This window comes from Aethalodelphis obliquidens, unplaced genomic scaffold (assembly GCF_003676395.1).
Source record: "Aethalodelphis obliquidens isolate GAN/ISIS:26980383/991018 unplaced genomic scaffold, ASM367639v1 scaffold8, whole genome shotgun sequence".
NCBI classification, from domain to species: Eukaryota; Metazoa; Chordata; class Mammalia; order Artiodactyla; family Delphinidae; genus Aethalodelphis; species Aethalodelphis obliquidens.
In genome coordinates, this window is record NW_020837952.1 from 55,961,870 (window position 1) to 56,101,494 (window position 139,625).

Genomic DNA, 139,625 nt, shown 5'->3' on the forward strand with positions numbered 1-139,625 from the left:
TGTATACAGCCCGGCCTGGACAACCCTTTAACAGGGAACCTGGATTTGGACCTCCCAGATCCAAACCCCAGCTCTTTGACTAAGTAGCTCTTGACCTTGGGAAAATCCCTTAATCTCTCTGTGCCTCAGTTTCTTCACCTATAAATCGGAAAGGGCAAAAGTGCTTACTTCACTGGGTTGTAATGAGGTGCCTGGCACATAGTAAGTGCTCAGCAAATAATGGGAGCCATCATGGGAGGGGCTGCTGATCCAATTCATTTAACACAGCAAAGCTGGGAGGGTGAGCTGTTGATTTTGGTGACAGAACCCTGGTGGCTGCAATATGTGGACAGGCTTAGCTGGCCAGACCAGAGCAAGTTTTGTGTCGGGTTCTGCACTTAGAGGCCAGATTTCAGCCATTCCTCTTTAGGCTAGAGGAGCCTTGACTTGGCCGCAGTTCCTCTGAAGAAGATCAGAGAGGACCAGTGGACCACATGCCCCATAGTTGCTTCAGTCTGACTGGGATGCCAGCTGGGCTCTGGGGCTCCCAGACTGCATCAAGAGAGATCCATCCCTGTCCCTGCAGAATCAGGCAGGTGACCTGTCTGCTCTACTCTGGGTGACTTGGTGCAAACCTGTCCCAGTCCTTGCGGAGGTAAGAAGGCAAACTTGCACATGACTGGGGAGAGGCCCCAACGAGCAGATGATCTGGAAATTGCCACCCAAGGAGTGGATGAGGGAGCTGGTGGCAAGAGGCCTGGGGCAGATGAGGCTTGGGGGTGGGCGGGCTGTCGTCACGCATCTGCAGGGCTGTCATGCAGAAGAGGGAGCAGACAGAGGGTTCCAGGGGCTCTGAGACACCGGCTGGAAGATTCTGGGAGGCAGGTTTCCTGCAGCCTCATAGAGACTTTTCTCCAGGCCTCTAGATGCAGGCTCTGCATTGGTGTGTGTGGTGTGTGAGTGGGTGCTGTGGTGTGTGTCTGTGTGTCTGTGATAATGAGCGTGTGAGGTGTGTGAGTGCATATCTATGTGAGTAAACGTGTGTGTGTGTGAGTGTGTGTCATTGTGAGTGTGTGTCATTGTGTGTGTCTGTGTGTGAGTTTGATCGTGTCTGTCTGTGAGTGTGATAGTAAGATGGATGCCTGTGTGACTGGGTGTCGTGTGAGTGTGTAATTGTATGTATGTCTCTGTGTGTGCTTGTGTGTGTGAAGGTGTGTGTGAGTGTGACTGTGTGATCTTTGTGCTGGTGATGATTAGGCCACTTCAGGGGTCCCAGTCTTTTCAGAGATTCCCTGTGTAAAGATCTGGAGCCCACAGGGTCTAAAACCAGACTCTGTGTTTCTGGGATGCCTACGTTCCAGGGTTCTGGAATTCTGTGGCTGACGGCGCTCACAAGCGTGAGGGACCATCACGGGCTCATTGTATGCTGGCCTAGTGGCTGGTGGCGTGGTCAGGTGCTGATGTGTTGCCCCAGTTCATCCTCCCAGCGAGCCTGCCACGGGACAGCCGCCACCCTCATTTTATAGACAGGGTATCTGAGGTCCCTGCCAGGCTGAGCCATGCGCCAAGGTGGGCTGGTGTCAGAGCCGGGACTCTGACACAGGTCTCGGCTTCCAGTGCCTGTGCTCTGAAACATACACTATAGAGTGTCAGGTGACCGTAATTAATATCTTGGGCCGCTAAGGTCCTGGGTGATTCTAAGATATTCTGATTCTGAGATTCCTGGATTCTAGAATTCCCGGATTGAATGTGTAGCTTGTTCTTCGAGCTGTGACATTAGCTGATGTGTGGTTGTTGACAAAGGGATAAACAAGTTGCTTATTGCCTGTGTGCACCTGTGAACACACACACACGCACACACACGCACACGGCCTGGGGTGACCAGGCCAGGCCTCAGCAGACACAAGCCTTCCCCATACCATGCTCTAAAGGCTCTGGAAAGCTCTGGGAGGCAGATTTCCCCATAGACTTGGGAAGACTTGGAGGGGCTTTGCCCACACTGGGGGTCTTGGCTGGACCAGCAGCTATATCTGCACTGCCTGGTGACTTAAGTGGGAGGGAAGGACTGGTTTCAGGGCACCTTTCCTTGTCTCACAGTGGTGCCTGTGATGGTTCAGCGCTTGGGCTCAGGGGCTGCAGACCTGGACTGGGACCCTGACCCTGCCCTATACTAGTTGCATGGTCTCGGGCACTGCCGGACTTCCCTGGTCCCCAGTCTCCTCCATGAAGTAGGAATAAGCATGGTCTGTACGTCATGGGACTGTGTTGGGAATCGACTTAAACAATGCATAGAAAGCCCTCTGCCCATTGCCTGGTACAGGGTCAGACTCAGTCAGAGCCTCTGTGATGCTGTGATGACGGTGGCGGTGGTGGTGATGGTGGAGATGATGGTGACGGTGGTGATGGCGGTTCTGGTGGTGGTGACAGTGGTGATGGCAAAGAGAGGGCTGGGTGGCAGCCCCTGGGGATGGCACAGCTGGCCCCATGCACGCTTGGACAGCCACCTTCGTGGGTCCTAGAGAGCCTTTCCATCGAGGTTACGTCACCTCTTCACAGGGGCCTGCAGAGGGAGGCAGGAGAGGAAGGCTGAGGCTCCAGGAGGCCAGTGGGGTCAGGAGTGGGGGCGGGTGTTATAGACACAGTGGGGTCCTGTCCCTGCTCGTGGAGGCCAGTCGAGTTACGACACCACTGCCTGCGGGGACCCCTGGGACCATCTAGAGGGAGGAGGCTCTGGCTGTGGAAGCAGCTGAGACTCTGGGCCCAGATGGGCCTGAGTTGGAATCCACCAATGCTGCCACCTAAGGCACGTCCTCTGCTCTCTCTGAGTCTCCATCTGCAGACAGGTTGGAGCCCAGGGGGCCCCAGCTGCCAAAGGCCCAAGAGCCTTCCGCTGTAGGCACATGGGCACTGGGGCCAGGAGCTGGGCTGCAGGCGTGGAGCAGAGGGAACTGGGACTGGGGAGCAGGCCCGAAGGCTGTCGCCTGGGCTGCTGCGAGGGAGCAGGTCAGCGGTAGAGGCTGGCTGGGCCCTGGGGAGTGGGTTGGAGGCTCCCCGCAGCGTGTGGGGAGAGGTGTGAGGGCAAAGGACAACACAGTGTGACAGCTTTAAACGGGGCCGAGCGAGGCAAAGAGCAAGATGGTACAACGTGGATGGAGCTTAGAGGGAGGAGAGGAAGCGGCTCTGTGTGGTCCCAGAGGCCACGGCAGCTCTTTCCACCTCTGTGGTTGCAGGAAGGACTTCGGCAGAGCTAGGTGCGGTGGCACGGGGGCCCAGGCGAGGCCAGGCTCTTCTGCCTGTAAAACATACCTCAAATCCACCGCCTTCCTTTCACCTCCACCAGCATCCCAGGCCAGCCCAGCCCATCTCTCCGGTCTCCTTCCGACCGTCCTTGCTCCAGCCCTGCCCCTCCACCCTGTCTCCCTTCAGCCCACAGAGGGACGGCTTAAAAACAGAGACCAGAGCAAAGCACTCCCTGAGTAAAAACCCTTCTGTGGCTTCCTGTTGCGCTTGGACTAAAACCCGAGCTCCTTCCGTGGGCTCACAGTGGGCCCCGCCGAACTCTTCAGTTTCATCCCCCCGCTTGCCCCTTGCTCAGCCACACTGGTCTCGTTTCCGTTCCTTAAATGCACTGAACGTTCCAGCCTCCCAGCCGTTCCTGGTACCTGGAGGGCTCTTGCCCGAGACCACCCATGGCTGGTGACTGCTGATTCTTGTTTTTATCTTACAAGCTCTTTCTTTAGAGAGGGCGAGGTGGGTTCTCCCCACTCCCATCTTTCTTCCTTGTTTATTTACTTCCCAGTACTTTTTATTAATTCACCAAATATTTATTGAGCACCTAGTACGTTCCAGGCACTGTTTCAGGCTCTGGGGGATACAGCAGTGAATGAAACAGACCACAGTCCCTGCTCTCTTACAGCCTCCTTTCAGGTCGGGAGACAGACACTGAATCATAAATACATAAATTATACGGCATGTTTGGTGGTGGTAAGAGCTATGGAAACCCAGAGAGAAAAATGAATTGACCCGTGTGCCTCTTTCCCTTGCTGGAGTGAAGGCTGAATGAGGGCTGGCGCCCAGTCTGGCTTCTTCACCAGCCTAACCCCAGAGCCCTCACAGTGCCTGCACACAGTAGGTGCTCAGCAAATAATTGTTGGACAAATGAATGAATCGTCAGGGCCTGGGAGAACGGTGGATGGGAGATGGGGAGAGGGTGCTCCCGGCAGAGGGAGCTGTGCGAGCAGAGACCTAGGGGAGGCAGCCGCTGCCCTGGGACCTGACGAGGTGGAGCTTGGCGGGAGCGAGGGCCGGTGCGGGGAGCGGTGGACTTGGGCTGGCACAGCGGTGAGCAGACCTGCAGCCATTCCGGGGAGGATGTTTTCCCTCCTAGTGGTTGACACGTGGAGGGCCGGGGTGCCTGGGAGCTTATGTAAGGCCCTTGGCTGTTTCTCTAGAACCAAGAGCAAAGCCCTGAGCTCAGGAGAAAACTCTGCCTGTCTGACCAGCCGGGCGAAGTGGCAGGAGGCACCAACTCCCGCCTGTTGCCCCCAGGAGCCAGAGAAATGTCCAAATGTATCAGCTCTGGGCGGCTCAGCTGACTGCCCAGCGGCTGCGGGCAGCAGCCGGGTGGGTGCCAGGGATCTCTTACTCTTAGTGCCCAGCCTGGCACTGCCAGGGTGCCAGGGCCCAGGAGACCCCAGTGGGTGAGGATTCAGGGATTGGTAACCTCTTGGGTGAGGTGCGGAGGGGCGGGCCCTGCCGTTGGCTGGCTGAGGAGGGGGCTAAGCAAGGCCACAGTCGGTCATCACTGAATCTGGTGAGCTGGTGCTGGGCTCCGGCCCCTAGACAAGCCGTAGTTCAGTGTGTAGCCTTGGCATGCCCCTCCCTTCTCAGTTTCTCCATCTGCTAAATGAGCCTAATAAGGCTTCTGGGGTTGTAGTGAGCATTAGACGAGGCCAGGATGTCAGAGTACCTCTGTGTTCAAGTCACGACCAGCCATGTGATTTGCAGGGCCCGGCGCAAAATGAGAATGTGGGACCCTCGGTCAAAAAGTATTAAGGATTTCAAGCTGGTGACAGCCGGGCTTTAAACCAAGCACAGGGCCCTTCTGAGTGCTGCCTGGGTGGGTGCCCAGGTGACACACCCAGGCATCCAGCCCTGGTGGAGCTCTGTCTCTGCTGTCACCTGGCTGCGTGTCCATCCTCTCCCTTCTCTGAGCCTCAGCTTCTCCATCTGTAAAGCAGAGGTTGGCGTGTGAGGGCTCTGGGTTCTCAGCTTTGCGGGGCAGTGGGTGGGGGCGCCTCTGGGCTCAGCTGTAAGTCTCGTCTCAGATGTCACTTCCTCGGGGAAGTCTGCCCTGATTCCATCCTGGCTTGCCCAGGTACGCTGGTATCTGGTCCCACGGCACCTCAACCTCTGCTTTGTAACACACATCATCCTGGCAGTAATGTCTGCCTTTACGGTCACTTTCACCTTTTTCCTGCAAGTTTTCTTTACTTTGATGATGCAATAAATACACAACTCTAGTCTCATTGAAAAAAACCAACCAACCAACCAACAGCTCCCAACAATATCACAAGTATACTCTAAGAATGTTTTGTTCTCCCCACTTTTCATCTCCCCAAACTGAGGCTCAGCAAGGTTGACAGACCTGCCCCAGGACCACCAGCTCTTTCCTATCCTCACGGCCAGAGTGAGGCCGAGGGGCCTGAGGCGGGGCTGTCTGAGCCGTGTCCCCCTGTAGGGGGAGGCGGGTCGCGGAATGGGTGCCGAGCTTGTCCCCCGCCAAGCGCCGTCTCTTTTTCTTCCGCAGGGCTCCCTGCTCAGTGCCGACATGGCCGAGAGCTCCCCACTGCCCTCCTCCCCTGCCGCAGCCCCGGCGGCTGAGCCAGGAGTCACGGAGCAGCCCGGGCCCCAGAGCCCCCCTCCCTCCCCTCCAGGCCCGGAGGAGCCCCTGGACGGAGTCGATGCAGACGTCCCTCGCCCAGATCTGGCGCCCGTTGCCTTCTTCTGCCTGCGACAGACCACCAGCCCCCGGAACTGGTGCATCAAGCTGGTGTGCAACCCATATCCTTTGTACGGCCTGGGTTCGTCTGGGTCCTGCCCGGGGCCCCGCTGTTCCCTCTGGTCAGGAGGCCTGAGGCTGCAGGGCTCTGGTGGTGGTGAGCCAACTCTCGTGCTGGGTCAGGGGACACCTCGCTCAGGCCGTGGAGCTCGGATGGGTGAGGACCTGGCGTCCTGCTGATGTGAATGTTCTGGAAGTTGCTGATGACCGTGGGGGTCAGTGCAGTGTCTCGCTGGCTCAGGAAGCCCTCAGGTGTGAACCTCAGGTCTGCGCCGGGACTGAGGAGGCAGAGTTTAGTCAGACCCTGGCCCGTGACCTGAGCCATTTGGTGGGTGGCGACTACAGGGGCTATGAGAGCCTGATGGGGAGCCCAGGGGCCTGGACCGGAGACAGTTGACCCCAGCACACAGGGCGAGGCTCCACCCACCTTGCCTCCTACAGTTCTTCCTGCATCCACCTGCTGCCTCTCGTCTGCTCGGGTCACTCCTGCTCAAGACCCTTTCCTGTTTCCATTGCCCTGCAGGAGCAGAGCAAAGTCCTAACCAGCCCCCTAAGCATGGCCTCGCTTACCTCACTCTGCTTCCCGAGCTCTTCCAGGCCTCAGGGCCTTCTCACATGCTCTTCCTCTCGAAATGCTTTCCTTTCCTCTTCACCTGGCTAGGTCCTTTGTTGCATCCTTCAAATCACAGTTAAGTGCCACCTCCTCAGGGCAGCCCTCTGTGATTCCCCTTAGCCCCTCTGTTTTATTAGCCCTTCCGTTTTAGCCAGTATGTGATTCTGAATCTAACACTTGCCTCCTCCAGGGTGCTATCAGGTGACCAGGACACAGACCGAGCCTGTCGTGTTCATTGCGGGACCCCAGCACCCAGCACAGTGCCTGGCGCACCACGGGTGCTCCTGTAGCGTTCGCTGGGGGCGTGTTGGCAGTGTCCTCACTGGGTCTCCGGTAGTGAATGGAGCGGAGGCTTAATCATGGGGCACTCAGGCTGGGCTTTCGGGTCTTGGGGTTGTGGGGGGGGGAGGGGGATGTCATTGATCAGGTGCTGAGGGTTCCAGGATTCTTCCTTGGCCAGAAACCTCCCTCCCGCCCCTCGTCCTTGGGAGGGAGCTCAGGGAGGGGGCAGTAGTGATCCTCAATGCGAGCACGGTTGGCACTTTGGGTGTGACAGTGTTCTGTGGTCTGAGCTGTCTTGCACAGTACAGGACACTTGGTGTTCTGTCCTGGTCCCTAAATATTGGTAGGTAGTGGCCCTCAATCATTGTGACAACCAAAAATGACCCTTCGCATTTCCAGACGTTGCAGGATTCTGCTCCCCATCAAGAACCCGAAGGAGCATGGGTGGACGTGTAGGCATCGGGGTCAGGTCAGTGGGAATGGCTACCAGGACCAGCAGGCCTGGGAGGGGGCAGGGCAGTGTGGGAGGTCTGCCCCAGACAGACTGTCCTGAGCGCAAGTGTCCCTGGAGCTGAGGGGCCCTGGCTCAGAGGTAGGCCCTGAGTCACCACCTGACTCCCTGGAGAGCCAGGAGGCTGCTGGGACCCTCCACCACCTGGTGAGCTGGGGTGGGAAAGGTCCGCTCACCCAAATGTCTGCACCACTCCCTGCCTGCCCGGCCTGGCCCCTGAGCATTGCACTGTCAGCAGGGTTTCAGCAGGGAGGAAACTGGGTCTGAAATGTCAAGGGGTCCATGGTGCTCTTTGTTTTTTTTTCCCGTGGTGCTGACTCATGGGTAGGTGGCGTGTGGAAAGCATTGGGCACCAGGGTGAGACAGACCCATGGGCTGGTTCTGCCTGTTGTTTGCTGTGTGACCATAAGCCAGTTTCTTAGCCTCACTGATCCCCAGTTTCTCCACCTGTCAAACGGCGGTGGTATTTACCCATTTCACAGGATTGCACTGCAGACCAAAGCAGTACGTAATGCGAAAATGGATCTTTGTAAACTCGAAAAACTGCCACACGTGTGGTTATCACTCTTATTACCTGTGCGCAAAAGGTGAACAGAGCCCTCACATACAGCTGAGTAAACACTGCTCGTGGTAGATTCAATAAGACATTGGGCATCAAGTCTTTAGGTAGAACATGATGCCTTCAGAGGACGTTGTTCCAGGGAAAATCAGATTCTATCTCTGTGATTTAGGAACATTTGTGCCAGTTACACTGCTAGTACCCATGCCCTCATCCGTGCAGACATTGCTAATCGATAACAGCATCCTCCAGCAGGGCACCCGTGGCAGCATGACGAATCAGTTGGAAACCTATTTTCCACCCTAGATTAGACTTTGAGAGCCTTTCTTAGGCGTGTAACTGGCTGCATGTGGGAGAAGGGCCAGTGGTGGGCTGTACTCACTCTAGTTTCCCTTCCCCGAGCTTTAGTTTTCTCATCTCTAGAATGGGACGATTAAAGATGATTAGAGATGATTCCTGCAAAGCACCCAGCCATGTGTCCAGCACAGAGGAGGGCTCAGGGACGATAATAACAAGAGCTGGCGCTCACTGTGCTGAACGCTTTGCCTGAAGTATCACCTTTTAACCCTTATAACCACCTCAAGAGGTAGGTGCTGTCAGAGGCTCAGAGAGGCTGAGTAACTTTATTTATTTATTTATTTATTTAGGGCTGTGTAGGGTCTTCGTTTCTGTGCGAGGGCTTTCTCTAGTTGTGGCAAGCGGGGGCCACTCTTCATCGCGGTACGCGGGCCTCTCACTATCGCGGCCTCTCTTGTTGCGGAGCACAGGCTCCAGACACGCAGGCTCAGTAGTTATGGCTCACAGGGCTAGCTGCTCCACGGCACGTGGGATCCTCCCAGACCAGGGTTCGAACCCGTGTCCCCTGCATTAGCAGGCAGATTCTCAACTACTGCACCACCAGGGAAGCCCGAGGCTGAGTAACTTTTATCCAGGTTGTGCAGCCAGGATGTGGTAAAGCTGGCGTGAAATCCTCAATTTCTCTGAATTCTCAGGCTCAGCTTTTATCCAGGACATGGCTGCCCCCTGCGGAGCCTGGAGACGGGGTTCTCCCCACTCCACCGGAGCAGGGACGTTTGCTTTGCAGTCCCAGGTGGCTGGGCAAGGGTCTTCCTGGGTTCCAGTGTCTACCTTCGGGAGCCACCTCACTGTGCCCTGCCAGGGGCTGCCCCCTGGAGGAGTTCGCAGCCCCCTGCCTTCCGGCATGCTCCTGGCTGCTGTCTCCCCCGTGCCAGCCAGCGCTGAGTCAGCGCTTCTGCTGAGGCGCGAACCAGCCATGCACGGTGGAAGCCGGTGGGCTCTGAAGGCTGCCTCTCTGCTGGGCATGGGGAGGGCGCCAGCCTGGGCTGGGAGCAAGGAGCCGCCAGCTGCCAGTGACTTTGGATAAGTCACTTCCCCTCTCTTGCCCTCAGTCTCCCTGTCTGCAGGTTGGGGATACTTGGGCAGTGAAGTCAGGAGAGGCTGCCTGGGGTGCCCATTTCCCTGCCGCCTTTGTCAGGAAGCATCGCAGTGGTGTCTGTGGGGGCGGGGCTCCGTGTTCCTTGTGGGTGGGCTCCATCGCTCTGTGCTTTCACGGCTGTGGTCCTGATTCTCATCTGCCGCTCTGTCCCACTTCTGTTTGCTTCTGGTCCCCTGCCGGGGGACCCTCTGCTGCTAGGATGGGGTCTGTGGGTGCTCATGCTTTGAAGTCCACCTGGCTGAGACCCCCGCCTTGCAGACCCTCTGACCTGGGTCATTACTGGGCAGGAAGAGGGCAGGGCCCAGGGTCTCATCATAGCCCTGCGGTGCCAAGCCTTGTGCTGTTCATTGTGAGGGTTCAGTGTGTTGGTTCTGGGGGTGAAAGGGATCTTGTTCATCCAGGCTTCACTCACGCATTCATGAACTCGGTCAACAAGCCTTTACTGAGTGTGTGCCGTGTACCAGGCACGTGCAGAGGACAGCTGTGGCCATTTGGGGCAGGAGAGGGTCACTCTGGCTCCCTTGGAGAGACGTCAGCCAGGAGACCATCATTGGAGGGGACCTGTGGGATGGTGACAAGGGATGATGGTGGCCCAGGGTGCTGGTGGGGCCTGGAGAGCGGGGTCCGAGTGGAGGTGTGGCTGCTTTGGGGTTGGTGTTGGAAGGAGAGGACTTTGAGGTGACCGCCGGGACTGTGGCTTGGTTCAGTGTGAATGATGACCTGCTCCTGGCTCCTTGGCCGAGAGGCCTTTGTCTTTGCTGACCCTCTGTTTGCTCATCTGTGAAATGGGAGCCTCTGTGACACCCCCCCGCCCCCCCCACCAGTTGGGAATGTCAGGGGGTCCACTGAGAACTCCAGGGCAAGCATTGACCGACCGGGCAAACTGTTAAGTGCAGAGTGACAGCTCTGTGCACACTGGAGCTGATGATGGAGCATTCACAGTTAGGGTGGTTTGGGTGCCCTGGCTCAGGACAAGCATCCTGAAGGCTGGCGGGGACCTGGGCCCTGCGTCTTTGACGATGGTCTGAGAAGTTTGTGGGCTGGGCCGCCAGGGAGAGCGGTGTTGGCGGGGGTGGGAATGTGTGGGTTCCTGCAGGGTTGAGGTGGGGAGAGGGCATGATGGCTGGGGAGTGAGAGGGGGGAAAACCTGCAAAGCCCTAACCATGGGGAGAGAAACGGGCCAGTCACCAGCAGGAAGTCCCCTCTCTCATCGCCCTGCTCCCGTGCCCTGGTCATTTAGTCCATCCCTCTGCCTCTGGCGGGCTGCCTCTCAGTCCTGCTGCACCAGACGGGGCCTTGGGCCTCCTGATAAGGACCTTTAGGGCCTCTGAGGGCTCTTGACTATCAGGAAGTCCTCCTTAATCTAACCACCACCCCTCCTGTCCTGAGCCCTTTCCTGGTGTCTGGGCCCTTGGGAAGTCTGGCCTTGCGTTCCTCCACCTCTTCCTGTCTAAGCAGGCGGCTCCGGGGATCTCACCCCTCCTGCCCCACTGACAGCTGGCGTCACCCTCCCTTTTCTTCCCTGCACAGTGGAAAGAGCACCCATCCGGGAGCCTAAAGCTCGGCAACCTCGGATGAGAGCCTCCTCCCTGGACCCCCTCTCTCCTCACCACTCGCCTTCACCATCAGGGGGTCCTGGGGCTCCCAGCATGGAAGCGGCTTGTCATTTGTCAGGTACTGTTTCCTCCCTCCCCGCCTGCCTGCTTCCATTTGTTTGCTTATTCATTCCTCACTCAAAAATCTTCAGCAGCTCCCTGTCACCCCCAGAATAGTTTCACTTAGCTTGGATTCAGGGCCTTCCATGATCCACCTGGTTGGCCTCCAGCTGCCTTTCTGCTATTTCCCTTCACGCACTCTGCTCTGAAGCCCAAACAAGCTGCTGGTGTTTCCTGACATCCCTGCTTCCCTGACTTTGCTTCTGCTGAGTCTGCCCCCACAATGCCCTCTCCCCCATCTCCATGGTGCCAAATCCTGCCAGCCCCAGCTTCCTGGCAGCCACCTACAGGAAGTTTTCCTGGATCTCAGCTTTTTCCTCTCTAGGCTCCCTTAGCCTTTTATCAGTCCTTCCCTATCTTAGTTTCCTCCTGCCTCAGGGAATTGTTTGTTGCTGGCCTTGTCTCCTCCTCCAGGCATGAGGCCCCAGAGGGCTGGACCTGTGGCTCTCACTTTACTCTGTGCCTCCAATGTCCAGGCCTGGCACAGATGGGCTTGCTCATCACTTTCCAGTTTACAAGGTACTTTCCCACTCGCCATGACCTCTCAGATACTCTCAGCTCCTCCCATGCAGTGGCAGGGCTGGGAGTGTGCTAACTCCCCATTCTACAGCTGGGGAGACTGAGGCCAAGGAAGGGAGCGTGAACTGCCCAAGGTCACATGTTGAGTAGTCGGCAAAGCCAGGGCAGACCGGAGCCCAGGACTCTCAGGCCAGGGGCTGCTCGCCGCCAGGGAAGGGGTTCTTTCGGAGAAGGTGTCCCCTTCTCCTTCAGCCCTGGCCCAAGCGGAATGCCCAGACAGACGGCAAGTGTTGCTGGAAGAAGCAACACATGTCTGGGAAATTGTCCGTTTCCCTCCGTCTGGTGTAGAGAAGGTTGTTTTTCTCAGAACTAAAAGTCAGCATCAAATTATGCCCTGGGGATGTTCACGGTAGTCAGAGTGGATGCTGCACGCTTATTGGTCCGCAGGGTAGACTGGACGGCCAGTTAGAGGAGCCTGGCTGGGTCAGGGAGAGCCTGACTCACAGGGCAATCTCAGGTACTGTCACCTGGAGATTCATATATAAAGAGAGCTACAGGGGGCTTCCCTGGTGGCGCAGTGGTTAAGAATACGCCTGCCAGTGCAGGGGAAATGGTCCTGGTCCGGGAAGATCCCACATGCCACGGAGCAACTAAGCCCGTGCGCCACAACTGCTGAGCCTGTGCTCTAGAGCCCGCGAGCCACAACTACTGAGCCTACGTGCCACAACTACTGAAGCCCACGAGCCTAGAGTCTGTGCTCTGCAACAAGAGAAGCCACTGCAATGACAACCTCACGCACCGCAATGAAGAGTAGCCTCCGCTCACCGCAACTAGAGAAAGCCTGTGAGCAGCAACGAAGACCCAATGCAGCCAAAAAAAAAAAAAAAAAAAGAAAGAGAGCTACAGGTGCAGAAGCTGCCCCTGACCCAGGCTGGGAGCATTAGTGAAGCCTACCTGGAGGGGGGACATTTGGCCTGGGTCTTGCTGCATGAGTAGGAGTTTTCCAGGAGAACAGTTGAGGGATGGTATTTTAGGCAGAGGGAATAGTGTAGAGAACAGTGAGGAGTTTAGTGTGGCTGTAACAGTGTGAGGCAGGGGCTGGATAGCCGGGTATGAAGTGTCAGGTTAGAGCTTGCTCTCCGTCTTGTGGGCACTGGGGAGCCATTTAAGGGGGTCCAGGAGGGACAGGACATGAGTAATTTCATGTATTAGAATGGTCCCTCCTGGAGCAGAATGGAGGATGCTTGAGGGAGAGAGACTAAGGTCTGCAGACCAAGCAGGAGGCACCTATAATGAAGATTGATTGATTGATTGATTCAACAAGTGTTTATCGAAGCCCAGCTTCAGTAGTGTTGGACACTGTTCCAGACTTGAGCAGAGGTGCCCCCAGGGCTGTTCAGCCATGTTGGGTGGGACCACGGTGTACCAGGCCTGGAACCCAGCAGTGACCCCTAGGAGTCCCCAGCCTGATGGGGGAGGCAGAGCCACACCCGAATCATACTCCAGTGAAGAAAAATGAGGTAAAGACCAGGCAGAGGGACCCTGAGGGTCTGAGGGCACCAGGAGGCTGCAGTGGTCAGCCCGTCCTGACCGGAGATGCGGCAGGTGCTGTCAGTGGAGAAAAAGCAGGGCAGGAGAGACTTTGATGGGAAGCGGGCAGAGGGGCATGGCAGCCCAGTTGAGGAAACAGCCTGGTCAAAGGCTCCAAGCCAAGCTGGGGTCGCCAGGGCTGCTATTATAGCCTGGGGTGTGGGTAGGGAGCAGACAGGAGTGGAGGCTGAGCGTGCAAGGACGCTTCAGGAAGGCTGTGCTGGAGCGGGCGCTGCGTCCCCTAAGGGCCTCCCCCGTGCTGGGTGCAGCTCAGTGCCCTCCTCGAGATCGCCCGTTTGCTAGTTGAGGCCAGCTCGTGCGGGCCACCCAGGCTGGCGGTGGCGGAGGCGGGTTGGGGGGCAGCCTGTGCGCCGGCCCTGTGAAGCCCGAGAGCCCAGACCAGGGGAAGCCTCCTCGCGACTGATGCACAGCAGGATTGGAAAGAGGGCCGGCTGATGCAGAGTCAGCCCCCTCCTGGGGCATTTAAAACGTGATTGGATTTTTACTCGTCCGTCCTGCCTGGGCTGCAGCTTCGTGTCAGAAGCCAACTTTGACCTGTCGCCTCCCTCAGACCGCGTCATGGTCCCGTGGGGAGACAAATGGCCCTGTTTGTTTCCCTTGGAGAGAAATCGATATGTCTTTTTAATCAGCCAGAATGTCTTCCTGCTCAGCTCCCTCCAGCCCTCCTATAGGGCTGCCTTCCACATGTCCGCCCCCAGCTGCCCTGTGGAGCTGTGCTCTGCTCCCCCCCGTCTCCCTCGTCTCTCCCCAAGTTCAAATCCACACACTTACTGCTGTGTGATGCTGAGCAAACAACTGGACCTCTCTGGGCGCCGGTTTCCATCTGGCTCATCTAGATGAGAAAGCAGGAGGAGAAGGCTCGGCTGATGGTGAAGTGCTGTGTGAATGTGGAGGCGCTGGGCTCGGGAGAGAGGCAGAGCCCACGTGCAAGCCCCGTGACCTCAGGCCGGCCACTCCTGTCTGCGTCTCAGTTTTCTCATCCCTAAAATTGTTGGTGAGGGAAGGTGGAGCTGTATCAACTGTGATTTTTCAATCGGGAGTGATTTTGCCCTCGGGCCACATTTGGCAATGTCTGGAGATGCCTTTGGCTGTCACGGCTTGGGGAGGGTGTGGTACTGATTTCCAGTGGATAAAGGTCAAACATCCTACAACGCACAGGACCGCCTCCCGCAGCAGAGAGCTATCCAGCCCCAAATGTCAATAATGCTGGGGCTCCGAAGCGCTGGCCTAGGTGGTCCCTGAGATCTCCTGAAGCTCCAGGAAAGAACGGAGCTGAGGGTCTTGTGAGGAGGAGGGCTGAGACTGAGGGTGGGAATCCCTCAAAGAGGAGTGGAGGATGAGTCCCAACCGGAAGGGTTTCCCGTGGTACCGTAGACGTGGGTTTGAGTCCTGGAGCTGCCATTTACTAAAGAGTCCCATTCCCAGTCACCCTCCCATATGCCCACCCATCCATCTGTCCCCCATTCACCCGTGCACCCACCCACCCATCTCCCCTCGCACCTTTCTTTACTTCATCCATCCATCCATCCATCCACCCATCCATCCATCCATCCATCCATCTTTTCATCTCTGCATCCATTTATCTGCCCACCCACCCACCTATCCATCCAACTCTTACATCCGTGCATTCATTCACCCATCTTCCCAACCATCTACTCATTCAATCATCCATTCGTCCAGCTACCCAAAGGCCGCACCCCCACCCTCCCACCTACCCATTTGTCCCCCATTCACCCATCCATCCATTCACTTGTTTGGCAGGTGCTGGATCCCCAGCTCAACCCTGTGTTGAGGGTTGACCCTGACCCTGTTAGGGTCCCTGACCAGGACCAGACAGGACCTGGTCAGCCCAGGGACGGTTGTCAAGGCTCTGGGAGAGGGTGTGGGGTCAGAGGATGGAGAAGGGACATCGGGGACTGGGGAGCCTGAGAAGGGCCAGCTATCAAGGGGTGGAGCCCACGAAGCAGGAAGGGCATCTGCTCAGGGGCTTGTGGTGTCCCCAGCGCCCAGGAGGAGAGAGTTTCTAGAACGAGGGTCTTAAACTAAGGTTTGTGAACTTGGATGGGGACAAGTTGCATGTTTGTGTTCACTGACTTCTGAATGAAATGGAGCATTTCTATCTATTATGAATGGAGACAACCAAGCACGGTGGGGTTACTGGCAGTTCCTGCGACTGTCACCGGTAGCAGTCACCGGTATTTAATGTTCCCGTGCCACATCCTGGTCGTTGTAGAGCTCTTGGAATGTCATTGACATTCATCCCTGCTTCCCAGGCAGACGGCATCAGACCCGCCCCAGCTCTGTTTATCCGTTGTGTTGATAACGAAACACACCCCCATCACAAATTTGTTTTTCTAAAAAATATTTTGACAACTATTTTAACAGAGCTGGCTTCCTTCCTTTCTAATACTAAGCATTCTTTTAAGAACAATTTTGCACTTAAAAACATTATTCTGAGAAAGGGCTCATGAGCTTCTCCAGGGAGAGAGTAGGTCGCCGTGCCCAGGGCTGTGGCCTTGGGGGCGTGGAGGATGGTGTGCATGTGAGGGAGGGGCTCCAGGGCTCCATGGGAGTGCACACGTGAACGTGTGCACGTGGGTGGTCAGGGGCAGGCAGGGGAGATGTGTGGTGGGGACAAGCCCCCAGGAGGCTGAGGGAGATTGTCATCACCCTCTGTCCAGCCCTCACCTTCTCCGTCTGTGTCTCCACGGAGTGTTTGCTCATGGTTTCTGGAGGGCAGGGACCATGTCTTCTTTGGGGTTCCCGGAGCCACTGTGGGCCAGACAGAGGGGACCCTCAGTGAAGAGGGGCTGAATATATGAATCGTGAGTGATGGATGTTAGAAAGGAGAGGAGGGGGAGTTCAGGGTGGGGAGGGAGGCTGCAGATCCCTCTGGTGTAGAAGTCCCTCCTTAGCCTCCTTGATGCCTCCAAGTGACAGGGACCTCACTCCCTCCTGATGCTGCAGACACCCCTGAGCTGCTGCTCCAGGTGGGCCTCTGGGCACAGAGAGGGTCGGATATGCTCTGCCCTTGGAGAGCACAGCCTGGTTGGGGGCGGGAGGCTAGGACAGACCACACCGTCATCAGGGGGACATCCAAGCTGCCGGGAGGGCCCAGGGGAGGCATCCACGCCCACTGCCTAGGACTCCAGGAGGCTCCCCGGCAGTGCACCTTCTTTGTGGATGGGCTCCTGAGGCTGGGGCAGCTCACAGACAGCGGGACCCTGGACCCCCAGGGGCCTTCCCTGCCCTTCTCTTCAGCGATGGCTGAGGTGTGGCATCTGGTGAGGGTACTTGGCTGGAGCTTCTTTGCTGTGGACCATCCATCCCAGGTTTCCTTCCAAGCTGATGGTCCCAGTTCCCTCACCATTGCCTCCCCCACTCCAGCTGTCTGAACTGGGCACGGAGGCCTGCTGGGCATCTGGGAATCAGAGACTTTGGCCAAATTCAATGAGTTGTCAAATTACAGGGACTCTAAGAAGTGGGCTTGGGGACAGGGACAAGGAAGGGAGAGCTCATTCCTTCTAAGGGATCTCAGCCTACTGAGACTCCATAGCTTATAACCAGAACCAATCAGCCTGGGCAGGGCTGTGTGTCATGTGGGGAGCTCCCTGTTGCTAGAGGCATGTAAGTGGAGAGAGGCCTAGGACCATCTGCCCAGCGGGTCTCTTCGCTTTGTGGAACAATTTTCTGCCTCAGCTCAACAACTGTGACACCTTGGGCAAGTCTTGCAGTCTCTGGACCTTCATTTTCATATCTGTTAAGTGGGTGTGTTGATGTTTGCCGTGCCTGTCTCCCAAGGCTGCCGTGGATTTGGACAGAACAAATCTTTAAACAAAGATGGAATGGAGTGAGGTTCAAATCTGGTTCTGTCCCTTGTTGTGGCCTTGGGCAAGTCTGTGAAACAAGGATGGTACCCTTCTCTTGCAGGGCTGTGGTGCCCCAGCGGGTGCTTGTGTTTTTTTAATTGTTGCATTTTATTTTTCCTTATAGCTGTGATTCATTATTACTTTTTGTTACACTTTTTATTGAGATAAAGTGTGCTTGCAGTAGAGCTCACAAATCTTAATGTTCAGCTCAAGGCATTTTTCCATATACACACACTCCTGTGACCCCACTCAGGCCAAGAAGAACATCTCCAGCCCCGCAAGCTCCCTCACCCCCACCTGCGACGGACTCTCCCCCAGAGTTACCGCCGTTCTGACCTCCTTCCCTACCGGTTTGCTTTGCCTGGGTTTTCACTTCGTGTAATTGGATTCGGACACGCTCTGCTCTTTGGCATCTGGCTCCCGGTGCCAGCGTTACGCCTGGCAGCTCCATCCGTGCTGCTGCAGCAGTTTGTTCTTTTTCATCACTGGGTAGTATTCCATCACAAGGACGTACCACAGAGTTTCTCAGCCTCGGCACAGTTGACATTTTGGGCTGGATAATTCTTTGCAGTGGGGCTGCCCTGTGCATTGTAGGGTTTTGAGCAGCATTCCTGGAATCTACCCACCGGGTGCCAAGAGCATCCTTTAAACCCCAGTTGTGACAACCACAAATGTCTCCAGACATGGCCGCATGTCCACTGGGGGCCAAAATCATCCCCAGTTGAAATCTCCTGCCGACTCATTCTCCTCTTGACGGACACTTGGGTTGTTCCCAGGTTGGGGCTGTTAAGAATCGCACGTGCCTTTTTGTGGACTTATTTGGGCATTTCTCTGGGGTATGGACCGAGGAGTGGCACAGCTGGATACTAGCATAGGCTTATGTTTAGTTTTTTTTTTTGCAGTACGCGGGCCTCTCACTGTTGTGGCCTCTCCCATTGCGGAGCACAGGCTCCGGACGTGCAGGCTCAGCGGCCATGGCTCACGGGCCCAGCCGCTCCGCGGCATGTGGGATCCTCCCGGACCGGGGCACGAACCCGTGTCCCCTGCATCGGCAGGCGGACTCTCAACCACTGCACCATCAGGGAAGCCCCCAATGTTTAGTTTTAATAAATGCTGCCAAGCAGCTTTCCAGAGTGGTTGCTGCTCATAAAGACCAGTCGAATGAATGAACGAATGAGTGAATGGATATCCTCTTTAAAGCCCAGGACCTGGAGCATAGTTGACATTCAAAATGGTACCCACTTTTACGACGTGGCCTCACACCACAGCGGGTCCTGGAACATGGACGCACTCTGGACATCTCCCGGGCAGGAGTGAGCCTGGCTCATCTCAGTACAGTGATGCACAGGCCAGGTATACAGCAGGCGCTCCATGGATGCTCGTGAACCTGGCCTCGGAGGACCAAAGAGCTGGCCCGGGAACAGGGATCTGGAACCTCAGGTCTATGAAGGGCCGAGGTCTGCGTGCCCATCCCTGGACTCCCTGGGGATGTATGGGAGGGATCCTGTATAAGGGCTGGCCCACGAGGATGCAGCTCCCGGCCCCCTTCCTCCACTAGATTTATTTAGACAACTGAGGTGCACCCTGGGAAATGGATCTGATTTCAGATTTGACAAAAATTAAAACAAACTTGGCTGCCCCAGCCAAACCCAGCACTCCCACCCCCCACCCACCTTCCCAGAGCCCCCCAGATTACGGAAACCATGACTGTCAGCTGGGCCTACAGGATGGAGGGTGGTGGTTGCCATGGTAACTGTGCAGGCCTTGGCTCTGGCTCCTGGAGAGGGAGGCTGCCCTGAGGGGCCTGCTGGGGCTTTGGACACTGCCCAGCTGGTCGTTCTTCTCTTTGGGAAGTGGCAGGTTTGAGGGGGCCCCCGGCATTGTGGCTTCCCTGGTGACCCTGTCCTCCCAGATCACACCCCGGCCTTCTTAAGACAGCAGCCAGGCATGGGGTGGAGATGGTACTGATCTAGCTCGGCTCTTACTGGGGGCCTTGAGGCCAGCACCCTCTCCTCACTGGCTTCCCCTCCTGCCATCTCCTGCACACAGGTCCTTCCTTCCCAGCCATGGCGGGGGTGGACTGTCCCCCTTCCTGACCCCGCACTGCTGACCCAGGCCCAGTCGGGAGAAGCCAGTGTGGGCGAGAAGGGAAAAGCAAATACTCCACAGAGCACATGCCAGTCCAGGCCCTGTGCTTGGGGCCAGAGAGCATGTGGCCGAGAACAGGGGGTTTGGAGTCAACAGAAGCAGGTTCAAATCCTGCCCTTGCCACGTACCAGCCATGTGACCCTGGGTGGCTGTGGCTGGAGCCCTGGAGCCAGCACTGGTGCCTCAGTTTCCTTATCTGTAAAATGGGGGTAACAGTCGTACCTGCCAGCTGGGGGGAGTTGGCTGAAGTTGCAGGGCGACTCTCCGCGTTGCCAGGCCTGAATTGATTGATTGTATTTAAAGGCTGTGAGCGAACGTTCAGCACTTGGAAGACAGCCATTGTCTAAAGGGTTTGTGAAGGAATCTCTTATTCTTACTCAAGGTCATGTTAAGTAAACTGCAGATAACAGCAGCCTGGGATTTTCAGTCCTTTGCTGGTGAGGTGGCTTTTTTATTTTCCCCCCAAAGCCAAAGAATGGGAAACTCTGGACCCTGTTCTAGAAGAGGTTGACAAGGACCGGGCCTTCCCCTGTTGCACACAGATGACAAGCCCCGGGCCTCAGTCCATGGCTACATGGGCTCTGTGTTCTGGGGCCCTGGGAAGAGGGCCTGGACTGGCATGTAAGGTTTAAATGAGATAATACGTGCTGTTTGATGAGAAAGCTCCTTGGCAGACAAACACTCAAGAGCACTTGAGATGTGTTTGCCATCGTTACCATGATCCTGTCGTTAACCTGGTGCTGGGCACACAGCAGGGGCTCAGTAGGTGCGCATTAATTCACTGCTGGGCTCTGAGGCCCCAGTTCTGAGGGCCATAGGAGGCACTGAGAGCAGAGCAGGGGGTGCGGGGAGATGGGCCTGGTCCTAAGGCGGGGCTGGCAGGAGGTGGGGCTGAGATGGGGGCAGGGGTGGAGCTGGGAGGGGAGTGGGGACCTGTGCCTAGTGGCTGCTACACACGCAGATTTTTGGGTAGGGTTTGGAATCCAGCCGTGACTCACGGACCCCTGCGGGTGGGGAGTCTCTTGTCAGAGGGTCACTTCTGATCCAGGCTCGCCGTGTTGCTGGATGCTCTCTGCCCCTCTGTGTCCCCTCTGTGCAGTGGGGGATGGGGTCAGGGGCTCTCTGAGGACCTGGATGGGGTTGTTCTGTGACAAAGGTCACCCAGAGAGGGATGCAAGTCTGGGTGACGAAGTGGGCAAGGGGGCAGGGTCCTAACTGCAGAGCCTCAGGTGCCAGACAGGGGCCCTGAGCCTCGCTGTGGGAGGTAACGCAGGGCCGTTGACAAGCAAGCCACTGCCCTCGTGGAGCTGGCACTCAGGCCCCCTGCCTGCGCTGTTCCCCGGAATCCCTTACCGCCCTCTCTGGGCCTCTGTCCTCCCTCACATTGTCCCAGAGCCCCGGAGCTTTGCCTGATGGCTTTTGGAGCTCCTCCGTGCTTGTGACTAATGATGGCAACACTGGGCGTTGGGCCAGGCCACCACGTTGCTCAGCCCGCGACCTTTACTCCCTCTGACGTTCTCCGATCCCGCACCATGCGGTCTGGTTTAACTTCAAGGAGGGCTGGTGCCTTTGATCCCCAAGCCAGTGGCGAGCGTGTCAGGAACCACGGGCAGCGATGCCAGCTCTGGCCTGACTTCTGAGCCTCATGGGCTCCTGGAAAGGGCCCAGGCTGTGCCACCTGGGATTTCCCCCAGCGCCTCGGGGCAGGGCTGAGACTGAGTGTCTGAAGCTGAGCAATCTAGAGGTGAAGCCCCTTCAAGGGATGAGCCACAGAGGCACCCCCGTGGCAGCGGCTCCCGCACCACTAAGTCAGACCTTACTGACTGTGTGACCTTGGACAGGTCACTCCAGCTCTCCAGACCGTTTCTCCACCTGCCCCAGTGGGCTGTGATGAGCGTTGGGGCCATGCCCCTAGGGGCCTGGCATACAGTAGTCGTGATCAGTGCCAAGTTCATTACTGTGATACGAACTAGACCAGGTGGGTGTGAGCACTTCCGGAGAGGGCGCTGAGCCACCGCTCTGTGCGTGGGGAAAGGTGCTTCAAGGGCAGCTTCAAGAAGAGGTGACAAATGACCTGGGCTGTCACCTGAAGGATGAGTAGGAGTTTGCCTAGTAAAGATGGTAGAAGAAAATACATGCAAAGCGTATGCTTGGGGACAGCAAGAAGTGCAATGCATGCGAAGGCTGGTGGGAGGTAAGGCCAGAAGAGTTCAGTGAGGTCAGAAAGCAGGAGGCCTTGAGTGTCAGACCAGGGAAGGTGATGGAGAGCCATGGAAGCTTTCTGAACAGGGGAGAGGTAGCCTCAGAGCTGTGCTTCAGACACATGAATCTGGCGGAGATGAAATAGCTTGGGGGCAAGGAAAGCAGGCTCTGGTTTTGTATCCCAGCTCTGCCTTTTCCCAGCTGGGGTCCTTGGGCAAATTGTGTTCCCTTTTGTGACTCAGTTTCCTCACTTGTAAATGGGGCTTATAACAGTGCTGGAGGATTAAATGAGGTGACACTTGCAAAGAGCTCGGATAGTGTTGGCCACACAGCAAGCGCCTGGGGATTGTGTGCAGGGCAGATTGGAGGGGCAGAGACCAGAGCTGGAAGCTATCGGGGAGACTGTGCAGGGTCCAGGTGAGAGACGCTGAGGATGGGCTGGGGCCTCAGGGAGGGGTGGTGAAGACACAGGCAGAGATGGGCCCTCCGTTACAGAGGAGAGCAGGCCTGGTGTGAACCTCAGCACCAGTGCTTTCCAGCTGTGTGACCTAGGAGAGGCCCCTTGTTTCTCTAAGTCTCAGTTTTCCTCATCTGTAAAATGGGCCTGCTGACCTCCACTGCTCAGGGCCTTGGTGAGGAAGAAGTGGGAGTGCCAGGAAGACACCTGCCAAGTGCACTTTGAACATGAAACTGGCGGGAAGGGCAGAGGGAGCAGAAGAGGTGGCTGGAAGGAGAGCGAGCACAACAGGCAGGGGGGAAAGGCAAGGGGGTGGGGGACGTTCGCTGGTAATTAGAACTTTTGAACTTCAAAAAACTTAATTAATGATGAAGCTGCTGCTGGAGCGACGCTCAGGCTAGAAGGGGGCCCTGGCAGCGACTGACGTTAATTACAGGCTGTGGCAGGAGAGTGACAGAGGTTTGGGGGGGGGCAGGAAGGAGCAGGGCTGGGGCGAGGAGGGTCTGAGGGGAAGGCGGGAGGGAAGGCAGCATCCCAAGGTGAGCAAGGGCCGGGGACGGGAGGGAGTTCGTTGCCAAGGAAACCAGGTCAGTCTTCCATCAGGCAAGAGGTACGCCCCGCCCCCTGCACTGGATGGGGTCTGGCTAGGGGTCTGGCCTCCATAGCTACATCTGAGCTCAGGGCAAGGGCTTTGAAATTGATGGTCCAGGGCTTTCATTTGAGGACACTCAAGAATCTTGGGCATCAGAGTGGGCAGCGCCTAGAGAGATTGACTGAATCACAACAGACATTTACTGAACTCCTCCTAGATGCCTGTCCCTGTCAGGGCTGTGAATGTAACCCCCCGTCCCCCTGGAATGTCGGTTCTAGTAGTCGATAAAGACCATGAGCATATCAGCAAGATAACTTATGAATGACCCAGGCCCTCAGGTCCCTTCGAGCTCTGCCCCCCCCCCCCCCCTGGTTCTAGGACTCTAGGTGGATTGGGAGGGGTGGGGCTGAACATCAGTGGGCTGTGTTCTAAGACTGGGCAGGAGCCAGTCAGGAAGGAGGAGGGTGTTAGTGAGGAGAGCAGCCTGGCCTGGGGAGCCCACTCGTCTGGGTCCAAGCACGTGCCCCTGAGGCCCTGCCCAAGGCTGGTGGCTGCAGGAGACCTTCTGCCCGGACAGGCCCGAGGCGGCTGAGCCCCATCCCGCCTGGTGCAGGGACTGGGGAGGGCCTAGGCACAGACGTGCCTGAGTCTGGTCATGAGTTGTAACGCAGCCACAGGAGAGGAGAGAAGGACAGGGTGTCCAGCCAATCTCAGCCACACTGGGCGGGCCCTCTGCAGGCTTCAGCTCCAGGGGTCGGGCAGAGATGGCGGGGCCGTGGGTTGTGGAGACGAAGGATGGTCAGAGAAGGGAGGCAAACACAGTCAGAGGGAGGTGGTCAGAGACAGGGCGGCTGGGGTGGTCCGGAGATGGCTCGCCAGCTGGGCCTCTGGGGACCTCTCCCTTTCTGGGTCTGAGGGGAACTCTCAGGCTGGGGCAAGGCGGTGGGGCGTCCTGGCAGGCGGTGGCTTGGTGGGGTTTGGGTTCCCTGGCGGATTTGGCACATGTGGCCCTGTCTGTTGTGAGAGGGGTGGGCCGGCTCCAAGGCCTCCAAGGTCTTTGAAAATGTGGGCGTTGACCCATCAGGGGAGGCACCTGTAGGGAAATGGGGTGGCCCTGTGTTTGTGGGGGGTGGTGCACACGGTCCCCCAGCGGTTTTGTCCTTGACTTGTGCGCACGTGGTTTGAATGTATCAGCATGCTGGTGATCCTGCTGAACTGCGTGACACTTGGCATGTACCAGCCGTGCGACGACATGGACTGCCTGTCAGAACGCTGCAAGATCCTACAGGTGAGGCCGGCTGCCATGCCCCGCCCCTCCTGCCATGCCCCGCCCATTCTCGCCATGCCCCGCCCATTCTCGCCATGCCCCGCCCCACCCTGCCCAGCTACATCTTCACCACGTGGCCTGCCCTCTCTCTTGTCCTCTTCTTCCTCACTCCCAGCTGGTCTTACCCATTTCCCTTCCATCCTCTCTATCTCGAGGTCTCTGCCCTAGTCCACGCGCCCTTTATCTCCCACCGTCAGCTTCCTCCTGTTCTCCCCACCCCTACCCCCCATCCAGTAAAGCACAAGTGACTGGACTCTCCCTGCAGAAAGCCTGCCCTTTGCTCCCAGTGCTCATGGAATAAAGGCCAAGCTCCATAACTCTGTCTATGCCTTTAGGAGTGGCCTCCTGGACCTCTCCTGTTCTCATCTCACCGAGGTTCCAGATGGAGGCCTGACGTTTGGTCCCTGTGGCACACGTACACCCATAGTTCCAGGTGGAAGCCTGACGTTTGGCCCCTGTGGCACATGTATACCCATAGTGCAGGGTGTTAGGTTTATACCCATTTTACAGATGTGTAAACATCCAATTCTGTCTCCCTGAGAAAGTCAGATTCCTCCTGGGAGGAATTGCCCTCTGCTTCCTGTGTTCCCACAGGACTCAGCAGTTTCCAAGCAGCCCAAAGCCTCAGATTCCCTTGGGGCACTAGTCAAAGATCCAGACCCCTGACCCATCCCAAACCGGTAGAATTAGAATCTCTGGGGTGGGTCTGGGGTCCAAGTGGGTAACATGCTCCTCAGCGAGCCCCAGGGCCCTGGGTAGAGTGAGAACCAGTTAGCCTCGGTGGATACTAGGCTGGCTTCCCTACCAGGTGGTGAGTTTACCGAGCACTCGCCTCTGTGTCCCCAGCACCCAGCCTGTGTGCTGCCCACAGAAGGTGCTCAGCACCCACTTGTTGAATTGACTGTAGCCCTCATTGATCTTGGGAAGAGGAAGCCCACCCAGGCCCCGTCCTCAGGAAATATACACTCACCTGAGCCCATGACTAGGGACATACTGGGAGCCTCCTTTCTGAGCGGAAGAAGGCAGCACTGAGACCTGTGCCCACTGGGGTGTCAGGCCTGTCTTGAGAAAGCTCCTTCCATGTAGGTTTTGGAGTCAGATAGACCCGAGTGTCATTTCTGGTCTGCCATTCACTGCTGTGTGACCTGTGGCAAGTCACTTAAACAATCTGGCCTCCAGTTTCCTCATCTGTAAAATGGGAGCATTCATGGGGTCATTGTGAGAATCGAAGAGGTCAAGTGTCTAGCCCAGGGCATGGCGATTATCAGGTAGACCCCCTTTGCCCCACTCCCATCTGGGTCCCTTGTCATTACGCTTGCGTTTAGGGAACAAATAGAGTGGGCTGGATGACCCTGGGCAAGTTCATTCCCCATTCTGGGCCTCAGTCTCCTCGTCTGTGAAATGACTCCATTGGATGAGGATCTCTGAGGTTCTCTCCCTGCCTAGGAGAAGTTTCCAGGTCTTTCCCTGGCCCCTCGTGTCCGTGCCCACGTTCACACCTCGCAGCATGGCTCTGACCCTGGGTCCTGCTCCAGAGCCTCATGCTGTCCCTTGCTTCTTCCCTTCCTCCTGCCCCTGCAGGTCTTTGATGACTTCATCTTTGTCTTCTTTGCCATGGAAATGGTGCTCAAGATGGTGGCCCTGGGCATTTTTGGCAAGAAGTGCTACCTTGGGGACACATGGAACCGACTGGATTTCTTCATTGTCATGGCAGGGTAGGTCCTAGCCTCTGGTACATGCCAGACATAATTTGAATAATCCCTGGGGCTTCTTGGTAATATTGATGAAGCTGTGTGGTATTGTCTGGGTCCTTCCTGGATGCCTGCAAAGAAAGGAATTATGTCCCTTCCCTGAATGGCCTGGACAGACAGACATTCATACCTCCCCATTCGGGTAAATCATGTGTCTTCCTGCACTGTCAGCTGATACTGGGTCTGTTTTATACTAACTACGACCTTGAGAAAGCCACTTAACCTTTCTAAGCCTCAGTTTCCTCATCTGTGAAATGGAGATAATATAATGAATAGTAGCTACATCAAAGTGAACACCCAATAAATGTTAGCTATTATTATTTAAAATATTTATTTGTTTTTTTGGCTGTGCACACGGGAGCTCCGTTGCCGCGTGCAGGATCTTTAGTTGAGGCATGCGGGATCTTTAGTTGCGGCATGCGGGTTCTAGTTCCCTTACCAGGGATCGAACCTGGGCCCCCTGCACTGGGAGCATGGAGTCTTAACCACTGGACCACCAGGGAAATCGCAGCTATTATTATTATTATATCAATCTAGATCACTCAGCAAGTCAGAGATCCAGCACAGACTCAAGTACTGTCTGACTCCAAACTGTGGTTATTTCTGCCAAGACTTAAGCTACAGTCAGAGAGAGGCCAGGTGACAACTCAGCTTGTTTGGAGCATTTTGGACTCTGCTCTGTGCCTTGTCCTTGCTTTCCTGGGTCAAACCAGGCTGGTGGCCCATTCACACATTCATCCAACAGCCAGGGGTTGACTGAGCTCCTACTAAGGGTCAGCACTGTCCTTGATGTGGGGTATGGAGGATGGCAAACCCAGACATAGGCCTTGTCCTTCCCAACTACCGTCTGGAAAGAGGCATCCAGCAGCCACATGGGTGAACGTGCCACACGCTGAGACCAGAGCTCTGGGAAAATGTTATGATTTTCTGAGAGCATTTCTGGGCCAGGCTGCAGGCTCGGGAGCTTGAGGACTTGCCTGAGGAGGTGACACACACATAAGAGCTGAAGGATGAGCAGGTGTTAACCATGCCCAGTAATGGTCAATATGGCAGAGGTGAGAAGGGGGGAGACAAAAAGGCTGGAGGCCCACGAGTGTGTGTGTGAATGTATACACGTGTCAGTATCTGTGAGAGCATGTACATTTGCATATGTGTGCATGCCAGCATACGTGTGTGATGCCCTTGAGAAGGGGCAGGGAGGGTGGCCAGGCACATGGCTGAGATGGGGAATTGCTATCACCAAGTATATGCTGAATTCCACAGATGAGTCCTGAAGGGCAGTGGTCCACTCACTGGTGTTCTTTAAAATGTGGCAGCTCTTCTGAGTATCCTTTCCTCAGAGCTGTATTCAGTTCCACAACCACATTATCAGCGATGATTTAGACCAAACTAGAGGTTAATGCTGGGATTCCTATGCTGGGAGATGTGTCACCCGTTTGTCAAATTCTTCATTCTCATTTTAGTTTGGCTGGAGGACATCCTTAAGTAGTTTTTTTTAAAAAGAAAAGGTGTTTGGATAGTGTCATCTTTCAGTCTTGCCTGTCCAAACATATATTCCTTTGATCTTTGTGGGTGAAGGGCAGTTTTTGTCTGTACTGTTCTAGAGTCATAATTTTTCTCCCTCAGAACCCTGCCCATGATACCAGCCAAATCAACACCATAGTATTGCAGCTGAGGCCACTATAGATCTGGTTCTTTTTTCTTGGGAGACAGCCTGCTTTTTCCTTGCTAGAAGCTTGTAGGTTTTCTCCTCACCTTCAGAATTCAGAGATTTCACAAGGGCAGGTGTAAGTGAAGAACTGCTCCCTGTGGGGCCTTTTGGAACTCAAGACTCATGTATTCCTTCAAGTCAGAAACAAAAATCTTCTGTATCTTCTTTGGTGATTGCCCATCCTTCTCTGCTCTCTCCTGGAATTCCCAGTAAGCGGTTATTTCCCTCCTCTATTCTCTGCATTTTTCCTCATTTCTCTCACAGATTTCATCTGTACTTGGAGAGAATTCCTTGACTCGGCCTTCTGAATCACTAACGATGTCCTTTTCTCCATTTACTGCCCCTAATGGAAGCGTTCCTCTCCTCTGTGTCTTTTTAATTCCCAGGATTGCTTCTGGCTCTTGAATTTATTTTTCAGAGCAGCTTATTTTAATGGATGCATTATTCGCTCGTATCTCTTTATAGATACAAGTCAGCCTTCTTAAAAGTCCTTTCCTGATCCTAAAGTCAAAGTGTAATTTCCAAAAAGTTAAAAAAAAATTACCCTCACACAAATCTTAGAAGGAACCTGTATCACAGATTTATTCAACTCATTAATGAGGAACAAGCAGGATGGTAATCAGCAGAATTAGGAAGACAGGCACTGGAGAAAAAATGTGGGGATAAGAGGCAGTTAGAATCAAAGCTGGTTAACAGCCTTATAAGGTCATAAAACATAACCTTTGGGGTTATCTTTCATATTGGGCAGAAATCACTTACATGTTTGATAGAATTCACCTGTGAAGCTATCTGGTCCTGGACTTTTGTTTGTTGGAAGATTTTTAATCACAGTTTCAATTTCATTACTTGTGATTGGTCTGTTCATATTTTCTATTTCTTCCTGGTTCAGTCTTGGAAGGTTATACCTTTCTAAGAATTTGTCCAATTCTTCCAGGTTGTCCATTTTATTGGCATAGAGTTGCTTGTAGCAGTCTCTTAGGATGCTTTGTATTTCTGCGGTGTCTGTTGTAACTTCTCCTTTTTCATTTCTAAGTTTATTGATTTGAGTCCTCTCCATCTTTTTCTTGATGAGTCTGGCAAATGGTTTATCAATTTTGTTTATCTTCTCAAAGAACCAGCTTTTAGTTTTATTGATCTTTGCTATTGTTTTCTTTGTTTCTATTTCATTTATTTCTGCTCTGATCTTTATGATTTCTTTCCTTCTGCTAACTTTGGGTTTTGTTTGTTCTTCTTTCTCTAGTTCCTTTAGGTGTAAGCTTAGATTGTTTATTTGAGATTTTTCTTGTTTCTTGAGGTAGGCTTGTATAGCTATAAACTTCCCTCTTAGAACTGCTTTTGCTGCATCCCATAGGTTTTGGATCATCATGTTTTCATTGTCATTTGTCTCTAGGTATTTTTTGATTTCCTCTTTGATTTCTTCAGTGATCTCTTGGTTATTTAGTAACGTATTGTTTAGCCTCCATGTGTTTGTGTTTTTTACATTTTTTTCTCTGTAATTCATTTCTGATCTCATAGCGTTGTGGCCAGAAAAGATGCTTGATATGATTTCAATTTTCTTAAATTTACTGAGGCTTGATTTGTGACCCAAGATGTGATCTATCCTGGAGAATGTTCTGTGCACGTTTGAGAAGAAAGTGTAATCTGCTGTTTTTGGATGGAATGTCCCATAAATATCAATTAAATCTATCTGGTCTATTGTGTCATTTAAAGCTTCTGTTTCCTTATTTATTTTCATTTTGGATGATCTGTCCATTGGGGTAAGTGAGGTGTTAAAGTCCCCCACTATTATTGTGTTACTGTCAATTTCCTCTTTTATAGCTGCTAGCAGTTGCCTTATGTATTGAGGTGCTACTATGTTGGGTGCATATATATTTATAATTGTTTTATCTTCTTCTTGGATCGATCCCTTGATCATTATGTAGTGTCCTTCCTTGTCTCTTGTAACATTCTTTATTTTAAAGTCTATTTTATCTGATATGAGTATTGCTACTCCAGCTTTCTTTTGATTTCCATTTGCATGGAATATCTTTTTCCATCCCCTCACTTTCAGTCTGTATGTGTCCCTAGGTCTGAAGTGGGTCTCTTGTAGACAGCATATATACGAATCTTATTTTTGTATCCATTCAGCAAGCCTGTGTCTTTTGGTTGGAGCATTTAATCCATTCACGTTTAAGGTAATTATCAATATGTATGTTCCTATGACCATTTTCTTAATTGTTTTGGACTTGTTTTTGTAGGTCCTTTGCTTCTCTGTGTTTCCCACTTAGAGAAGTTCCTTTAGCATTTGTTGTAGAGCTGGTTCAGTGGTACTGAATCCTCTTAGCTTCTGCTTGTCTGTAAAGCTTTTGATTTCTCCATTGAATCTGAATGAGATCCTTGCCAGGTAGAGTAATCTTGGTTGTAGGTTCTTCCCTTTCATCACTTTAAGTATATCATGTCACTCCTTTCTGGCTTGTAGAGTTTCTGCTGAGAAATCAGCTGTTAACCTTATGGGAGTTCCCTTGTATGTTATTTGTCGTTTTTCCCTTGCTGCTTTCAATACTTTGTCTTTAATTTTCGCCAGTTTGATTACTATGTGTCTCGGCGTGTTTCTCCTTGGGTTTATCCTGTATGGGACTCGCTGCGCTTCCTGGACTTGGGTGGCTATTTCCTTTTCCACGTTAGGGAAGTTTTTGAATATAATCTCTTCAAATATTTTCTCTCGTCCTTTCTCTCTCTCTCTCCTTCTGGGACCCCTATAATGCAAACGTTGTTGCGTTTAATGTTGTCCCAGAGGTCTCTTAGGCTGTCTTCATTTCTTTTCATTCTTTTTTCTTTATTCTCTTCCGCAGCAGTGAATTCCACCATTCTGTCTTCCAGGTCACTTACCCGTTCTTCTGCCTCAGTTATTCTGCTATTGATTCCTTCTAGTGTAGTTTTCATTTCAGTTATTGTATTGTTCATCTCTGTTTGTTTGTTCTTTAATTCTTCGAGGTCTTTGTTAAACATTTCTTGCATCTTCTCGATCTTTGCCTCTATTCTTTTTCTGAGGTCCTGGATCATCTTCACTATCATTATTCTGAATTCTTTTTCTGGAAGGTTGCCTATCTCCACTTCATTTAGTTGTTTTTTGGGGTTTTATCTTGTTCCTTCATCTGGTACATAGCCCTCTGCCTTTTCATCTTGTCTGTCTTTCTGTGAATGTGGTTTTTGTTCCACAGTCTGCAGGATTGTAGTTCTTCTTGCTTCTGCTGTCTTCCCTCTCAGAAATCACTTACAAATATTTCTGAGTTTACATGTAATTGCACAGCAGCCAAATTGTTAATTAATGGTAAAGAGTGAATCAAACAAAGGTATGTTCCCCTAGATGATGAAATAATCCTTAGATAGGTCTGTTAAATAATGCTCTAAATGACATTGTGAGAAATACTGCCCTCCCTTTGCTGTATTTCCATGTTTTAGGATAATTTTTCTTAACTCCTGTTTCAGGGAAGTCTTTTTTTTTTAAGTCAGTACTGCATGATTTATTTATTTATTTATTTTGGCTGTGCTGGGTCTTCGTTGCTGTGCATGGGCTTTCTCTAGTTGCAGTGAGCAGGGGCTACTCTCCTTCGCGGTGCGCAGGCTTCTCATTGCGGTGGCTTCTCTTGTTGCGGAGCACGGGCTCTAGGCACACGGGCTTCAGTATTGCAGCCTGTGGGCTCAGTAGTTGTGGCACACGGGCCCCAGAGCACATTGGCTTCAGTAGTTGTGGCGCATGGGCTCAGTAATTGTGGCTTGTGGGCTCTAGAGCTTGGGCTCAGTTGCCCCGCAGCATGTGGGATCTTCCCGGACCAGGAATTGAACCGGCGTCCCCTGCATTGGAAGGCAGATTCTTAACCATTGGACCGCCAAGGAGGTGCCCCCACTCCGCCCTTTTGACTTGAAGAGTCTCCTCTATTGCTTAGTGACTCCCCCTCGCCGTCTGCTCATATTTATAAATAAAGACAAGGAAGATCTAAGCTGGGCAGAGTGAGGAGCTGGCCTGGCTTCAGCACTGTGGCGAGGTCTCCGTTTGATGTCTTCTCTTGGTCCTTGGGGTGGGGTCCACTGGCCAGCATCCTCCTGGGAGTCAGGGAGGGCTGGGTGCATGTGGAGTCCCCTAGGGCCCCATGCTTGCTTTAATGCTCTGCTTTCACCATTTTGAAACTCTTAATACGTTTTGAACAAGCGGCCCTACGTTTTCGCTTAGCACTGGGCCCTGCAAATTACGTAGCCAGTCCTGGCTTAGGGGGCGGGTTCAATGAAGACATTTTATGAGTCACGAACAGCCCCGTGTGGGATGCTGGGAGCTCTGGTGACCCAGACCTACCCCTGTCCTGGGTCTTTCCTGTCCTTTGTGCCTAGGGATGGTGTGGGTGCAGAGGGCAGGATGGGAAGCCACAAGCCTGGACTCCAGAGCCCAACCCCGCCCCCCCAGTCCCACCCAAGCTCGCAGCTATAAATGTCCTGTTTCCCGAGTAACCGGCCTGTCATCCCGAGGCTGATTTCTTCCTTCCTGCTCCTCCTCTTCCCCAAATTACTGGCTCCCTCTTCAAGCGATGGAGGTTCTGTACCCCTGTACTGGAAGGTTCCTTAGAGGTCAGAGCCTTCACCTCCACATCCATTCGGCCCCTGCTTGTGTGCTGCCACTGGGGGCAACTCACAAGGCAGCCAATTGCAAACTGGGACAGCCTAATGTGCTAGGAAGTTCTTTCACGAAGCTGAAATTTGTCTTCTGGTAGCTCCCACCTGATGGGACCATTCATTCACTTACTCATTCACAAAATCAGCATTTATTGAGCACCTACTACACGCCAGGTGCTGTGCAGCGGGGACACGAGAGGAACAAGACAGATGCTGCTGTGATTTCATGGAGCTCCCGATTTAGAAAATGGATACAAAACAGATAATAAAGTTCTAAATAACTTCGAAATTGGGACCAATGTTGTTGCAAAGAAGTATAGAAGGGCCATGAGGGTGTGGAATGGGGGCCTGATTTAGATGGCGGGGGAGGGTTAGTATATGGCTTCCTGAGGAAGAGAGGCTGGGCCGGGGGCGGGGTGGGGAGGGGTGTGTGCAAGAGCTGACCAGGCAGGGGGTGGGGGAGGGTGTCTGTCAGAGCCCAGGAATCTGGGGCATGGGTGGGTGCTGAGAGATGAAGCCAGAGACGGGGGCAGTGGCCTGATCACACAGAGGGGCCTGGAGCGCGTGGGCAGGTGCCTCCCCGCAGACTCATGGCAGCCTTCACTAATTGGAAAGCGGCTCATATCCTCCCTGAGTCTCCCCAGCATCTCCCATCATGTGTCAAAGGACAGGTGGGTGGCCTCACCTGCTGGACATACTTCAGGCTGTCTTGGTCCCTGGCTGGGGAGCAGGACCCCAACTTTCCAATGATGACTTATGGGGGGAGAGAAGGGACTGCCCTTGCCCCAGGGTCATGTGGGATCATGGTGACCTGTGAGGGGCTGTGCTACCTACCACCCCTGGGTCGTGCTCACTTTCCAAGCCAGGTCTCTCCCACCCTGGAACTAAACACAGTTGATCTTTTTTTTAAACCACAAATACCAAACTTTGCATTTATTGTTATTAATTTCACCTTATAGTGATATCTTGGAGTCTTGATTCAGTCACTCACTACATTTATTTCCTGTGTTTGATCAGCCCAGGACAGTGAGCCCTGTGGCACCTCACTAGAGACTCTCTTCCAGTGTGTGACAAAGTCCCACTAATCCATGGGTAATAGGGGAACCTACCTCACTGTCTTGTTTAAGCTACGCTTTTCTGCATTATAGTCCATGAGGAGGCAGGGAAATATTCAATGACGTTCTTGTTGAACTTGAGGTTTTCTTTATCTGTATATCTCCCTTGCTGCGTCAAGCTGGTAATACTACCGCCTCCCCTAACCAACAACATGAAGTGGCCGTTGACGTCTGTGGGGAGGGGCCTGGGTGCGTCTGTTAAAACCTTCCCCAAGAATTCTGATGACTGGTGTCTGTGGTGGGGTTGAGCCAGGGCTCTAGGGCTGGGCTGTAGGGACCTTTCCAGAATGAGGCTGAGCCAGAGCCCTTGCCAAGGGCATGGCTGGTGTGGGCCCCGCCTCGGAAGAGTGCAGGGCACAGTAATGGCCTTGAGTCTGATGTCCCTTGAAAGCTTCTGACTATGATGGTATCCTGGAAAGGACCTCGGTGTAGAAAATGGAGCAGCCGAGGGATGTGCAACCTCCCCAGTCCTCAAACATACGTTCAGCCTTGGACCCCTTCTTAGTGCTCCTCAAAATTCAGAGAGTGACAGGATTACTGGGGCACGTGTTAAAATATAGATTCTTGGGCCTCACCCAAGGGATCTAGACCCAGCAGGTACGGAGGGCCTAGGAATCTGCATTATACGCAAATGCCCAGGTGGCCCTGATGCAAGTGGGTCTAGTTCATTTGAGCCTCACAGAGCCCCTCATTGGGAGTGCTTCAAGTGGAGAGCATGACTCCCACTTCTGGAAGCCGCAGGAACGGGGAGAGGCATGGGGAGGGCTCCATCTCTGATCTGTGTCCAGGATCTGAATTAATGCTCATGACAAGCAGATGTGCTGTGTCAACGGAACAGTGGGGACTCCTTGTAAGACTTTCTATCATCGTGAATAATATTAACACAAATAGCAGTAATGTCTGGAACTCTGCACCTTGGCCAGGGAGGGAGAAGGAGAGGCTGGACCAGGATCTATCCCACCCTGGAAACAGCTTCTCCCGAGAGTGCGTGGGGAACAGTTTCTCCAGCCTGACTCTTCCAGGCTCTCGGGAAACAAAATGTCAGTAAGGATTGTTCCTTATCCCTGGACTAGAGCTTTCTAGGAAGATCAGGCAGACGTGTCCCCTCTGTGACTGCTTGCTGAGAGTTCCTATTGTCCAAAGTGCCCCATCAGTGGGACTTTAAAAAGCAAAGGGAATTGAATCCTCTTAGGCATTATCCAGGTGATAAAAATAAGGGCATCTACTGTTTGCTGAGCACTCAGCTTGGGCCCGATGCTCTGCATTATCTGGCTTCATCTTCAGACCAGCTCTGCGAGGGAGGGACTGTGGTCAGTTCCATTTCACAGATGAGGCACAGGGACAGGGAGTGACCTGCCCGAGGTCATGGACTGGTAAGGAGCAGAGTCAGGAGTTGAATCCAGGCAGCTTGGCTCCATGGGCTGGGACCAAATCCTGGTTCTGTGTAACTTGCTGGCTGTATTTGTCAGGGATGCATTTGGCTGCAAGTAACAGAACATATGACCAACAGTGACTTGTGCAAATCCTGGGGTGTTTTGTCTGACATAACATGATGTTCTGAGGTCAGTGGTTACCAGTGATGGCTCTGTGATGTGGGGGCTGATGTCCTTGTGATTTTCCAGGTCTTCCTCTCATGGTCACAAGGTGGCTGTTGAAGCTGTGGGCATCGTGTCTGCACTGAAGGCAGAAAGGATGAAGGGAGACAGGGCTATGCCAGCCGCACCTGTCTACTTGGATCTGGAAAACAGCATTTTCTTTTCTAGATCCTTCCCCTGTCCCAGCATGCTTGGCCAGAACTGGATCTCATGGCCATCCTTAGCTGCAAGGGAAGCTAGGAAAATAGAAAACATCATTGAATTTGGGTAAATCAACCAAGAATCGTTCCCTGGGGCCAGGCAAGATTGGAAGACGAGAGAAAGCGTATTGGGTGGGCAGCTCTCCGGGTCTGCCACACGCCTCTCCTAGGGCCTGAGTTTCTTTGTCTGCTCTTGGCCAAAGCTGTGGCCCCACCATGTCTCCAAGTCCTGGTTGGAGCCTTGGGAGCACTACCTGGGTGCACATGATCTGTTGAGAAATCTAAAGTCAATTACCAACCTGTGTAAGCTCCACAGAGGCCCACGCCCGCCAGCAGACCCGCTGTGGTTACCAGCATCAGAGAGTCACCACTGGGCTGTTTCCAGAAGCCTTTGCTGCCGGCCTCCCTCCTGCATGGCTCTGTGTGCGTGATCTCTGGGTCAGGGAAGCACTCCACGTGCCAGCAGGCCTAGGGCATCCTCCTGGCTCTGCCGCTGACTTTACACCCTGCTTTATCCTGGGCTCTACAGGTCTGTCTGCTCCAAGGCCTGCATGCTGTGGGGCAGGGCTGAGGCTGAGCCATTGACCTGGAGTCCCTGGAGCCTGGCCCTGAGCCAGCGTGGCGGAGAGGCTCCATGACATGTTTGTTTTGTATCTTTGTGTCCAGTCGCTGCAGAGCTGGGGGATCTGGGGTCATTTTCTTGTAGCCGAAATGGCCCTTGGGTGGGTGTGGACCTGGGAAGGTTCCAGGGAGAATCCTGGTGTGGATGCTTTTTCATCTGCATATGGAGAAAAGTGGGAGGGAGGGAGAGAGTGATGATCACTGCTCTGGTCCGTTTCCATGGAAACAGGATGCTAGATGTCATGGGGGGCGGGGTAGGGGGTAAATCACCAGAGATTCTCAGGCTACAGGTTGACAAGCCAGACACCAGTCGATCATATATCATTCAGAATTCTCTCAGTTATATGGACAGGAGCCTGCCGAACCTTGTTTAAGGGAGTTTATCATCTCCTTTACTGAAAGTCGAGGGGTCTCTGACTTCAGGGCACGCTTAATCCAGAATCCTGAAAGATGTCACCAGGCAGCGTGTCCTCCCGTCTCACAGCTCTTCTCATTCCTCTGTGTTGACCTCCATCCCTGGCAGCTTTCCTCTCAGTGGGGGGATGGCGGCGGACAGCCCTGAGTGCCCAGCCTCCTCCCTCTGGTTCAACAGAAAGACACCTTTGCTTTCTCAGCCACTCCAACGAGGGCGGAACAGAGCCTCCTTGGCTTGGATCCCTGAACCAATCACTGTAGCCTAAATGCGGCCGCACTCTGATTGGCCAGACCTAGGTCAAGACCCATCCCCTGGCGCTGGGTGTGGGGTCCACGTCTCTCATACCACGTGGCCTAAGAGTGGGGAGGATGGACTTGGAAAATCCCAGGACTGTTACCCTACAAGCAGAGAAGGGTGCTCTAGGTAGGCACAAGCCACTGCTGCTTAGGTAGGTTACCAGAACTAAAGTTTCCTGACTAGGCTGGGCTCTCTTACATCCCCACAGTCCAGAGAACTTGGGGTTGTTAACCTCATTTCCCAGATGGGGAAATGGAGGCTCAGAGAGATTAACAACCTGCCTCAGGTCACACAGCCCGTATGGACCAGATCTGGGATGTGCTCAGGTACAATCGTCCCCAGAGCCCACGCTCACTCACAATACGAAGGGTTTTACCTTTTCAGAGGCCAAAATATTCTAGTTGATCTCCCCTGGAGGACTCTCAGAAGGATGTGGGGTGAGTCTCGGAAGAGGGACCTTTCCCTCAAGCTGTGGTAGAGCCGAAAGAATCTCTGTCTGGTTTCCAGCAGCTGCGCCCAACTACCGTGGTGCCAAGACTACCCTGGAGTAAGGGAGCTGAATTTTGCGGGAGGCATATTTGGGATGTGTGCTAAAAAATTATATATCGTTGTTTGCCTGAAGTTCAGACTTAACTGGGCATCCTGTATGTGTCTGGCAATTCTACCCAGAGATAAAGTCACTGGAGTGTTGCCACCTGAGTGGAGCCTTGTCGAGAGATGGTCCAGGGTCTCCTACTGCTGAGGTCCCCAGATTCCTTTGTGGCCCCCAGTTCCCCCTTTACTCTGAACTTGGCCTGAGTTGGTTTCAGTGCATCAGTTTCTTTGTCCAGGGGCTAAAGCAACCCTGTTCTTCTGGTCTCATAGGATTCGTGTGAGGATATATGGTAAAAATGACCCATAAATCATCACACGCTGGCCAAAGTCAAGGGTTAATGTTATCACTCCCTAATTCTCTCTTTCCATTATTTCCTTCCTCTCTCCCTCCACTGAACACCTACTATGTGCTGGGTACCAGCACAGTAGCATAGGCTGGTGGTCTAGTTATCAAGCAACACAGGCCTGAGTCATCACAGAACTGCCTCCTGACAGATGATCTGCCATTTCCAGCATCTCAGCTTCCTTTCCATTAGCTACATCTTACGTTACATTTTAAGAAAGCCCCTGTGGGTCCCTTGTAAAGATTGAGGAAACACCCTATTTTTATCAGCAACACATAAGAATCATCTCCTGGGAGGGGTATTTCCTGGAAATATGTTAAGTCTCAGTCATTTTATGGTGCTTCTTGTCAGCTCCAAGCTTCTTTTTTTTTCTTTTCTGATCTTGTCCCTCAAGTTATTTGTTTGACAAGCTGGCAAGGGAGCCGCCTCCAAGCCAGGCCCTGGGCGGGGGGCTGGGGACTCGGCTAGGACTCTGAGCTGCCCCTGAGGAACAGGGGCAACGACAGCACCCCTCAGGGCCAGAGCTGCCCTAGTAGAGGCACAGTGGGCCACAGAGCAGGACAGTTCAGTTCGGCCTGGGGGTGGGATCTGGACAGCCGGGAAGGGCACTCCAGGTAGAGGGACTGGCGAGTGAAAAGGCGTGTCAGCTGGAAACAGCATGGTGCACTCTGGGAAACTGAGATGGTGGGTGTCTCTGGACTGCAGGGCAAACGGTGGGCAGTGCTGGGGTCACGGTCAGAGAACTTCCAGAGGCCCTTACTGCCTGGGCTTTCCCCGGCAGGAGGTGGGATCTAGGGAGGGGTTTAAGCAGGCATCATGTGACTCGTGGGCCAGTGTGAACCGAAGCAGCAAATGAGGCTGTGATATAATAATAGCTGGCTCTTTCTTGTGCCAGGCCCTGTCCCAGGCACTGAACCCGTATGTGAACGCATTTCACCCTCCCCACACCCCCATGAGGTCAATTCAGTGACTTGCCCAAGGTCACATGGTGCGCTAGCAGCAGAGCTGGGATCGAAAGCCAGGCTCGATGCTCTAACCATGGGGCAGCACTGCCCCATGGCTGTTGGCTCCACTCCACGTGCTGCTGATCCAGTTTACTGGTACTTACTGGCCACCTGGCCAGCTGTGGGAGGTGCTCACGCCTGGCCTGATGACTGATGAGGTGGGGAGGGGTCATGCAGAGCTCTTGGGTCCCCCACTACTCAGCTGGGTGACCTGGGTTCTGTCTGAGCCTCAGCTTCCTCATCTGCATTGGGCGCCGTCATCCCACCGTGGGAAGGGGTGTGAAGTGCTTGGCACATGGCGAGTGCTCTAGAAACCCCTCTGAATCAGCAGGACTCTGAGTTGCCAGTGACAGAAACCCAACTCAAATGACCCCCAAGGCCCAAAGGGCAGGTCCTGGCTCACGTGCCTGGGAAGAATAGAGGGCAGCTCTTGGATCCGGGTGCAGCTGCAGGGAGTGCTCGAACCGTATGGTCAGGATCCTGCTTCTCTCCAGTTCTGGCCTCGGCCTTCCTTTGTGTTGGCAAAACTCTCGGGCCACCACGGAGGCAAGATGGTCATTAGTGCCTCCGGGTTTCCTGGCGGTGGCTTAGCCAGGAAGAGCACCTCTTCCCTGCAGTCCCAGCTCAAGGACGGGCTGCCCCTCATGGCCCATCCTGAGCCAGTCGTGGTGGCCGGGGAATGGTTGTCCACTGGTTGACCAGGCCTGGGTCTCCGGGCCTGTCCCGGGAGCCAGGGGAGCTGGCAGTGGGGCAGGGTGGCCTCTCAGCAGGAATCCATGGGGACGGCCCTGGAGAGCAGATGTCCGCCCTGCCTGCCCACCCTGGCACGGTCCCCACCTCAGCACGGCCACATCCGAGCCCCTCTCTCCAGATGACATGCCACCCGGGAGCTGGGTGCAGTCAGCCTCCTCCTGGGGTGATGTCAGGACGAAAGTGCTCGCTTTAAAGTAAAATTACTTACCTAATTAGGCACTTGGGAGCTGGCAGGAGGCAGTGGGGGTTTTTGTTGATTTTGTTTTTAGACTTTTAGCACTGACGCTGCACCATAAAGTAACTGTGTAATTAGGGTTAATTTCTCGCTCCCGCAAGTGATGTCTTACTTGGGGCCTAAGGGAAGTCAGCCGGGTGGTTATTCACCCGCAGAGCGGCCCTCTTCACTCTCTTTTTTTTTTTGGAGGTGGGGGATGCTCCCTTAGCTTTCATCCAGCGGGGAGGAGGAGGAAGGAGGTGGAAGGTGGCTGCTTCTGTCACAGGCATTCTTCATGCTGCATAGATTCCCGGGGCGCCGGCTCTGCGTGGCGGGGCTGGAGCGGGGTGCGTCTGAGGAGAGAGGAGCCGGCCAGCGTCCAGCATCCAGCCAATCAGGCGATGGCTAATGCTGCAGCCCCGCCCTCGCCGGGGGCCCCTGCTGGGACTGCGGCCCAGTTGCAGGGTAACCTGCCCATGACCAGCCCCTCGCTGGCTGTTCCCTCTCCGCTCTCTCTCTCTGTGCCTCCTGGGATCACCCCCGAATAAGCGGCTGCTCCCAAGCCCCTGGCTGAGTCTGCTTTGGGGGAACCCAAACTAGACAGGAGGTGTGAACAGAGTGTGGAAGGAGCCAGAGCAGAGAGGGTTGGATTCAGCCTGCCGTGCAGGGAGGGCGTGAGCAGGGCTTCATGGAGGAGGGCGTCTTGAAGGATGAGAGCGAGGAGAACAGGCAACGCGCAAAGCAAAGGGGGCAGAGAATCGCGTGTTTGCTGAGCTCAGCGGGCCTGGCCTGGTGCCCGAGGTGCATGGAGTAGGGGCAAGGGGTGGGGGGAGGGGGCCGAGGCCAGACTGCAGGGCCTTGAAGGGCAATGGGGAGCCATTGAGGGTTTAAGGCCAGGAGTGACACAGCTAGATTCGAGGGGTTTTTTGGCTGCATTGGGTCTTCATTGCTGCGCGCGGGCTTTCTCTAGTTGTGGCGAGCGGGGGCTACTCTTCATTGTGGTGCGTGGGCTTCTCATTGTGGTGGCTTCTCTTGTGGAGCACGGGCTCTAGAGCCTGGGCTCAGTAGTTGTGGCGCACGGGCTTAGTTGCTCCGCGGCACGTGGGATCTTCCAGGACCAGGGCTCGAATCTGTGTCCCCTGGATTGGCAGGCGGATTCTTAACCAGTGCACCACCAGGGAAGTCCCTAGATTCGCGTTTTAGGAGGTTTGGACTAACGGAGGATGGGCCGTGTGGAGAGGAAGCAGGGGGCTGCTGCAGCTGTCAGCAGAGAGGGCTGGGTGCTGGAGCTGTCAGTGACTGTCCCGCGTTGGGCTTGTCGGTGCACAGTCACCGTCAGGACAGCGTGATCCCAGGGCAGAGACTTAAACCTGCAGTTCCTACCTCCCGGCTACTCGCTCAGCCCCTCTCTCCCCGGCCTTGTCCAATGTCCAGCTTTCTATCCTCTTCCTCTCAGGGAACGAGAACTACTGGATTCCTCACTGCGCACCTGCTATTTGCTCTTTTTTTTTTTTTCTTCTTCTGGTACGCGGGCCTCTCACTGCTGTGGCCTCTCCCGTTGTGGAGCACAGGCTCCGGACGCGCAGGCTCAGCGGCCATGGCTCACGGGCCCAGCCGCTCCGCGGCATGTGGGATCTTCCCGGACTGGGGCACGAACCCGTGTCCCCTACATCGGCAGGCAGACTCTCAACCACTGCGCCACCAGGGAAGCCCCTATTTGCTCTTTATCACCAAAAGTATTTACAGCTGGTCTCGCTCCCCCAGACGGGAGATGCGGCTGCAGCAGGACACCCTCCCCCGCCACCCAGATAGGTTTATGAAGTATAGAAGAGAGTTAGGACCTGGGAGAAACGTTTAGGAACTGAGATCCTGCCAGCCGCCTGGTGCAGCCAAAAAACAAACAAACAAACAAAACCCCCCAAAGCCAAGACCGTTCCTGCTGCTGAGAACTTAGTGACTCATCACATTTCTCTTTTTGACTCAACTGCCAGGAAGCTCAGAGCTAAGATCTTGACACTAAATTCTCCCAGAAATTTCTCTTGAGGGCTTTTCAGTGGGGACCCTGAGGGCTGATTAATTCTTAGGGGAATTTTTGTAGTAGAGGATCGGGTCAGAGGTGAAGGGAAGGGACTGGGTCACTGTGTCGCTCTGGGTCTGTCAGGCTGTGGCTGCTTCGTCCCCTTCAGAGATGGGGACAAGAGTCAGATCAGCCTCCCATGAGGTGGGGTCTAGGAGGCGTTCAGACCCTAAAGCTTACTAACTCTGGGTAACTGTGGGCCTCGGTGACACCCAGCCATAAGTTGTATCTCACTCAGGACCCAGAGGCCGGCCCCCCGCCCCACTTATTTTAGAGAAAGGAAGGTGAACCTGAATCCTCACCATGGGACCTGACTACACAGCGCATCTGTAGTTTCCCGTTCTTGCCTCCCAGCCTATCCTGGGGCAGGGGCCATGGTGGGTGCCCCCAACTTAATTAAGAACCAGTAGTCCCAGACGGTGGGCTATGGGTTCCTTGAGGGGGGATGGAGGGGCACAGAGCCCGTGTGGCTGAGTGGGGCGGGAGAGTCAGGGACCAGGCAGGAGTGTCCTGAGGGCTCCTGCAGCAGGCAGGCCCTGGTGTGGCTTGTAGCCGTGGGCCCGGCCTGGTCCAGGGCAGCAGAGAGAGGGATGAGGTGGGATCTGAGAAATGTAGAGGGGGCTCGAGCAGGCTAACGCAGGTAACACACACAGGAGGCCCTCAAAAACCATTCGCTTTTGTGTCTACCCATCGTCTGTGAGGCACCTGTTTGTCTCTGTGGTGAGACTTCACGGGATGGGAAGAAATCCTGGGCTGGGATTTGATGGGTCTCGGCAGGTGTGCTCAGGGGCTCCTGGGACGCAGTACCTGGGTGGGTTCAGTCTGGCGTGGGCTGGGATCTCCCACCTCCAGCACACCCAGCAAAGCATAAAGCGAGCCCACTGGCAGGAGGGAGAGAACCAGGCAGAGAAGGAAGAGGGTCTGTGTTTGAGAGGTTGGGGCCTGGGGGAGGGGCTGCCTGCCACGGGGTGGCTCTCCTAGGCCTGGTGTGTGTGTGCGTGCGCGCGTGCGCGTGTGCGTGCCAGTGTGAGAGCCTGTTTGTGTGCCCGTGTGTGCTGCCCCCGCAGTGCCTCTATCACACACATCTCCCTGGCTGCCTGGAGAGCTCTTTCCACCAAATACGAACATGACGGTGTGGCTCACCCACGCGCGGAATCCTTACGCCGCCCCACGCCTTCGGCGCCCCCTTCCCAGATCACCCACTACCCCTGGGTGCCTCAGCCCTCACCTTCTCTGCCTGGCTGCTGCCCCCACTGACCCCCCTCCTGCCCCCTCCTCGGGACCCCTGGTCTCCGTCTCCAGTTCTTAGGTCTCTGTCACTTTTTTTGTCATGTCCCTTCATCTGAATTTGGGCCCTGGTAGGAGTGAGTGTGGCTGAGGGTGTCCAAGGAGTGAGTGTGTACGTGTGTGCGCACCAATGGTTGTGTGCAGACGTTTGATTCCGTGTTGCATTTGTGTGTGTGTGTGTGTGTGTGTGAAAAAGGAGAGAGAGAGAGCACACAAGCATGGGAGCCGGAGCCTGTGCCCCAGAAAGCCGGGAGATGATGGATGGAGGCATTTCAGGGAGACAGAGCTTTCACTCAATTACTCTTCAAGCAGCGGGAGGGGGCGATGGCTCCGCAACAGTCGGACAGGTTTGCAGGGTGTGTAGGAAAAGCCTTCACTTCCCGCTGATGGCGGCGACAGGTGGAGCTGGCAGCAGTGCCGGAGTCTCAGGGTGGGGGGCCCAGGTCCGGTGACTGGGATGTCTGGGGTCAGGCTGGGGCTGCAGGCCCCTGGGGCCTGTCTTTCAGAGGGGGAAACGGGGGGCAAGAAGCAACTGAGCAGGAAGGGTCTGACGGACGTGCAGGAAACTATAGAGGGGACACCGGAGATCTGCCTCCCCTGGAGATCTGGGGAGGCCTCCTGGAGGAGGCAGACTGGAAGGGGAGGGGGACCTGTTTGGTGAGGCCCCGAGGATGAGAACTGAGGCAGTGGTGAGGGCTCCAGTGCTGTCTTTGCTTTTCGGTCTCTCCGCTGCCTGAGTGCAGACGCCTGAGGGTAGGGGCCGGTCTGAGTCAGCACCTAGACTGGCCTGGTTCATCATGGACACAGGTGTGGAGAAACTTCCAGGACTCCAGGGGCATCTGCACAGAACCTGAGGAAGGTTTCAATGGACAGAGATGATGGAGGTGTTGCAGGCAGAAGGGACAGTGGGAGAAAGGCCGGGAGTGGGCCCTGCGAGGCTGGAGCCGGCCGCCTTGCGTGCCCAGGAGAGGGGTTATTCCTGCAGACCAAGTACAGTTTGCGCCTGGCCTCGTTGAGCTGGGAGTTGGGGAGTGGGGGATGGGTGTGAGGCGGCGGAGGGGGGCAGAACTGGTGTGACTCCTGGCTTGAGCCTCTACCCGTTTGCTGGGTGACCTGGGACATGTGATGTCACCTCTCTTACAGCCTCATCTCTTCATAAATCTGGGCGTCTAACCCTGGCTTGGGGGGCCCCTGGGGGCTTGGGGAGACGGAGGGACTGGGGCTCCACTCCGGCCTCTGCCCTCAGCAAAATCTTCGCAGACGCTGCTGCTGCTGTGCCTGTGATGTCCAGTCACCGTCTGGGCTCAGCCTGGGGGCCTCTCGGCAGTTCCTCCGTGCTCCCCTCTGAGGAATGGGGCGAATCCTCCCTGTTTCAGAGGCTGCCCTGGAAGCGCGGGCAGGAGCCGCCTGACACAGTGCTGGGTACGCGGTGGGGCCGCAGGGTCTCTGCCCCTCCATTCCCTCTGCCCCTGGCCGCATCTACCGGGACCCTCAGGGCAGTCCACGAGGTGGATGTCACCTGCGCTGCTTACAGAGAAGGAGACGGGCCCAAGGAGACAGCCCAAGGCCAGAGGGCTGACTGGGGCTTAGCCGGGTTTCTGACCACTTTTCTTACCCTGTCCAGGCAGGCGTGGGCGTGGCTGGCCCGGCCGTGGCCCTGCTGTCCCTGTGCTCTGGGCCTCACTCTTCTCCCCTCTCTTTGCAGGATGGTCGAGTACTCCCTGGACCTCCAGAACATCAACCTGTCGGCCATCCGCACCGTGCGTGTCCTGAGGCCCCTCAAAGCCATCAACCGTGTGCCCAGTGAGTTGGTGCCCCCTGCCCTGCCCCAGGGCACTCACTCACTCAGCAGAGACTGACCGGCATCTCCCCATGCCAGGCCTGTGCTGGGCACGGGATCCTTCAGTGACTGGACAGACGTGGGCCCTGCTGCCAGGGGTTCACGGGGCACTATTTGGGCCTGAAGATGTTGGAAGGTGGCCCTGGCGCCTCTGGGTCCCAAAAGGACTCAGACTGCAGCAAATACTGGCTTTTTAGGGACAAGGTTCCTTGTGGGGGGACTATCAAGGTGGCAGGTGTGTGAAAAGAAGCTGCTTGGTTTGAGGGAGGGCGTCGTGCAGCATTCCACTGGGGAGGGGCTCCCAGACCCCCCACTTGTGCCGACTTGGAGCTCAAGCTCCCGACCCACCCACTGACCCCCTCCATACGTTCATCCCCCACAGGTCCATCCACCCACTCCCCCATCTGACCGGCTGCCCATCCATCTGTCCGCCCACCTAGTATTGAGAGAGGTTATCTGATAACAAAAACCCCTGACACCTGCCCAGAATCATCCAGCTTTCAAAGCTTTTCATCTCTGTGATTTCTTCGGAGCCTTGCAGTCCCCCTGGCGGGAGGTGGGTTAGTCTCATGAAAAACTGAGATGAAAAAACTGAGACTTGGAGACTTGAGGTTACTTGCCCAGGAGGTCTCCTGACTCTTTCCACTGCCCTGTGTCTCGAATGGGATGGGGATCTAGGGAAGGAGAGGGGGAGGACCCTGCCTGCAGGGGGCTTCAGGCCTGATGGGGAAGGTCAGGAACTTTTAGGAGCATCTACTCACCTCCTGTGTGCCAGGCTCTTGACATGCCGCTGGCTGACTTAACCCTCTGAACAACCTATGTGAGGCTCAGAGAGGTTAAGTGGCTTGCATAAGGTCACACAGCAATTCAGGGGCAAGGCAGGGATCTGAGCAGAGTTATGTCTGTCCTAAGCCCAGCTCTTTCCCTGGCTCTGTCTGACCCCTTGCTTCTCTTCCCTGCCTGAGCCTCAGTTTCCCAATCTGCAGAAGGTGAGAGGGCTCCTGGCACCTTGTCCTCCTCCACAGTCACCACTGACCCCACTCTGCCAATACCCAGGCTTGGGGCCTTGGGGGTCCCTGCCACTCGCCCTGCCCACCTCTCTGCAGCCGTCCGCTGTGAGTGCCTGTGGGGCCAGCCTGACTCTGGGCTCACAGAGCGTGTTGGTCAGCCCGCACAGGCCTGGCTGGGCAGTGGAGGCTGTGCTCTGGGATATTTGTGGAGCAAGGTGACCTGGGAGGGCAGGTTGGCACAGGTTGGGTGAATTACATAGGGGGTCCTGGAGTGCTGGAGTCTCAAGGTCGCATATACAAGGTCACCTCCCCACACATGAGCCTTGACGTGATGGGAAACTCCAGGGGCCCCTGAGAGTTGCTGTGAAGGTCCTGAGGCAGGGGGGTTGAGAGATGGGGGTGGGGCTGGGGGTGAGCGGTGAGAACCAAAGCTGTGGGAGAGGGGGGAGGGGCAGTTCAGCTATATCACCTTTGCCCCTCCCACTGTCCATCCAGAGAGGCCATCCTAGGTGGCAGACTGTCTCTGTCCTTCCCACTTGCCACCAAGCCTAGAAGTCTCCTTAAAGATTAACTTGTTCAAAACCATCTTTACCCCTTTTAACAAATGTGGAGAATGAGACCCAGAGAGGGCCATGACCAGCCCAAGGTCACACAGCAGGTTAGTGGGAGGGACTAAACTGGAGCCTGTTTCTAACCAGCCCACCTTGCCCAGGGGTGCATGTTCCTCTCTCTCAGGCGCCACCTCCTACTGGGAAACTGACCACAAGGCAGACTTTGTTCCCTCAGCGCCCAGAACTATGCCTGGTGTGTGGAAAGCGCTCAGTAAATAGGTGTGAAGTGGACCTGCTGGCCAAGTTTATCGAGTAGCTGTTCTGTGCAGTCAGTGCTCAGACGGAGGGGTGCCAGGCATGTGGAGCTTATGGGGGTGCAGGGAGGGGCAGAGTGGGGGGCACTGGGGGTCTGAGGTGGAGTCAGCTGAGACCCAGCGGAGCGTGGGGATTGACCTGGCAAGGGAGTGTTTTAGAAACGCCTGGCAGAAGTGGAGTGGACACAGCGGATTACTCTGGTAGTGTGGGTGAGCCGTGCCCGGGCCAGGCAGGGTGGAGAGGAGCAGGTGGGCAGAAGCCCTGGTCCCCACCCTGGAGAGTCACGGAGGAAGCCCAGCGTCTGGCCTGGGCAACCTCAGCAGGGAAGGCACCGGGCAGGGGCCGCATCTTTCCTGGGCGCCCCCTTTGTGCTCCCCATTTCTGTTCCAGGGGAAGGCAGGGGTTGCCCTCAGGAAGCAGCCACCGTGTGGCCACTGTCACGCTCCTAGCCATGCAGCCCACAGGCCCGGTACCCTTTCCAGAGATGCGGGTGCCTGTGCCGGGGTCACACAGGGGCGTTTGTACACGATTCTGCATTCTGCGTCCCCCGTCAGGTCTCGGGATCTGACAGGCATGGGAGCAGCGACGTGACAGGACATTTCAGAAGAGATGGTCTGGGTGGGGGGCAGACAGGATACACACACAGGGTATGGGCCTCTCTCTCCGGGTGGGTTTCTGTACACCTGTGCGCGTGTGTGCGCGCGTGTGGGTGTGAGGGTCTCTGTATCTATGAGAGACCATGTGCTGTATGTATATGTGTGTGCACGTGTGCGGGGTGTGGGCCCACGTGCCTCTCCTCCCTGCCCTTTTCGCCCTCTCTCGCTGCCCGCGTGAGGAGCTCATTTGCAGCTGCGGGCTGTAGGGGTCACTTCCAGGTCCCCAGAGCCAGTCCGTTCACTTCTCTGGAGAAGGGCGGGGCTGGGCCCTGCGCTCCTGGAGGTTCCGATTTTGGAGGCTGGGTAGCCCCAAGGGCCCAGAGAGGAGTTCGGCTCTTTCCTTAGGGGCCTCTTTCCTTCTAATAGGCTTCGCTGGGAGGCCCAGGGTGGCCTGAGGTGGGCAGTTCTGTTTCCACTCCAAGCTGATTCTGCCTCTCAGCTGACAGACGAATCTCGAATCTTGCTTTCTCAGAACCTGGAGGCACAGCGCTCCAGGATCCAAAATAGAACCGATGCGCCCCCCTGGAAAGGGACCTTAAGATAAATCCATCTTCATGAGCAACTTGATTAACAGGAGCCTCAGGCTGTTGGAGCAGGTCCTCTGATCCAGACCCTCATTTACAGAAGGGGCAGCGTACTTCCCAGGTGCCAGGAGCTCTGCCCAGGGTCACTGGGGAATGAGTGGCATGGGGGGCGGGGCACAGAGTCTTAGAAGTGTCTCTTCGAGAAGTTTGGTTGGTTGCCTTCTTTTTTCTTAGATGTTTCCATGAACATTCCGGGTCCTCCCATTTATTTAGAGCCGCTTCTGCCCTGGGACGCCTTCTTTTCAACAATAGCCTGTAGCTTTCCATTTGGCCACTAGATGGCAGGCTAGAGAATTGGGACTAGGCAAAGTGAAATTATGGGTTATTAATTGCAAAGCTGTGGAGAGGGGGGTGGCTGCCTGTAGTTTAAAAAGTAGATTAAAAACACGACCAACGAGGAAGACTCAGTTGGGTTGTCAGGGAATGTAATTTCTACTTCTTAGCTCTGCAGGGAGCCTGCTGTGTGACCTGGGAAGCCCCTGGGTGTCTCTGGGCCTCAGTTTCCCTATTTGCACAAAGGAGGAGGAGGGACTGATTAGATGTGTGGTTCTGACTTTGTCCAGGATGGTTGGGGCACCTGGGAGTCGTGGTGCTCTTTACAGAACCTCGTTAAAAATATGTCCCTCCACCCTACTCCTGCCAGGTCTGTCCTGGACACTGAACCATTGGTGGATAAAGGGCAGGAGATAGTGCATGGGAGGAGGTCAGGGAGGGAGGGAAGAAGCACTAGACTGCCAGTCAGGAGGCTGGGTTCTGGTTCCTCGCTGTGTGACCTTTCATAAGTTGCTATCCCTTTCTGGGCCTTGGCAAGATGGGGCTGGATTATCTCTGAAAGCGCCCCCTCCTGGCACCAGCGGACTCCAGGCCTCACCCAGCCTATACACCCCTCAATCAGCTGCAGTGCCTCCCAAAGCCCATTGGCCAAGCCATTTAAATATGAAAAGTGCTTTTTTCTCCAGTAAGAAACTAGGGCAGTTCTGCTAAAGCCTGAGCCGGCTGAGTCTGAGCTGCTGGCCCACATCTGCACCCTGCCACTGCACACCCTGCCCAGCCTGTGCAGGGGGTTGGGAGGGAGGCCTGGGGAGCGCAGGGGCAGCTGCTGGGGATGCTGATCCTCGCCTGGGCCCCTGCCCCCTTCCTGGAGCCCAGTCCAACTAACAACCCCTGGGTCAGCAAGAAGCCACCTCTGTGCAGGGGCCTCTGGGATGGGGCTGGGCTGGGCAGGGCCCAGGGACAGGGAGGCAGAGCTGACAGTGCTGTGGGTGAGGCTCCTGTCCGGCCCCAGCTGCAGGCAGGACTGGAGACTTACTCTGTGCTGACAGGCCCCGGTTCTAGTTCTTTCACCTGGCTGTTATGGGACGCTGGGCCTCTATTTCTCCAACGATAAGATGGGGTTAATAATAGCAATTTCCATATGGTTTTGTAAGGATGAAATGCCCTCAGGTGTGTAGAGAGCTTAGCACGGAGCCTTGTATGCAGTAAGCGGCCAACAGGTGCTACTATTATGAAGAAGTTGCTGGGAGCATTGGGGGTGGAAGGTGGGGGTGGAAGGTAGGGGCGTCAGGACCTCTTTGCAGAGGCTGGTTTTGGAAGATGCTCAACAAGGACACAGAGGGCTGGGGAGGGTGGTCCCTGCAGACGGAGTGGAATTGCATGTGCCAAGGTGGAGAGCAGGAGCTGTCCTGGGAACAGTGGGCCTGGGCAGAGGACTGCATGTCATGGGGAGGTGGAAGGTGAGCATTCCACATCTTCTAGGGATTTCCTAATAATGATAAATGGCTAAAATTTATCAGATGCTTTACATGGGCTGTATCATTTCACCTTCATAACAGCCCTAGGATGTTGGTACCATTGTGATGCCCACTTTACAAATGGGGAAACTGAGTCAGAGAGAGGTTGAGTAACCTGCCCAAGGCCACACAGCTGGCCAGAGCTTTTTGCTCCTTTTCACAACCTCCTTCCTTTCCTTTTAGTGTGTAGCCATCTCAGCCGCCCACTCCATCTGCAGGGCATCAGGAAAGACCCCTGCCCACATCCAAGGTCAAAGTAGAAAGGCCCCGTGGACTGAAGTAATGCCCTCGAGGCCCCTTCTCTTCCCATCTACCCCCAAGTTTGGTGTGCCCCAGACCTCCGAACGCCTTTCACTATCAGGGTGCAGAGTTCTCGTGGTGCCAGGCCCCAAGCAGCCCGAGGGGGATGAGTCAGGGCAGGAAGGAGGATGGCGCAATGGTTAGTGCAGAGCATGGTGTCTGAGTCACCCTGCCAGCATTCAAAGCTTGGTCCTGTGTTAATTAGCTGCAGGACCTGGGGGAAGATTCTTCTTTTGTTTCGGACCCCTGTCTGCACAAGGGGGATGGCACACAGCACCATCATGTGGGTTAATCTGCAGTGCCAGGTGTGGAACATGTGCCCTGTGAACTGCCCCATCCCTGCCCTTTTCACAGAGGGAGGGTCCCAGTGTTGAGGCTACAGACTGCTGCATCCAGAGCAGTTAGACCAGCGTTTGTGCCTGGGATCTTGGCCAGTGGCTCCACCTCTCGGACCTCAGTTTCTCCATCCATAAAATGGGGTCCCAGCCCTTCCTCGCTAGGCTGTGGGGCAGCAAAACATCCTTATGACATCTGCTCCTAGAAGGTGCGCAGTGAAGGTGCAAACACCGTACGTTGGTCACGTGGGGGTCTCATACTCCGCATCTATTGGCGGTGGGGCTGGGGGACCTTGAAACAGAGCTTGCATGAGAATCTCAGCACTTCCACTCTGTATGTGTGTTTAATGGGACTTGGGGTGCAGGACCTTGGACTTCAGACTGTCTGTCCTTGGATCCCACAAGGGTCCCCCAGCTGCCCTGAGGAAGAAAGGTCTGGAAGCCCCCAAGGAAGGAAGGGAAGGGAGGAGGAAGGTGGGGAGAGAAGAGAGAAGAGGCAGTGGAGGGGCCCGATTTCCCCAGGGCTGCTGCCTTTCAGAAGAGGTGGGGGTGGGCGGGAGAGCATCTGGCCAGAACATCTGATGAGAACCTGGCTTGCGAACAGTAAAGAGCAGCCAGGACTGTGAGAGGAGAGATGCTTGGGGTGGGGGTGGGGTGAAGGTACCCCCCCCGACCCCCCGCCCCCTCCTGCCACCTCCTCTGCCGGGGTCAAGTTCTGTTCTGCAAATCAGGAAGGAGTGATTCGTGGACAGGACACAAGATGAAGGGAGAGAGGCACTGTGTATGCATTCATTCATCCATTCATCCGTTCACCCAAAGTAGCATCCACTAAGGGGCAATGGGGCCGGGCCTTGGGTCAGCTGTGGGGTCATAGAGAAGACTCAGATGCAGCCCCGTCTCTGTAGGCAGACCCTCAAGCCAGGAGCTCTGGGCCGGGGGATGTGTGCTCTATGGAAGCATCAGGGCCGAGGGGAAGGGCCACTAACGACGTACTTTGAGGAGGCTTCAGACAGGAGGGGGCACAGGACGTTTGAAGAAGGAGTAAAAGGGCAGGAAGGTACCCAGTGGCGGGGTACCTTCAGTGGCACAGGACCAGGCCCACCCTCTAGGGAGTGAGCCCTGACAGCCTTGGGGAGGAAACCAAGGCCTCCCCTGAGGTGGAGGGTGCAGGGCTGCAGACTCCTTGCTGGGGATTGTCTCTTACCTCAGGAGTGGGCACTGAGGGCCCTCTTCAGCCCACAGGCCCCTCCCAGGCTGGGCTGGGGCCAGTAGCTGTGTCCTCGGCAGCCCAGCCGTATGCTGCCTGGCCCGGCCTCCCGGTACCCACTGTGCCCCTGATTAGTTGGCACTGGCCATGGCAGGGGCAGCACACGGCCTCTCCCGGCTGCTCAGCGCCCTCCGCTGACCTGGCCAGACCAGGGAGAGAGGGGAGCCCCCAGGCCGAGCACAGCCTCGGCGCCCCTTGCCCCGGGCCTGGCAGAGCGGCCCCGCTAATGTGGGCTGACAGTTCCTGTCTGCAGAGAGCACCCCGGACCCCCAGGGGAGATGCCTGTCAGGAAGCACACCCCCGTCTTCCTCCTGGCCCCCTACGGCCACCAGGGCCCTCTGCCTCGCTGCTGCCCAGCTTTCCTTAGGGCGGAGGGTCTGGTCTGGGGGGTCCCCGGCAAGAAGGGGTGAAAAGGTTGAGCAGCTCCATCAGTTTGCCCATCTGTCATCCATCTCCCCCAGCTCCTGGCTTAGATGCCACCTAGAGACCATTTCTACCCTGATGCCACCCACGTGACGCTCCAGGCCATACTTCTCTCTCCTGAACCCCGGACCCTGAGATCTTACGAAGCAACTTCACATGGGTGTACACCACGCACCCCAGACCCCACCCATCCCCGCGGACCCCCATCTTTACTGAGGGCTGCTCCATGCCTCTAGTCTCAGGCCCCCAACCTCGGAGATGCCTGGGTTCCTCTCTACCGCCCGCATCCACATCCCACCCTCGGCTCAACCTTCAAGAGGTCTCCTGAGCCCAGCCATGACCCCCTCCACTGCCATGTCAGGACCAGCCACTTCTGCATATCAGGATGGCAGGTGAGCAATGGCTGGGCCGGGCCAGGCAGGGTGGAGAGGACAGGTGGGCAGAAGCCCTGGTCCCCACCCTGGAGAGTCACGGAGGAAGCCCAGCGTCTGGCCCAGGCAATCTCAGCAGGGAGGGCACCGGGCAGAGGCCGCATCTCTCCTGGGCGCCCCCTCAGTGCTCCCCATTTCTGTCCCAGGGGAAGGCAGGGGCTGCCCTCGGGAAGCAGCCACCATGTGGCCACTGTCACCCTCCTGGCCATGCAGCCCACAGGCCCGGTACCCTTTCCAGAGATGCGTCTGCATGTGCCAGGGTCACACAGGTGTGTTTGTAGACCATCTTGCAGGCTGGCGCCTCCTAACGGGCCTCCTTCCTCCTCCCTGGCCCACACCGTCCATTTTCTCCCCAGCAGCTGGGAGACCATGTGTCTCTTCTGCCCACAACACTCAGAGCGAGTCGAAGCCAGAGTTTCACATTCACTTGCAGGCAGCCCCGTTTCCCTCGCGTCTTTGCCCTGGCTGTTCCCTCTGCCTGGAGAGCTCTTCCCCCGGCTGTGCGCACAGCTGCTCTATGCATCTTGCTGGTGTGGCCTTTCCTGGCCCCCGTTTTATACCAGCCTGACCCCCGGCCCCAGCCCGGCCCTCCCCATCTCCTCCCCCATGCTACTTTTTGAGTTCGTAGCACTTACCACCCAACAAATGAGGAAATGTACTTACTTATTATGTGTGCTGTTTCTGTCTCTCCCTACCCCTACCTAGAATGTGTGCTTCACAAGGGCAGGGGATTTGGGGTGTGTGTGCGTGTGTGTGTGTGTGTGTGTATTTCTGTGTTTTAGGCCGTGCCGTGTGGTGTGTGGGATCCTAGTTCCAGGACCAGGGATGGAACCCTTGCCCCCTGCAGTGGAAGCTAGGAGTCTTAACCACTGGACTTCCAGGGAAGTACCTTTTGTGTGTTTTTTTAAACGGATGTATCCTTAGAGCTTAAAACAGTGCCTGGCACGTAGTAGGCCCTCACTAAACACTTGTTGAAATGATCCGTCCACTCAGCCATCACTCCTACATTCGTTCAAGCTGCCCTCCTCGGAGGGGCCGCTCTGTGCCAGGCCCTGGGCTGGGTCGGAGGATGCGGAACACCCCAGTGGGCCTTGCCCTCCTGGTTTCCGGCGGGGAGAGGAGGGCAGAGCTGCGGTGAAGGCCGACAGCGTAACAAGCGCTGTGACGGAGGGAGGACGGGGCTGTGACAGCTCATTGCGGGAGCACGAGCTCAGCCTGGGGACCAGAAGAGGCGACCACGCAGCTGAGTTTTAAAAATGGAGGCGAGATGGACTTCTGGGCGACTTTGAGGGCCCGACGGTGACCCAGAAGCTGGGCTTTCCAGGGACTGGAAGTGGGTCAGTCTGGCTCCAGCATGGACCCCGTCCTGCCGTGGGAAGTGCCCCTGGCGTTGCCCCCGGCAGCACAATAGCAAAGGACCCCTTGTGGCAGAGAGTGGGGGGCGGTGTGAGTGGGGGCAGAGTGTGCGGAGGTGGGGAGCCAGGGCGCCGGGCGCGTCTGCTGTCTGGCTGGAGCAGCGGGTTCAGGTGTGGCGTGGAGGGCGTGGGGGGCGAGGCTTGGGAGATAGACTGGAGCCAGGCTGTGGGGGCCTGTGAAGGGGGGATGGGGGCAGTTGGGATGAAGATTTACACTTTCCCCACGGGGGTGGCTGGGCTGCTGGAGGCTTCTAACTTTGGGGGCACCCCACTCGGAGGTGTCCTGGCCTTGGGGTGTTTCTGAGGCTGGACAGGAACCCCCGTCCTCTTCTGTAGATGAGGCCTCTGGGCCCCAGAGAGGGGAAACCGTTTCAAGGACGCCCAGCCAGGACTGGGGCCCAGATGTCCTGCTGTGGGTTGATGCCCTGCGTGCTCATCAGGGCAGGGGCTACACTGAATGTTCTGAGGACTCCGGGGTCCTCTTTCCCTTCTTAACTAGGGAAGCAGGGCCCTCAACCACGCTCGTGGGTCGCCTGCAGCCTGCCCTCACCCAGGCACACCTGGTCCCCACCCCAGGCTGAAGGCCTCAAAGGTCACACTAAGAGAGCAGAACCAGGTAAGCTCATCCTGAGAGAGGAAAAAGGAGAGCCATGGGGGAACTAGATGCAGGAAGCCTTCCTAAGTATCTGGGAGTGAGAATCAGAGAAGACTGCCTGGAGGAGGAGGCTTTGGCTGGGGGACAGTTTGGAGGGAGACGAGCAGGAAGGATGGTCCGAGGCAGATGGTGATGGGTCTTAAAGGCAGTCTCTCTCTGTCTCGCTTTCTCTCCATCTCTGTTCTGTCTACAGTTCTCTCTCTGTTTCACTTTCTGTCTGTCTCTCTCTCTCTCCTGTACCCAGTGGCAGGGGAAATGAGGGCAGAGTGGAACCATCAGATTTGCCTTAGCTAATTACTTACTTGACCGTGGGCATAAAAGGAGGATTAGCTGGGCTCTCACGGGGTCCTCCCTGGCTCCCTAATCGCGTAGCCCCTGTTTCCTGGCACGGAAGTGATGAACTCGTTCTGAGCCCCTAATTAGCTAATTATGTGGTGGCTCTGTGGCCCTGGGACTCCCCGGGCCCCAGGGGGGCTGTGAAGTGAGCTGCGGCCCAGCTCAGCAGAGGGTGGCAGGAGGGGAGGAGGGACCGGGCTGCCATTCAGGGAAGCCAGCCTGGCAGGTTCTCAGGAGCGTTTCAGAATTTCAATGTCCTGGAGAACTGAGAAATGTAATTAACTGAGCAACACAGGCTGGGCCCGGGGAGCAGACATGGAGAAGCGGGGCTGGGATGGTGAGGAGCTGCCTCCTCCAGGCCTTTCTGATCTCACCCCTTCTCACAGCTGCCACCTGGCCCTCCGTGCTTGCCTCCTGCCTTTGTCCTGTCCTCCAGGATTACTCCTTCCCCTTTAAAGCCCAGAGCTGACCAAGCACTCGCCCTGTTTAGAAATCTGCCCATGGACCACCCTGACCAGCCACCTAACAGAGAGCCCCGCCCTCCTTAGACCCCCAAGCACAGTCTGGATGCCCTCTCTGAACGGTCACCCCTCTGCGACTTTGCCACAGCTCCCGGCATCCTGCAGGGCCCAGCTCGAGTCAGCCCCTCCAGGAATGGGCCTGGAGCTGCCCTCACTGCCCAGGCATGGTCCGTTTCCCCAACACTGTGGTCCCCTGACCCCCTGCTGGTAGACTGCAAGCTCTACCAGCAGGGGTAAAAAATGAGGGCGTAAAAAAATGAGGATTTTGGTTTCCCCATGTGCCCAGCACCGTGCCTCGTATGCAACAGTATTTATAAGTGTTTGATGAGTGAATGAATGATGGGGCATCAGAAAGGCCTGCAACTGAATTAACATTTGGATGGACTGCAGGGTGCTTGCTCTGTTTTCTCGCTTCCCTCTTCTGCACACCCCCTGGCTACCCTGCAGTGGCGGGGGGCAGACGTGGCGAGGTGCGGTATTGAGCCTTCACTCACCCTGGCTTGCTCTCAATTGGAGAGCAGGAGCTTACAAAGGAGCCCCACTGCCTTTCCCAAGAGGAGGCTGACCTAGTTTTGTGGGGAGGGAGGATGGGGGTGGGCATTAATTATTGATTGGAAATCACTCCATACAGAGCTTGTGATGCAAATCCCAAATAACTACCCTCATGAATAACCACCTCAGGGGCTTCCCTGGTGGCGCAGTGGTTGAGAGTCCGCCTGCCGATGCAGGGGACGCGGGTTCGTTCCCTGGTCCGGGAGGATCCCACATGCCGCGGAGCGGCTGGGCCCGTGAGCCATGGCCGCTGAGCCTGCGCGTCCGGAGCCTGTGCTCCGCAACGGGAGAGGCCACAACAGTGAGAGGCCTGCGTACCGCAAAAAAAAAAAAAAAAAACCTCAAAAAACAAAAAAAAAACTACCTCAGCCATCACTCCTGGAATAAATAAAAATCTGGACAGGGCCACTGTTCTCCTTGTCACCATCCTTCCATCCTCCCCTCTCCAATATTCCACTCCCTCCCTATGACTTAGCACATCATTCATTCACAAGCAGTCATTCAATAAATGTTGGCTGAGCCTCTGCTCTGGGCCAGGACCTGCTGGGTTCCAAGAACACTGAGGTGACATAGACACAGGCCCTGCCCCCAGGAGGTTAGAGCCAAGTGGAAGAGACAGGAGGGTAAACAGATGACTACACACTAGGGTTAGAAGAAGATTGGATGTTGATGTAAATGGTACCTCCAAGGTTGTGCAACCTGCACAACTGTCCATCCTAGGCTGGGTCAGAGATGCTGAGGTTGCCCAGAACAGAAGAGAGGGAGAGGGGCTTAGAAAGGGTATGGAAAGTCTTCACAGAGAGAAAGCAGACCCTTAACTGAGATGTGGTGGCTGAATAGAGGTTTGCCAGGCACAAGAGAGGCAGAAGAGTGTTCTAGAAAGAGGGGACAGCATGAATAAAAAAGCATGGAGGTGTGAAATCCCATGGTAGCTTTATGGAACTTTAAATAATTTGATATTGCTAGACATAGCATGCACACTGGGGACGGAGGGAGGCAGAGAGGAAGATGAGGCTACAGAGGTAGGCAGGGTTCACAGGAATCACAGGATCTTGGGGGGGGGTGCGCTCAAGGGTGACCCACCAGCTCTTGACACTCTTTGGGGCCACAGACACTTGCGTGGACCTTCTTCCCAGAAAAATTCATGGCATCATACTTGCATACTTTACAGCAATTCCATAAGGTTCATGGACCTTCCGTAGTCCTTCCACGGACCTCCCCCAACCTGCCAGGGGTCCACAAACCACAGCTTCTGTAACTGATAAGAATGCCAACACTTTTCATACATAGTGATGACGTGCCCAGATTTGTGTTGTAGAGTGTGTTATCAGGAATCACTCCCTCTCTGTCCTGGGCTCTGCCTTCCTTGGGCTGGCTTCAACCCCAGGCAGGCATTATTCCCGGGAGGCAAATGGCCCCTGCAGCTCCAGGCTTAACTCCTCCCAGCTTGTAACCTCTGCAGAAAGAGAGCATCTCTTTTCCTGTAGTTCCAGCAGAAGTCTCAGTGCAGACTCTCATTGGTCCTGGATGGAGTCACGTGCCCATCCTGGACCAATCATTGAGGCTAGAGGAACAGGCTATGCTGATTGGCCAGGCCTAGGTCATGTGATCTCCATGTCAGCCCACCCAAACCACAGGACTGGAATGGGGGAATTGGTGCTGTTTTCATAGGACTGGGAAAGGGAGCTGGGCAAAACTACAGAGGTGACCCACCTGTCTGGGGCTTGCATTCCTGCGGATTCTCCAGTGACTGGGTTGGCTGGATCTTCCTGAGGAGTCAGGAGGGAGTGGGTGACATGCAGACAGTTACTGAAGCTGTGCAGATGATGTCACCCAGACTTGGGAGAGCTGGGTCCTTTTCACAGCTGGGGTACTGAGCCCGCGGGGAGAGAGAGGGCATGGAGGGTGCAGATGGGTCAGTCCAGGGCAGGAGGGGCAGAAGGGAAGGATGGGGAGACAGACGTGAAGGGTGGTAAGTGTGTGGAGCAGTGCCGGAAGCTGAGCATCTCCACTTCCTCTGTGGGGCGGGAGCCCCGGAGTTTGCTGAGAGTTGGCTGTGGGCCCTGAGCTGGGGAATCTTTGCAGAGTGGTTGCTGTCTTCTTGGGCCCATCTGCTGAGGGGCCTTATCCTCCAAGAGGGGAAGGGACTGGTTCAGGTCCCACAGGTCCCAGAGGCTAGCAGGTGAGGATTTGAACCCGAATCTCTCTAAATCTCTGTAAATCTCTCTAAAGCTCTATGTGCTTTCCACAGGCTTTCCCTACCTAAGGCATTTCAGGATGTCAGACCTCCCCAGGAGCACACGTTCTGCCCCCCTTCCCATGCCTGCCTGAAGCCCGCTTCAGGTCACGCGTCGCCCTCCCTGGGGATGTCTGTCTCCACTCCCACTTCCCCATCTTCTGTTTTGCCTCTGCCTTGGGTTGTTCATTGCAGCCCTTTCTTAGGAAAGGAAGAGTCCTCTTCCTCTGGCATCAGGCCAGGTCTGAGTCCCTAGGCTGGCCAGGGTTCTTCTGTAGGTGGCTCTGAGAGGTCTGCCTGGTTCCATCATGCAGTGGGCGGGTCAGCAGGGTGGTTTTGGCTGGTACTGATGTGTCCTGGCAAGGTCAGGGAACCACTGACTGCCCCGGAGATGAAGGACACTTATTAGGCGCCTACTGTGCCCATTCTGGGTGGGTGCTGGGCATAGGGAGATGAGCTGGCCTCAGTCCTAGGCCTCCGGGTACTTGAGGGTTGTGGAAAGAGTGCTAACTTGGTGTCAGGACACCTGGTTTAAATCCAGACCCTGCTGCTTCCTATCTGTGTGACCTTGGGCAAGTAGCTTCAGTTCTAGGAACCTCCAGTTGCCTCTTCTATAAAATAGGGATAATATTACCACCCTCACGAAGGAGATCATATTTGTGCATTACCCAGAAAGGCGCGTGGCACATAAAAGGTGCTCCACAAATGCCTGCCTATTGACCCAGAATCTAGTGTAAGTGTCGTGGGGCCCAGAGCCATTTCTGTGGCCTCTGGGAGGAGGGGCAGGTACCAAGGAGGAAGTCTGTCTGGTGGCCACTGAGCAGGCTGAGGACAGTAAGGAGCCCCTGCCCACATGTCCCACCTCTCCTTTCACTGCCCCCTCTCTGTTCCTCTAACCCTGCTCTCCCTCTGTCCTCTCCGGGACCTCTGCCCCTGTCTGCCCATCCCTCCACCCTTCCCTCTCTCAGGTATGCGGATCCTGGTGAACCTGCTCCTGGACACGCTGCCCATGCTGGGGAATGTCCTCCTGCTCTGCTTCTTTGTCTTCTTCATCTTTGGCATCATCGGCGTGCAGCTCTGGGCGGGCCTGCTGCGCAACCGCTGCTTCCTGGAGGAGAACTTCACAATGTGAGTGCAGTTCCACCCCTACCCTGTACCCGCCTGCCCCGGGCTCCTGGCCAGCTTTAGCAGGGGCATCAGTGGCACTGAATATTTCAGGGCTAGGAAGGTCTCCACATTGAGACCTGGTCCCGATCCTTATTTCCAGTGGTACAGGGAGATTAAGGGATGTGCCCAGGTGAGTTGGTGGTAGGTCTCTCATGAATGGCTGGACACCAGAATGAGCACAGAAGTCCTCTGGGCTCTCAGACTGGGTATCAAAAAGTCCCAGCCCAAGATAGGCCCTTAGATGCTAATTCAGTACCTAGTGACTCTCACTTAACACACAGTTTTAACTTACTTGGGAATTGGGACCAAAAGAGTGGAAGCAGCAAACGAGAAGGAGGTTGGGTAAGAGGAAAGAGGGTGGCTAAGATCCAAGCAGAAGTGGGGACAACATGGAATAAAGAGACAGAAAACCTTCAAAGCAGACGTGGAAACTGGCTTTCTAATTACAGCACAGACGTTCCTATCAGGGACTGAGTCACCAGGGAAAGGTCAGCTCGCATTCGGCCCACTTGTGTCTAAAAGCAGTGGGGTGAGCAACTCCTCAGAGAGATGATTGTCCAAAGCTGTGTAAACAGAAATCAAGCTTTCGCTCTTGGAGGAGTTGCGTTGAGTTATCTGAGAAATGTGACATCTACAGAACCTCAGCAACGAGGGATAAGCAGCGTCTCTGAGTGTACATACATGCCCATATGTGTTTGGACAGGGCTATACTTTCACTTTGTTTCACTGATAGGCGTTAGTGCACTCCTGCTGTGTGCCAGGCCCCAGGGAGACTGAAGTAAAAAAGCATTTTCATTCATCCTGTCACTCGACAAACTCATCCAAGTGGCAGCTCTTGCCCAGCCTGTGCTCGGGCCGAGGACACAGCAGAAGGTGGAGTTCCTGCCCCTGGGGAGCGAGGACTGCAGGAGGGACAGTTCTTGTCCCTGGGGACACTGCACGGGCATGGGCTGGACCTCCCTCTTGGCCTGATTGTTGGTTGTGAGGATGGAGCTAAGCTGGAGAGCCAGGGGGAAGCCTGGGGAAGGGGACTGACCCGCCCATCACTGTGGGGGAACAGTAGGGTACCTGGGTAGATCAGGGACGGGGCACCCTTGTGGGTAAGAGCCCTGTGGGGGGCAGGGGTGCACTCACTGTGTCAGTCATTTGGAAGAGGTGGGCCCTGAGTCAGGGCCTGGGGCAGCAGGAGAGGAGGACCCTGCTTCTCCTGGTCTGGCCTTCAAAGATGGAGACGGGTAGGTATGAGCTCTCAGCTTTGGGTTCAGGTCTCATCCAGGCCCCTCCGTGCCATATGGATCTTTCTCTAGGTCATTCCAACATGGCCGCTTTCTCATTATCCCAGCTCAGCCCTGATGTCGCCTTGTCCTGGAGGCCTTCCCTCACCATCCCCCTCCCCCAGACCCTCTATTGCCTTATCCTGCTTGATTTTCTTGGTACTATCTCTGTCTGCAATTATGTCACTTGTGCGTTTATTTTCTTGGTTGTTGGGTATCTCTAGACCAGTTTATTTACTTGGTTAGCAAGGATGAAGCGCTTCTGTGTGACAGGGGCCGTGGAGGTGATGCTTGACTTTTGATCCCTTGTGGAGACCAGGAAACGGAGGCTGAGAGAGGAGAATCTTGCTCCAGGGCACCCAGCTTGGCGAAGTGAGAGATAGAATTAGAACCTGGGTTCCCCTGACTCTAAAGCCCGCTGTGACTGCCCCGCGGGGAGTGTGCACGAAGCATCCCTCCAGGCACATGAGCCCCTCAGGAGACCCCAGGTGGTCATTCGGAGTGTTCTTGATGAGCACAGAATCAGGACGATGTCACCCAGCTAGGAAGTGGCAGGGCCCGGAATCTGAGCCCTGGTCTGGTGTCCTCTGCAAAGCATCTGGTCCCTTCTTGCCGATTCTGTCTAGGCATTAATGCACACACACGACTATTTACACCCCAGACAGGTTTTAAAACTGAGAATGGCTCTGGCAGCGTGTCTTGAGTGTGTTTTTCATCAGTGTTCCTTATTCCACGAATGAATAAGAAGCTGGCGAGCCAGCTTCTGTTGATGGACCTTGCGAGGTTTCCAAGTTTTTGCTCTTACATACAAGCCTGCAGGGAGCATCGTGTATGCTTGCGATCTTTGTGATCAATGGCTAGACTCATAATGTCTAGTCAAATCAGAGATATTGCGGGTTTGGCTCCAGACCACCACAGTAAAGCGAGTCATACGACTTTCTTGGTTTCTCAGTACATATTATGTTCACACTATACTGTAGTCTATTGATTGTGCAATAATATTAAAAAGAGAGCATACCCCAATTAAAAAGTACTTCATTACCAAAAGATGCTAGCCGTCATCTGAGTCTTCCGTGAGTTGTAATAGTAACAACAAAGATCACTGATCACAGATCACCACGACAAATATAATAATAATAAAAGTTTGAAATATTACAAGAATAATCAAAACGTGACAGAGACACAAAGTGAGCAAATGCTGTTGGAACAATGGCGCCGACAGACGTGCTCGATACAGGGTTGCCACAAACCTTCAATTTGTAAGAAGTGCAATAAAGAAAAGCTCAAAAAACCCGAGGTATGCCCCTGTGTCCATTTTTTTAAAATACTTTTTTTGGTTAAGGTATAAATTACACTCAGTAGCAGGCACAGCTATTAAGTGCTCAGTGAGGTTTTAACCTGGGTTGCACATCACTGTAAATCTACCCTGAGAAACTCACTGTCCCCAGCAAGGCTCCCTCCTGCCCTTTCCCAGTCACCTTCCCCCTCACCCCAAAGTAGCAGCTATTCTGACCTCTATCACCATAGATTCCCTTTGCCTGTTTCTGAGGTTTCTTTAGATGGAATCATATAGGCCGTTACCTTTTGTGTCTGCATCTTTGTCTCAGTGTCTGTGAGGTTCACCCAAGTTGTTGCTTGTGTATTTCCTTTTTCATTTTTTTAAAAAAAATCATCTCTAGATTACTTATTTTTTTAAAAAAATATTTATTTATTTAGGCTGTGCCGGGTCTTAGTTGTGGCATGGGGGATCTTTGTTGTGGCATGCAGACTCTTAGTTGCAGCATGCATGCAGGATCTAGTTCCTTGATCAGGGGTCAAACCCGGCCCCATGCTTTGGGAGCGTGGAGTCTTACCCACTGGACCACCAGAGAAGTCCCTCCTTCTTTTTCACTGCTGTGAGGATTCTGCCGAGTGAATATACCACTATGTGTTTTTCCATTCTCCCGTTGATCTGGGCGGTTTCTGGTTCTTTGGCTCTATGACTGATGAATACTCTTGTCCATGTCTTTGGGTGGATATGGCCATTCCTTCTCTTGGGTAAATTCTCAGGGGTAGAATTGCTGGGTTAAGGGAGTGCATATGTTTATTGGCTTTAGTAGATTTTTTTTTTTTTTTGCGGTACGCGGGCCTCTCACTGTTGTGGCCTCTCCTGTTGCAGAGCACAGGCTCTGGACGCGCAGGCTCAGCAGCCATGGCTCACGGGCCCAGCCGCTCCGCGGCATGTGGGATCTTCTCGGACCGGGGCACGAACCCGTGTCCCCTGCGTCAGCAGGCGGACTCTCAACCACTGCGCCACCAGGGAAGCCCGGCTTTAGTAGATTTTGCCAAACTGTTTTCCAGGATGGTTGCACTAAATGTTCGCTAGCAAAGTCTAAGAGTTCCAGTTGCCCTACATCCTTCAGCAACATGTGGAATTGTCAGTCCTTTAATTTTTACTATTCTAGTGAGAGTGCAGAGGTGCCTTATTGTGGTTTTAATTTGAATTTCCCTGATGACTAGTGGTAATAAGCACCTTTCCGTGTGTTTATCAGCCATTGGTGTATCTCCTTGTGAAGTGTTTGTATGGTCTTTTGCCATGTTAAAGTTGGATTGCCTTTCTTTTTCTTATAAATTTGTAGCAGACCTTTATATCCTGGATTTGAGTCCTTTGGTGGATATATATATATTGCAAATATTTGATTCCAGTCTAAGTTTTCTGTTTTCACTCTTTTTTTTAAAAAATATTTTAAATTTTGTTATTTTTCTTTTAAATTTTTTTCTTTCTCCTTTTTATTTCTTTTTAAATAAAAAGTTCTTTTTGTTCCTTTATATATTTTTTCTGTTTTTCTTTTATTGTCTTTAAAATTTTTTTCTTTTTTCTTTTTGTTTTTCTTCTGTTTTCACTCTTTTTCCTTTTTAAAATATTTTTGTTTTTTATTTCTTTAGAAAATTTTGTTCCTTTATATTTTTCTGTTTTTTCTTTTCCTTTTAAAAATTTTTTCTTTTTGTTCTTTTTCTGCTTTCACTCTCTTAATGGTGTCATTTGATCGACAAACAGCAGCTCTCAGTTGTAATGAAGACCAGATAGCAATCATTTTCCTAGTATGCTTTTTGTATCCAGTTTAAGAAATCTTTTCCTAACCCAAGGTTACCAACTGTCCTCCAGTGTTTTCTTTTAGAAGCTTTCTTGTTTTTATCTTTCACATTTAGGTCTATATTCCATTTCAAATAATTTTTAGTACGACCTGTGGTTGGGGTCAAGATTCATTTTTTATATGGATGACCGATTGTCCCAGCACCACTGATGAAGAAGTCCATCCTTTCTCCACTGAATTGCAGTAGTGCCTTTATTAAACTGTCTGGGGACCATATGTATTTCGGTTGGATGTCTACATGTTAATTGTTAATGGATGTTGTTGCCAAATTGCCCTCTAAAAAGGTCATGTCAACTTACACTCCCACCAATAGTGTATTAACGTGTTTGCACTCTCCCCATACTCAATATTATCAGCCCTGAAATGTTTGCTGTTTGGATGGATGTAAAATGATCTCACTGTTATTTTTTTTTATTTTTATTTTTTTGCGGTACGCGGGCCTCTCACTGTTGTGGCCTCTCCCATTGCGGAGCACAGGCTCCGGACACGCGGGCTCAGCGGCCATGGCTCACGGGCCCAGCTGCTCCGCGGCATGTGGGATCTTCCCGGACAGGGGCACGAACTCGTGTCCCCTGCATCGGCAGGCGGACTCTCAACTACTGCGCCACCAGGGAAGCCCAGGATCTAACTTTTTTATTTTCCACATGGATAGAAAATGTCTTAACACCATTTACTGACTAGTCCTTCCATTCCCCATGGACCTCAAAAGGTGTCTCTATAATATACTAAGTTGTCTTTTATACCTGGGTTTGTCCCTGTGCTCTGTGATGTTCCACAATTCTTTCTGTTCCTGTTGCAATACCACACTCTAATAATAATCATACTTGTAGAGTATTTTGTTCTCCTGGAGGACTGCGCTCCACTCATCTTTATTCTTTTAAAAAATTGTATTGACTGCTCTCCCGTTCATATAAATCCTAGAACCATCTGGCCAGGTTTCATAGACAAAATCATGTTGAGATTTTGATTGGGATTGCAGTGAATCATAGATTAGCTCTACAGGATGGGCAGGGCAGGCATTGTCATCTCTGTTTTACAGATGAAGAAATTGAGGTCCAGAGAGGGGAAGTGACCAGCCCAAGGTCACATAGATGGGAGAGGGTGGGGCAGGAAGGTATCTTACCTTCATCTGTTGAATCAGCAAAATTCAGCATTTGTATATTAAGCACCTACTCTGCTCCGACCACAGTGTGTGGGTACTAGGGATGCTGAGACCCAGTCCTTTCCCTAAAAGAGCTCCAGCCGCCCAGGGGAGTTGGGTGCATTTTTCCCCAAGAGCAATAACGGGGGTGAGTGCAGGGCCCAGTCTTCCCTGAGGCTCCCCCAGGGAAGGCTCCCTCTTGGTGTTGGGGGGGGACCCCGGAACTGCCCACAGTGGGCAGGTGGGAGTTTTGGTGACCATGGCAGAGGGGGGGAAGAGTGTCCCAGGCAGGGGGAACAGCATGTGCGAAGGTCTGGAGGCGATGATGGCATGTTGGGCCAGTCTTGCCATGCTGTGTGGCAGTGACCCCTCCCCTTCTCCTCTTTCCCCACCATCACCTGTGGACAGACAAGGGGATGTGGCCCTGCCCCCCTACTACCAGCCGGAGGAGGACGACGAGATGCCCTTCATCTGCTCCCTGTCGGGGGACAACGGCATCATGGGCTGCCACGAGATTCCCCCGCTCAAGGAGCAGGGCCGCGAGTGCTGCCTGTCCAAGGATGACGTCTATGACTTTGGGGCGGGGCGCCAGGACCTCAACGCCAGTGGGCTCTGTGTCAACTGGAACCGCTACTACAATGTGTGCCGCACAGGCAGCGCCAACCCCCACAAGGGCGCCATCAACTTTGACAACATCGGCTACGCCTGGATCGTCATCTTCCAGGTGGGGCCCTCGGGCCTGGCGCCGGCCCCCATGCTGGGTGGGGTGAGCAGCTTCACCTGGCAGGCGGGGCTCTGTGCTGGGGGTTTGCCACCCGTGTCATTGAAACCTACCCGTCCTGCTGGCACAACAGGCACTATCAGCCCATGTTACAGACAGAGCAACTGAGGTTCGAAGAAAGGGCTGTAGGCCCTCGGGTGTATTGCCTGATGCCTCTGTGCCTCAGTTTTCTTATCTCTAAAATGGGGGTAATAACAGCTGCCCCCCCCGACCTTGAGTGGCTGAGAAGAATAAACCAGATTGATGCCAGCCGAGCCTGGTGTGCAGTGAGTGCTCAGTCAAGGTTGCCTTCCTGCTGTCGTCAGAAGGAAGGATGGGGCAGGTGCAGAGGGTGGTGGCTGAGAAGCCGCTGAGGGGTCTGCTTGGCACGCTTCGCTCTGGGGAGCAACAGGATCACAGAATTCAGAGCTGCAAGGTGTGATGTCATCACAGCCCAGCAGCTGCGTTTTGGGTCCCTTCGGCCCCGAGAAGGTGGGTGGCAGTGACCTGGCAAACGCTCTGTGCATTTGCCAGAAGCGAACAAGACCGCGGTGCTGGGGGCACTGGGCGTTCGTCTCGCCCAAGGCTCTTCTGCTTTCCTCTCTGGGAAAGCGCATGGGCGACAGAGTCACACCAGGCTTCTCACAGCCCCCGTCCCGGGCTCACCTGAGCTGCGCCCTGACCCTGCCAGGTAGGCTCTGTTGATCCCACACACTGAAGAAGCAGCCGAGGCTCAGAGAGTGGCCCAGGGGGTGAGCTGGCGCCGCAGCCCAGGGCCCCCTGCTTCCAGTCCTTCTGCCTTGGTGTGGAAGACTGGAAGGTGGGGGGCTCTGGAGCGAGAGGCACCAGGTTAAGTCCCTCGTCCACTCCTTCCTGGCTGTGTGACATTGGGCGAGTGTCCTACCCTTCTGAGCCTCCGTTTCCTCACTTGCGTGTTGGGGATGGGGATGGCTGCCCCGTGGAGCCCTTGGGAGAAGTATGAGGGGGGACACGTGTCGAGTGTCCCGGCACGCAGCGGGGCTTCTGTCTGGGGCAGCTTCCCCTTTGCTGCCCGCCTTCCTGGAGGCTCAGCCGTCTCAGGCTCTCGCTCTCCTCTTCTGCTCCGTCCTGGCTGCAGGTGATTACCCTGGAGGGCTGGGTGGAGATCATGTACTACGTGATGGACGCGCACTCCTTCTACAACTTCATCTATTTTATCCTGCTGATCATAGTAAGTGTCAGGGGAGCTGGGGCTCTCTGGGCAAAAGCTCAGGGACCCATGGGCCAGGGGACCCCAGAGTGGGGGCGGGGCTCTTTGGGAGTCCCCAGGGTGCCCCTGCAGAGCCCGAGTGCTGAGTGGGAGAGAGCAGGAGGGGCGGTTTGTAAATGCAGCCGAGCAGCAGGTGGCTGAGGGAGCTCGTCGGGGTGGCCGTGGAGGCATCCATCACTTCCGATTGCCTTCTCTTCTCATTTCTGGGCATTTAAGTCCACCCGCTGCTCCTGCCTGTGTTTCTCTGCCTCGTAGTCTTTGGGAATACATCCTTTTATGACCATAGCAGGGATGCAGCCTCAGGATGGGAGCGTCTCAAGGGCTCCAGCACCTCCCTCGTTTCCTGGGGTGGGAAGATGAGATGCTGTGAAACGGAAGCCCGGGGCTGCTTCCCGGGCAGGGTCTGGAGGGGAGGCTGAGTCTGGTTGTGAACTGGTAGAACTCCCTGAAATTCTCGGAGGGACTCCCAGCTCTCGGGCAGCTCTGTCTTGTGGGGGAGACCTGGAGAGGAAGGGGTGTTCTCTCTGCCCCCAGAGAGGGCCCGCTGTCTGGCCGGCCCCTCCCGCCTTCCCCTGCACGGTCTCCCCAGAACGAGCTCATCCACCTTGTCACGCCCGGGCGCAGCTTCAGCCACAGCGCAGTCCCCAGATGTCAAGGTGATTCCCTCCTGGGAGAGTCGCTGCTGGCCCCCTGCTGCTGCAGGGCTGGGATCTCTGGTTTCCTGGCCGTGGGAGAGAGCGCGCTTGGGACTCCAGGGCAGCACCCCATCCTGGGCTGCTGGGACTTTGACCCGGGGGCTCAGAAGCCGACCTGAGACACCCCCGCTGTTGGCTTAGCTTTGATGCCTTCCTGGGGGTGCTGGGGCCTTGGACCCATGAGGAGACGCCCTAGAGAGAAAGAGAGGGGCCCAGGCTTTGTTCAGCATTGCCGTCCATCCACTGGCTTGTTCATTCCCTAGCACATTCGGGGAAGCCTGCTCTGCGCCAGGCCCTGAGCCGAGTGCTGGGTACTGAGCAGTGAGTCAGGCCCTCCCTGCCCCCTGGGAGCTCACAGCCTTGTGGGGGAAGATGGGCTACAGCAGACAGGTACCAGCCTGCATCTTAGGAGCCACCACCGAAGGAAGCCCAAGAGGCTGAGGGAGCCCACAGGAGGCCTCTCACCCGGCTTGGAGGAGGGATAGGGAAAGGGAGAGGCTTCCTGGAGGAGGTGATGGCAGAATTGAGCCTTAAAGGCTGGAGGGGGAAGAGCCAGAGGAAGAGCCTTCTGGGCAGGGGGCGCCTCACAGAGACCCTGAGGCCAGACGGAATCCTGCAGTGGGGGGACTGTGAACCACTGAGGTTGCGAGAGGAGCCTTGAGTTCCAGAGAGAGGCTGGAGGACGCTTCATCGGCTTCTCCTCATGGACTTAGGGGTGGAGTCTGGGGTTGGTAACTCCCAGCATGACCCTGGGCAGGACCCTTAGCCCCCTGAGCTCACAGTGATGGCACCTGGCTCACGGGCCCTGGGGAGGGTTAGAGGAGACAGAGCCTGCGGCTGCACAGCCCCTGGCACACAGTACATGCTCAATAAACGTGTCCTGCTGCTATGATTGCTGCGACTACTGGGCCCGGGGGGCCCTGTCACGGGAGAAAGGGTGCTGGTAGGAGGCTGGGGAGGCTGAGTTTTCCAGCATCCAGCGAGCAGAGGCTGAGCGACTGTGCCGTTCTTTTACCCTCACAACCCTGGCCACGCAGGGCCACCTGCTGTTTCCCAGCTGTGGACCCTGAGCCCCAGAGAGGTGAGGTGTCTGGCCTGGGCCACACAGCCGGTGAGGGGTCCTCAGCCTTTGCACGCAGGTCCCCAGGACTCCTTCTGAGTGCAGAAGTCCTAAGCTCGTCCGAGCCTTATGTTTTTGATGGGGAAATGGAGGTTCAGAGGGAATGGGGAGCTGCCGGGTCACCCAGGGACAGCAGCCACAGAGGCGGGCTGGGTAGAGGCTGCCAGGTGTGAACTCCCAGCGGACGGGGTGGGTCCGCGCCCCTCACACAGGCCTGCTGAGCGGGTCTCCAGGAAATGCGGAGAGAGCAAATGAGTGAGGCATCTTCTTACTCTAGAGGCAGGGGGTTTTCCCAGAGTCCTCTGGGCCAGGAAGCCCCCCCGCTCCCGCAACCCCTCCTGAGCCCCAGCTCCCCAGCTATGCTGTGGGGGAGAGGAAGGAAGGGGGATCAGTGACTGGGGCTGCGGCCTACAGGAACCTTCTGGCAGGCAGCCTGGAGGAGGGTGAAACGCACACTGCCCCCTCCCTCTGGCAGGTGCGAGTCTGCCGCTGAGTCTGTTCAAAGGCTTAGCATGTGCCTGGGAGGCGCCTGCCTCTGGAAACTGGGGCTCTTCTGCCTGCGGTGGCCCCTGGAGCTGGGCCCTGGGACTTGAGGTGGCAGATTCCTAGCACTAGCCAGGTAGCCTTTCCCCATCCAAGCCCAGATAAAGATGCCCAGCTAAGCCCTTTCTGAGGGAAGCTTGTCTTTTCTTGTCTGGAGGCCCAAAGTCAGGGCCGTAGTGAAGGCAGGGCTGGGGTGCGACTCAGGGCCCGGGTAGCCTGAGGGGGGCTGTGCCTCCCTCCCTGCCCTCAGCGCTGATGTCCCAGGTGGGAGGGCAGCCGTGGCCAAGGCCTAGGGGCCTGAGGGGAGAGGGCTTGGAAGCAGGCCTCAGGGGGGCCTGGGGAGCTGCCTGGGCCACCGCTGTCCTGAGCCCCGGCCTCCTCCCAGAGCAAGGCCTCAGCGCTCTTTTCCTGTCCCTATCTGTGCCCGTGCCTCTCTGTCTCTCTGGGCGCTCCGCCCTCCCCTCCTCTCTCCCTGTCCCCACCCGCCCGTCACTTTGTGCTTCCCACACCCTCCGTTTCTGTCCTCTCTGAGCCTGTCTCACTCTCCCCTGGTGTCCCTCCTTGCCCTTGTCTGTCTGTACCCCCCTGTCTCTGGCTGTCTCTTTCCCTGTTCCATGTCTGGGATCCGCCCCTGCCCCTCCTCCGGTCTTCCTTTCGGCCTCTGTATCCCTCTGCTTCTCGCCCTGCCTCCGTCCCTCCATCTCCATCGCCGTCTCCCCGTCTCCATCGCCGTCTCCCCATCTCCGTTGCCATCTCCCCGTCTCCATCGCCGTCTCCCCGTCTCCATCGCCGTCTCCCCATCTCCGTCGCCGTCTCCCCGTCTCCGTCGCCGTCTCCCCGTCTCCCCGTCTCCGTTGCCGTCTCCCCGTCTCCATCGCCGTCTCCCCGTCTCCATCGCCGTCTCCCCGTCTCTCTTCCTCCTTCTCCATCTCCCTCTCCCACCCTCCCGCCCCTGCTCCCACCTCCTCTCACCCCACCGTCCCCTCTGTCCCTGTCCTCTCCTCCCGTTGGTCACAGGTGGGCTCCTTCTTCATGATCAACCTGTGCCTCGTTGTCATAGCGACCCAGTTCTCGGAGACCAAGCAGCGGGAACACCGGCTGATGTTGGAGCAGCGGCAGCGTGACCTGTCCTCCAGCACGGTGGCCAGCTATGCCGAGCCCGGCGACTGCTACGAGGAGATCTTCCAGTACGTCTGCCACATCCTGCGCAAGGCCAAGCGCCGGGCCCTGGGCCTCTACCAGGCCCTGCAGAGGCGGCGCCAGGCCCCGGGGGCACCCGGCTCCACCAAGCCCAAGCCCCACGTCAAGGAGCCCAGGCACTACAGTAAGTGGCCCACCTCCCCTGACCTCCAGGGTGCCCTGCGCAGGCCTCGTGTGCCTCTAGCTGGGGACTCAGAAAGAGCACTGTTTGCAAACGTGCCCTGTCTTCCCAGCACAAGCAGAGGTATCCAGCAAGTTCAGAACCCGGACCTTCCCCTGGTAGCTCCAGTCCACACTCCCGGGTTCCCTGCCCCCTTTCCTGACCACCTGCTGGTGCCTGGCCTGGGCTAGCCCTGCGCTTGGGGGACCTAGCCCTGCCCTGGAGGAATTTTCTTCGGATCCCACGTGTGCACAGAGACTCAACCTCCGCCCTGGGAACCACGCTTGAAAGAATGAACAATAGCCTGTCCTTAGTCTTGTGAAACTATAAAATCCCTCCACCACTGTAGCCTGTCTCCGTTCTCACCCCGCTGATCCCCCATGGGTTCCTGTGACCGCCTGCCGGCTTGCTAGCACACCTGAGCAGCATGTCAGGCACCTGGAATGAAAGGGCCGTGGCCAGCCCTGCAGGGAGAGGCGGGGCATGCTGGGGACACACGAACACTGTGATCTGCTCCTGCCTTGGGACCATTTCTCCTTCTCCACTGTAGACGGTTCCAGAGAGTTAGCTGCGTAGGCTTAAAAAGGGGTTTCCATTTGTTTCCTCATCTGTTCTAGAAAACAGTCCTGCGAAGGGAGCAGAGTGAGTAGTATTAGCCTCAGTGTTCAGATGGGAAAACTAACGTCCAGAGGGATGAAGGGGGTCCCTTAAGGTCACAGTGTCAGTGACCAAAGCTCGGCATTGGGGACGTCAGAGTTGCAGGCTCTGCTGAGCCCACCTCTCACGGGACGTGAACCGCTCCCGTAGGAGGAGGCAAAGGGCCACAGGAACAGGAGGTGGGCCCCACCCCAGGCCCAGTCCTGCCCCCAGGCAGTGCCCACAAGGAAGTCAGCCGGCATCAGCCCAGAGTAGGCGCAGCTGTGACGGTGGACGGCCCGGCTCCCCGCCGTGGAGTGAGGATGAGGCCGTGCGCTGTGGGAGCCGGCCACCCCCAGGCCCTGCCCCTGCAGGTCTCACGTTCTGGGAACCTGAGGTTCTCGGAGGCAAGCTGGCGGCCAGCCATCCAGGCGTGGTCTTGGAGGCTCCAGGTGGCCCGTGGGCTGGCCCAGCACGTGGACAGGGGAGCTGGGGGCGGGCAAGGCTGGCACCCCGCGTTCCTGGATGACGCGGGGAGGGGTGTTTACAGCTCAGGGCTTCCTGCTGCCGCCCATCGCCCTCTCCGTGGAAACCTCGTGGAGAGAAGCCCTAGACAGGCTTCTAGAGGGAGGCCGTGCCCCCTGCCCTGGGCCTTCGTGCCTCCCCCATCTCCCTTCCTTGGGAAACAAGTGTCAGGGGGCCCAGCCCCATGTACAGTTGGGCTGGGAAGGGCTTTGCCGTGACCTCCAGCACTGACGTGGCCCACCCTTGGGCTTCCTGCTGCCCCACCGGTGTAGAGGGTGACTGAGTCAGAGAGCCTTGTCCAGACACAGGGAGGTGTTTGGAAGCAAGTGTGGAAATGGACGGTAGACATTACAGGTTTTTCTTTCCCTTTAACGGCATTTATTTATATTTTGCTCCTCAAGCCAAACCTGTGTATTCTAGGAAAACACAGACAAATATAAAGAAGGAACCAAACTATCCAGAAAGAGCCCCTCTGACACCCCTTTGAAATGGTTCACAGATCACAGAACGTGGGTCCAAGACTGGCCCAGCTTCTCGCACTCTCCCTGGGCAGCTGGGGGGATGACAGCTCCTGCCCCCTCCCAGGGTTAACCCCGACTCAGCTGTGTCGGGGGGAGTCGTAGGGGGTGGTGCTTCTAGAGCAAGTGCTTGCCCCTGCCCCGGCTCCACGCTTCCTCCTTGGTGATAGGCCCCCCACACGGGCGGGAGAATTGAGGAATGCCGAGGCCACCTTGGCTTCCTCTGAGGGGTGTCTACCCTCCACAATGGCCTTTTCAGCCGTTTTCCAAGCTCCATGATATCATGAAGAGGACGGTGGGGAGGGGCTGGGGTTTCTGAAGGGTCTTTCAGTGACCAGACTGGGGCCACGGGGCGGGAAGTGACAGGGCAGGACACGGCTCTGGGCTCATCCCGCGTATTAACCACAGGATCCGCCCCGTGGCCCCGGTGTGTGGGTGTTCCTGGTGCCAGCTTTTCCTCGGGGGCCAACGAAGCCCAGAGGGTGAAGCTGTTTCCCCAGGACCCACGAGCCCCTTGGCCTCCAGGCAGGGCTGGCGGCTTCCAGGCAGACCCTGTGGGCACACACGAGTGGTAACCCAGGTTGGGCCGGGCCTAGTGCGCGCGGGGGCCGCCTCCTGCGGGACCCGAGGCACCAACCCCGGCCTCGGCTTCTTTTCCAGAGCTGTGCCCCCGACACAGCCCCCCGGACTCGACGCTCCACACGCCGGTGCAGCCCGTCTCTGCCATTCTGGCCTCCGACCCCGCCAGCTGCCCCCGCTGCCAGCACGAGGCGGGCCGGCCGCCCTCAGGCCTGGGCAGCAGCAACTCGGGCCAGGAGGGCTCAGGCTCCGGGGGCTCAGGCTCCGGGGGCTCGGGCGGCGGCGAGGACGAGGCCGGCGAGCCCGGGGCCCGGAACGGTGAGGACGGGGCCTCCTTGGAGCTGGAGAAGGAGGACGAGGAGGGGCAGGAGGATGGGGCTGCCTGGCTGTGCGGAGACGTGTGGCGGGAGACACGAGCCAAGCTGCGGGGCATCGTGGAGAGCAAGTACTTCAACCGGGGCATCATGATGGCCATCCTGGTCAACACCGTCAGCATGGGCATTGAGCACCACCAGCAGGCGAGTGTCGGGAGGCGGGGCCCGCGGGGCCTGTCGAACGCCCGCCGTCTGTCTGTCTTCCCCTGACCTGCGTCCCCTTCAGCCACGTGACCTCAGTGCCCAGCCCAGGGCCAGGCACAGAGGGGGTGGAGCTCAGGGTCAACAAGTGACCGAATGGCCCCTTGGGCTGTGGACAGGGGGATGTGGTTCCTTTCCCTCTGAGCCTCCCAGCGTGGACACCAGGTCCCCCACAACCCATCCCCCGCCAGTCCCTGCAGACTCCTAACTTCCATTTGTCGCCTCTCCATGTGACCCTCCCGTCTCTTCTCTCCAAAACGGCTGGAGTGGTCTTTCCAGAGACTGGGAGCGCCCCTGTCCCCAAACTTCCAGAGTGCCCGCTGACCTTGGCAGAAAATTCAGACCTTTCCACTGATATTCAAGGCCCTTTGTGCTCCATCTGCAGCATATTGATACCTTCCGCAGGTGGGACGCCCTCCTGCCCCTCACGTCCCCCACTTACTCCCCGCCTCACCACAGCCCCACGGCACTGAGGGGCCCCAGGGGTGCCCTGTGGAGGCTGTCCCCCATCTCCCTTCTCGGCCAAACCTGTGGTTTCTTCTGTCTTCAGCTCTGGGTGCGTGGGGCGCAGGGAGGGTGTTGGCTGTGTTGATTGGTGTGTCCCAGGCCCCCTAGGCCATCGGGGGTACTGCTGGGGGTTCACAGGTGAGATGAGTTCAGAGAAAGGGTCCCCAATGGGGGATAGCACATGGAGGAGGGCATGGCTTCTGGGAAGTAGCAGGAGCACAGGGAGGATGTGTACAAGAGGGTCTTTGTGGAGACACAGGATGGAGGGCTCTGGGGGGTTCGCACAGATGTCCCCAATCCATAGGTCACACCCCGGGTGACAGCCCGGACAAGTCCAGCCCTGGATCCATTTGGAAAAACATCATTTTCTGCCTCCCACTGTCCCCCAGCTGCTAGGTGGGGTCCCTCCCTTAAGCTGCACCCCTTTCCTATGCGGCACTCCGTCTGGCAGTTGGCGACCCTGAGGCCCAGGGAGGGGATGTCACTGGCCCAAGGTCCCATAGCCAGTCAGGGGCCGAATTTGAACCCACATCTTTGTGTGGCAAGACTGACACCACCGCAGAGTTTAGGGTTTTGACGCCTCCTTGGCTTCCCTGTGGCCCTCTTTCTGCAGGCCCCCTCTCCCCCGCTGTGCCCCGTGGGGGGCCACACTCTCGTTTCCCTCTTCATTCACTCACCAGGCACTGTCTTCATTCAATTTACTTAGATGCGGCCCCTGGGGCTGCCGCCACGCTCTGCGCGGGGCTGCCTGTCTGCCAGTTATTCCGGCTTAACTAAGTGTCTCTGGGGAGGGCTGGGGAGGCTGTCTGCAGGGTAAAGCTGGTGAGACAGGCAGGCTGGACCCCCTCGCCTAGGGTCCGGCCTTCTGGCCTTTGCCTGGCCCAGCCTCCCCGGGGAAGGCCCCACAGGGAACCTGCACTGTTGGGGTGCTGGCTCTAGCTTCTGGGTGGGGCAGCGCCAAGGGCGCCTGTCGCAGTCCTGCTACACCAGGGCCTGAGCACCATCCCTGCCGGTGGCTTGTGGAACCAGCTCGCAAGAGCCAGTTTTCTCATACTCAAGGATTTTGCAAGCCCGTCGTTATAAACAGTTGGTAGCTTGAAATTGGCCATGGTGGGAGTATTTACACCATGGAAATTGACATACGCTGCCAATCAGGGCGATATTTTTCAGAGGCCCGTTTGCCAGTGTACTACTGGTTCCTGCCTTCCCAGCCACCCCTTCACGGCCAGACACGGTGGCCAGGGTGGCTCCATCCTCTGGGTCCAGCTTCTCCCTCTCTCCGCAGCCCCAGCCTCAGGCCAGGCTATGGTCCTTGCCCAAGCCTCCTCAGGGTCTTCCTGCCTGGCCTGTCCCCCCTCACTTCTTCTGCCACGTCCTTTTGGGCAAACTTTCTTTTTTTTTTTTTGGCGGTACGCGGGCCTCTCGCTGCTGTGACCTCTCCCGTTGCGGGGCACAGGCTCCGGACGCACAGGCTCAGCAGCCATGGCTCACGGGCCCAGCCGTTCCGCGGCATGTGGGATCTTCCCGGACCGGGGCACGAACCTGTGTCCCTCTGCATCGGCAGGTGGACTCTCAACCACTGCACCACCAGGGAAGAGGGCAAACTTTCTAGCCTCCAGACGGGGGAGCCTCTTCTCTCTGGCACCGTAGGACCCCTCTTGGTCCCCCCACTGGGTTGCCCTCAGCAGGTGCTCTCTGCCCCTTCAAAGGATCCTCCCTGGCTTTCTCATCCACAAGCAGGTGCCCTAACTTCGTGCCCTTTCCGTCATAGGGATTGGCTCCCTGGCACCAAGTGCCAGGCCGCGAGCCAGCCTGGTGTATTGAGTCCTCACAACCATCCTCAAGACAGGTCTTAACAACCCTCCTCTGCCCACCCCCCGCACCCCCCCCGCCAATCCCGGCCGCACCTGAAGACCACCGCCAGAGAGCTGCAATTTGCCGCTCCAGGTCTGGGCTCCATCCCTGCTTCTGCTGTCGACTGGTAGGGTGGCCTTGGGCAAGTCAGTTGGCCTCCTGCGGCCAGTGTCCCCCATCTGGAAACGGGCACAGAAACCCCCTACTCCCGGAGTAGCTGGGAGGGTTCGATGCGTTAAGAAGCCTGGCGCACAGTAGGTGCGCACTCGTTAGGAAAGATTTGTGATACTTATTGGAGCGTTACCCCACCACCCTCAGGGTAAGTTTACCAGCTGGTGTCTGGAGCCTCAAAAAATTATTAATTAAGGAAAAAGTGAGGGGGAGGGAGGATTTAAAAAATACTCTCTTTAAAGCAGCTCCGAGCGGCAGCCATTGTTTGGCCAAGCTCTGCGCAGAGCCTGCTTGTGGGGGGCGCGAGAAGTTCTGCTCCACACCCCTGGCTCCCAGACACTGCTGGCAGGAAGCCCTCCGCCCCTGAGGTTGTTCTGAGCAGCCCCTGAGGTGCTGCCTGCAGAGAGAGGCGGCCCAGGGCTGCCAGGGGGCAGGGAGAAAGGGGGGAGCTGGAGGAGAGGCTGGTGAAAGCTCGCAGCCCCTCTCCCGCAAAGCAAGTGACTGCAGAGGGAGGCATCGTGGCGGCCCCTGCCGGCAGGGAGGTTGGTGTGGCCACCGGGTGGGGGCCCAGGGGGGCCGGTGGTGAGGGCAGGACAGAGCCTGGGCTTTGCTTTCCGGCTCCATCTGTGAAGTGGGGCCACCCCGGCCTCTGTGGTCACAGGTGCTCGAATGAGGTGAGACTGTGGGTGCCCGTGGTTTTTAGGTGGCCACTGCTGCTAAAATCACAAGGGAGTGTCACCAGGTTCCTCATGGCCACAGCTACTCCTTGCAGGGACTGGCCTAGGAGGAGGTGACAGGGGAAAGTGGGGGTCAGCCAGGCAGTGACCTGTGTGTGACCCATGAGGTGGTCAGATGGTGCAGAAGTCGGCATAGCCCTGGAGGGGAGTGGGCCCGGAACAGTCTGTGACTGAGGCTGCGTGACAGGCAGGTGGGCGGGGTCGGCTTGGGCAGCCAGATTTCTCTGTCATCATTTGCTGTCACATATCTTCCCGGTGTGATCCCCTCGGCAGCCCCCAGGGCAGGCGGGGTGAGTGTCTTGTCCCCACTGGGCAGATGGGGAAACCGAGGCTCAGAGAGGTGGACTGCCTTGCCCAGCGTGATGCGGTGAGAAGCTGAGATGCTGAGGTTGAATTGGAGGTTCCAGGAGGCCGACGGGAAGGGGTGGGGAGGCACTGCTCCTGGGAGCAGGCTCTCTCAGCCCCTCCCTCTCCCAGCATTCGCCCGTCCCGGCCCATGACTCCTCCGGAGCTGCACCAGGCTGTCCTGGAGCTAGAGGATGCTCACCACGTCGGACAACAAAGAGAGGGTCAGGCTTTATTCTCTTTTCAGCAGTCTCAGCAAGTCACTGCCAAGCCAGATCTGGGGTGACTCTGGGAAGAGGAAGATGGAGTGGCTCAGTACCTGATGTTCCAGCTCTGTGAGGACTTAGGGGAGAGAGACACCAACGTGAACTGCAGTTGGGGAAGACTTCCTGGAGGCGATGGCACTGGAGATGGATCCTAAAGGATGACTGGGATTTCATTAGACAAAGGAGGAACAGACGCAGGAGCATGGGCATTCCTACGAAAGACCCTGAGCCCTCAAGGAGGATGTGCCCATGGGGCAGGGCAGACAGCCCAAGAGGCCAGGGGCTGTCAATCCATGAAGGGTCTTGAGACTGGCTCTATCCTTAGGGCAGTGGGGAGCCATGGAAGGCTTGTAAGCAGGGCAGTGACCTGTCCGTGCTGAACTGGAGCCTGAGGTCAGAAGAGTGGTGCAGGTGAGGGCACCTGGGCCACGGGGAGGTGGGGCGGGCCAGAGGGAGGACACCTGGGTTTGAGATCGGATTTTATCACTGCCTGGCTGTGGCCAGGGACAGTCACTTCTCTCTGAGCCTCAGGTTTCCTGGCTGTAAAATGTGGATGCTATAGGGTAATGTTTGAGCTTAGACAGGATAACCCGTGGAAAGTGCTCAGCACCGCCTGGCACATGGGAGGTGTTTCAACACTGGCTGCCGTTGTTATCACGAGGACGATGTTGGGCTCAAGGGGTCCCTGGGGGCAGCTTAGAGACCCCTGTCCAGCTGGGCCCTTATCTGGCCCTGCAGAAGTGGCCAGAGGCTGGGCAGCTGGGCCTCCCAAGCCTGGCGTCCAGCAGGGATGAGCTGGCCCTGCCCCTGCCCCGTCTCCCTCTGCTTCTGGCCTCACCTTCAGGTTGCAGCCCCTCCTCAGCGGCCCTGTATCCTCCTGCCTCCGGCTTAACCTGGTTTTTCTGCCCTTCGGCACCTCCTCTTCCATGGGGTGGGCCTTTGCCATCTCCAGCCACCTCTCTGCAGTCTCTGCCTGTCTGTCTGTCTGCCTGCTCTCTCTCACTTTCTGGCTCTGTCTCTGACTCACAGTGCCATGATCTTGGTCTTTCATTATGTGTTTATCTCTGTTTTTCTCTCTGTCTTGTCTCTCCACACCCTGCATTTGCTTCTCACTCCCTGGGTCTATATTTGTCTGTCTATCAGTCCAACTCTCTTTCGAGTCTCTCTTTCTCCATCTCTCTCGTGGCTGCCCTGTCCCTCTCCACATACCACCCCCTTTGGTCTCTCACTCACTGTGTATTTGTCAATCTCTCTCTCCCGCTCGCTGTCTCTCTCAGAAAAATGCTCATAGGAGTGATGGATGGTCTATTAGAAAAAGATTAACAGGTGTGCGCTCGACTAGAGAAACAGCTCTTGCGAGGGAGGAGGGGAGCAAGTGGGTGACCTACCTTTCGGGGAGAGCAGAGCTGCAGGCTCCGCATCTGTTTCAGGTGGGCGGGAGTGTGTGTGCAGTGCGTGTGGCCCAGAGCAGGGTGACTGCCATCACGGCCTGTCAGCGTCCAAATCTTTCGCCTCTGTTTTGGGGGGCTAGGAAATTGGTGGCTCTGAGTAGCATCTGGGCCCTGACTCAGCCAGGGATGCCGGGCCCCAGCTCCTCCTCCACTGGGGGCCTCTCTCAGGGTCCCACTCCCCTTTTGGGACCATTCTGTGAGTCAGATGTAATTACAGATGGAAATGGTGCCTTCTCCTTTTATCTGGCCTTGAGAGGAGCCGGCAGTATTATTAGATTTCCCAGGCACCAGGCGGGAAGCGGGAGGGCTGGGTTGTTATTTTTTTCTCTTCTCCTTTTGGCCCAAGTGGAATCAAAGTCAGGTGCCTGAGGCCCTGTTGCTCGGTGTGGGGTGGAGGGGTGGGGCGTTGGGGGGAGGGTGGCTGGGCTGGGGTGGGCGGTGCTGATGCTGGGAACTCTCCCGCCTCCCAGCCCGAGTTCGGGCTGGTCTCTTCGCCTGGACAACCTTCTCTTCTCCCTGTCACCCACTCCCCCTCTCGGCTTTGAGGTGTCCCTGAGATGTCACTTTCTATAGGAAGCTGCTCCTGACTGCACTGCCCTGTTCCCCCAAACCACCCTCAAGTTCCCTCTGTTTTCATCCCCGCCAAGTGGTTTGTTAACTTGCGGATGGGCTTTGCCAGCGGAGCCTGCGCTTCTCAAGGGCAGGAAGAATGTGCTGATTCATTCACCACCACCCACCCCGGGTAGCACAAGCCCAGCCCCTGACGATGCTTGGGAGACCTGTGGAGTGCACGCAGTGATGAACAAGTGGATGACGGATGGACGGGTTCGGGGAGGTGTGGGTGTGGACACCGGGAGAGCAGTTCGGAGTCTGACTTGGTGGCTCTGCCCAGCCTTGCCGGGTGGCTCTGAGCAAGGCAGTTCCCTTCTCTGAGCCTCAGTTTCCTCATCTGTAAAATGGAGCTGCTAACAGTGGCCTCACAGATTGACTGTCAGTAACTGTGTTGGGGTTGAGCTCAACACGGGCACATGTTCAGGCCTAACAAATGGCCCTTCCCTTCTCCGTGATTCAGGCGGAGGGGCCAGGGCTGGGGGAGGGGCAGGGAGAGAAGGGGCTGGAGCCTTGTACGGCCCTCATCTTACTCCATTCCCTCGATTTATGGATGAGGAAACTGAGGCCCAGGCTGTTGGGGGGAGGACCTGGAACCCCACCCCCAGTCGTGGCCAACAGGGTGGCCTGTTTCATACACTGGGGTTCCTTGCGTGGTCCCACTTGCAGGGGTGTCACCTACTGCTAATAACCAGCAAGTAAACAGCTCCAGGGGCAGAGGTTGGATCTGCGGCCAGAGGGGCCAGTCTCCCTCTGAGCAGCTGGTGACTTTGACCCTTAACCTCTCTGGGCCTTCGTGTCCTCCTCTGAGAAGCGGGAGAAGTAAGCCCCACTGACCAGGTGGTCAGGTGGATTGAGAGCCGTGGTGGCACACAGTAGGTACGCGGTCTCTGTCCTCCCTTCCCAGGGCAGATGGTCTCCAGCCACCCACAATCCTGAGATGGCCATTGCTAAGGAAGGAAGGAGGTGAGGGGAAGGCTGTGTAGGGAGGTCTGCACAGGCAGGGGTTAAGGGTGGAGACTTGGAGCCAGGCTGCCTGGGTTCAAACCCTGGCTCTGCCCCTTACTAACTGTGCAGTCTCAGGCAGGGGACTGGCCTTCTCTGAACCTGCTTCTTCATATGCATAATGGGCTCTCGTGAGGGACTAAGTTACATGACGCCTATGAAGTGCACAGGGCAGGTCCTGCACGTGCTCCCAAAACGGATTAGGGTCGTGGGCAAACGGGGTTTCCGCAGCCACTGGTTTGCCTTCTTGTCTTGCTCTGTGTCTAGCTGTGTAACCTCTGGCTTGTTTCTGAGCCTTAGTTTCCTTATCTGTAAAATGGGTATCATAATGTGGCCCTTAGTGTGCACTACCAGCATCATTGCCAACTTGGTGGAAGGTTAGCCCCATGTGTTCCCATCTCAGTGGACCTCTCAAGACAGCAGAGATGAGGCAGAGCTGTAGGTTTCTTGAGGCCAAGTGCAGGGGGAGGATGGAGCTCCGGCAAGGACACTGACCTGCAGGTCGTGGAGCCGGGGTGGCAGAGCCGGGCCTTCCCGGAGGTTCTAGAGCTGATGGGTATCCCGGCAGCCCTCTGGCCTGACCGGGTCCCCGTTCCCTTCCCCAACACCCCCATAGCCCGAGGAGCTGACCAACATCCTGGAGATCTGCAACGTGGTCTTCACCAGCATGTTTGCCCTGGAGATGCTGCTGAAGCTGGCCGCCTTCGGGCTCTTTGACTACCTGCGGAACCCCTACAACATCTTCGACAGCATCATTGTCATCATCAGGTGCCGACCTGCCCCCCCCAATCCCGCCCCTAGCCTGTGGGCCTAGAAACAGAACGGGGTGGGAGGGGGATTTAATGCACTGACCCCAGCCAGTAAATGAAGTACAAAAGATCAAAGGAAGCTAATTACACTGAAATACAGTTATCAAAATATTTGAAAATTTGTGATATAGCAGTGTATGCACTTCTGGATTAATTCATTAAATAGCAAGATACAGCAGTGGGTCCGTGACTACGATCATTCCAAAGAAAGGATGAGGATAAGTAATATCTGGAAACACCTGTATCGGCTGTCATGTGATAGAAAAGTATCAGTGATTTCGATCGGCCACGAGGTCACAGGAAGTGCTAATTCTCTGCTGTTTGTTGTTGACGTTCATAATCAAAAGAATGTTAAATCTCAAAAAGAGGTCAGTGATATTTATGGGCCATAGACTTCTTGCGGGGGGTGGTCCGTGGAATCCAGGTTCAGAGCCCTGGCTTCAGGGTGCCACGAGGCGCAGTGACCTGTCAAACAATACCCATTGGATGAATGAGTGAATGAAGGGAAGCTGTCCATCTCTCCGCCCACCTGGCCTCTCCTTCTTCCTTTGCCCTCGTCTCCTCCCGGCCTCCCTCTGACCCTTCCTGCCTCTCTCCCCTCCCCACCCCTGCCCGGCGGGCTGCAGCATCTGGGAGATTGTGGGGCAGGCGGACGGCGGGCTGTCGGTGCTGCGGACCTTCCGGCTGCTGCGGGTGCTGAAGCTGGTGCGCTTCATGCCCGCGCTGCGGCGGCAGCTTGTGGTGCTCATGAAGACCATGGACAACGTGGCCACCTTCTGCATGCTGCTCATGCTTTTCATCTTCATCTTCAGGTGAGTCCCGCCCACCCTGGGGCCACACCTGCGGGGCCTGCCAGGCCTGTGGGCAGAAACCTGGGGGAGTGTGGCTGGTTGAGCTTCTCCAGGCAACACCCCAGACCTGGATACGAATCCTGGCACCATCACTTAATCCCCTATGGCTCCGGGCGAGTACTGCCCCTCTGAGCCTCTGTGTTCACGTCTGTAAAATGGGACCCACACTGGCCCCTCCCATCTTAGTGGGTGGTTCTGAGAATGAAACAAGGTGGGTGGGCAGAGAGCTCTGTGTGTGTGAGTCCCCTGAGCCTCCTCTGCCTCTCCCCCAGCATCCTTGGAATGCATATCTTTGGCTGCAAGTTCAGCCTCCGCACGGACACGGGAGACACCGTCCCCGACCGGAAGAACTTCGACTCCCTGCTCTGGGCCATTGTCACGGTGTTCCAGGTGAGCCCCAGCATGCGTCCATGGGTGTCTGGGGAAGGGAGTTCTCCCAGGATCACCTTTTGGAGGTGCCCCCAGCCTCAGAGAATCCAGGGGAGAGCAGTGGCCTGACAAGGAGGCCCCTCAACCCCGGCCTCCGGTGGCCAGGCTGGCGCAGCGCTGGCTCTGGGAGCTGGACTGACTGCCCGCTGCCCGTCCCCGCCCCCTCGCTCCTGCCCTGAGACTGTGGGGTTAGGATTCTTCCCCGAGGCTGTTTCCTCACGTGTACTGTGGCCATGGTTGAGTGGGTGTGTACACACAGGTGTGGTGGGGGCAGAAGGAACAAGGGGAGAAGGCAGTGTGGGCTTGTGCCCTGGGTGGTGGGATACGGTGCTGAGAGGGTGGGGCTGGGGAGCAGCCAGGAGGGAGCACCGGTCCGTGGGGCGCACGTGTCAGGGCAGGAGGGTGTGACGTAGGTCTCGAGGGTGTGGGCGGGCCGGGCAGCAGGAAGAGGTGTGCGTGTGCGTGTGTGTGCGTGTGTGTGTGCGCGCACACACACACACATGCACCTGCATGACTCTGCGGCTCTGCCCCCAGCTAGGGCCGTGGTTTTCGAGGACCCTGGGTGTGCCCGAGCGTGTGTGAGAGGATGCTGTAGGTGCTCATGGGCTGCGACGTGCCTGCACCTAGGACACCCAGTGGGCTGGGAGGCCTGAGCTGTCCTCCCCCTTCCCCGCACAGATCCTTACCCAGGAGGACTGGAACGTCGTCCTCTACAATGGCATGGCCTCCACCTCCCCCTGGGCCTCCCTCTACTTCGTTGCCCTCATGACCTTCGGCAACTATGTGCTCTTCAACCTGCTGGTGGCCATCCTGGTGGAGGGCTTCCAGGCGGAGGTGACTGTGGCCCTGGTGGAGGAAGCACCCCTTTGGGGCCTGCACGAGACTGGGCGGGGGGTGGTCTGGATGGAGGAGGACTGCAATTCAAACATCTAGCAGGCAACAGGTCTCCAGAGGAGGGGGTTGCCAGTGAGGTGATGAGCTTCCCATCACAGGAGGCATGCAAGTGGGGGGAGATCTGCATCTAGGATCCCTGCCTCTCCCCCAGGGGTGTAGGCCTAGGCTTCTCCATCTCTGAGATCCTAAAGTCCCCAAGATCTGGGATTCTGGATCCTGCCTCCTTCATTTTCTGAGGCTTTGGGGACACTTACAATCAGGCAGATGTGGGTTTGTGGCCTAGGTCCTCGTTAGCTTCTCGCTTCCATTTTCTGAGCCTCAGTTTCCCCATCTGTAAAATGTGGGGGGGGGTGAAAACACCCATTGAAAAATTCAGGAGGGAGGGAAGGGCTAAGCTGACTTTTGTTCCAATGTGAGGGACGGTCTCCCAGGGCGACGCCAATCGCTCCTACTCGGACGAGGACCAGAGCTCATCCAACATGGAGGAGTTTGACAAGCTCCAGGAGGGCCTGGACAGTGGCGGAGGTAAACGGACCTCCACGCGTCACCTAGGAGGCCAGGACTCTTCCCCAGATCTAGTTGGGCAGAGGGCACAGCATCTGGTTTCCCCTCAAGCCAAGGCTCGGGACTGCTAGTTCTCTATGGTTTGTTGGTTACATTTATAATTGAAAGAATTGCTAAACCTCCAAAGGTCAGTGACATTCACGGCTCTCCTGAATTCTAGCCACAGGGGTGGCTGCAGCCCACCCTCACCCCTCCATACAGCTGGCCTGTAGCGAAGAGCCTTGGGCCTCAGGATGCCTGGCTTTTGTTTAGCGCCACTGCGCAGCTTGGAAGAAACCTCCCAGCCCAGGCTGTGTCCTTCTTAGTAACCGGGCTAAGCAGGCTCTGCCTTCTTCCTGCGCTGGGCATGGGAGTGAGGTTCCTATGTTGGGTGAAGCTCGGAGCTGGCCCTGAACACAGAAGGCAAGGGATCCACTCATCCAAAAATAAAGCTGAGAGCCTTGCAAATGGGGCAGAGGGGAGGCACATGTGATGGGGTCCAAGCAGGAGGACTTCCTGGTGGAGGAGGTCTCTCCAGAAAAACTCTTCATTTCTGTTACTGTCCCTGTCTGTTTCTTTGTCTCATGGCTTCTTTTGCTCTTGTTCTGTCCTCTTGTCTGCTCCTCCCTCTGTCTCTATCTGAACCCTCCAGATCCCAAGCTCTGCCCAATCCCCATGACCCCCAATGGGCACCTGGACCCCAATCTCCCACTGGGTGGACATCTGGGCCCCACTGGGGCTGCAGCATCCGCCCCCCGCCTCTCGCTGCAGCCAGACCCCGTGCTAATGGCCTTGGGCTCCCGCAAGAGCAGTGTCATGTCACTGGGGAGGGTGAGCTACGACCAGCGCTCCCTGGTGAGTCCTCGTGGGGTGCTCTGGTTGGCTACTCCCTGCTGGGTGTGTGCTGAGGGACCCTGAGAAGTGTCTGCCAGTCCAGCCTCAGACTGGTACCTAGGCTTAGGGCACCAGACTGCCCAGCCAGAAACAGGCAGGGACCATGTCTGTTGCTTTCCTGGGTGCCCAGGGACAGAGCAGGACCTGGCAACAAGGAATGAGTGAGTGAATGAACGAATAGTGCCTGTGGGTCTGGTGTAGAGAGGTGGGTTTTTGTTTTAGCAGCAATGTGTAGGGTTAAGAGCCGGGCCTTGGGGTTGGGCAGACCTGAGCTTGTATCTGGCCTCTGCCACTGCCAAACTTTGTAACCATGACCAAGTTACAGCCCTTCTTGAGCCTCAGTTTCCCTTCCTATAAAATGGGAAGATGCCCTGACTTACTGTACTGTTATCAAGGGAAAGGAGGTGGCAGGAGGGACATAGCCACACAGGGGAGGTGCCCATGTGTCTGTAGATGTGGATGGAGTGAGAGGCAGAGCAAGGAGAGGACCTCTGGGGTCTAGCCCCTTCTGTCCCCCACTGGCCAGGTGGGCAGCCCTCTTTGGGCCTCAGCAGGTGTGCAGGCTCCCTTCAGTCACAACCGTGGGTGTGTGTGGTGGCGCTGACCGGAGCCCCGGGCTTCCTCCCAGTCCAGCTCTCGGAGCTCCTATCACGGGCCGTGGGGCCGCAGTGGGGCCTGGGCCAGCCGTCGCTCCAGCTGGAACAGCCTCAAGCACAAGCCTCCATCGGCGGAGCACGAGTCCCTGCTCTCAGCGGCAGAGCGCAGCGGCGGCGCCCGGGCCTGCGAAGGTGCCCGGGAGGAGGGGCCGCTGCGGGCCGCGCCCCCGCACGCCCTGCACGCCCCGCACACCCCGCACGCCCACCAAGCGCAGCATGGTCCCCACCTGGCGCACCGTCACTGCCACCACCGCCGGACGCTGTCCCTCGACACCAGAGATTCGGTGGACCTGGCCGAGCTGGTGCCCGCCGTGGGCACCCACCCACGGACTGCCTGGAGGGCGGCAGGCCCGGTCCCCGGGCACGAGGACTGCAATGGCAGGATGCCCAGCATCGCCAAGGACGTCTTCACCAAGATGGACGACCGCCGGGATCCCGGGGAGGACGAAGAGGAGATGGACTACGTGAGTGCGCGAGGCTCTGGGGGCCACGGAGGGTACCACGAGGAGGTCAGCTGGGACGCAACGGGGAGTGGTCGAGAGGTGGCGCTGGAGTGGGAGGGACCGACAGGGGTCCCGCCTAAGGGGGACCCTGGCCATGGGGAGAGGGCTTCAGGTGGGTGAAGAGGGGGCGGGGCCGGAACACCTCTGAGCTGGGCCCGCCCCTGGGAGAGAAGCCCTCCCTGACCGCCCTGGGTGGGGTGAGGGTTCTGGTCTTGCAGGGAGAGTTCGGAGGTCATCCAGAGGCCCCACTTTGCTGGATGGTCAGGGTGGGTGGATATGAGCGGCTCTGGGCAGCGCTGACCCGCCAGCACCCCGTCCTCCCCTTGCCAGACTCTGTGCTTCCGCGTCCGCAAGATGATTGACGTCTACAAGCCTGACTGGTGCGAAGTCCGCGAGGACTGGTCTGTCTACCTCTTCTCCCCCGAGAACAGGTGGGCAGGGCCAGGCTCAGGGTGGCGTTAGAGTAGGGGGTTGACAGGTTTGGGAGGGAGAGATTTCTGGCAAGCCAAGCAGGGCCATTGGCAGGGCGCGGTGGGGAGGTAGGGGGCGGGCCTTCCGGCCCTGTAGTGGGGGGTCTGCTGGGGAGGAAGGGGTTCGTGTGGGGGCTTTCCTGGGCATCTCCTCTAGTCTAGGCCATCCTGTGCTGGGCACCAGGTTGGATAAATCTTCCGGTAACCTGGGGTGCTTCCATCTGGAGGGGGGCATCCGAAGGCTTCCTGGGGGAGGAGGCCTTTGTGCTGGGCTTTGGAGGCAGACAGCATTCTGTAGATGAAGAAGGGGTGGTAAGGAGGGGGAGGCTGGTCCAGGTGGAGGGAGCAGCCCGAGGGAAGGCCTGGGGGCAGAAGCTGAGGCTATCAGACAATGTGTCCATGCAGCCGGAGGACAAGGCTTAGAGATTCGGGCCAGTGTTTGGAAAGCTTTGCCAGGGCTAGGCGGGTGCCAGGAGCTTGCAGTGTGGTCAGCAGAGGTGGCTTCAGGTGGGCATCCTGAGCAGAGACCTAAAGCCGCCCCCTGTTGTGTGGCCAGAGAAAAGAAGGGTCAGCTTCCTCCAGGCCACCCTGGTTCTCATGTGTTCCTGGGGCCTTCCTCCTGGCCAGGGTAAGGGGCAAACTGACACTCACGTGGCCCCCTGCCCACCCTGCCCAGGTTCCGCGTCCTGTGTCAGACCATCATCGCCCACAAGCTCTTCGACTATGTCGTCCTGGCCTTCATCTTCCTCAACTGCATCACCATCGCCCTGGAGCGGCCCCAGATTGAGGCCGGCAGCACCGTGAGTGGCTGGGGCTTTCGGGCGGTGGAAGGAGCGCGGCAGAGGGACAGGTCCCCAGGGCCTGCTGAGGGACAGCATGCTGGGCTGGGAGGGTTGGAGAGCCCAGCGATGCTCTCCATGGAGAGCCATGGAGGGGGATGCCATGGAGGGGGATGCCATGGAGGGGGATGTGGCCGGGAGCTTGCCTCTGGAGAGGGGCCGCCTCCTTGGACTGTGAAGCGGCGGCGTCTCCTGGGTGCCCCTCGGCTGAAGGCAGACCAATCCCGGGAGACCCTGGATCCATGGCATCTCCTGGTTCTTTCAGGAACGCATCTTCCTCACTGTGTCCAACTACATCTTCACAGCCATCTTTGTGGGCGAGATGACACTGAAGGTACCTGGCTTCACCTGGGACCTCTCCTCCCCCTGGCCCAGCCCCGCTCCGCTTGTCACTCACCTGCCCCTCAACAGCATTCCACAGGTGGCCTTGGAGGCTAACCCCCACTTGGTCCCAGCCACTGGGTTGGGCTCCTAGGACTGGGGAAGGCGGGATGCGGTCAGCTTCGTGCCCGCTGCCCAGGAGCTCACAACCCATTTCCAGTGTCGTGGAGGTACCTGCTGGAGGTGCAGGGCACAGCGGTAGGGTTCTGTCTAGGATGCTTCCCAGAGCACATGGCTTCAGATTGGGTTAACCAGATGTGCAGGGAGAAGGGAATGGGGTGCTTCAGGGAGTAGCTCCCTGGGTAGAGGGAGACCTATAGCCCGCCTTCAGAGGGGGCGGCAGGGCACGTGTCCGCTCCAGCCCACTGCTCCCGGCTCTCCCACGCCGACCTGGCTCTGCCCCTCGCCCGTCTGATCTCGCTCCACCCTCCCGAGGAGTCTGGCTGACCCCGCCCCTCGCCCCTCCCCCAGGTGGTCTCGCTGGGCCTGTACTTCGGTGAGCAGGCGTACCTGCGCAGCAGCTGGAATGTGCTGGATGGCTTCCTTGTCTTCGTGTCAATCATCGACATTGTGGTGTCCCTGGCCTCGGCCGGGGGAGCCAAGATCCTGGGGGTCCTCCGGGTCCTGAGGCTGCTACGCACCCTGCGACCCCTGCGGTGAGGACCCTCGCACCCGAGGATGGGGGCACCCTGCACTGTCCAGGGAAGCCCCCAGGGTCTAGGTGAACCCCTCAGTCTGGCCACCCACACCCACTCAGTCCTCCATAGCCTGTGCCCAGCACCAGCTGAGCAGGGCCAGGGTCACACCTGTGGGCCCCGCTCCTGGGGGAGGAGCCTGGAGCAGGTGCTGGAAGGCGGGGCTGAAGGTGGCCCCCAGGGCTGCTACCCACTCCCTGTGTGTCCTTCGTGGCTCACTGCCATCTCTGGGCGTTAATATCTAGAGGAGGGTGTGGTGTGGATCCCAAGGGGTTGGGGTGAAAGCACAGTGCCTTGCTGTTCATGTAGATCTGGAGCCTGGGAGCCTCTGCTCTGGTGATTCTGGGCCTAGCAGGGGTTGTCTTCAGGCCTGGCTGACGGCTAACGGTACCCTTGACCCCTTCTTGCCTGCAGTGTCATCAGCCGGGCGCCTGGCCTGAAGCTGGTGGTGGAGACGCTCATCTCTTCCCTCAAGCCTATCGGCAACATCGTCCTCATCTGCTGTGCCTTCTTCATCATCTTCGGCATCCTGGGGGTGCAGGTGAGGGGCACCCGGGCTGGGCAGGGCATGGGGTGGGCTCTGCAGTCGGGGAAGAGGCTCCACACTCCTGCCCAGCTCTCCAGACCTTGTGCCAGGTGGCCCTAGGGGAGCAGCCATGGTCCCTGCCAGCAGTTAGCTCCCATTCCAGGGAGGGAGACAGACACGGCCCAAATGGCTGACTGCAAGGCAGGCTGGGTAAATGGCAGCCCAGGGGTGGGCTGGGGACAGTGGGGAAAACGCCTGAAGGAGGTGGCCTTGGCACTGGGCCTTGAAAGACAGGAGGTTTGGGCAGGTCATGGCGGGGGGAAGGTGTGTCAGGGGCAGATGGGCAACGTGCGGGGCGGCGGGACCAAGCAGGGCAGAGAGCCCCGGGGCTGCGGCTGGCATGGAGAGATGAGCCGGGCCGAGTGGGGAGAGACCTGGAACGGCAGCTAAGGAGCTGGGGCTTGGCTGCTCTGGGGTAGGGGTCATGGAGGGTCTCTGACCCAGGCAGGGCCTTGAGCTGACTCAGATTTGGGGTTGGGGCCCAGCCCGGGTGTAGAATGAGGCCTCGGGGGGGACAGCGAGTAGTGGGGCAGATAACAGAGTGTTGGCGGGTGGCAGAGTGACCTGGGCCTTCTGCGGTCTGAGCTGCTGCTGAGACCCTATTTCTTGAGGGTCTGAACCCTGTGCTGAGGCCCCCAGGCTCCCCACCTGGTCCTGTGTTTGGGGCTGTAGGTTTGGAGGAACCCCGTGCACAGGTGTCCTTTGGGGTTGCTGAGAGATTCACAGCGTGGCCTCCTGGGCAGCACGGGCTTGGTGTGGACCCTGTGTGGACAGTGGCCTTGTCCCTTCCAGGCAGTTGACATGGAGAGGGCTTGGGTCCCTAGAGAGCGTCCCTTTACGTCGCTCTGTCTCTCGGGGATGTACAGGCAACTTCCTCGCGTGGAGTCACTGCCCGAATCCCCAGTGTGGGTACTGGTGTCTGATCTCTGGGGTCTGTGGAAGAGTAAGAATCAGACAGACCAGGGTGTGAAGCTTGGCTCTGCTCCTTCTTAAACCTCAAACGACTTTGGGAAAATCTCCTGACACCACTGGGCCTCAGTTTCCTCACTCGTGAGATGGGATGCAAGCAGCCCCGCTTCCTGCTGGGGGACTTGGAGAGACGGTGGGATGGAGTGGTTGGCTCAGGCCGTACAAGGAGGAAGTGACCCCGAGGGGCGGGGCCCTCTTCTGATTTGCACTCCCCCCCCCACCCCCTGGGAGCACTGGCAAGATGGTCACTAACCCTGTGACCCGTGTCCCTGCCCCCAGCTCTTCAAGGGCAAGTTCTACCACTGTCTGGGCATAGACACCCGCAACATCACCAACCGCTCCGACTGCGTGGCCGCCAACTACCGCTGGGTCCACCACAAGTACAACTTCGACAATCTGGGCCAGGTGAGTGCCCCCTTCTGCTCTTGACCGGACCCATCCCCGGTGGCTGGGGTGATAGCTCTTTGGTGCCGACAGCCCTGGGATTACAGACCAGGCTCCAGTCCCCCCTGCCAGGGCTTCTGCTTTGCGAGCCTTGATTTCCTTTTCTGCAGAATGGGTAGGGGTAGAACTCACTTGGCAGGTAGCGTGAGGCTGAGGGACCGTGAATACAGAGTGTCCAGCAGGTGCCTGGCATTTAGGAAGTGCTTTAGTGGACATTGGTTCCTGGCCCCCACCCCCTGCCCGGGGGGGGTGCCCAGACAGGCATTTTTGGAGTCAGCCAGACCAGGTGTGAATCCTGGCTCTGCCACTTACTGTAGGTGTGGCCTCTCTGAGCCTCAGTTTCCCTGTTGGTAAAATGGGAATGTTACAGGCCACCATACAGGCTGTGGCAGAGACTAAAGTGTATCAAGCTTCTGGCCCAGGGTGGGTTTCTTCTCCCATCACCCATCTCCTCTGGTCCCTGCTCCAGCTGGCAGGCAGGCCCCTGCCCAGTTCCTGCTTTGCCCTTGGTCCCCTCTCCTGGGGGCCTTCCAGGCTCGGCCATCTGAGTTGTGTCCCAGATGAGAGCCCCCAGCTGGCTGCCTCCAAAGAGCTCCCCCCACCCCCAAACTGCTCTTGTTTCTTGAGGGCCCACCTAGGTGACTGGGTATGACCAGCCTGGGAGTGCCTTCCCCAGTTCACACAGGAAGGGAGCAAGGATCCAACTCTGGGTGGCCCAGGGCCCGGGCCTCTCTGCTGAGGACCGTCCAACTGTATCCACGGAAGCGCTCATCCCCAGGGATTCCACTCCCCGGGCCCCCTGGGAAAGGAGCTGTGGGGCCTCAGAGGGGCAGTGGGTGGCCGGGAAACGGGGTCAGGAACTGGGTCGCAGTGACCCCGCCCCTCCAGATTCTCCAGAAGTAGTACATGTTCAAGTTCTTAACAACTCAGTGGTTGGTAAGACAATGTTTTATTTTTTTAATTTAAAAGATTTTTATTTTGTTCTAAGTTTTAATTATTCATTTGGCCGCCCCACACAGTATGTGGGATCTTAGTTCCCCGACCAAGGATCGAACACGCGCCCCCTGAATTGGAAACGCGGAGTCTTAACCACTGGACTGCCAGGGAAGTCCCGAGACAATGTTTTAAAAGAGATGTTCCAGGAGCTGAGGGAAAGCCACTGGGGGCCCTTTATGATCGTGCTCCTGACTCCCTGACCTCAGTGCCAGGCCCAGGCCTGGCCGTTATAGAGCATCCTCAGCTCTTTACCGTTCTGGGCATGCTTGATGCCAGGCTGATGCCCGGGGACCCCTGAGTAGGGTGTTCTCAGCCTGCAGAGCCACGTGGGAGGTTACGGCATGGCCTGAAACCTTGGATTCCTGTGGGGCCATTTATCAGCTGTGTGTCCTCAGGCCAGTATTGACCCTCTCTGTGCTTCAGTGCCCTCATCTGTAAATCGGGATCAGTGACAGCTGGTCTGTGATTCCAAGGTCCCAGGCCGTCTGTACTTCAGGCCTCTGTGACCCAGGGGCTCACGGGGACATTTGCCCCTTGGTGTGTGAGGGCTCCGTGTGCCTCCCTGGCAGGGAGAGCTCCCTCTTTGTTCCCTGCCCTGCCCTCCTCCTGGGCCTGAGCCCTTTCTGGGCAGCCCTCAGCACCATTCCCGCCTGGAAGGGAAGAGGATGGGTCTGTGCCCTGGGTGGGCCGGAAGGAGGGGCCAGTTCAGGGCAGGAGACCTATCCTGAGGATGCTTCGGCCTGCCGTCTGTGTAGGAGCCTTGGCTGGCTGTCTCCTGGGCATCACCTCTGTTTCTAAAATCTGTTAGTTGGAGCAATTATTGCCATTTACAGGCAAAGAAGCCGGGGCCCAGAGACATTAAGTCACACAGCCAGTGAGTGGCAGAGCTTGGGCTGGTCCTGATTTCTCTCACGAGCTCCTGTTTTCAGGTGCCAGAGGCAAGCTTGGCGTGATGGTGGCAGGGTCCCACATGTTTGTCAGGAACCTTCCAGTTTAAAGTCTCCGCTGACCCTCCCAGCCAGCATGGCAGGCAGTCACTGAAGTGTTAGCGCCGTTCCGTGGGTGAGAGGAAAAGGCCTCGTGAATTTTCTTGTGCAGTTAATTTCAGAGCTGAGACTGGAGCCCAAGACCCCCGGCCCAGTCTCACTCTCTTGCAGTGCCTGCAGGGCTTATGGCAGGCCCACAGGGCACCCTCAGAAAAGGTTTGTTGGTTGAGGACACAACTCTGCCCTGGACTTGGGGAAGGTCTTGTCCCTCTGCCTCCCAGAGCTATGGAGGGGGCAGACGCAGCCCGAACTGCCCACGCCCATTGCCCCTGTACCCTTTCCTCCCGGGTTCCAGGCCCTGATGTCCCTCTTTGTGCTGGCCTCCAAGGACGGCTGGGTGAACATCATGTACAATGGACTGGACGCCGTTGCTGTGGACCAGCAGGTGGGCGTGGCTGGGCCAGGTCCGGCCCGGGCAGTCGGGGAGGGACACGGTGTCTTTGGGGCCCCGGGGTCTGAAGCTGGGGTTTCCCACTGTCAGCCACAGCCCGCCCCTCCTCGTCCTGGCCTGCACCCTGCCCCACGAGGGCCGCTCCCTGGCTGGTGTAAGTCACTGCTCTGTCTGCCTCACTCTGTGCAGGGCGAGCGCTGCGAGCTGGCCCCGCCAGGAGGGCTGCAGAGCCCATGTGTGGAGAACTGAGGGTGTGGGAGGAGGCGGCTGGCGCGGGGAAGCAGGGTGGGAAGGTCAGGAAGACCTGCGCACGCCTCGGGGGTGGAGCGTAGCTGAGCGCAGTGGGTGTCAGTGAAGGGGTTAGAGCGAGGCGAGCTTTCGGGAGCTTCCCGGGGCTGCTGGGTGAGGATGGATTTAGGAGTGGGAGGGTGGAAGGGGTCAGGGAGGAGGCTGGGCCCGAGAGGAGGCCTGAGCCCTCGCTCCCAAGATCCCCCTGAGAGTGGGGATCCCCTCTGGGGCTAGGCTGGGACTTAGGCAAGACACGCGGCTGACCAGGGTTGGCAGTGTCATGGCTGTGGGGGCCACAGGAGAAGGAGCAGGGAGATGCTCTTGGTCACGACAGGGCCCATTCAGTGAAGGAATCGGGGCTGGGGGCAGCGCCTAGGCCTGTAAGCAGGCTCGGGCTCTTGGCCTCTCGGGCCTCACCCCGTAGACTCTAGAGCTGGAGGTAGAGGTGGGACTTGGGGATGTGGGGGGAATAGAGCACGTGGAGACATCCTCCTCCACTTTTTAGTCTGTACCCTCCTGCCTGCCACCCCTACCAACACACACACACACGCAAACGCACACACACACACACGCACACACACACGCGCGTGCACACGCACACGCACACACACACAGACTCCATCAGGGTTGCGCGCTCTCCTCTGCTGGCTGCTTTGCTTCCTGCCTTGTTTCTAGATGGATGAATAAATGGGTGAATGGTTGGGTAAATGGACGGATGGTGAGTGGATGGATGGGTAGATGGAGGAATGAGTGTATGGATGGAGAAGTGGGTGGGTGGATAAATGGACGGATGATGAGTGGACGGATGAATAAGTGGATGGGGGACGGATGGATGGTGGGTGAGAGGAAGAAGACAGATGGCGGGGAAGGGGAGGGCTCTCTTTGCTGAGCACCATACTTGTGCCAAGCAGGGTGGGCACTTCCTACCTCTGCCTCCTTCAAATCTCCCAGCTGCCCAGGAGGCTGCTGCCGGTGCCCCCACCGCACGGAGGCTCGGCGAGGTGGGGCGCGCCCTGCACGGTGGGCCCCCCGGTGCCCGAGCAGCCTCCTTCAGCCCCATCTGGTCCCCGCAGCCGGTGCCCAACCACAACCCCTGGATGCTGCTCTACTTCATCTCCTTCCTGCTCATCGTCAGCTTCTTCGTGCTCAACATGTTCGTGGGCGTCGTGGTGGAGAACTTCCACAAGTGCCGGCAGCACCAGGAGGCCGAGGAGGCGCGGCGGCGCGAGGAGAAGCGGCTGCGGCGCCTGGAGAAGAAACGCCGGAGTGAGTGGGTGACGCGGGGGGCGGGGCTCAGGGGCCAAGGCTGGGGCGTGACCCCAGCCACTGGGCCTTTGCAGCCAGAAGGGAACAGAGAATATGGCCCCCAGGCCCCTGGCCTTGCCCTTCCCCCAGCATCCACCTGTCCAGGTGACCTGACTCCTCTCGGTGTCCGCCCGGAGTCTGATGGTGACCCCACTGCCCACCTGCACAAGACCCTGGCAGCTCAGTCCAGGAAGAGGGCAAGGGCAGAGCCTTGATGCCCCGCCCCCAGCAGACCGGACCCCCCCCATGGGCACGATGGGGAGAATCAGCGCCCTCTCTGCCACCTTCCCTCACGTCCTACCCCTTCCCCTCAAGGCGCCCTGGCTTGGGGGAAGAGACCTAACTCTGATTCCCAGGGCCTGGGGCAGACTGGCACCTCTCCCCCTTGCTTCCTCCTGCCCCTCCACCTCGCGCTCCGTGTGCTCTGCCTCCGCCGTGGCCCCAACCCTCTGTGGTCTGTGCCGCTCTCCCCCTGCCGCCCCACACCCCTGCAGAGGCCCAGCGGCTGCCCTACTATGCCACCTACTGTCCCACACGGCTGCTCATCCACTCCATGTGCACCAGCCACTACCTGGACATCTTCATCACCTGCATCATCTGCCTCAACGTGGTCACCATGTCCCTGGAGCACTACAACCAGCCCACGGTGAGCCTGGCCCGGCCTCTGGCCCGAGGCCACGTGGCAGGGTTGGGTCCTCAGCAAGACCCCACCCCAGGGATGGGGCGGGGCAGGGTCTGAACCGTCCCCACTGGGGGTCCTGTGCTCAGGAGGCACAGGGCCTGGTATGACAGAGGAGTGAGAGGGAGAGGTCACTCGGTCCTGGTGAGCGGGGTGGGGCGGGGGTGAGGGCAGGAGGGATGGCATTTGGACCCAGCCTTGAACATGGGTGACGGTAGCTGTGGTATATTCAGTGTGACTCTTCAGGGCACACTGCAGATATTAACTCTCTAATCCTCACAGCAATCCTAAGGTGTGCCTGGGGGAGGCTTTTGTAGATGAGGAAACCGAGGCTCAGAGAGATAAAATGTGCTCAAGTTACTCAGCCAGTGAGCGGTGGAGGCAGGACTGGAGCTTTGCTTTGCATTCAGGGCCTGCCAGCTGGCTCCACCACTACGGGGCATGTGGAGCCTGGGGGAGGGGCAGGACCGCTGGGGGCAAACACTGCGGTAGGAGAGGTGACCAGTTCCCAGCTAGTTGCAGGCGGTGTGCGTGAGGGACACATGAGGGGTACGTAGGGGCAAGTCTTCTTAAAGACTTACTGGAGTGGGGGAAGGAGGGGAGAGCAGAGCCTTCAGATGAAGAATTAGTATCTTATTTTAAATGGTAGGAGAGGAATATTATAAGTGCAGGGAAAAGGAAGGCAACCACTGGTGGAATGGAACAGTAATTGTAGAACTTCTAAATTAACATGAAGAAATAGAATAGTAATAGTTCACATTTACCAAGTATTTATTCTGTCCGGTGTTGGGCTATTACCTCATTTAATTTTTATAGCAACTTTCTGAGGGGGGTACTATTATCATCCCCAATTCATAGATCAGAAAACTAAGTCCCAGAGAGGTCAAGTGACTTGCCAAGGTTACACAATGAATAAGGAGTAAGTGCTGAGTCTGGATTCAAATCTAGGCAGTCTGGTTCTTAACCACAACCCTTAACCATTACCCCATACTGCCTCCATAGAGTGGCAATTGGACCAAGCCAGCAGAAATAAGGAAAAGAAAACAGCAATGTAAAGTAAATCGTACACATTAAGTAAGGTGGAAAGCATGAAAGTAGATATGTAAATCATTGCATTAAATGTGAATGGAATAAATTTTCCCCTTAAAAGGCAGAGATTTTCTGGCTGGAATAAGGTGGGGGACAGGTCATGGGGCCTGGATCATGCTTCTCTTTGCTGCCCCTGCAGTCTCTGGAGACAGCCCTCAAGTACTGCAACTACATGTTCACCACTGTCTTTGTGCTGGAGGCTGTGCTGAAGCTGGTGGCATTTGGTCTGAGGCGCTTCTTCAAGGACCGGTGAGCAGCTGGGCTGGGGCAGCAGAGAGTGGGCTGCAGGATGGGGAAGCAGTCCTGACCTCTGGGGAAGCCTGGAGCAGCTGGAGGAGGGGAACCAATAAGTGTCTGGCCACTGATGGCCAGGGACCCCAGGTGTGTGCTGCCTACAGCCCTGATGGGTGCAGGGCATTCTGCCAAGCCCTCCTCAGCTCATCTCTTGTGGGTCTTCCATACCCCACAGGCAGAGCAGGCCATATCTCATGCTAGTCCTTTTCAGAGGGAACACATTGGGCTCAGAGAGGTTGATGGACTAGCCCAAGGCCACACAGGGGGAGCATCTGGCTCAAGATTCAGACCTAGGAGTCAGAGCCCATTCCTCTTTCCCCGCAGAGGCCAGAGATGTTCATTTAGCCTGGTCAGCCTCTTGCTTGAGGGATCAGAGGCTGTGGGGGGCAGAGAAGGAGCTGGAACCATTGGAATCTGGAGGGGCTGTTAGGGATCCCCTTGGGCCACAGGAGGGTGGAGAGCTGGGAAGTTCCTCCCAGCTGGGGCGTATCTAACCTCGAGTGCCCCTCACCCTGCTTCTCACTCCTGACCTCCTCTGCCCGGCCGCGAAGGTGGAACCAGCTGGACCTGGCCATCGTGCTGCTGTCGGTGATGGGCATCACGCTGGAGGAGATCGAGATCAACGCGGCGCTGCCCATCAACCCCACCATCATCCGTATCATGCGGGTCCTGCGCATCGCCCGGGGTGAGGGACCCGTGGGGGAGGGCTGCGGGGCAGCACGGGCCTCCTGCTGAGCAGGGGAACAGGAGCCAGGAGGAGCCCATACTTGACACACACTCAACCAACCGTCCCGTGGGCACACACGCACCCTTGTCCTGACAGCTCTGTACTGCACCCTGCACACCCCCTCCATATAACACCCTGGTCCTTGTGGTCCAGTCTCAGGTTCGGTTGAAAGGAACCCAGTGCAGCTGGGAAGACACTGGGTCCTCACCAGCATTTCTCCAGCACTGCCTGGGACGCGCTGTCCTTGAAATCCTCTTCCTTCTCCCAGAAGCCTCCCTTTCTCCCCAAGGCTGTCCTCACACTTCTTTCAAAAGCCTCCTGCCTCAATGCTCACCCTTCCACCTGCCCTGCATGTTGCCCCCAGATTCTGAAGTGGTGAGGGGGCAGGTGGAGAAACTCAGCAGTAATACTGGGGCCCTCTCCAGCCAGAGGGAAAGGGAGAGACCCCAGGGCCACTCACGCGTCGGTCATTGTGGCCTCACTGCCCTGTTCAGCTGAACCCACGTGCTTGTAGTACGGCATCGCAGAGCTGTCGTCCTTGAGTTCACGCTCCTCCACTTTCTCACTCTCCTGCATTCACACACGAGCACATACGTGCACACGCCTGTCCCCACTGGCCCGGGCTGAGTGGGCCGGGCTGGGTGTCGCCCACAGTGCTGAAGCTGCTGAAGATGGCCACGGGGATGCGGGCCCTGCTGGACACCGTGGTGCAAGCTCTGCCCCAGGTAAGAGCTGCTCCTGTGGCCCCTCTCTGGGGCCCTGGGGCGCATGGGCCCCGACTTCCCTTCTCTCCAGAGCTGCCCGGAGCCAGGGCAGAGTCCCACCTCCAGAGAAGCAAATGTGAGCCAGGGGCTGTGAGATGGGCGGGGTCCCCTCTGCTTCTTTTTCCCTGACTCGCCAAGCGCTTGCCCACGCCTGCTGTGTACCGGACCCTGGGCTGCCGCTGAGCGCCCATGTTCTGCCCTGAGGAGTCACCAGCCTGGAGGGGAAGACAGAGGCCTCAGGGCGGTGTGGGGAGAGGCCCTCACACTGGGGAATCAGGGAAGGCGTCAGGGCACTTTGAGCTTGACCTTGTAAGGTGGCTTGGTAGGAGAGGTGGTGATGTGGATGGAGAGGTGACAGATATGACATTCTAGGAGGGGACAGCATGCAACCCTGACCTGGGTGAGAACCCTGGGAAGTTAGGAAAGCCCCCCACATTGGTGACCGGAGGGGAGATGGGTCAGGGCCACAGAGGGTGCATCTTTCATCCTCCTCGGAATTCTGCAGTCCCAGCTCCCCCTCCCCTCAGTGTGGTCTCACCTCACTCTGAGGTGAACCTCATATGCATTCATTTATTCATTATGACTCACCTAGTCTTAAGGAACTTTAAGTGTCTTAAAGTAAAAGGCACGGATACAGCATGCTAAAAATGAGGATAAAGGATTAACAGCCCAGGGCAGGTGAAAGCAAAGCTAACCCTCTCAGGAACCTGGGCTAGGGATGTTAATGAGTTCCGTTCTTGAGTTTGGTGTGAGCTTCCCAGCAGCCTAGCTGCAAAGGGAAAGTGACACGGCTTACAGCAGGTCTGGGTGGAAAGCAAGGGCCTTCGTTCAGAGAGCTGTGGTCTTTCCTAACATGAAATCCCTTCAGAGGAATTTGTCTCATGGGAGATGGGGGGTGAGTGCTGGGCTGGGGGGTTAGGGTGTAGACAGGAAGTGGGTTGGAGCCCAGACTCAAGCCCTTTTGACCTGTGGTCAAAGCCTCATCCCCGGTGAGAGCCTGGGTGTGTGACTCAATCTCTCGTGCCTTGGTTTTCTTGCCTGTGAAATGGGGGATGGTATCAGCGCTGACCTCAAAGGCGTGTTGTGAGGTTTAAAATGGTTAAAGCTTAAAAAGCCCTGAACGGTGCCTGGATCACAGGAAGTGCCAGGTAAGCATCTGCTAAGGATGGAAACGGGGGTGGCGAGTGTGCCCCCAGCCTGCCTGGCCTCCTTGCCCCTTCCCCTACCCCTTTCCCCTTGTTCTGACCCCTGGCCATGCTAGGGTGGCTCCCAGGCCAGCACTGAGTTGGCATAGGGCACGTGGAGATGCCTAGGAGGTCCCAGCCTCGAGTAGGAGACACGTGACAGTGATTATACTTTAAGAGATGCGTGTGCCAAGAACCATGCGGTATTGGGGTGAGGGGCTTACCCCTCAGCATCTGCTAGCTGACCCTGGACATTTTCTGGGTTCTGTGTAAAGTGATATGAAAATGAAACTTCAGCCCCATCCTTCCAGGCTTTGCCTCAGGCACTCAGAGGCAGGAGGCATCAGGGAAGGCTTCTCAGAGGAGGTGACCCATGATCTGGGTATTGGGGGTGGGGAGGAGGCATTTAACAGGCAAAGACAGAGAGAGGGTCTTCCCTGCAGAGGAAACAGAATATGCAAATGGGGTCTGTTTTCTGTGTGGTTGGAGTCGGGGTGGAGAATCAGGCTGGGAGGGGGTCCGCAGGGCTGGATCACACAGGCCTTAGATGTCAAGACAGCAGGCCTGGGCTTTGTCCCGTGGGCAATGAGAGCCACGGGAGGGTCTGGATAAGGGAGGCCTCAAGCAGAGCTGCCTTTAAGAAGGTTGCTCTGGTGACCGTGAGGAGAATGGATTGAGGGAGAGGCTGGAGGGAGGGAGGCCGTTGAGGAGGCTGCTGTAGCCGTGCAGACTCGGAGATGCTGAGGGCAGGGAAGAGGGGGAGCTGGTAGGCAAGGTGAGGTTGAAGAAATGCTGACCTGGGCCCGCACAGGGTGGGAAGCTGCGCTGAGGCTCAGGCCCTGCCGGATTCCTTCCGGCAGTCGGGGCCTCACATCTGGCGTCAGAGGTACTCAATGAGTGCTTGTTTCATTAATGAATGAGAATCATTTAATTAGACACTGTTGGTGTGATTGTAGCACAGATTGGAAGGAAACCCTTGTCTGCAGCAGAGAAGCATTAAGAGTCTGTGATTAACGTGGTTTATTTTTCAGCAATTAACGCAGACATCCTCGGGTTCTATTCACGCGGGTCTTCTGAGGGTTCTTAGAGATACTTCATTTCTAGGGCAGGAACGTTTTTGACCCTTATCTCATCCATAACACGAATTAAAGGCGGTCTCTGGACTATGGATAGATTTGAAATAGGTTTGGAATCTGCGATGTTTTTCTCCCACAGGAGCTGTGGGATGGGGGTGGCTGTGTTTGCAGGAGGCTTCTGGGGCCCCCAGTCTTGCATGATTCCTATGTTCACTCCGCTCTGTGGCCGGGGCCCATGCTGGCCTGAGGAAGCAGATCCGAATTAATCCAGCCATGTCTCTGCTCTCAAGGACTTCCCAGACTGGCAGAGACAGTGACAGGGACACACCAGTTACTCTCATGCTGTCAGACTGCATCCTGGTCTGCCTGAAGGAATCCAGGCAGGCTTCGTGGAGGAGGTGGCATTATTGCTGCACCTTCCTTTCCTCTCTCTCTCCATTCATCTGTGGGATGGTACTAACCACACACAGGTGTAGCGACTGTGTGCATGGACCCTGGGGCCAGCCTGCTGGGCTTGATCCCAGTCCTACCACTTATTAGCGATGTGGCCTGGGCAAGTACTTCACCTCTCAGTACATCTGTTTCTTCACCTGAAGAATGGGGGTAAAAGAGAGTTCATAGATCCCTGTGTGCAGTAATGAACGTCGAGTGCTTGAAACTGGGCCTCTCACAGCAAAGGCTCCACACGTGTTTTATTATTGTCCTGTGCTCTGTGCCGGACCTGGCCTGCCCTCCAGGAGGTCGTGCAGGGGTGGCAGACACAGACACAGAGCCTGGTGAAATGTTACAGCTGCCCCGACCCTCAGGCTGGTCCTTTGCCTGGAGCCTGCCACCCGCCACCTCCCCAGGCCCTGCCCAGTCCCACCTGCTGTCCCCACAGGTGGGCAACCTGGGCCTCCTCTTCATGCTGCTCTTCTTCATCTACGCTGCCCTGGGAGTGGAGCTCTTCGGGAAGCTGGGTGCGTGACGCCTGAAGCAGGCCTGGGCTTGGGGGCTTCGTGGAACAGGTCTGGTGGAGGGCCTCGGCAGGGGTGGGGAGGCCTGAGACACAGTCCCCCACCAGACTGTCCCGTCAAGGTCTTTGTATTGGGGAGATGCCCCCAGAGCAGGCCTGGGGCGGGGGATGGATGGGCGACCCTCAGCCATCCACGTGCCCCTCTCAGTGTGAATAGCAGCTTTTGAGAGACGCTAGCCTGGGTCCGCAGGCACACCCAGGCCTGTACAGCGGACCGCCGACTTGGGGCCCCCCAACTGTCTGGCCTCTCAGGGATGCCTCTTCCGGCTTCACCTGCCGGTGCCCATCCAGAGCTAGTGCCGCCCCAGCAGGCAGAGTGGCCAGGGCACAGACCAAGGGCAACACAGCCCACATCCAGCCCAGCCCTGCACAGGGCTGGCTCCAGAAAGTGGGGCTCCCTTGGGCATTGGCCCTTACCCACCCCATCGTCTCTCTCAGGAATTGATACCTGGGTGGAGGGAGGAGCCAGGCTCACCGGAATTTGAGTCCCAGCTTGTGTGGCACCTCCTTGAGCCTCAGTTTCTCCATCTGTGGGCTGGGCACAGTCCGCACGCACCTCTGAGGTTGTCGTGGGATTCTGAGATGAGGCCGAGAGGCAGCAGTGCAGGGCGGCCCGGGCTGACCCCACTCTCCTTCCAGTCTGCAATGACGAGAACCCGTGTGAGGGCATGAGCCGGCACGCCACCTTTGAGAACTTCGGCATGGCCTTCCTCACGCTCTTCCAGGTCTCCACTGGCGACAACTGGAACGGGATCATGAAGGTACACGTGGGTGGGCTGGGGAGGGAGAGTTGGGCTGGGTTCCGGGTCCTGACAGCCAGGGCTCCCGGGCCCTCTGCCTGCCCAGCGGGAGGGGGGTGCAGGGCACAGAGAAGCAGAGGGACCTGCCCAGGACCCTGAAGCACAGTGAGGTGGAGATAAGGCCAGGGTCTCTGTCTGCCCCTAAGTGCTGCTCTGGGGTCAGTGCTCAGATTCTAGGGGACAGGACTCTGCCCAGGGCCAGAGGGTCCTGGGGGCCCACGGCCAGGGCCAGGGGCTCCGGGCACCACTCCTCCGGGTGCCAGGCACTCGGCGTTGGCCTCACTGCCCATCACCCAGCGCAGGCTCCTCGGCCCTGGCCCGCGGTCTGGCCTGGACTGGGTGGGGAGGGGCTTGTGAGGACGGAGATGAGGCCTGCGCCTGGAGGCCCCCGGGCCTCACCACTGCCTCCCTGCCCCGCCGGGTGCAGGACACCCTGCGGGACTGCACCCATGACGAGCGCAGCTGCCTGAGCAGCCTGCAGTTCGTGTCGCCGCTGTACTTCGTCAGCTTCGTGCTCACGGCCCAGTTCGTGCTCATCAACGTGGTGGTGGCCGTGCTCATGAAGCACCTGGACGACAGCAACAAGGAGGCCCAGGAGGACGCCGAGATGGATGCTGAGCTGGAGCTGGAGATTGCCCACGGCCTGGGCCCCGGCCCGCGGCCACCTGCCGGCTCCCCGGGGGCACACGTGCCTGGCCGCGGGCCAGGAGGGGCGGGTAGCGCGGGCGACGCCGAGGGCCACCTGATCCGAAACTGCTATTCGCCAGCCCAGGTGGGCGGGGCCCGGAGAGGGCAGCGGGGTCGCAGAGGGCTGGGAGGGCAGCTGGGCGGGGGCCTTGGGCAGAAAGCTCTGTCGTTTCGGGCCCCACTTGCTCGGCTCCACTGAAGGGGCGACCCTGTGATGAGGGGTCGGGCCCAGGCCACGGGCAGAGAACCAGGAGGGCAGCTGTGCCCACCCGCCCCGCCATCCCGACCCGGCCGATAATCCCGCCTGTCCCCACCCCGTCCCCGTCCGCCTAGGAGAACCTGTGGCTGGACAGCGTCTCTTTAATCATCAAGGACTCCTTGGAGGGGGAGCTGACCATCATCGACAACCTGTCCGGCTCCATCTTCCACCACTACTCCTCCCCGGCCAGCTGCAAGAAGTGTCACCATGACAAGCAGGAGGTAGTGGCAGCCCCGGAGGGAGCTGGGGCCTCGGGGTGGGGGGCCAGCCGGAGGGGAGAGCGGCTCTGGGCCGGAGGCCTGGCTGGGCCGACTTGGCCGATGCTGCCTGGGGGCTGTGGCAGACCTGCCTCCCCGAGCCCGGGCTGGCCTGTCCGTCCGCTCAGTGCAGGCCTGTGGCGTGGCCTCAGGAGCCTCAAGGCCCCTCTCTGTGTCTGTACACAGTGGGTGCTCAGAAAGGGCCCACCTTGGTGGTGGGCTGCTGGGGCCAGCAGGAAGCCCGTGTGTCACCTCTGGTGCAGTTTGCCTTTTCTGTGACAAACTCCAGGTGGAGTTTCCCGGATGGGCATCCCAGGGCATCCAGTGGCCTTGGGCCTGTCTTGTGCAGGCTCAGGTGGGCCCTCTCCCCTCTCCCCAGTGGGGCCCTGAGCTCGTCCCCAGGGGTGTTCCAGCCCCTGGGAACCCCCCTAACCTGAAGTGGCTTCAAATTCCCCAGGGTCCTCCGGGCTTGCAAACACCTCTGCGCGTGCGGGTAGCCTGCACAGGGCCACGGGTGAGTTAGACCCAGCCAGCCTCGAGTGGCACTTGGCCTGGGGGCAAGCAGACCAGCTTTGGTTCACAGCTGACGGCAGCTCACCTGCCCTCCAGCCCAGCCCAGGCGTGGCACTCTGCTGGCTGTGACACCCTCGTGTCATCTCCCACCCCCTGCCCAGGCTGGGTTCCTGCACAAGGTGGACATGCTGTCTGTGCTCAGATCTCTGGTCCTCTCTGACCACTGCCCTGCATCTTTCTGGAGGACCGGACTGCCCCATCCCAGCCCCAGGGGGGACCCGACGCTGCCGCCTCTCCCTGCAGGTGCAGCTGGCCGAGACAGAGGCCTTCTCCCTGAACTCAGACAGGTCCTCGTCCATCCTGCTTGGCGATGACCTGAGTCTGGAGGACCCCGCAGCCTGCCCACCTGGCCCCAGAGACAGCAAGGTGAGCGCCCAGTGGGCTCCTGGGCAGGCGGATCTGTCCTTGAGCCTGGCCTCTGCCTGCTGTGCCGGAACACTGTTCCTTCCTGGCTCACCACTTAAGTGGCACCCACTGTGTGCTGGGCCCTCATCTCCTGTTGATCAGATGAGGGCTGCGAACAGAGAGGCGGAGTGATTTACCTGAAGCCACACAGCAACGAGGCCAGCCAGGGCTCCAATCACAGCATCCAAGTGGCCTTGGCCACTCACTGTAGCTTGAATGTTTTTGATCCATTTAATGGGAGTTGTCCCTGGCGGGCCAAACTTACAAGGGGGCCTTAAGGCTGAAGAGTTGAAACAGGCGCAAGCACCTACTGTGCGCCAGACTTTACTTGTACTCAGTGTGTCCATTCCCCAGCTCTGTGTGGCAGGGATAATGTGGCTCCATTTCACATGTGAGGACATGAGAGCTCTGAGAAGTGAGTTAGCTTGTCCTGTCACACAGCCGGGCAAGGCAGAGCAGGGAAGCCAGCCCTGGGTCTGGTCCCCAACCTCAGCCCTAGAGACGGTCAGTCTGAGGAGGTCAGGAGGGCTGGAAGGGCCACTATGTTGATCCTGCGGACTCAGGCAGGGGAGGTGTGCCACCTGGCTTGTGACCTCAAGGCCAAGTCGTTCTTGCCCCAGCTCAGGGATGAGAGCGGGAGCCCCTGGCCTGAGGTTGGGGTGCAGTGGCCCTGCCCTAAGAGAGCCTCGGTCCCCCTGACCCCTGACTCCTGGGCAGCCTGGGTTTGGCACCACTGCCCCCCAGGGCTGTCCTCCATCAGCTCCAGGAAGGCTGGGATGGGGGGAGTGGATCTTCCCAGCCCCTCCCTGCCCCCCGCCCCCTCCCTGATAGCTGACAGCTCCTACAGCTCCTCCCTGTATCTCCTGCACCCCTGCACTGTTTTCCACACAGGATGTTGGGGTGCACAGTTTCTAGGGCCTCGTTGGGCTTAGATGGGTGCTGTTTTATTAGGACTCAAAGGACAGTTCGTAGGGGCTCATCTGCCTTGGAGGGGACATTGAGGCAGCTTTTGAGGAGCTTACTGTGCAGAGGTCACCTTGGGCTGCAGGGTTGAGAAGCGTTAGGGCCCAGGGAGTGCCAGGAAGGAAGGCTGGAAGCTTCTGGGTGCCAGGCCCCAGAAGGAGGGGTTACTCTCTCGTTTATGGCTGTTAAGAATGGAGACTCAGCCACAGGAAGGGACCTGCCCAGGGTCATGCTCACAGGGAGGCCCTGCAGCCGCTTGGCCAGGCTTCTGGTGCCTTCACCCGCCTAGACTTGGCTCTTTTACTGACCAGGGTCTGAACTAGGCACTTGGCTACAGAGACAAGGAAGACCCTCAAGGATCTCAGAGTCATGAGGGGAGTGAGTGGGAAACTGCTACCTGCCTGGGACATCAGAGAGGGCTTCCTGGAGGCGGGGCCCTTTCACCCAGGCTTTGGAAGATGATGATTGCTGGCCAGGTAGCCGAGGCGAGAAGGCCATCCCAGGCAGTGAGAGCGACCAAGCAAAGGGCTGAAGAGCAAGGGCATGAAAGCAGCTGTGGCAGGCTGTCCCCCCTCCACCATCCTGCCCCTTTCACCTCCCTTTTCCTGTAGGGTGAGCCGGACCCGCCTGAGCCGATGCGGGTAGGGGACCTGGGTGAATGCTTCTTCCCCTTATCCAACACGGCTGTCTCGTCGGATCCGGAGAACTTCCTGTGTGAGATGGAGTCGATCCCATTCAACCCCGTCCGGTCCTGGCTGAAACACGAGAGCAACCAAGGTGAGGGGTGGGAGCCCCGTCAGCTCCCCACAGCCCTGATCTCGGGTGTTGGCTTCAGAGGGGGCGGGCTGAGTTTTTTCCTTGGTGTTTTTGCCTAGACTATTATATTGAGTCCAGAAAGAACCAAATGGATAACTGATAATAAAATATAGGAATCTCAGGCCTGATAGAAATGAGATCATAATTATACCAGAAGTCTAGGCTAGTGGAAGATTCATGCTGAGTGTCCTAGGAGCTGTGGTGAAAGAGGAAACACGTTGGCACACAGAGCTCGTCAAGCAGAATGAAAACTGCCTAATTATTGAAGGGTTTTTCTAGAGCTGATTCGAGAGGTGTTTATCCCACAGATCGTCACACAAGGTGACGCTGAACAACAGAAAGCCTGTTGTCCTCAACAGCCCTTTCGTACAAAGCCCCACCCTCAGCATCCTCTGTTTGCGCTTTGGGCTTGTGGCTGGGTTCTGGGCGGGAGGACGGAGGACTCAGTTGACTGGTCCATCACGGACTTATCTTCACTTCCAGTCCCGTTGGAGGGTGATGGGATCTGGCTTCACAGCACTGGCTGGGGAAGGGGGCAGAGGGGTGAGCTCAGCAGAAGAGGGGCCCCCAGATCCTGAGCTCACCCCAAGTGCTATTCTGGGAGGCCTGGCCCTGAGCGCTTTCCAGGAGCTGGGGGTGGAGTGACTTCCGAGGACCTTCCCTAAAGCTGACGGCCTCTGGACTGGACCTGATGGCTGAGGGGCCAAGATCCCAGACTTCCTGAACCAAAAGTTGGGGCACAGGACCCAAGAGCCTTTCTGATCCAACGAAATCCCATCTTCTTTACCTAACCGTTCATTAGCATTTTTCTTACATAATAAGACATAGATTAGGAATCCCCCTACCTGGGGACACTCAGGCTTCCATCTTCATCCTGGAAGGCACTGAGGGGACCGTGGACAGAGGTTGCCCCCGAAGACCGGCCCCAGCTCTCATTTCCCCCTCGCCCTCTCCTTGCCCCTCTCCATCCCCAGCACTGTCTGCTCTGCCATCCTGCCTGCTGTCCTAGGGGGGCCCCCAGGCCTGGCCAGACCTCCTGGGTGTCAGGACCTGGGGGGGTGACTGTCACAGTGAGCAGTGCTGTGCACGGGGCTGGGAGCTCCACAGCTGCCTCTTGCTCTTATAGCCTTCTCTCCACTCCTCGAGGTGGGCAGCTGGTCCCCATTTCACAGAGGAAGGAACCCAGAGGGCCTTGAGCCTGGGTCTGCCTGGCTCCAGAAACTGTGCCTTTGCCAAGTGCCCATCCTCCCAGGACTCACACGGGCAGTCTCGGTGTTCCTCTCTTGCTTTCACAAAGGGGACACCGAGGCTCAGAGAGGGAGCCCGCGGTCTCACATACAGTTTGTTAGGTGGCCCTTTCCTGCCAACCCCCCTCAGGGGCCTGAGCCTGCTCCCCAGCTCCCTCTTCTCCCTCCCCAGCAGCGCCCCCGAGCCCCTTCTCCCCGGATGCCTCCAACGCACTCCTGCCCATGCCGGCCGAGTTCTTCCACCCTGCTGTGGCCGCCAGCCAGAAAGGACAGGAGAAGGCCGCTGGTGCCGGGACCCTCCCCAAGATTGCCCTGCAGGGCTCCTGGGCGTCCCTGCGGTTGCCAAGCGTCAACTGCACCCTCCGCCAGCAGGTATGGCACTCCCAGCTCTGAGAGCTCTCCTGTCCGGGGACATCTGAGGGGGCCTTAAGTCCAAGGTGGAGGAGTAGGGGGTGGGCCCAGCCGAAGGCACAGGGCACGGCAGTGCTGGGGGCACTTGGGAAAGTGAGGGGGTAGTGCTGAGACTTGAGGGAGGAGGTGGCCCTAGAGGCTGATAAAATGGGCAGAGCCGGGTCCCAGGGCATCTGGGGACAGAAGGGGGGGGGCAGGCCCGGAGGTGGGGGGGGCGGGGCCCTGAAGGATGGTCATGGGGTGTAGCTTGAGGGGATGGGGAGGAGGGGGCGTTGGGAGGCTTTGCAGGGGGTGGTGGAGCTCTGAGGGGGTTGGGGTGTGATTACTAGGAATGGAGATGGGGGGGCAGGTCTGGGCGATGGCAGGTCTTGGTCTGCAGGGCCACCTGTATTGGATTGGTCAGGGCCACCACCTGGGCACCCACAGGGCCCAGAGCACAGAGCAGAAGGGTCTGCGGACGTGACATCCCTCTTCTGTGGGCGGGTGCTGGGGGAAGGGACCAGGTCCCCGGGAGAGGTACCCTGCGGCGGAGGGAGGGCGGGGCCCAGGGCCCCGGCAGGTAGTCATTTGCTCACTCGGTGACTGCTGACCCCAGCTGCGCGCCTGGCTGTGTGCTAGGCTTGCAGCAGGCTACAGCGGGCGGCACGATGACAGAGTCCCTGCCTCCTGGGTTTTACAGTTTAGTGTTTAGTGCGTTGCAGGGATGTGAGAGGAGAGAAGATACACCAAAAGAAATGCATGGAAAGTACAGTCTGTTTGATAGTGATACGGGCCAGGGAGAACGCTGCACAGGGAAGGGGGCTGTGCGGGGAGCCGGGGCGTGGAGGGGCTGGGAAGGCTGTGAGGGGTAAAGCGGGTGGGTATCAGCCGGGAAGAACTTTCCAGGCGGCAGCCAGAGCAGAGGTGCGGGTGGGGGTAGGGCAGTGGGGTGGGGCCGGGAGGATCCCGGTGAGCAAGGGGGAGGGTGGTGGGAAGTGAGGTCCCAGAGGGGTGGGGTGGGGCCCAAGGGCTTTTACCCCCTGTGAGCCCGGAGCCTACGCCACCCGCGGGGGGGCCAGGGTCTGATGGGGTCCGAGAAGGATGACGCCGACTGTCCCCCGAGGGTCGGGGAGTGGGGTGGGGCAGGGGGCCGGGTCGGAGGGCCACCCAGGAGCTCAAGACAGGTGGTGGTTGGGCGAAGGGGAAGCCTGGGATGCCGCGTGTGATCCGAGGGAGTTCCTGAGGGCTTGGAAGGAGGGCTGGGCGTGCCCGCGTGTCACCGGGAGGGGCGGGCTGCGGGACACCGGGCGGCCCCCCATCCCCTGTGACCTCCCCGCAGGCCACGGGGAGCAACACGTCGCTGGAGGGCAGCCGCAGCAGCTCGGCGGGCAGCCTGCAGACCACGCTGGAGGACAGCCTGACCCTGAGCGACAGCCCGCGACGCGCCCTGGGGCCGCCCGCGCCCGCCCCGGGGCTCCGCGCCGGCCCGTCGCCAGCCGCCCGCCGTCGCCCGAGCCTGCGGGGCCGGGGCCAGTTCAGCCTGAGCGGGCTGCGGGCGCATCAGCGCAGCCACAGCAGCGGGGGCTCCACCAGCCCGGGCTGCACCCAGCACGACTCCATGGACCCGTCGGACGAGGAGGGCGCGGGCGGCCGGGCCGGCGGGCGCGCGGGCAGCGAGCACTCGGAGACGCTCAGCAGCCTTTCGCTCACCTCCCTCTTCGGGCCGCCGCCCCCGCCGCCCGGCCTCCCGCCCGCGCGCAGGTTCAGCAGTACCAGCAGCCTGGCCGCCGGCCCCGGCCATCCCCGCGCCGCCGCCCGGCCCCAAGGCCTGGCCCGCAGCCCCTCCTGGGCCGCCGATCGCCGCAAGGACCCGCCGTGCCAGGCCGATCCGGCCGCCGCCCGGGGCCCCTGGGCGCCCGAGCCGCAGCCGCCGCCGGGGGAGCCACAGCCCGGGGACGCCGCGAACCAGGGCAGGAGATGAGGGCCGCCGCCCTCCCGCCCCGTCTCACCTTCTTTACCTCAGGAGCCAGGGGCAGACAGCAATACTTCGTCCGCGACCTGGCCGCCGCGCCGAGCCGCCGGGGCTGGGGGAGGAGCAGGGTCCGGGCTGCCGAGGCTCAGATGGGCTCAGCGTGGTCCTGCCCGTGCATATACGTGTATACATATGCATATACATAGAGACAGACATATATATTTATTTATTTTTTCTACTGAGAGCTTATGACTTCCAGAAAGTGCTGAAGGTGGGGAGTGCGGGTCCGGGCCCAGACGGGGCTTTCGCCTGACGTTTGGGGCCCAGGCCAGACCCACTCCAGGGCAGAAGGTCCTGCCGGGGCGTCGGCAGCCGTGATTTCTGGCGTCTCCCCTGGGCCGAGAGTAGCTGGGAGAGGGCTCTCAGGCCCCCGAGGGTCCCGTGGCCAGGAAGACAGGCCCAGAAGAAGAGGTGGGATTCAGGGTGCATTTTTTTCCTTTAAAGAAGAAACGCTGCTAAGATCCCGCCCGTCCACGTGTTGGGGTGTCTGTCTTGTTCCCGAGCGTCTAGTTGTTGTGACAGTCTTTTATAGATGCCCCAGAGCACACAAACTCTCTTAGTCAACCAGTTAGGTGTCTTTCTTCAGAAAAACCAGGGGCGAGTAGTCGTATTTTTTTAGGGCAGGGGTGGGGGGAAGGGCGTCTCCAAGGCTGGGCAGGGGCCTCTGCCTCAGGTGAGGTCCTTGGCCCGGGTGGCTTTGCCCCAAGGAGGCTGAGGGCAGCGAGGCTGCAGGAGGGAGAGGAAAGGTGGAGGCATTAAGCAGATGAGATGCTTGAAGGTCAAGGGAACCCGCCTGGTGTGTGCTGGTCGGGCTGCCCCTGGGGCTCCTGGGCTCGGGCAGTCAGTGGCTGGTTACTTATTGCCTTTTATCCCCCAGGTGGTCCCTGAGCCACGGCCATTCCAGGAGGTTGTACCGCCCCCTCCCCTCACAACCCCCTGTCCCCTGAGCTGCTCTGCCGCCCCTCTCCCCACCCTCCATGGAGTTCAGGGTGAAGCAGATCTGACAGGATTCTAGGCAGGGGTGACGCCCAGCCTGACACCTGGAGACCACATCCCCCCCCCTCCCGCTGCTCGTCTCTGGGTCTCTGTCTCATACCCATCACCCCCACTTCCCCAAAGCTGCAGTGCTTCCCAAATGGGTCACGGACGGGTATTTTTTTATTTGACTAGTTATGCATTTATTTTAGTATTTATTAGAAAAAAAACAGTACACTGACCCCATGATTTCACAGACATATTGCTGAGGTCAAGGCTAGTTTCTGAGCAGTGAACGGACTTGAAGTCAGTCTGAAGAAGGTTGGGAAGTGGTGGTGGAATGGTCTGCGGACACGCAGGGGTCATGGGGTGGGAAAGGCTGCAAGTTGGGACCCACTGTGCTTCAGGAATAACCAGGCCCTTTGCCTGTGTGAGATCGTCTCAGTGGCTTCAGCTGGGCCCCGCTGAGGAGCCCTTGACCTTGTTCCCAAACCCTGACCTTAAAGAGTCTGGCTTTGGGCTGGGCTGCAAGCTGTGGGGAGGGTCTGCTTGACGGGCTCTGGGTGTCTTCTGGGCAGCGTAGGGCCCCCTGGGGCCTGGGCATCGTGCACAGGGAGAGGGCAATGTGGTCTGCAAAGCCGTTCCCCCAGAGCTGCTGGGGGGAAGGGTTGCCAGGCCCACTTTACACCTGAGGAAACCAAGGCCCAGGGAGGTGAGGGGGCCACCCCAGGATCCCCCGGGGCCTCGGGCACCTGAGTACCTGGAACGTGCAACAGTGACCCTGAGTTTCAGAGCAGGTGGATCAGAAGCCATAGGCTGGCCGCGGGCCTCTTGCAGGGGGGGCGCGGTGAGACCTGGCTTTGCCCCTGAGCCTCTGGAGCGCCCCCTCCTCGCCCAGAAGGGCGTGGTGGGCAGTCCTCTTCGAGGGGTCGCTATGAGGACACAAGGCGATGCCCAGACGCTGTGCTCCCTCCCAGGATGGGAGCCTACAGGGTGGGAGGCTGGCTGGGCCTGGGGTCGCGTCCCCTCCCGCCCCCAGTGGCCTGTTGGCTGGTGAGGGAGGCCGGGCCCGAGTCCCAAGCCGCCTGCCTGCCCCAGAGAGCCTTGCGCTGGCTGCCTTTGCCACGCCCATGGCTTCATCACGGGGTGGGGCGCTCGCTCCTCTGGGGAAGAGGAGGGCTCGGGCAGCCTGCCCGGCTCTGCCTCGCCCTCCCTCCCAGCGCCATGCTGGCCCCAGCCATCGAGGCGGAGGGGAGGCCACGCACACAGTGGCTGCGCACGGCAGCGTGTTCCTGGAGGGACGTGTGTGCGGGGGGCCGGAAGGTGGCCAGTGGGACCTGAGAGGACCGTGTGGAGGGTGGGTTGGCGTCCAAGGGGATGGCACGTGACACTGGTCAGCAGCTTCCGTCTTCTGGGCTCAGGTGTCATCCTGTTTACTCTGCACGGTGGCCCTGAGCCGTGTGCACTGCTGCTCCATGCACAGACCAGGGAAGTGACTTTCTTGGTGACTTTCTTGGTGTCACCGGGTTATAAGTGGCTGGGCAGGGAACACATCCCGGGCGAGTCTGACACAGAGCCATCCTTTTACCCTGAACTGAGTGACCCCAGAACCAGCAGACGCGTGGGAAGAGTGACCCAGGCATCGCCTGAGCGGTGGTGTGAGGGCTGGACAGAGCAGGGTGTGTCTGGAGGTGGGCATAGCTGTACTCGAAGCATAGAAGTTTTGCCTGAGGGACTTGTGGGAGATGGGGCTGGCTCCTGGAGGGTCCCAAATGCTGACCCCAGGCACTTGGCCTTTTTCCTGGGAGCTACAGGCGATGGGGGACCAGGGAAGCTGTGATTGGCCAGGAAAAACCCAAATGGCTAAGGGTTGGGTGAATAGCCCCTCGGCCCTCCCTGATCCTGTGGCCTGTCCATCACAAAAGCACAAACCTACCCTAACCCACATGGCCTGGCCCTGCGGAGAGTGAGGACCCTGGTGCTGGACACCCCAAGCTGTCTGTTTGCAGGCTTCTGCAGTGTGGTGGCTGGTGGGCCCCTCAACACCTGTACAAAGGGACCCAAGACCAGATGGGGCATAGTCTACCCAGCCAAACCCTTTTCCTGTCCCCTGCCGGGCCTCCTCCTGCACCAGGCAGCCCCCTAAAAGTGGACGAAGTGTGCACAGTACCAGCCTGTCTGCCTGTCTTCCCCCCAAATCTTCCCACTGGAGCTTTCTGTTTCCAGGGCCACCTCTGGCCCCCTTTGCTGCGCTGTGTAAGGGCTTGGGTTCTTAGAAGCCGCTGTTTAGCCCAGGTACACATACTCTTTTTGTCTCTGCGCAATAATCAGTGTTCCTGGCAGAGTCCGGGCCGTGCTGGGGTTTAGGGAGGAGACAGAGGCCACCTCCTCCTGGAAGCCCTCGACCCAGCCCTGCTGCTGTGACTATCGCACTCCCAGTCGCTGTACAGTTTCTATGGTGTGAATAAACTTCCCTCCTAGTTGCTGATGGCGCTGGTACCTGCTGGCCCAGATGGCCCGGGATAGAGAAACCAAGCGGCAGCCACCACCAGTGCTGTTTTGAATAAAACCCAGAAGCTTATTTCAGAATTTCTCCGTTTGTCTGTGCTGTTCTTTCCCCAGTGGGGCGGGTGTAGAGTTGGGGGGCTTCCCAGTGGGTGGGGTGATGATGTGTTCATCATGCCCAGGCTGTGGGGCCTGGGGTGTCTGGGACTTAGAGACACCCATGAAAGTGTCCTCTCATGGCCGGGGTAAGGGTTGGTGACTTGCTGGGCTGGGGAGGAAGCAGGGCCTGGCTCTCGCACTCTGGTTCTGTAGCTAAGATGCTGGACCTGGGTGAGAGGGTCACAGAGAGTAATAGTCTACTCACCTGGCACTGTTGCCTGAAATCATACGATGGGTACTTTCAGGACTGTTTAGGCTGCAAAGGACAAAAACCTGACTCAAATGAAACTGAGAATAAAAAAAAGAAAGAGCCAGAAGAGAGGAAAGGAAGGGAGGGTGGAAAGTGAGAAACAAGAAGGAAGTAACTTAGAGACTCAAGTAGCTAAAAAGTCCAGAGGCGGCGTTGCCTTCAGGTGCAGTCGGATCAAGAGCTCCAGCTGTGTCGCAAGGATGGAGCCTCTCCGCCTCTCGGTTCTGCTCCCCTCCTCCCCTAGTGGCCACCAGCAGCCTTGGCTTTGGGCCTGTCTGCCTATCCCCAGATGAAAGACAGCTCCTCTCCCTGACAGTCTGGCAAAGTTCATGGAATCTCATAGGCTGACCGGGGTACGTGCCAGGCTCTGATTGACCTGGTCTGAACTCCGGGATTCAGGGATGGGGGCGACCTACCTGCCTCGCGGCCTGAGAGCAGGGTAGGGAGGAGCTGTCAAGGAGTACCGCTGTGCGCTTGTTGGAAGGAGTGGATGAGGGCTGGGCAGGCAGCCAAACCTCGCCTCGGGCTAAGCTCCCTGCAGCTTCGTCCCTGGGAAGAGCGCTCTCACTGCCGCCCTTCAGATGAGGCCAGGGGCCCAGAGAGGTCCAGAGGCTGGTCACCTGGACGTCAACAAGCTGTGGGAGCAGAAGAGCCAAGTTGGTGGCTAGAGGGCCTGCCTGGTCCCCACCAGCCTTTGCTGGGCCTCCCATCCCCCCAGCGTGCGCTGTCTTTCCTCAGGGGCTGACCGGGGTCTCGGCATGGCCAAGGGAGGGACACAGCGATGTCGCGTGTGACCTCCAACACTACACCTCCCTCTCTGAGGCCCCACCCACTCTGGAGAACAAGGTGAGCTGAGGTCACCGCACAGACAGGCCTGTAACCCTGGCCCTGCGTGATTCTGTCCGCTCGCCCCTGCTTTCCCCGTTTCTGCTCTGTGATCCCTTTCTGGTGGGCCCTGCAGCCCTGGGAGGTAACAGAGAAATCACTGCAGCTGTCTAGGTCCCTCTGCACGGCACCCACATGGACGCTCCCAGCTGCCGGCCGTGATGCTCGGAGTTCCATGTCTTCCCTGCTCCGGGTGTCTAGAGGGGCCTTTCCACCTGGGCATCGGCCTCACGGTAGACAGAGCGGTGGGGGCAGGGAGAGAGGCAACACCTGGTGAGGGCAGCTGTGCACGCACTGTGTGCACGTGTGCCGGCCACTGGCCTGCCTCTGCTCCTGGACGGCCTGCCTCCGTCCAGAGAGGGGTGTTACCCTCATTTTCAGCTGAGGAAACTGAGGCAAACAGGCTGTCCACAGAGCAGGCCAAGTGCAGGTCCAGGCCCCAGCCTGAGCCTCATTCATCACCTGTGAGACCTGGTCTAGCTGCCCAGCCTAGGATCTCACGGCCAAAGGGTGCAGCAAGCCCTGGCTCCCTGGGGAGGCCCCCTGCTCCAGCCCCTCCTCTCCCAGCCCCTTGAGGCAGATCTGCTGGGCTCCAAGTGTCCAAAATCTCTAGATCGCTGTCCCCAAACACCTATCCCTCCCTGGAAGGCTGAGTGTCAGCCTGGGCTCCTCCCTTACCAGGGACCCTGGCCTGAATTGGGCCCACCTCACCCTTGCTTCCCTCCTGCTCCCGGGCCCAATCTCCTCCTCAGCTAAACACCTTCGTCCCCTCCCAACCCTCCCTGCTGACCCCCAGGGCCATGTCCCTCAGCCCTGCAGCTCACCCTGGTGAGCCCTGTGGAGGCAGCTGTCACTAGGACCATCCCTCCTTCTGGAACTCTCTCCTCCCTCCCAGCCCCCAGGCTGTCCCTGCTTCCTGGTTCTCACAGGAGCCTTGGGGCCAGGCCCCTCCTCGTCACCCTTTCCAGGCCTCGTCAGTCTCTCTCACTCTGCAGACCACCCGTGTGCTGCCAACCCCACGCCTCTTCCCCAGTGTCCTATAGGACGAGGCCCACCCTCTTGACTCCCCTGTTCCCTTTCTCCCCATCCCTTGGCTAACTCTTACTTATCACTTCAGGTCTCAGCTCAAACATCACTTCCTCCAGGAAGGCTTCCTGGCTGCCCCATGTCTTTGCCCCCCAGCTTCCACTTCTCCTCCACACCAACGCTTTTCCCCAATGTCCTTGTCTGTTTCCTGAGCCCCCATCAAACTGCATCAGTCGGAGGACTGCAACCATGGTCCCTTCTCCCAGCCCAGAGCCTGGCGCCTGGTTGAGCCTCAGCACATGTCAGCTATATGTCTATGTTTTGGAAGCAGAAGGAATTTTCAAGACTAACTAAGCCTGAGGAAACTGAGGCCCAGAGAGGCGGCATGGCATGCGCCAGGTCACACAGGGACACAGTGCCAGCGGTGACAGTGACCCGCACCGCCCCTTCGCTGGCCGGGGAGCTAGCGTCCAGCTCTGCCGTTGAGGCTGGGGTGCGGGTGAGGGGCCCTGGGGAGCAGAGCCGTGCTGTGTTTTCCTGTCCCTTACCCGCTCATAATGGGATTAAAAGCAAGCTGCTGTCAAGGAGAGAGGCTGACTTAAAAAAAAGAAAAAAAAACCCAGAACATTTTAAGAGAATGAAAAACTTCGGCCATCAGCACTTTTTATTTAGACCTGAATTCATGAATTTTAACCAGATAAACACTGGCGTGTTAGGTACTAATACATGGACGATTATGCAAAACCACTATCATGACTGTAGTGAGAATTAGATTCTGACTTGGAGGTGGTGTTCCAGGAGGGAAGCATCCTCTGGTTTCCAGTGCTGTGACCTCGGATTGCCATTGCCATGGTAACGGGGCTGCCCTAGGAGTCTGTGGATAGGAGGCTGGTCCTGTGGGGAGGGGCGGCCAGCCCGGGCTGGGCTGGGCCGGTGCAGACCTCCAAGCCCCACCTGCGGGCTGGGCTTGGGCAGCTCTGTCCCCTGGGCAGCCCTGAGCCTCACAGGAGAGGGGACAAGTCACCAGCGGGAGGGGTGCAGTATGAAAACTCAGCAAGTGCATAGTGCCCCAACATCACCCACATCTTCTCACTCCCCTCCCTATGGCTCCTCACTTTCACCTTTCAATAGATGTTTGTTGAGCACCTATTATGCGCTAGGCCTGTGATAGGTGGTGGGGATACAGCATGGATGGGTCTGCATCTCAGAGGGGGAGACAGAAAATAGACAGCAAACAGACACATGAGTGGGGTTGTTTTAGAACCTGCGAGGGCCAAGAAGGCTATGGCCAGATGATGTGACAGAGTGAGTGACGGGAGGGGTGGTCAGAGGAGGCCTCTCTGGGGAGGAGTCCTTTGAGCCAGGGCCTGAAGGACAAGAGGTAGACAGCCATGCAAATGCATTGGCCACCCCTCAGAGAGTCAGGCTGCCAGATAAAATCCAGGACGCACGGTTAAATTTGAATATCACATAAACCACGAATAATTTTTTAGTGCAAGTATGTCCCATACAATATTGGGGACATACTTACACTAAAGTTATCTGTGGTTTGTCTGAAGTTCAGATTCTTTTCTTTAAGTTCAGATTCTTAATTGTTAAATCTGCCGAGCCTATCAGAGAGATGAGGTGACTTGCCCAGGTCCAGAGCGGTGGAGCTGGGCCCACACCCTGCCCAGTGGCCTGCCACCCTGCCCTGCTCCTCCTGGAAGCCTGCTTGCAGCCTCTCTGCCAGTCTCGACCTTGCAATCTGTTCTCACTGTGAGCCCTCTGAGCCCACCTCTGCCTGCCCCACCCTGTTCCATGGCTCGCTGCCCGGAGGCCTGCTGGCGCTCTGGTCCTCGCCCTCCGACCACTATGATGACCGCACCGCCTCCCTGCCCTTCACTTGGTCATTGTTCCCCAGCCTTCAAGCCCCAACTCGGGAGTCACTGCCTACAGAAACCTTCCTGCAGCTCCAGGTGGTCTCCACCCTCTAACAACTATCAGCTCTTCACTTTTTTAAAAAACTTAGCTATGTATTTTTTGTGTGTTTGGTAAAATATACATAACATAAAATTTACCATTTTAACCATTTCTTTTTTCATTGTAAACTTTTTTTTTTTTTTTTTTTTTTTGCGGTACGCGGGCCTCTCACTTTTGTGGCCTCTCCCGTTGCGGAGCACAGGCTCTGGACGTGCAGGCTCAGAGGCCATGGCTCACGGGCGCAGCCGCTCTGCGGCATGTGGGATCTTCCCGGACCAGGGCTCGAACCCTTATCCCCTGCATTGGCAGGCAGGTTCTTAACCACTGCACCACCAGGGAATTCCCTCCTGAGTATTCTTAACAGCTAGTTACTGGGTTCACCTGTGTTCACAGCTTTCCCACTGCTCTTTAACCCTAAAAACCCAGAGGCTCTACTCCAAGGTGGGGTAAGCAGAGAAGGAAGGAGCAGAGGAGGAGCGTTTTTCTCTGGAATGCAGGGCAGTGACCAAAATAGTGCCCATCAAGGTCGGAGGGCTGGCCCAGGCTGCAGGATATGTGGGGGGTTGACAGGGATGCCCTGGGCTGATGGCGACCCTTTGCACCCCTTTCCCACAGGGCCTTCACCTGCAGCAACAGATGCAGCTGGGCCGTGACCGCAGCCCCCAGTGCCGGCCTCCTCTTCCCTCTGGAATTTATGACCTGTGGAGCTTGGGATGGGAGGGGAGTAGGGATGACGGGTTTTTAAGTGGCATTTTGTTTCCCAGGAGCCTGGCCTCCCTGTGGCCGCAGTGAACGCTGAGCAGGGGCAGCCCAGTGACCATGGATCTCCTGAGGCAAGTTTGCAGCCCCGGGGCGAGGATGTGTGGCTTCTCTGTCCGCTAAACTCTTCTGGGAGCGAGGCCGGGCCGTCCCTGCCGTCACCCCCTCCCGTTCCGGCAATCCCTCCAGGTGTGGGGTGCGCTCAGACATTTTATTTTGGGTGGGTGGGAGTCAGGCCCAGGATGGAGGTGGGGAGGCCGGCACGACATTCCAGAGCAAAGTGCAGAATTCTCAGCCTGTCCCTCAAGGCTTTTCCCAGACTGGGCCATCTTCCCCGAACCTCTGGCTGGGATCCCATCCTCTGGGACACGTCAGGGTTCGCATCGTATATGAGTCTGAATCCCCTGCGAGACCCACCAGGAACTGAAAGACAAGGGCTGCCCCTCCGTGTCTGGTGCACAGGAAGCTCTCGAGACTGTGGTTTGGTTGAGAAGGCTGAGAGGCAGGGGAGAGAGAGAAAGAGAAGGGAATTGAGAGACTGATTTGAAGAAATCAGCTTGCATGACTGTGGGAGGGGGCAAATCCCAAATCCCAAGGACAGGTGAAAACTCAGGCCGGATGTCCGTGTCCTGGTCCTGAGGCAGAATCCCTTTTTCTCTGGAAAGCCTCAGGGTTTGCTCTTAAGGCCTTTAATGGATTGCATGAGGCCGCCCACATCATGGAGGGCCAACTCCTTTACTCGAAGTCAGCTGGTTGTAAATGTCATCACACCCACAAAGTACCTTCAGAGCAACACCTACACAGTGTTTGACCAAGCGTCTGGGCACCATGGCCCAGCCAGCTTGACACATAAAATCGACTTGTGTTCTTATTGGCTGGGGGGCTATGGACACTGCTGTTACCAGCACCTGGGAGGGGGAGAGGAGGGGTGTGTGTGTGTTGGTTCCCAGCGGGGGACCCTTCCTTGTCCCTCCAGGCTGTGAGCTGTCCAGTAGCCCATGGGGGTCCATGGGCTACTGCGGTCCAGATGGGGTCCAGTAGCCCCATCCCCTGGCCTGATGTCTCACTGTAGGCGCTATCCCGACAATGTCACCAGCTGACCAGTCAAGGTGTCGTTAGGGCTGTGGAAACAAGGTTTTCCTGCCCAGGGTGGCCTCGAAGTCCTGCTGGCTCTGGGCCACGTGTCCACCTCCAGGGCACGCCCAGGCCCCTCCCTGCCAGGCGGGCTGTGCTGCCCTCTGGAATCTTGCCTGCTTGGATCAGGGAGAGGCTCGCCTGATTCTCTGTCTCCAGCGACCTGGACCACGGGGTCCCTGTGACAGGCGCTGCCCAGCCAGGCCCTGGAATCTCAGTCTGAATGGGCCACTGCCTGAGTCATCACAGCCCCTCAGTCCACTACGACCATCATCTTCTTGTCCCAGGCTTGCCTGTATCTGCATCCGTGTCCCCAATACACAGGAGCTCCTCAAGGGCAGGGCCACGCCTGGGACTCAGTGGCTGGTGCAGGGCGTGGCACAGAGCGGTGACAAGGCAGGGAAGGGAAAGGAAGGGGGATCTTTCTCAAACCATCATCCCATCTGCAGCTCCAGTGAGCCCCTCAGGCTCTGTGACCCATTGTCCTTCCTCCTGAGAGCCAGGCCAGATAAATACCCTTGAAGCCCCTGAGGCGTGAAAGGATTATGTGAGTGATACTAGACTGTGGGACAATTCTAAATGAGACTTTAATTCTGGCAAATGGTGGACCAGTGGACTAGTTAAGGAGCGCTAGCTGCTGTCACAGATAAACCCCTAAGTCCCAGGGGCTTTTTTCCTGTTCATCTAACATCGAATGGTAGGCGGTTCTCCTTCAGGCAGTGATTCGGGACACAGGCACATCCATCCTGTGGCTCTGCCATCTGCCGCTGTGCATCGTGTGGGAGGTTTTCATGAGCCTGACCTGGAAATGGTCCCACTGGACGTGTCACCATGCTTAGCTGCAAGGGGGGCTGGGGATGTGGTCTAGGTGTGAGCCCCAAAGGAAGAAGAAATGGTTTGGTGAACAGTATCTGTTCTGTTATAGTCAGATTCCCCTGGGCATTGCGGGGACACTCGTGGTATAATAACACCTAAAAATGCAGGTTCAGTTACCACAAACTTCTTTATACAATGCACAGCTAAGTTTGCAAGAAGGTAAGGGAAATTCCTGAGAGCCAGCAATGATGCTGGAGCTGACACCAGAACAAGAAGCAAATGCTGACCTTTGGATGCCCTGAGGCGTTTGCTAACAGGAGCCTGGAACTTTGGGTTTTAACTGCAATGCAGACACTATCTTACCTAGAGCTCATGAGAGCTTGGGAGTGGGAAGTGAGATCCTCGTCTCAAGCTGGGACACTCGAAGATGGTACCCTCAGCATAAGGGTGGGCTCTAAAAACCAACCTTCTGGCAAAGAAAGATAACAAGGACATTCATTTGTCCCGGGCTCTGCAATGAATGAGGATAAAAAGATTCCTTCCTGAGAACGTGTCAATTTAGCCTGAACTTCACTAGCATTTGGGGTTCTAATTTGTGAGATCAGTGGTCCAGAAAACCTCAAGCCAAGAAATTAACCTATAGTGGTGTTGGGTGGCTAGAACCGGTGCACGTGGCCAGAGCACACCCACGTCTTCCGAGTCCTCCTGGGTGCCTGCAGAATATCATCAGGCCACAGTGTCAAATTGCAAAACACATGAGAAAACAATCCATGATGAGTCAGAGCCAGCAGAAACCATGCATGCAAAGCTAGATGAAAAGATTCCCTCTCGTTTCGAATGATCAGAACTAGAATAAAGATAAGTATAGAGCTGATTCACTTTGTTATACAGCAGAAACTAACACAACGCTGCAAAGCAATTACACTCCAGTAAAGATGTTTAAAAAAAAATAAGTTAACAATGTTTCAAGAAAGAAGAACTGAGAACACAGACAAGGGGGGAAAAAGGCCAAAAAAGTGATCAGAGAGATAGGAAGAAGAGCCACATAGAACTTCTAGAAATGAAAAACGTAATACCTGAAACACAAAACTCCACAGATGGGAGGAAGAGCAAGTAGACCCAGTTCAGGAGGGAATCAGTGAACTAGAAGATGGAGCAGAAGCAATTACCAGAACGCGTAACGCAGGACAGAGGGAAAGACCGAAACTATGAGATGGAGGCTAAGACGAAAAGGCTGGGGTGAGAAATAAAGGCACAGCTACTTGGGGGGCCAGAGGGAGAGAACAAAGAACAGGAGAGGGAGTCACTACTCAAAGAGGCGATGGCTGAGGAGTTTCCAGAACTGATAAAGGACATGAATTTCAGTTCAGGGCACACGATAAATCCTAAGCAAGAGATTAAAAAAAAACCACACTTGGACCCGTCACAGTGATGCAGAATAGCCAGGAGCTCTTACGAGAAGCCGAGAGAAGAGAAACTGCCACCTGCGAGTGGCAGTTCGAGGGAAGGCAAACTCCTTAACGGCAGTGAGAGAGGCCAGGAGCCTGGAAACCAATATCATCAAAGACGAAAACACGGGTCAATTAATTGTCCGCCTGGAACCTGTAACACGTAAACATATCTCTCAAGACCAGGATGAAGACATCTTCAGAGAAAGCCAAGAGGGGCACAGTGGTCCTTCACGAGACCCGCTTCTAAAGGGAGGTGATTCCTGAAGGAAGGAGGGCCCCGGGGGCAGGAGCACGGGGCGAAGAGATGGTCCATGTGTGGGAAAGCCTGAAGTTACACTGACTTTGTAGAGCAATCCTAATACTGTCTAATTTGGGGGATAAAACAGATAAAATGTCCGAGATTCTGGTACTTCCGGATGACGATTTTGATGCCCTTTGGAGAAATACTAAATATCGAATTCTTTGAGAAATGTCTTCTGCTTTGCCCGTACCCCAGGTGCACACTTTGTTGACCTGCAGGATGATTCAGCACCTGGACAGGAGCCCGGAAAACGCTTTCAGGCCCCAAACCCTTGGCCAAAGGAGAGAGTTCCCAGGATCTGGTTCCCTCGGTGCTGGTCTTCCCACGGCCCAGCCCAGTGGTTCTCACCTGAATCACCTGGAGGGCTTTTTACCATCTGTGTCCGATTCGGCCTGAGAATCTACATTTCTAAAATTCCCAGGTGCTGCTGGGCTCAGACTCCAGTTTGAGAACCACTAGTCTAATAATCCCAAGTCTCTCTGGTCTGTTGCAGGGTTAACAGCCCTCCTCCAGGAAGCCTTCCAGAATGCACACACACCTCATGAAGCAAGGACTGCGTCTTCATCATTACCGCTGAATTTTTTTTTTTTTTTTTTGCAGTACGCGGGCCTCTCACTGTTGTGGCCTCTCCCATTGCGGAGCACAGGCTCCGGACGCGCAGGCTCAGCGGCCATGGCTCACGGGCCCAGCCGCTCCACGGACGTGGGATCTTCCCGGACCGGGACACGAACCCACGTCCCCTGCATCGGCAGGCGGACTCTCAACCACTGCGCCACCAGGGAAGCCCTACCGCTGCATTTTCATCATTTGCCTGCTCAGAACAGAGCAGATGCTCAATCAGTTTTCTTTGAACTGCTCACTATATAAACTTACAGGGTATATTCCGGCCAGTGGGTCTTTGAATGGGGGTTCAAGTCAAAGATAGAGAAGGCTGGGACTTGTCCCCACCAAGAAATCACTGACACACATAACTCATACATACACACCATGCACACACCCTACACACACAGACAGACAGACAGACAGACAGACAGACAGACACACACACACACACACACACACACACACACACACCCCATTTCCCTTCACCAGAGTTGCCGTACCTCCTCTGCCCCTCAGCAGGCCTTCTTGGGTACCCACTGTGTGCTGGGCCTGGCACTGGACTCTGTGGGTCCTGCTGCCCCTCCCAGGGCTCCCCAGGGCCTACAGCCTTGTGGCTTTTTCTAAATACAAGGTCACTGGCTCTGGGATGCTTCTTACTGCGCGTCCTCCAGATCCCGCTTCATTCTCCACCCTGAAGGCCACGTCCCTTAGGGGTTGGTTCAGAGTCCTGAGAAGTCCTCGCTCCTCCCCGCCACTGAAGCTGTCAGTGCCTGTCAGGGGGGCGAGGTGGAACGCCACGGGCAATTGATCCCAACAAGCTCAAGACGTCCCGGTTCCGGGAGAAGGCCCTGCTGACAGGAGAGGCAGCGCCAGGCTGCGGGCGGACTCCTGCGGGAGCAGCTGTGAGCCCTCACCTGGTTGGGCGGGAGGGAGGACGGGGCTGGGCACGTGGGCGCAGCAGTCCCTCTCCTGGAGGGGCTGGAGGTCTGGGTGGGTGTTGCCCTGAGAGGCGCCCAGAGGACTCAGGGCTTGGAGGGGGCAGTGGGGGCTGCTGGGGATGCCCAGGTGGCTGATTTCTGAGGTCAGATGGATGGCCTGTCCCGGGGCCAAGAAATGAGTCCCGTTGCAAACCTCTGAAGGGCACGAACCAAACGTGGAGGAAGAGAAGCTTTATACAGAGCCGTTCGGGAGAGTAATGGGTTGAAAGTGAGCCGACTTCAGGAAAGGTATCTTGGCTGTGACATCTGTCTGGGCTGAAGCTGGCTCTGGCAGGGAGAGGGTCCTGGGGCATCTACCACAGCGGGTGTGGGAGGGGCCCGGGGCCCTGGGGGGGCCACTTCTCCAGACACACACTTGGCTGTGCGACGGCCCTCCTCCTGGAGCACCTCATCCCAAGGCGGGTCAGACCTGGCCTGCGTCCCCCGCCTGAGCAGGGGACGGTCACAGCTCTGGGGCTGCCTGGGGCCAGGAGGGGATGGGGGCCCAAAGAGTGACAGCTTTCTGACGGGAAAGCTTGGTGTGGCCTGGGCCCTCTGCTCTGCCCGTAGGGGACCAGGCAGGCAACAGCAGCCCCCCTGGGTGGCCCGGGTCACCCGGCAGGGTGGAGATTCAGGCACCAGGCAGGCTCGTGTCAGAGCCCAGCTTTCTGTCTAGGGGAGCTGGACCTATGGGGACCTTGGCACGTGGCCATGTCCCCGGGAGCAGAGCGTTTCCAGAGACTCTCAGCCGCATCCCGGAGCCTGGGGGAGCGTCTGCACCCTGGAGCTCACTCACAGCTCCCTGACCCGGTCCCCACGCTGCCGCCCCTCCTTCCACGCGGGACCACGTGCCAAGGCGGTTCCGGCCCTGGGGGACACCCAGGACGCTGCGCTGTGTGGGGCAGGGGTGCCCTCGGGGACCCCAGGAGGGGACGGCAGGCCTGGGGTGCGGAGGGGGAGCCCTCCCTCACGCCCAGCCCCCAGCACGCCTGCTGGGGGGGCAGGAACTAGTTCTCCCTTTCTGCAAATGAGAAGGCTGCCGTGAGGCCTCACCTACCCGGGTTCCTCAGCTGCTGAGTGCAGATGGGGTTCGAACCCTGACTTCCACCACGTGCGAGGCCACGCCTCTTGCACCGTCATGAGTTATGACCAGTTGCTTCACCACCTCCGGTCTCTCCTAGAAGAAGGAGTCAGGGCCTGATACCCACTTGCACAGGGGTCCAGCCTGGCCCTTGGTGGGGCTCCCGAGCACCAGCATGGGCTGTTTGCCTGGGTCCCGACGAGGCCACCGGGCCGTGGAGCAGGGTGTCCTCCTCATGCAAAACGATTGGTCCCCACGGTCCCCGCACCCTGGCAGCAACTTGCTTTGACTTCTGCCTCCCTGTACAGTCTGGCCATCCTGGACCTGGTCTGGAAACTCCTTCCCGCCTGCGGGCCTCACCCACCCCAGCAGCCAGTGCCCGCCCTCCCCCCCCCCCTCCCCCCCCCCCCCCCCCCCCCGCCCCCCCCCCCCCCCGCCCCCCGCTCCCTTCCGGCCCTCCACTCGGGAGCAGCCTTGCTGCTGCCTTTGCAACTTCCTTGCTGTCAGAAGGCAGCACTTGGAACTCTTTGCTTGTGGGATTTTTATTCACCCAGGAAACTCGGTGCTTGGCAGAGGGGGAGTAAGAAGGAAGTGGGGTGTGGGCTCTGCCTCCTGAGCAGACCCTCAGGCCAGCACCGGGTCCTGGGCGGGCTCGGCCTCCCCAGGGGGCCTGCAGAGCCGGCAGCGCGCTGAGCCACGCCCCTTCCCCATACAGATTGGTATTCAGGAAAGGCTTCGCGGGAAATTAACAAAAGACGAAGGAAAAAAACCCAGTGCATCCAAACAAGATTTCTCATTAGTTTGAAAAATAGACTGGGACCTAGGTCTATAATGAAGGGGCTGGATTGTGTCCTGATGGAGTGGTCTGGCACTTGGAAGTAGCACTGCAGCTCCATCCTGACCTTCACAGAGGTCTCCAAATACACCAGGCTCATGCCCAAAGAGACCCTGCCCAGTTTCAGGTGGCTTTAAGATCCCCCATCTCCTCACCCATCACAGAGCAGGCCTCCGGCCCTCCCAGCCGCCCTGCGGGGGCTGGTGGAGGGGCTGTGTCTTCTCCTCTGGACCACAGCGTCCTCCCTGTTGGCTGGCGGCCATCACCCTGCCTGGAGTAACCCCGAGGGTCCTCAGTGAGAGCCGGGCAGGCTGCCTGGCCCTCAGCCCCCCTCACTCGCCACCCTTTCCTCTCCTGCTCTTGCAACACCCCGCCCGGTCATCCGGTGAGAGGCTGGCTGCCCCCCTGCTGACTTCCTGCCCGCTGGGGCACCGATGCCATCGCTCCTGCTGTCCTGGGCTCAGGCTCACCCTGCGGTTCTCAGTGGAGGGGTGAGCGCCCCTACGTGGGTCCTGTGGGTCTGGACTATGTTAAACTAGGAGTCATTTCTCAGCTCAGATGTGTCTTCTTCCTGGAGAAAGGTCTTGAGGTGCCTCCTAAACAGCGTTCAAAAGCAGCTCAGGGCCCTCTGCGCGCAGCTTTGGTGGTGACACCAGATACATCAAAACGATAAGGGCCGTTTATCTTCTGTCTCTGGAACGTGAAAGCAGACGCTTAGGCCTGAGATTATCATATGTGAATGGAATCGCTGTCACCTGGAGCTGACAAGCAAGGCCTCCGGGGCAGCCTGCAGCGATCACTCGAGAAGCTTCCACGTGATCTTAAATTAGTGAACACGTTTAATGGCCTCTCCCTCGCTTGGGCTCTGGGTGTAACGGGCTCCCCCGAGCTCCCGCCCTGGACTGCCTCATTGCCACTCCACCACCTGCAGGCTGAAGCCCACCTCCGGTCTGGGACCTGCCCAGGCCACCAGCTCTCCCTGCTCAGGGCTTGAGCTGAAGGGAGCTGAGCTTCAAGCCCCGAGAACTTTGCCTCCTAAATGTCTCTGGGGTCCTTCTGCTGCCGCCAAGACCTCTGTGCCGGGTCCCCTTGTCATCTCTGCCCTGGACCCCACGGGGTCCCCTCACTCGCCCTCCTCACTGACCCACGGGATCTATGTGAGGCATGAATGAATCCCGCTGCGTCAGCCCCTCACCTCTGGTGGCTCCTCAGTGCTTTGGGCACAAGGCTCCCTCTCCCTGACATCAGCTGCCCTCTGCCCACCCTTCCAGCCTTCTCTCCGTACCCTGTCTCAAGACTCCACGCTGGCTACAGCAGCCCACCTGGTTCATGTTGCCCCCGCCCCCCAAATCTTCGCTTATGCTGGTCCCTGGATGCCTGGACGCTCTCCCCTCCCCAACTCCCTGGCCTTTGCTGGAGAGTGACTACTGGTTTTATAAGAAGTGTCCATGGTATTTCCTCTTCCAGGAAGTCCTCCTGGAGCTGCAAAACCCTACCCCCTCTCAGTATGCTACGTCGTGGCATCGCCTGTTTTGGATCTGTCTGACCCCAGTGTCCCATCTCTCCAGGAACACTAGTTCTGTCCAAATCCCAGCCCACGAGGCTACCTGACTCTGTCACTCCTGGGGCCCCTGATGCAGATAGAAACTAACTTCACCAAGATGGAGCCCGCAAACCAGCGTGAGACAGCTGCCCAGGACTTCCTGAGGCCCGGCACCAGCACTGGCTGGGACCCCGTGGGAGAAGCCTGGCTGGAGGGCTCACAGGGCCCCGTGCCCCTCGGCTCCTGGGACCTGCCCTGTCACCTCCCTCCTTGGAGACCAGCTGGCCCTGAGGGAGAGAAGGAACAGTGCTGGGCTCTCAGCTCCGGTGAAAGAGGTCTGAAGCCCACCTCCTCGGCCAGCAGGCTTTTCTCCCAGATCCCACTTGGTTACAGCTGCTCTCAGCCTGCATCGTCTTATCCATTGGAGGGGGTTGCTCAGCTCCCAGAGCCCGGTCCCCTCAGCTCACACACTGCAGAGTCACATCATTTTGTTTTCATCACGTGTTCTCATCAGGAAGGCCTGGATGTGGATCCTTCTGGAAACCTCTCACGTCCTTGGGCAAATAGACCCCAGATGCTCAGAGCCCACGAGGAGGGGATGACAAGGACCAGATGGGGTCCCTGCGGACAAGGGTCACATGTGCCTGAATGCTTCTGTCTTCCCTGGAAGTGTCCCTGCTCTTGTCATGAGGATGGGCGGGAGCGAGGTTGTGAAATGTCACATGGGGAGAAAACTTCTGAATTTTCTGACTTATATAAGCCCTAGCCACACTGGGGCCCAACACCGAAGAGCCTCAGAGGGACAGTAAACCCTGCGTGTTCCCGAGCGGGGCCAGTCTTGTCACCTCCTCCTCCGCCAGGGCCCGCAAAGGACTTGGGGCACAGCCCCAGGGGCTCTCAGGAGCCCAGGGACCCTTGAGGCCGTCCCAGGGCGGCACCGTGCTCTACAGCCTGGCGCTTTCGTGCAAGTGCATCTGCCTTGTTATCTGCGTTCCTTCCATTTCTCAGAAATGCTGGTACTCCTGCAACTCCCAGCCTCTCAGCTGATCAGACACAGGGGATCCAGGGTGCGTACCTAGGTCAGGGGGTCGGACTGGAGCTCTGAGGAAACTTGCTACAAGTGGAGGGATTGCTGGATTCGAGTCAGTAACGTCCTTGTGGGAAGCAGTTACAGTCGGACTCAGAGCGAACACCCGAGTGGAAGCCATGACCCTGTCACTTCTTGGCAAAACACAGACCCTCTTGGCCTGAGTGTCCTGATTTCAAAGGGACACGCGCTCCCCCACAGGGTCATGGTGGATGCCCTTGAAAGTGACCGTCAGCGCTTGCTAGGTGCCTGGGACTCAGAACCGGAAGCCGGGTCTCCGCCCCAGGGGCTCACAGAGGAGGGAAGCACCCTAGGGTTTGTTGGGTTGGAAGGAGCAAACTCTGTTTTTGTTATTGTTGTTGTTTCTTGGGCTGCGCCACGGGGCTTACGGGATCTTGGTTCCCTGACCAGGGATCGAACCTGGGCCCCCTGCAGTGGAAGCGCGGGATTCTAACCACTGGACCGCCAAGGAATTCCCAGGAGCAAACCTCTTTGGAGCCAGTGTAAATAAAGTGAGTTAGTGAGTTTGTTGTCAGGATCCAGGGAGATCTCCCAGGACTTCCTGCAGGAGGGAGGGCACCTCTCCTGGCCTCTTGTCGTTCCTGCCCCTCTCTGTGTGTGGGCTCCATTCTCCGCGGGCAGGAAGAGCTGTTTCTGCCCTCCTGAGGTGCACGGGCAGGAAGAGGGCACGGAGGGGTTCCAGGAGACTTAAGAGATGAGAAGGATTTAATCCAAGGCCAGGCCTTGTAGCATCCCGGCACCTAGCACGGGGCCGGCCAGAGAAGCTAATGACGAATGAGTGAATGAATGACTGTCAAATGTGGGTGGCCTGGCTGTGAGGCCTGCATCGGAGCTGGTGGGCAGGCTGGGCAGGACCAGCGCAGGACACCTGGCAGGCTGCCGGCTTGACCCCCGGGGAGCAGTCACTATGAAATATCCACAGAGGCCTTGACTTTCAACCCAGCAATTCCACTTCCGGGAATTTATTCCATGGAATTACTGGCATAAGTACACAAAGATATTTTGTACAGCATGGAAGCCACCTAAATTTCCATCAAAATGGGTTCGAAACACTACACCATGGAGCATTCATACCATGGAATCCCAGGGGCCATTAGCGAGAATCTACAGTCGATCTACACAGCCTGATAACAAAAGGACTGCGAGGGGCATATTGTGAAATGAAGAACGGCGTGTGCAAGATGGTGTCAGAAAAAGCGGGGGGGGGGGGGGGGGTAGGACCACGCACGGGTGTAGAAATGTTCGTGGCAAAGGCTGGGAAGCAGACAAGGGCATCTTACTGATCCTAAACCCTTTTGCTTTTTCCAGTTTATTTCTGTCTCAGTTTGAAAAGCAGTTATTAAAGATGGAAAATAACAACAAACGTGTTTAGCATCTTTCTGGCAGGAAGGAGCAGGTTGCTTGCTAATAATGTGATGATTCTTAAAAAGACTGCCCTCAAACAAGAGGCGGGGCGACCCTGGTCTAGACTGGGGCCACTGCTGGGCAGGGTCTGTGTCCTGCTCTGTCTGGGGGCCTGAGCCCTAAAGCAATGCCCTGCCTGCACGTGGCCTGGGAGGTGGAGGCTTTGCAGAAAAGATCTGCTGTTTCCTCTAAAGGTGTCTTCACCAGGCAGGAGCTCGGGGCATCACGAACTTGATCACTTGGTGCCCTTGAGGAAGAAGGGGTCCAAAGGAAGCAAGGGAGGGGGCTGGGGAGAAGGCCTGGCTGTTCCCTCCTCGTGGCACTCCCACCCCACCCCACCCCGGGCCACTTGGTGGCCGCAGACATTTCCCTACAGGTCCAGCAGACACTGCAGGGTGGGCTTGGGAGCTGTACCGCTGAGCTGGGCATTGGCTGTGGAATAGGGTCAGGGCATCAGCTGGAGGAATTTGGTGAATTCATGATTTCTAATCAAAGTAACTGCAAAGCAGGATAAGCATGAGAACATTTTATTCTTCAGGGCTTTAGGGAGGGAGATTCCTGCACAAACAGGCCCCCCCCCAGTCCCTGGGACCCTTGGGCTTGGTTAAGCAGGAGGATTTAGTATTCATCTATTTGGGGGGGGGGTGCTTTGTTAGAGTTAACATATTCAGCTAGTATTTCTTGAGCACATATAGTGTTTCCATACATCCTAAAACTCTGCCTGGTATTTCACTCATATCACTTCTTGTGATCCAAGTACGAAGTCTGTGAAATCTTCATCCCCATTTTACAGATGAGGAAACGGAGTCTCAGAGGGCTTGGCAGACTCATCTGAGGTCTCGTACAGGCAGTGGCCAGGCGGGATGCTGAGCATCTTTTGGGCCTCACCTGGCTCTGCTGCATCTCCAGTTCCTCCCAAGGCTTGACTTCCTTCTCTCCTGAGTCCCCAGGACTGACTCAGACAGTTCTGCAGCCCCAAGTCCTCTGGGCCGGCTCCTCCGGCCTCACCCTCCCCGGGCGGGTTCAGACCTCCGCTGTACGCCCCAGGTCTGCCTTCTCCAGGGCATCCCAGATCCTGGATGGAAGAAATAGGTTTAGAGCCTGAGTTTGGAACATCCTAGCTAGGTGAGCCTAGGTGGCGTGTTCCAGGATACCAGAACTCAGGAGGTGATCTTTCTTAAGTCTGCACTTTAAGGAAGGTCTGAACTCCTGGGAGATGGAGGCTGAGATGCCCCGGGAGCTAGGAAGGAGGAGGACACACACACACACACACACACACAGTCTTTACTTTTTACCTGCAAGGCATGTAATGTGCAAAGTGCACAAATCTTAAACCATAGTTCCATTTGCTTTTACGTATATGTACCCCTGTGTAACTGTCACCTATATCAGAATATGGAAGAGCCCCCTTGCCCCTTCCCACTCAATCCCAACCCTGCCCCCGCACTGAGGTAACCACTATTCTGACCTCTATCATTCTATACCAGTTTTGCCCGTTCTTGAACATATAAATGCAATCATACAATGGAATCTTTTGTGTCTGACTTCTGTGAGACACAGATAAAGTTTGTGAGTTCATCCATGCTGTTGAGTGTCGTGTATCAAACATTTGCCCCTCTTGCTCTCCAAGGTGTATCCATTGTACAGGTGTGACTCAGTTTACCCATTCTCCTCCCAGTGGACATTGGCCCATTTCTACTCTTTGTTTATTCATGAAAGTGGCTTTATTATAAATGGTGTGGCAGATAAAACATCCCTGCCCTTGTCTTTGGATGGATGGATGGACTCTTTTCTCTTACTTTTTACCCAGAGGTAGAATTTCTGGGTCAGAGAGTGGGCACGTGGGACTAACCAGTGATGTACTAATAAATATTTAACCAACAGCTCTTTGGGGAGAAAGAAAAAAAGTCCTGCTGTGTAGTGCTGGCCAATTTCCACGGCATAAATAATTCCACTATGGCCGATTTCAAGCTACCCACATGAGGTCACTGTACCTAGATTTGGAGAGAGAGTCACGACGTCAGAACTTGGTGCCCGTAGGAACCGGCTCGGGATCGCCACCGGGGCTCTTTTCCTCTGGAACTTGTTCAAGCAGAACAGGGCCTCTGAACCCAGACACTGGGCTGCGTTGTGTCCATTCACTGTCCCTTCATAGTCACATTTGCTTTTCTGCTGTCACCCTAGTCCAGTCTGTGGGTTCAAGGGCAGTGTCCACCTCTCACCAGAGCATTAACGGGGTCGTGTGTTCATGTGACCGGCAGTAGGAATCAGTGAACCGTGGAGAGTTGCCCCATCCCCCTGGAAGTGTCCCCTTGCTGCCAACATTGGAGGATGTAGGTCTTACTGTTCTTAAGGAAACTGGTCAATTCCTTACAGAAACGAAGGCTCAAAGAGCTTAAGGGTCTCGCCAATGACTGCACAGCTAATGAGAGCGGCCAAGTTGAACGGCACGTCTAAAGCTGGTGCCTGGAAAGAAAAGACATCATGTCAGAGGAATGAGCCTCTGATGACATTTCAGCCTCCTCCGCAGGCCGGTCGGGGAAGGAACGGCCTCACACCCCTCATGACACCCCAAAGCTCCCTTGGAAGTCTGGGCCGGCCAGCCAGGCCTTTCTGCCTCCTTTGAAGCCTCCATTCCCCACCGTGCAGCCGCGGGCGGTATCTTACAGAGTAGCCAGCCAGCCCTCAAGGAGCTGCGTGAGGGGAGACTTTTCAGTCCAGGCACGCAGCAGCTGTTAACAGACACGCTGATCTGAGGGCCCGAAGCCTCTGAGGACACATCTGCTCCCCAGAAGGCTTCACGATGTGACAGTCTTCCATCCCGGCGCCCTGTCTGCCCTGGGGGAGGGGGGAGTAGTGTTCCCATTCCTTCCCAGCGGCTCCCCTGTGTCTCTCCATCAGGCGCTGATGAGCCCTTGACTCCCCCCTACAGATGTTGCCTGGCTCCCCACTGCCTGCAAGAGGAAGTCCAAAGTCCTGTGTTCATTGTCTTTGGGGTCTTACAGGTGGTGCACCCACCTGCTTCCCAGAACACCTCCTGTCACTCACCAGCCGGCCCTTCACCACGGACTTGCCGCGCACGACGCACAGCCTGTGCCCTCTGTGGAGCCCGGACCCCGCGCCTCCGCCTGGTGGGCTCAGCCTCGTGGACCCGGCTCAGTAGCATCTCTTCTGGGCTGCGCTTCCCCATCCCTGGCAGAATTAGCTCCTCACCCAGCACCACTGTATGGTAACAGGTAGGGGACGGCTGTCTCTAGTCTGCCCCCCAAGGTCACAGACAAGGTCATCTTCATCTTGGTGCCTTGGTGCCTAGCCTTGAGCCTGGCACGTAGCAGAGGCACTCAGGAAATGTCCACGGTTTATTGAGAATAGGTGAAGAAATATCTCGGCGCTAAGGACCGCCACCAATACCTCCCTGCCTGAAGGTGGTCCAGGGAGGGGGCGGGGTGGGGCGACATTTGGAGTCCTGTCCCTGAGGAGGGTCTGCAGGCCCTGCCGTGGTGGCAACAGTGGGAGGAGCCCCAGTCTGAGCTTCGTCACAGGTCCCCCTCCCCGAAGGTGGACTTGGGGAGCGGTCTCACCTTCCTTTCTCCAGCCTGGCAGCAGAGGAGCTGACGATGAGGCAGGAGAACGTGGACTTTGCAGCTGTACTTACCCGGCTCGCTTCCTGTCTAACTGTCTCCACGATGGGGGCAGATGTTCCCGGCTGTGGGGTTGTTGTCAGACACGGGACGAAAGGCCCCAGCAGAGGACCTGCTGCCCTGGGTGCTCAGCCAACAGCAGCTACTGTCACCTCCCCGGCTTCCCCGGCCCGGCCTGGCCTGGCGTGGTTCTGCCCCAGCCTTGACCCAGCCTCATCTGCGTGGTTTTAAATGCAAATAAGAGATTTCCTTCTGCTGTGTTTCCCCCACGATCATGATGATCTTCTCCTATAAAAAGACTATAGACAGCTAGTGGGAAGCAGCCGCATAGCACAGGGAGATCAGTTCAGTGCTTTGTGACCACCTAGAGGGGTGGGATACGGAGGGTGGGAGGGGGATGCAAGAGGGAGGAGATATGGGGATGTATGTATACATATAGCTGATTCACTTTGTTGTACAGCAGAAACTAACGCACCATTGTAAAGCAATTATACTCCAGTAAAGATGTTAAACAAAAGAAAAGAAGACTGGGAGTTAGACTTGGCAGATCACAGCGGAGGCACTGAGGTTGGGGCGGGTTTTTTGTTTTTTTTTTGCGGTACGCGGGCCTCTCACCACTGTGGCCTCTCCCGCTGCGGAGCACAGGCTCCTGACGCGCAGGCTCAGCGGCCATGGCTCACGGGCCCAGCCGCTCCGCGGCACGTGGGATCTTCCCGGACCGGGGCAGGGGGCGGGTTTTTTTCCTTCTTTCTCAAAAGGCTTTTGAGATGAGAGTCTATTAACACCCTGACCTTGTCTGAGCCCCTGCTGGAAACTCTGATGAATGAATATATGTGAGGAGAGAAATAAAATGGGAAAGTGAACATCAGGCTGAACAAAGCATAGGTTCTGCTTTTCACATCTGAGATCAGGGTGGCCTGGGTCCGAGGCCTGAGCGTCTCCGAGACTTCGCTCCTCACATCTGAGGCAGACTGATCATGTCCATCTCCAAACACTGCTGGGGAACAAATGAAATCTGGTGCAGAGACAACACTTCCTACACTGAGAAACAGAGTGTAATCACTGACCATTAAGGGTCTTTTACCATTTAAGAAACCTGTGGTCTATCCAGCCCATGGAATATTATTCAGCCGTTAAAAAGGAGGAAATTCTGGGGCTTCCCTGGTAGTACAGTGGTTAAGAATCCGCCTGCCAATGCAGGGGACACGGGTTCAAACCCTGGTTGGGGAACTAAGATCCCACGTGCCATGGGGCAACTAAGCCTGCGAGCCACAACTACTGAAGCCCACGCACCCAGAGCCCATGCTCTGCAACAAGAGAAGCCACCGCTGTCCACTACTAGAGAAAGCCTGCGTGCGGCAACGAAGACCCAACGCAGCCAAAAATAAATAAATAAATAAATGTATAAAAGGGAGGAAATTCGGACACACGTTACAACGTGGATGAACCCTGAAGACATTCTGCTAAGTGAAATAAGCCAGTCGTAAAAAGACAAATCTGATATGATGCCACTCATACGTGGTACCTGGAGGAGTCAAGTTCATAGAGGCAGAAAGTAGAAGGGTGGGTATCGGGGGCTGGGGGAGGAGGGATGGGACTTAGTGTTTGATGGGCACAGAGTTTCAGTTTGGGAAGATGAAAAAGCTCAGGGGATGGAGGGTGGTGCTGGCTGCACAGCCATGTGAATGTACTTAATGCCACTGAACGGAACCCTTCAAAATGGCTAACATGGGAAGCTTTATGTTACGTATATTTTATCCCCAAAAGAAAGGTGTGACAGACACTTTGGGAATGGAAAATGAAGGGATGGAAACATACACCTCATTTCCAGAAAACAAAGGTTGTGTGTGTGGGTTTGCTTTATATAGATGACAAGTGAAATAAAGGGAAAAGAGAGAAAACTTTAAAAGGAAGGATGCCAGTCCACGAGGCTGTGGTTTTTATAGCCTCTGGGTCAGTGTCCTTCACATCGGAGAAAAGCTGATATTGCTTGTAACATTTTTAAAGGTCAAAACCAAGCGAAGCGTCAGCCTACTGCCTAAACGCACGATAATAGCAAATTTAAAAATTAATTACAGAGTCCTTCCTGCTGACACCTGGTGCCGCTCAGAGGTGCCACTGTTCTCAGACGCCTTCCACGGCTTCTATTCTCAGGAGCAGCTCAGCTCTGCCTCACACCATTGTTCCCGGACAACAGTACATTTTGAAATGAAAAATGTTCTAATTGGACACAGAGGAGACACCTTCCAGATTCTGAGCCCGGACAGGAATAAAAATTCTACTCAGCTGAGGGCAGAAGGAAGAGCAATTCAAGGAGTGTGTCTGGGGAGCCCTGACTCATCTTCAAACTCCCTGAGTTGCAGGAGCACCTGTGAGATATGGCGCCGGTGGAGTGGGGAGGGCGCAGGGCCGGGGGCGCAGGCCTGCCGAGCACCCGTTACAGCCAAGCGCTCTCCGTACAGCATCCAATTACGTTCTCCCAACCACCCTGTGTTCATCTTGTTTCGCAGATGAGCAATGCAGCACTCACAGAGGCTAAGCTTGCCCAGGGTCACCCGTTCTAACACTTAAGCCGAGCTGGATTCAATCCTTGCTCTCCCTGATGTCAAGAAAGGAGCAGAAGACCCAGGATCCATTGCAAATTGATATCTAGGAGGCCTTGGGGAAGTGTATCCTCATTTGCTCATTTTGGAAATGGGGTTAATTTCTGCACCAGTCAGTATTGAAACCAAGTGGGACCCTGTGGGCCTCCTGGGTAAGGAAGCCTTTCTGTCCCACAGTTTATTGTTTGTAGGGAATAGACTCCAGCCTCCATGACCTTCCCTGAGTCCCAAAGGGCAGATTAGAACAATTGCTAATCAGGGAAGTAGGGGGATGCAGAGACAAGAGAGGAACAGCCCAGAAACAATAGTGCAGCCTCGGGGCAGGTCCTGGTTCTGCCTCAAGGGATGCGCATAACAGTAACTTTGAGCTCTTTACAGAACTAAAACCCCCAACAAATGGAAGATGTTAGCATTCTTCGTTCCAGAGAAGACCACCTGAGGCCAGATTAAAGGAACCAGAAAAGCTCATCAGACCACCTGAGGCCAGATTAAAGGAGTGCAGGCCCTGCACACACCCTAATCCTTATCAGCAACCCCGCCCTTGAACCACCGTCATAAAACTCACCAATTCCTCCCAGGTTGCCACACACAGTTTTGAGGGCATTAGCCCGCTGCGCTCACCCCTTTGCCTCGCAAAGCAATAAAGCTATTCTTTTCTATTTCACCCAAAACTCTGTCTTCAAGATTCGATTCGACGTTGCTGCAGAGGCCGAGTCTGTGTATTTTTCGGCATCCGTATGGTGAGGTGCTGCTGTGGTGACGTCTGTGTGTACCAACCGACACACACGCGTGCTGCCTGGGGACTCTGCTGTGCCTCCCTGCTCTGGGACCCAGGCTGTTCCATGGCAGGGAACCCGTGACTTTTAACGTAAAGGCTTCAGCGATGTTTTAAGTGACGTGGCCACACATAACCTCCCAGGGAGTGGTCGTGCAGTTTTGCTCTGTGTCGGGGGAGGAGGAGACCAGGTATATTTGGTTCCACAGTGTTTTTCCTGATTGCTTCGCTAGGTTGTTGTCAGGATGGAGAGAGGGGATTGTGTGATGTGCACTTTGTTAAACATCAAGTCCTCTGCAGGTGTAAATTCCACATGTGAAATATCAATGTAAGCTACTAACGTATTCTCATTGTTATTATTACTGTTATTAATACGCCTTCCTGTCTTTCACAACATCCAAGAATCAGCTGTGACCGTGAACCCAAAGTGGTTGTAGGTGCTCTCTTCCTGTCAGGACAGAAGGCTCTGAGCCGACCCTGGCACTGGGACTGTGCTCTCTGCATCTGACTTCTGCTGTACGAACTCCCATTAGAGCTTTTTCTTCCTCTGCTGAAGTTTCTATCGTTATCCAATCCCAAAGCCACAGAAGCATTAGCATTTTAATAGACTTGGGCCCCAGAGCCTGAGAGCAAAACATTATGATGCACAGCTAACGATGCAAAGGGCTGGGTCTTTACATTGTGACTGAACACTGTGCCTTTTAAACCATTCAGTGGGGCCCCGGGGCCCTGCAAGGGCAATGGAGAGGTTTCTGGGAAAACATTTCGTGGTGGAGTGTCATTTAATTGGCTCCGTTTTTCTGTCCCAAAGTTATGCCATCAGTTGGATACCAGGGATTTAGAAAAAACACATCAAGAAAGATTTGACAGGGCTTCCCTGGTGGCGCAGTGGTTGAGAGTCCGCCTGCTGATGCAGGGGACGCGGGTTCGGGCCCCGGTCCGGGAGGGTCCCGCATGCCGTGGAGCAGCTGGGCCTGTGAGCCATGGCCGCTGAGCCTGTGCGTCTGGAGCCTGTGCTCCGCAATGGGAGAGGCCACAACAGTGAGAGGCCCGCGTACCGCAAAAAAAAAAAAAAAAAAAAAAGAAAGCTTTGACAACCTCTAAAAGTTCCCAGATGTCTGTCCTTGAGGTTCATGCCTGCAACTGTACTTCTTTATTCTCTCCCTCTGCAGCTCTTTCTTTTCGCTTCTCTTTTCTAGCTAATGGTATCTTCTTATCACTGTTCTCCCCCATCGCCCACCCCTCATCCGACCTGGACGCGTGTGCGCACACACACACACACACACACAGTTAGCTCTGAGTGCTTTCTCTTTGCACTTCTCTGATAGGAAGTGTAGTGTCATGTATTTGCAAGAATACTTCTTTGGCCTCAAGCAGATCCGTGTTCAAATCCAGCCTCCGACTTGTACTGGCTGTGTGCTCTTGGGTAGTTCCTTAACCTCTCTGGGCCTAATGTCCTCACCACAGCCTGGGGAAGGCAACGCCTAGTTTGCAGAGCTTGGTGTGTGACGGTGATTCATTTCCTCTTTTCCTTCCTCCCTCTCCATCTCCCTCTCCCACCACAGCCCTGGCCCTAGGTCCACAGTGCCCTCCTCTGGGCTTCCCAGCCCCCACGTGTGTCCCCCAGTCCCATGTGGGTGGCCCTGGCTCGCCCTGTGCTGGGAGGGCCTCTCTCCCCCTTCTGGAGCTCGTGGGTCAGGCAGAGCTTGGAGAGTTGGGGTGCTGGGGCTCTGGCAAAGGAGCAGCCCAGGAGAGGAGTGGTGTATGAGGGAAAAAGAGGATCCAAGGTGTCCCGCTCAGGACACAAGCTGCGTCAGCTTTAAGAGATGTAAGGCAAAGCGGGGAATTCCTTATCATTGCTTTTGGCTCTTCGGATGGGGCTTCTGGCCTGTGACTCCATTCAGAGGCTGGTCCACGTGGGTCCACGACTCCAAGAGTCACCTTCACATTGATATTTAGTCCATGTCACAGCTCCGTCCCTGGCATGGGTTTGTCCGCGGCCCCGCCTGTGCCAGGCACTCAGGAAACCTTGGTTCCCGCCCAGGACCCCTTCTGCCATGTTCTCAGTCATGGCTCTGCATGGCATCTGCTCAGCTTCCCGTTGGGGCTTCCATCTTCCTCGCTCACCCTCCTGGGCCGCCTGCTCAGTCACGCCCTGCCCTCTCACAGCCTTCGTTGCATCATTAGGTAACCTGGACTTGGGGTGCTTCAGCTGACTTGCAGCCTCCTCAGGTTGCCGTTTCTGCCTTCGTGGGTCTGCCTCGTCCTCATCGCTCCCGTCTGCTTCCAATACCCACCTCGCCTTGAGACCTCTGGCAGGAGGGGCCGTGCCACAGCCCCACCAGAGATCTGAGACTCTTCCTAACTAGGCCGGGGCCTGGGCCTCTCCACCACGACTGCTCACCTTGACGGTGCATCACTTTGTTGTCTCTGGGGCATCCGATGCTAAAGAGGCCACTGGCCAAGGAGCCACCCTGGACCGGGAGGTCGACTGACTGCCCGAATCAGCCTGGTTCCGGGGGCATGGCCCCTCTTGAAGGGGTTCCTGGACAGGCCGATTCCTTCCTTGTGGGAGCTGACCCTCCAGTCTGGCTTGTGAGGCTCCAATGGGCGTCCCCTCCATGGCTTCTCTGACCCAGAGGTGGCCTCTGCCCACTATCCCTCCCCAGAAGGATTCACTTCAATGCTCCATATTCCCACAGCAGCACCCCCTGCAAGATCAGAGAATGTCAGAGATGGGGTGGGGGCACTGAGACCATCCACCCCAAGGTCCTTGTCTTACAGATGGGGAGCTGGGGCCCAGGCCACCTGACTCAGGGACCAGCCAGGGCCAGAATCTTGTCCTCTGACTCCCAGCCAAGCACACAGGCCTCCTCCAGTGCCATCCCTGCACAAGCAGCTCAGGACTTTGCTCTAAAATGAGCCCAGACAGTGGGATTGCCCATATGGTGGCTCCTCACCCCGCTCCCCACTGGAACCCCTGGTAAGGCCTCCCTGTGAGACTGACATCCTGGCACCTGGCCGGCCCAGCCCAGACACCCTCCATGCTGGCACTAAGCACCATCACTTTACAGGAGCCAGGTGTCTTCAGACCTCCCAGATCTTTAAACAGTAGGACCTTGTGGACCACGGAAGGAAAGGTGCTCTCACCGCGAGAGGCACCAGGGCACCAAGGGAACCGTTGAGTCTCGTGTCCTATTTCGGCTCATTCTGAGGTCTGAGTCCACTGCGTTAACCTAAATTACTGGCTCCTTCTCTCCTGCAAGCCGGCGTAGCGTGAAGCATGGAGGTGGAGTTAGATGTGCATACTGTGTGACTCCTCTGTTTGTGGGTAGCGAGATCCAGGCCCCCAAAATGAAAGTCACCCTGAAATCCAGGCCAAGGTCAGTGGTTGCCATGGTTTGGAGGCAGAGCCGACAGAAATCGCAGTGGATGGGATTCGTTTTGGCCCATCCCACACTGTGATTTGCCGAGAGTTTATTTATAAGAATGAGGTCCATCTCTACATCGTCAGAAAGCTGTAATTTTGGACATGGTAACATGTCATGGGGTGATGCTGCTGAGAGAAGCTTCTAGGGGCCAATGAGGAACAAGAAGGAGAATCAGAAAGAAAGACAGGCGGAGC

The 139,625-nt window shown here is 56.9% G+C and overlaps 1 protein-coding gene across 1 annotated transcript; it reads left to right on the plus strand.

Annotated features, from left to right (window-relative positions):
- Positions 1–5,809: 5,809 nt before the first annotated feature.
- CACNA1I (calcium voltage-gated channel subunit alpha1 I) lies at positions 5,810–112,036 on the plus strand. The gene is made up of 36 exons (XM_027107711.1): positions 5,810–6,042; positions 23,751–23,862; positions 25,483–25,616; positions 44,229–44,326; positions 58,709–58,868; positions 64,865–65,180; positions 66,334–66,426; positions 69,841–70,147; positions 72,523–72,959; positions 80,578–80,729; positions 81,397–81,582; positions 81,894–82,011; positions 82,729–82,884; positions 83,376–83,469; positions 84,140–84,342; positions 85,010–85,501; positions 85,871–85,971; positions 86,687–86,810; positions 87,115–87,183; positions 87,702–87,886; positions 88,340–88,466; positions 89,760–89,885; positions 92,262–92,351; positions 93,719–93,911; positions 94,445–94,596; positions 95,858–95,967; positions 96,564–96,697; positions 97,394–97,464; positions 100,644–100,722; positions 101,418–101,539; positions 102,006–102,350; positions 102,599–102,745; positions 103,598–103,720; positions 105,334–105,499; positions 106,961–107,157; positions 108,515–112,036. Exons 1-36 carry the CDS (start codon positions 5,810–5,812, stop codon positions 109,154–109,156), a joined length of 6,594 nt encoding a protein of 2,197 aa, XP_026963512.1. The 3' UTR covers positions 109,157–112,036.
- The last annotated feature ends 27,589 nt before the right edge of the window (positions 112,037–139,625 follow it).

What these genes read in the sequence shown, in the direction of transcription:
- CACNA1I (XM_027107711.1), top strand. Translation starts at nt 5,810, where the DNA reads ATGGCCGAGAGCTCCCCACTGCCCTCCTCCCCTGCCGCAGCCCCGGCG. An exon ending in AGGCGCTTCTTCAAGGACCG is followed by an intron (nt 95,968 to 96,563) that starts GTGAGCAGCTGG and finishes CCGGCCGCGAAG; the next exon opens with GTGGAACCAGCTGGACCTGG. An exon ending in ACTGGAACGGGATCATGAAG is followed by an intron (nt 101,540 to 102,005) that starts GTACACGTGGGT and finishes CGCCGGGTGCAG; the next exon opens with GACACCCTGCGGGACTGCAC.